The 144,179-nt window shown below is 39.1% G+C and overlaps 1 protein-coding gene across 3 annotated transcripts; it reads left to right on the plus strand.

Moving 5' to 3' along the window:
- Nucleotides 1–7,902: 7,902 nt before the first annotated feature.
- LOC125450785 (transducin-like enhancer protein 1) lies at nucleotides 7,903–117,977 on the plus strand. 3 transcript variants are annotated; one of them, XM_048526954.2, is made up of 21 exons: nucleotides 7,903–8,009; nucleotides 8,412–8,520; nucleotides 8,993–9,093; nucleotides 9,708–9,771; nucleotides 9,929–9,973; nucleotides 33,110–33,172; nucleotides 34,159–34,263; nucleotides 52,334–52,538; nucleotides 56,399–56,415; nucleotides 79,913–80,032; nucleotides 83,944–83,997; nucleotides 86,303–86,455; nucleotides 98,269–98,401; nucleotides 98,727–98,911; nucleotides 106,162–106,238; nucleotides 106,909–107,158; nucleotides 108,819–109,066; nucleotides 110,272–110,419; nucleotides 114,473–114,623; nucleotides 115,447–115,523; nucleotides 117,211–117,977. In XM_048526954.2, exons 2-21 carry the CDS (start codon nucleotides 8,497–8,499, stop codon nucleotides 117,316–117,318), a joined length of 2,328 nt encoding a protein of 775 aa, XP_048382911.1. In that variant the 5' UTR covers nucleotides 7,903–8,009; nucleotides 8,412–8,496; the 3' UTR covers nucleotides 117,319–117,977. The 3 variants fall into 3 exon arrangements, with proteins under 3 accessions (XP_048382911.1, XP_048382910.1, XP_048382912.1); XM_048526953.2 differs by lacking the exon at nucleotides 7,903–8,009 and having other exon boundaries at nucleotides 8,039–8,520; XM_048526955.2 differs by lacking the exon at nucleotides 7,903–8,009 and having other exon boundaries at nucleotides 8,039–8,520; nucleotides 34,159–34,233.
- Nucleotides 117,978–144,179: the final 26,202 nt, after the last annotated feature.

The raw sequence follows: 144,179 nt of genomic DNA on the forward strand, positions 1-144,179 counted from the left end.
TTAAACTTACAGAGTTATGGTCAGTATTTTCTCCCCCATGAAACATCAATCATTTGGGTGGCCTCAACTGCCAATACCAGGTCTAGTATGGTACCTTTGCTTGTTGGATTATTTATGTATTGTTTCAAAAACCTGTCCTGGACACAAGTAACATACTACACACATTCAAGCCCCTGGCTTTAAGACAGTCCCAGTCAATATAAAGCGGAAGTCAAAATCACCGACCACAAAAAGCTTTTGTTTTCACATTTTTCTATAATCTGTCCACATATCTGTTCTCTTCCAAGATGAGCCAGAGCTTTTGCAGAACAACAAACGAGCTTGGCGAGCCAACCAATCTCAAATCTCAGCCTCAGCGCAGACCTGACAATGTATTTCCTTGACTTGATATGGCTCCTGGTGTGGTGATCTCCTAGTGGCTCAGCATGGCAGCCTCTCGGCCCAGTGTAGCAGTTTCTTGGCAGTTAGGCATGGCAGTATCTCTTTGGCCAGGTGTGGCCTCAGTGTGGATTTATGAATTCGAAACGAGTCCAGAGCAGTTTCCCAGCCTCAGGAGCCTCAAGGTGAAGTCTGAAGTGGTCTGGTGTCAAGGCCCAGTGCAGACTAGAGGCTAAATGTCAGAGTGGGCTGGGTTGGAAGGACTGTTATTCTGAACTTCTTATTTCCTTATTTTCTAATTTACTCCTATGATCTGTAATGCTGGACTTTTTATTTCTTTACTTTTCTAACTTTTTTTTCCCTAAGAATGTTGTACTTAGGAACCTGTACCTAGGTACATTTGTACCTGAGATGGCGCTGTAAATGATGACTTGTAAATCTTTCACTTCTCATTTCAGTACATGTGACAATAAAGCTAATTCTGATTCTAATTCTAACATATCTGTTCCTCTATCACCCACTGGCTGTTGTGAGGCCTGTAGTACAATCCCAGTAAAGTGATTATACTCTTCTTAGTCCTGAGTTGGACTCATATTGCTTTGCTGAAAAGGCCCCAAGGTGTGGTAGTTGCAACATCATAGTTATGTATTAATCCAACCTCTCAGTTTAACCGCCTGACTTGTCATATTCTCTGCATTAAATTAAATACACCTTAGACTGCCAATTCTGCCTCTTTCAATCTTGGTTTTGTTCTTCACTTGAATCTCCCTTTGAGAAAACCTCCTCCTTTCACAGTTCTGCAATAAGAGTACACAAAATATATGTTATTATATAACCTGGAGGAAAATGAAGGGAAGGGACTTTGCAAAGTGCGTACCCCACTCCCTCAACTGTTCAATAACCTCACCCTGTCTGTTTTTCCTCATAGTTTTACTGGCCTTAGTCTCTGACTACTCACTGGATGCATGTATTGAGCTATTGGAAAGTGTCACTTAGTCTTTTAATGTTAATATGCTTTTAAGTTTTCTTATTTTAGATACTATTAAACAGAGTGTGAATAAATCCAGTGTGAAAATGGTGTCTCACCAATTTGATATTGCTGGGATTTGACAGAAGAAACATGATGCCTGATTGCTTCAAGTGCCCAATTGCCATCTTAAATTTGAAATCCAACCTACTTTCTGCCTATAGAGATAAAAAGGTGAAGAGCTGGATGAACACAGCAGGCCAAGCAGCATCAGAGGAGCAGGAAGGCTGACGTTCAGGCCTAGACTCTTCTTCAGAAAAAAGGCTCTAGGCCCGAAACATCAGCTTTCCTGCTCCTCTGATGCTGCTTGGCCCGCTGTGTTCATCCAGCTCTGTACCTTGTTATCTCAGATTCTCCAGCCTCTGCAGTTCCTGCTATCTCTGATACAATTTTAACCCTAATTTCTGCTTGTTCATTTGTGGGTGTTTCACAAGAAACATTTGAAGCAATCACTATTGTTTAATTAAAAGTGATTTGCTTGTTTTTAATCTTTGTAAAACATATTAAGTAGATGGAAAGACAGTTTGCATATTTGATGTGTGTCACTTCTGACAGTGATATTTTCAAACATGTAATAGATTTTCCACCACATGCTAAATGCAGTTAGAGACAAGACTTGAAAAAGATTTATTTGTGGGTACTACTTGTAGCAGTGCCTTTTCTGGTTTTCCCAATCTCTAATTCATTTGGAATTCTTCAATTAAAGAGCATATGTGATATTATTTTATACATTTTCTCCAACTTTAAAATTATTACAGACAGAAGGAATCGAGCATTATATTTAGCAGAGCAGTGTACATGTATAGCATTACTTCTTTATCGCTTCTTAACGAAATGTTTAACCCGCACTGAACATAACAACAAATCAGTTATGAATATCTACCCACAACTTCCCACTATTCTTTAAATAGCTAATAATTATGTAAACTGCACTTTAAAATGAGAACTGAATGGTTCAATGATAGATAACCCCTTGGGGAAAATATTTGTGTTCTATAATGTGTCACCTGATTACACTGACTGCTTTGTAGATAAATGAGGTTGTCAACGGCATTCAAAAGTATTATAAAATATGTCAATGCTGAGAAAGTTTTGATCATTTAAATCTAACGCGTTTAAATCTAAAATGATAGCCTTAAATTGAGTTTTTATTTCTATTGAAATTAAATTGCTCGTTCAGTAAATACATCAGAGAGTCTGCATAGGAGAATACTTCCATCCATTTGGATAAACGGTGACAAAAACATTTGTTTTTCTTTGTCATTTTTGACCTTCCAATTAAATCATTATAACAAAGGTGTTTGAAATGTCTAAGTCCTAACAAACTAATTAGTCACTCACTTTGTCATAGTTATTCTTTAAAATACTTTTCAAACAATTAAAGGATAACTAATTGAGACTGAATTTCAGAGATTTGTTAATCCATCAACGTATGAAGTGTGCATTATCTGTGCTGCATTGTTGACTGATATTTTTCTAATGGTCTAACAGCATCATACGGGAAATTTGCTCAGTTTATTGTTCAGCCAAACAAAATGACAAGCAGAGTTTTGAATGTTCTATCACAAATAAACAGTATTCTTTTTGTCGGATATTGATGGAAATAAATTTGTTTCAAAACTCACATGAAAATTCCTAAAACATTTGTAAACCACTCACTTATATTTAAGAATTCCATAAGAGATAGATGAGGATGAAAACATTTCTATGTTATCTTCTTATTGTAGTTAATAAAATAAGCTTTTTCAGAATATATTTGTTTGCTTTGATCTTGCTTTGTGTAGACTTGATTCATTCCGCGTACCTCTGTCCATTTGCTGATGCGTAGATTTTCTTTAAGAGCAGCTCTAAAGTTAAGCAATGTTTATTGAATGACCATTTATAGTGAAATGTTAAACACTGCACTATCAAACAGGTGATACCTAATCTGTTTTAAAAAGTATAATAAAGAGCTGTGGAACCTGGAGAGCTATTTTAAAACGTGCCTGGTTTCACTGACTATTTTATATGTGCAACAAAACAATTTATTACACTTGAAGCAAATCAGCTCTAATTACAGACCAAGTTCACATATATGGAGATGATCATAAACCAAGCTTGTTTATTTTTAATTCAAGAATCACAATTTAAATGATTTAAAATTCACAATACAGTACAATAGTTTCCTTGTGATTCCCAGGTGAGATTTAATTGTACTATATAACAGATATAAATATGTAGATCTTCACATCTGTGATAATAAAAAGATGCAAGGATCAACAGTCTTTTTGTCAGCTTCTTTCTAACCACTGAAGAGACCTGCTTTAGTAGTGACTAGATTTCACCTTGACTGCTTTCTCTGATTACATAGTAAACATGTAAATTTACTCTGTGTTGCTGTGTCGCATACAATGTCACTGAGGGGTTGAATCAGAAACTTACTTGATTATACAGCTGAAGTGTTTGCATTGGCTGCATGATGGATAAATAAGATAGTTGCAGGGTTATGTAAATAGTATATCCTATTCTATATAATGCTTCCAATTGCATGCTTATCTGATGTGAAGTATTTTCTAAATGGATGCAAATATAAATCAAGGTTTTTGGTTATTGCTTGAAACTATTGATGTCATATTTCCAGATAGATGTGTGCTTTATTCAAATATACCTCCACCTAGAACAGTGAATTATGCAAATGGTTGACACTTTTGCCTTCTCCACTCCATCTATACGTTCTCCCCCAATCATCAGCTCTACTTGAAATTGAAGAGCAAATTTTAATCTTGACACTGCTGTGTAACAAGAGCACTAGAATGCATTGAGGAGCCAGTCTTGGTTATCTCCCCTTTAAATGAAATAATGAGCCTTTGGCTATATCCAGGTATAAGTTACAAGGATGCATTCCACAAACTGCAATTGTATTCTGTTGAGTTTAGAAGGTTTAAGGGAGATTTGATAAAAAGTTTGCACAGTACTAAGGGGAACTTGTAGGATAAATAAAAATGAATTCTTTTCATTGGCTGGGTGTCTAGTTCCAGGGGAATATAAATTAGAACCTGACCTTTAAGAAAAGAAGTTAGGAAACACTTCCACAGGAAAAAGGTTGATAGAAGTTTGGAATTGCAAACTGTAATTAATACTAGATCAATTGTAAGCTTTAAATCCGAGATTAGTAGATATTTGTTTTTCAAGGGATACAGGACAAAGGTGGGTTTATGGAATTAGGCCATAGATCAGTCATGATGATACTTTATGAGTTTAATGGAACTTTAGCTAAAATCAACAAGTTTATAATTATTGAGTTATAGCCCTATAAAACTGTTTTAGTATAGGATTCCTTGTTAGCTGATTCCATTATAACAATATTCTAGCACTGCAATCTTGTAAAAGATCCACACTTCTAGTCAGGAAATCTGTATCATTGGGAAAAAAATTACATAAAATTAGACAGTAGAATTAAGTGAGGTCAATGAACATTGAAGTTTGAAAAGTTGTAAGAAGATAAAACACAGTTAAAAATGTATGTACCAGATTGCAATCAGACCATATTTAGTCTTTAGAATTTGATGCTACGCAAATTTAGCATTTTGGAGACTTGTAAATACCCAGAATTCTTAGCACACACTGAAGGTGGAGATGAGTGTGGGCTCTTGCATTATGGAAAGTGTGCAGCTGCTCCACCTGCCATTTGTGTTGGTGTGAACTTAAGCCTTTGGAGGCTTGGGATTTATTAGCAAACTGCTAGGCAGCTACAGATGCCCAGAGAGATCCCATTGCACCTTGTTTGTTCTTGGAGTTAGAAGTTATCCAGATCTAATGTTGATCTAGATGGAAAGTCAGGCAGGAAGAAGTCCAATGGAGTGCACAGTAAGGGGAGTGGGGGGATAGAAAGGTAGCGAGAAGTTGTAGTGACCAAATACACCAGCAGTGAGAGATTTTTTTCAAGAACCAGAGGGGCATTGTTGATCCTCTTGGACTTATGTAAAAAAAACAAGCTTATCTTAACTGTTTATTGAGCAACCATCAATAATTCATTTGAGAACTGCTAGTTAACCAGGTTTGGTGCATGATTCTCTAAGCAATATATGGAAAATTGTTTATAATTTTAATTTGTATATTTAGCAACCTACATCTGTTCCAGGGGATTGATAGCCCACTCATCCACACATTTGTGTTGAAGTTGCAATGCGCAAGTTTATAGCATTAATGCGCAGGTTAAGGTGAAACTTCTGACAAACTTATATATACCCCTAACCCTTGCAAAAAATTCACCCTCTCTCACTCCAACCTGACAATCATACCAAACCACCAGTCTCCAGCAGCCCACCATCTTCAATGTTTTCAGCTGCTGCCATCTGCCCTTTCTGTGGCAGGCAGTTGAAAATTATCCCAAAAATAGTCAAATTCAAGTGCACTTTAAGGTAAAGCAGGAATTAAGGACAGGGAGTAATGTTGAGTTTCATGAAGTTGAACCATATTTTCATATATTACTTTAAATTTAGTTGTTATCTAGCAGAGTTGTTCTAAAATTTTGCAATTTGAAAAGCAGGGCATGATTTTTTAAATATATAATCTTCCCTTAGCAGTACAAGCTGTCTGTAATTGCAAAGTTGAAATGGTGTGACAGCATGGTAACCATACAGAAATTGTTTTAAAAACACAGTACCATGACAAAAGCATGAAATATTTGAACTCAAGAATTGTTTATAGAATACTCCGATATAATGATGTGAAAATAAGGACTGGATATGTGGTTTAAAAATGGGAACTGATTTACAGCTGCATATAATCGCACACTGCCCTCTAAACCAGATTCATCTGAAATATAAACACAGAAATTGATGGTAAACATCAGTTGTTCTGAGGAAGGGTCACTGGAACCGACACGTTAACTCAGATTTTTCTTCACAGATGCTACCAGACCTACCGAGTAAAATTGCTGGAAGAGCTCATCAGGTCTGACAGTGTCTGTTGAGAAAACTCAGAATTAACTCTTCGGGTTCGGTGATCCTTCTTCGGACCTGCTGAGCTTTTCCAGCAATTTCTGTTTTTGTTTCTGATTCTAGAATCCGTAGATCTTTTGGTTCGCATTTGAAATATTCAGTCCTCATTCCCAGTGTGCAGTGTATTGTTAATTTTTTAATCGTTCCATAGCCTATTACTGTGTAAGATGTCTATGTATGTATATTAAAAGTTAACTTGTTATTAATACGGGGAATTGTCTGCATTTTTACGACACCTTGGTAAAGGGTTCGCGGATGGCATGACGCCTTGACAGGAGCGATACCATGAGTTACTTAGGAGTGGAATAAGAATATTATATTGTACTAAGATTCTTGTCATGAAGCAGTTGAAACAAATGAAGGCGTCTTTTAGGTATCGCGCGTGTGGTCTGGAGTCTTTACATTTACCACAGTTTCAGCTCACAGAGGTCCTGCGTGCAAAGAAGGTATTGTCTGGAGAATATCACCACGAGACTTTCCCCCAACAAAAATCTAGTCCGGACCCCGAGCAAATTGTAGTCTGGGTGGGGGTGGTGTTGGTGGAGGTGAGAGCGGGGGTGGTTGTAATAGATATAATCTGTTTCTCAACACATATAACTATTTCCAATAATTAATTAACGTTCACCGTGAATACTTCTTGTGTCACTTAACAAGCGAGGAGAGCTGTAAACAGAATAAATCTATGTAATCAAGTCTGGAAAAGCCGATATAATACCTGTTAAACATCTGGATACAATTTTCTAGTAAAACGAAATGAAAACACACGTGGGCCGCTTTGATGTGCATTTCAGCACTAACATTGTTGATGTGTTGACGCTTTTACCAAACCTAGGACTTAAAATGAAGTAGATCTTGATAAAAATTGGGGAGCGGGGAGCGATGTGGAGGGGCGGCATAAGTACCTACCAAATAAATTCCAATTTATTTAATTAATGCTTCGTATATAACAAGACCTAAAATTATGATTACATTGGCTTCAAGGAAACCGTTTTGTTCAAAGTTGCTTTCGACAATCATAACAGCCCGACAAAATGCACTGCAACAAAACCGAGATGTGAAGCTTCTCTACATTGTTATAATTAGTTAACATTCCTGCTCTGGTTCTTTTAGTTGTGGGTGGGACAAAGGCTCGTCTGTCTGTGTTTTTTCCCCTGTCAGTGTTTGGAACCCACGTTACTTTGAGTGACAGCTGAGCCCGCCACCGCCCTATTGTCTCTCTCTGACTGACTGACGGACGGCCACTCGTTTGATTCGAACCGTTTCAGTTTAGCCCGCGCGGGTGGTGGGGGCAATGCGAAGGCGGGGTGAAAGAATTAGACCAATCAGAAAGAGACAAACGGACACAATACTGCCCTTAATTGGTCTGAGGGCGAAGCCGTCAGCGTGATTGATGTGCAATAGTATCCAATGGAAAAAGAGTCCAATGGCAGGCCGTCTTGCGATTGCTGGGTTCAGTCTCCGCTCAGCTTGACTGACAGCTGGCCTCCTGCGGTCACCACCTTCCATTGGGCAACACTCCGTGATGACGACATAACCCCACGTGTGACAGAGGTCGCTTTCCGGATCCTGATTGGCGTAGAATGGAACGGAACGTAGCCTCAGACTGCGCGTGTCTAAATTTGGTGAGCGATCTCTCGAGGGGGGGTGGGGGGAAGCGAAGAAACCGCGTGTTAATGTAACCAGTCTGTGTGGGGGAAACTGCTACATTGTTTTCCACTGTAGCAATTATACCCGCTTAAACTTCGCACGGTATACCTTTTATATTTATTCTATTGGATATACTGCAATCGAAAAAAAGAGAAGTCGAGAAGATTTCCTGGGGCGGCTTAGGAATTTGTTCTTGTTACAGAAGTGGCAATTGCTGTTTTCCGAAAGGTTTTGTTGTCCTAAAGATCGACAGGAGTTGAATCGGGACAGCGGAATCTGCCAGCCTCCCTGAGGGCTTTAAAGCCTCTTAAAACACCACCTTTTTGGGGATCCGAACCCAGGATGCGCTTGCAGTAAACACTTTATTTTTCTTTTAGAGGGGATTGTTATTAATGTGCGTTTCTTAAAGAAGATCGAGCGATTGTTTGAGCAACGGAACTGAGCTTCTGGCGGACCCAAGCAATGTTTCCTCAGAGCAGGCATCCTGTAAGTAAAGAGAAAGCAGCTCTCCTGGCCAACCGCTTTGTTACTTCATTGTGTGATCTTTATTCAAGGAAAGGAAAACACCTTCAGCGGACTAATGTATAGTTGCACTACCAGCAACGTGTCGTGTGATGTATTTTGTAAGCGGAAAACTACTTCTAGCCGGTTCCCAAAAATCTGCGTGCACATCAGTTCATTACTATGTTTTGAACCAATGTCATCTCAATAACTGTCCCCCTGAAAGTTGGGCAGGAAGATCACTGATTCTACTGAGCTTACTTGGACCAACAAAAGGTCCGGTGTTTAATTCTGTCAGAGGACCTTGCCCTCTTTCAGTGTCATGTGTTTGTGTTCGTCGCTTTCTTCTGTCGGAAAGTTTCTGATATAAATCTGCCTAGGCTGCGCGTTGATTCGTTCGCGATCTGTTATCTCTGTGTACTTGTAATTCTTGTTTCCTTACCTACTGTTTTCTCAGACGCCGCACCAGGCTGCAGCCCAGCCTTTCAAATTTACCATCCCCGAATCGTTGGACCGTATTAAAGAAGAGTTCCAGTTTTTACAGGCTCAGTATCACAGGTGAAAGAAGTCTCCCATTCTCTGCCGGGGAAAAGTATGTTTATTTGCTGCTGGTTAGTCCAGGCTCCAGTGTTATTTGGTTTGTCTGCGGTAGGTAGCCAGTGGTTACTTTGCCTCACCAGAGAGCGGCGCTCTCGCTGCGGCCAGATTTTGTTTCCTTTCAAAAGATTGCAACAAACCACACATTGAGGAAACCAGGAGCCTGAGTGATCTAAACCCTCTGAACTGTTTTTTTTGACACTCATGAATTACATCGTTGAAAATCGTAAATTACATGAGCTGATTTCGATTGCGTATAATTCGGTTTAAGTCAATACTTTATCCATTTAGAACAATTGAGTTTATTTGCTTTATGTATCTTGATGTTTACAGTTGAATTTTAATATCCGGTCCATTACAAGGGGTCGAGTTGTCCTTTTGATTTATCCAGTACTTCCGCTTTTGCCATTACTGCAGTCTCTTATGTAGGTACTCTATTTAAGATGCTTTCTTGTTGCTTCAAGAAGTTCCTATGTTGACATTCTCGGGGTTGTTAGGGATCGGTAACAAGCACTGGACCTTGTAACGACAGTTACATCTTGTGAAAGATTTTTTTTAAATTTTGTGTTTTATAGTCTAAAATTGGAATGTGAGAAATTGGCAAGTGAAAAGACAGAAATGCAGCGACACTATGTTATGGTGAGTTTAAACAATTATTTTGTAAAATTAGAAGTAGCGTGGTATTAGTTTGTGACGTTATCCAATCTGACCTGGGGAGTAGACTACTGAAAACTCACTCTTCAGTTTCATCAAAAGATCACTATCACTTGGTTTATCATTTTTTTTTCCTTTACAGTATTATGAAATGTCTTATGGATTGAATATTGAGATGCACAAACAGGTAAGCTCATTTTTATAGAAACATTTTTTTTGGGCATGGTAAAGTAGAAGTAGCAAAACATTTCCCATCAACAAATCTAATCTGAAGGAAGAAAATAACTTAACCATTTTGGATCAGGTCATTAATTAGAACTTGGAATGTTTACCTTTTCTTTCAGATGTTGGTTAGAGCTGCTACATTTTCTTAATAGCAAGTATTTCATTTCAAATTTCACTTTTTAATGTTGTATGGTGGATTAGGGTTACAGGAAAACAAATGTATTTACAACATAATGTTAAAATCCAAATGTTATTGTATGGCTGGAAAGTTGGCATGATCATCACGGCTTGATAAACAGAATTTATTATTCTAGAAGGTTTTATGTATTGTCCACAGAGCATGGTGTAGTGTAAGTAATGCTCTTATATACACAAAGATCTAATTTAAGGTGAACTGATGCTGCTGCTTGGCTCTGCATGTGGAGTTTATGGGGATGGGAGAAATAAAAGCTCTTTGAGGTTTAAAGCAACGGTCATAAGTTACTGCATTGTATATTTGTGATAACTGAAGCTGCTGTTGTACATGAGGCGTAGATACTCAATTGATGAACTGAAATGAGGCAAAACTATTTTTGAGAATATTAAAATAACAAACAAAGCACAAGGAAGGTGGACAATGTGCGCAAAGCAAATCTCAAGTGATTGATGTATTAAATGGCGCTTTGACTCTGGTTGTTTGCCAAGAAAGCATTAATTGTGGGATGCAAGCTACCCAAGAGAAGTAGTGACTTTGTGATTTCTAATCCTCAAGATTCGATTGATAGTAAGTCCTTAAGACATTGATTTACTTCTTAAAAGGTCACTATTAAATTATCTCCTCAGCTGATGCATGCTTGCCCAAAAAAATGGGAATGTGTTTCAACTTGGCTTTTGCTTTGATTGATATAATGCTGTAAAATTTAACCAAAGCTGAGAAACGATGGTTTGATGTATTAATTTAAATGCAATATTTGCCTGGTGATCTAGAGTGCTTCCGTCATTGGTAGTGTTGCATTTAAAAGGAAATCCCAGAGTTGCCCACATAATAATCTAATATGTTCTCCAAGTATACTGCATTTTTATGCTACAAATTTCGGACATGTATTGTTTCTATAAAGTATGATAATTCTTCAAAACAGATGACATTTGGGCCCAGGAGAATAACTTGGCTGAAACTGATGCATTTTGCTGACTGATCACCAGTGCAGCCTAAGTGCTCATTATGCTGGAGAAAGGCTTATGCAGCCTGGTTACGTTTGACAAGAATTCTCTCTGGGGGAACGACTGGGCATTAGTGAGGCTCCTAGCAGGCTTATCTTTTCATAGTTTATACTCTAGATGGCAAATGAACGTTGTAAGAAGATTTCCATCTTGAGGTTTGTCTTCTGTTTAGGCACTTTGCTTGGTCTTTGAGGATACTATCTGCAGGGTTGTACAGTTGTGAGCAAATGGTTTTTATGCAGATATAAGTGCTTTTTGTTCATGGTGTAATGCTGAAAACACGAAAAATAGACTGTCCCAGTATTTTTGTTTAAATAGAAATTTTAGCCTATTTAGAAGTGTTTGTTGTAAGAAAATGAATGGATATGGATTACAGTTGTCGATTTTAATTGATTAAAAGGTTTTTTCATATTTGTATTGGCTTGAAAAAAGTCCGTATTTTGACTCGTGAGGAATATTCATTGTTTGAACTGTCTTCATTTCAATGTTACTTAATTCATTTCATGAATGTCTCAATTTTGTTTGTTTTTGACATAGTAGTAATGTGTAAATGGAAGATGTGGTTTTTTTACAGGTCAACAGTATGCTGATAAATTTGAGAAAAGCTTTAAACTAAAGTTGTTAATGTTTCAGCTCTTGACATCGACCCGCTTAATGTTCCAGAGTTTAATGATTTCCTGTTATAATGTACAGGCAGATAATTAAATGTGGAGTGTTGTGATTGCACAGTTTAACTGGTGGTAGTACAAAATTGATTTGCCAGGAAGAATTTCGTTTTTCATATTTCATGTTCACAATTCCTTTTCACCCAAAATAGGAATATTTTAGCTCTTGAAATCAGTAACTAGTCTCCTGCAGTTAGTTGTGGCCACCCTTTATAAACTTCGGATTAACATTGATCTATTAATCAAAACATAAAATTGAATGTTGAGAGTACGGTCTAGTTTTTAATGTTAATTTTACTTTTGTCCTGATTTGTTTGACCTTTAGAACTAAACATTTAAATTATTTAATTTTCACATGGAACCTTCGGTGCTTCTGAAATTTCAGATAATATGTAGATGCACAGAATACTGTACTTTATGTTTGAACAGATATAATATTTTAATAAACTAATTCAAAGTCAGGCTAGGACAAACTTAGAATATATACATGAGTTTGCTGCCATTGGCATTGCTAATCGGCTGATTGGTCTTTTCCAGGATAATTCAGCAGGAATGCAATTTTCTATATCTGATGTAGGTATCGTTGAGACGTATGGTTATACTTTTTCATGGAAAATGACCAAGGAACATTTGTTAACTAAATTGATGAAACTAAACATTCTGAAATTTAGTTGTTCCTTTCCATTCCCTCCTTCCCTCATCTTTACCCTGATACCTGTACTTCCAGTAACCGATTTTATTCGCCCTCAAGTAATTTGATTTGACATAAGTTCTTTAACTTATCCTTGATCTGAGATGGATAGTAATATTCTTAGCCTGGCCATTTAGTGTAATTCACCTATCATTTTGCCTTTCCTGGAGAGTAACACCAGATGTTTATGTAAAAGTGGACAGTCTTGTTGCTTCACATTATAAGTATACAATGTTTGGTTGGGTTAAGTGATAGATAGTAAAGTATTTGTGATGCACAATGCTGGATATGCGATGTTTCCATTCAGCTGCAAATAAAGGAATCCTTGAAATTGACGAAAGGAATTGTGATAAAAGGAGAACAAACTGGAGATAGACTCCACCTGTGGAGTGAAGTTACACAACTGTTGACTTTTTGCCTTCTGTAGCAATATGATGTTTATATCCTGGCAGGACAAAATCAGGACTCTAGCAGAACTCCCATATTTGTTAGCACTCATCAAAAGTTGGTTTAATGGATTGGGCACCTTAGCAGGATGGAAGACACAGCAGCCGTTGAGCCATTATGTTGAGGTAAATGGAACCAAGCAACTTCAGTAGGTCATCCACAGCTCCACTTCAAGGCTGCTTGCAATCATGGACGTAGATTGTTGCACCAGGGAGTTGTTAGCTGTTGACACGGAAATGGTAAGACTTCCCTACAAGTAGTGTGCACCATAATGATGACCAGTGGTTCAAGTAGCTTAGCAACACTTCAGTGAGCTGAAATGTACGGTTATGCAAATAAACTTACTTGAAGTTGAGTACTGCATGTATTTTCAGCCTTATTTAAATAAAATACTTGTTATAAGGAAAAGTTCTGTACTTCACGTTGCTCAAAGATGTATTGGTTTCTTTGCAAACTACATTGATTAGAACAAAATCTGTTGACCTATTGCAACTGTTGTCATAATGAAGTTTTACCATTTCTTTAATTTGTTAGTCTCATGCTGATCTCTCAATTTGTGTGGAGGTATTTGTAAGGCCCACTTAATTACAGCATAGGTCATATCTCTTGTATCTTTGGGTCTGTACACTTTATTAGATTTTCATTTCTATGGCCCTTGGTAGGGTTCCCTTGGGTTCTTCAAAGTGGCTGAGTAAATGCGAGTGCTGATGCTGGAAATTTTAATCTCCCTTTTCTCATTAGATTCAAATGACTTGCTTGAGGGTGCTGTAGGTGACTTGTGTCATTAGTTTTTCTGACATTGTGTTCAAGTTGAGTCTTGCATTTGGTGAATCGTTGATATTATCCTATCTCTCAGGTGTTATTTTGTTGTAACGAAGCTGAACCTCTTTCTAATTAATTGTTTACTTATACTGAATTATTATTAAGAATACAGAAAACTTATTTTGTAAACAACTGAGTTTATATTACTGTAATTTCCTGAATGGGAGATGTTAAATTGGATTTCAGCCTTTGGTCAACGCTAAGTTTAAAGCTGCTGTCAATATTGGCATCTGAATAGGGGCTTGAAGATATTGTTTTAGATGTGTTATGAAGCACACAGGCAGGCATTACTTGAATCTAGATCTTCCGGCCTAGAGTTAGGGACACAACCTCTGCATTTTCCGACTCCTCCTTTTAATAACGTTTGAATTCTGAAATTTGGTTATTATCAGATTGGGATAAAATAGTCTTATCATGATGATGGTTTTGTTTTCCATTTTGTGAACTGTTACTCCAAGAAAAGAACAAACTGGGGAGCTTGACATTGAAGGTTTTTTTTTGAAGAATGTTCCAAACATATGTTTATCATTTAACTACTTAAGTAGATTATATACCTAACTTTTGAAAATTAGTTTGAGGGTTTTTTAAATGTCCAGTGTTTTATATCAAATGATTTCATGGCACAATTCTAAACAATAAGTTGAAACTAATTGTTGGCTGAAATTAATTTAAGCAATGCTTACTTACATAAATCAAAACCTGATAACTGCATGGAATGCCTGGCACTTCTCTCCCTACATCTTTTTTGTTAGGCATTACTGATGAGGTCTAAAGTTTATAAAGTGGTGTTAATTAAAGGCCATTGACAAGAGCCAGGGAACCTTGACAGTTAAAGCTTTACACCGCTTGTGTATCCTATTGCTGTCTTAGGTAAACAGTTGCTCTTGGCAGATTATCCAGACAGTGACCAGTCACTGTATTGACAAGTGCAGACACAATAAAAACTATATTAGGAGTCTTGCCATGGGGATTTGCAGTAAATATATTACAGCACTCAAGTGAATTGCCAATACTGCTTGTTTAGCATTTTGCAAGGGCAATGGGAGTATGGATTTTGCATTAGAAGTGAAAGGCTTTTGGAAAGCAGTGGCGATGGCCGGAGAAATTGACTTTGAGATCCAATTGCTGTCTTTGGATGAATCGTGAAAAGCTCCTTTTAATTATAGAAGAGCTGGCTGTATGAGTTTGGAGGACAGTGGATTGCATGGAGCTTGGCTTCATTAGATGCTGTGTAGCCTGCCTGTATAATCCTGTGAACCAGAAAAGGCAGGGACATAGAATTAAGTTTGGATGTCTAGTCTTAAAGAAAAAGTAATTTTATTTTCAGATATACTGTTTGTAACTAAATAATTATTTCTTCTCTGAGTTAAACTAGTATTTTCTTTTGCTCAACCATTTGCATTTATTTCTTGTCATCTAATTTGAAACTCTGAATCGACTCATAGATCTTATGTTGCAACTGCATAGGTTCTCAATAGGTTACTACTGTATAAGTAGAACAGGCTTGCCTTTCTTTCCTAAAATACTTCAGTTCAAAACCTGAATAACTTTAATGGCAAGCAGACCTATTTTTTACAAATGCGCACCCAGAGAACCTGCTGACCAACATCAAATGGAAGGCATCTCATCGTAATTTGGGTGGAGTGCCGAGTTATTTGCATTCATGTGATTCCAGGTCTCAATGTTCATTCAACGCTACTGCATTGTGAATAAGCTGAATAAATTAAACATATTGGGATGTGTTGAAAAGAGTCTACAAGTACTGATAATGGTGTGAGGCATTTATACCAAGGAGAGTCATGACATACTAAAGATGTGAGAAGGAGTCTCCCAGCATCTTGATGACAGCTAAGTTTCTGTCAGTTGGCTATGATTCAACAATATTGACAGTTGCAGCTGTGCAATAAGAATATTTACATTAAAGTAAGGAGCAGCTACTAAAGACTATTTTCTAGTAAAAGAAATTCGGAAAGATGAAAAATGCTTCATTGCTTGTTTTGTTTAAAAAAAGACTTCAGATTTATAAACAAAAAACTAACTGTTAGCACATTTTTCTCCATTTATAGATGAATTTGTGACTTTGTGGCCAATTTGTGGCAGTTTCCGACTTGCTTAGGGTTCTGTTTATCTTGAGAGAACAATTTTGTTAGTGAGAAATCTCGCTGAATCTTGCAAATTTATTTGTAAGTTTGAGTAAAACGGAGATCTGAAAAATAAGATGCTTGGGCTGCAGTAAAATTTTGTTTCCTTTTTATCAGAGTTGTGCATTTTGTAAGCCATTGATCAATAAATGTCCCTATTAAAAATTATGCCTGGATTATGTTTGCCTAAAAACCTAACTAAAATATTGTATCCTTTCGGTTTGTTGGGCTACAACAACTTACATTTATTTAGTAGTTTTTAACATTGTAGAGTATCCCAATGTGTAATTACACAAGAGTATAATCTGACAAATAAAACAATGACATTAAGCCAACAATGTAGATGGACAACTTGGTCAACATTTTGAAATGTCACTAGTGGAATACTGTAGACATACCAAAAGAAGTGAAGGATACGCAAAAGCTCTGAGTTTTCAGAGTTAGACAGCTGGATCAAATTGCAGAATTGGGAAAGATTGAGACCACTGAGGCATTGAATATGAGGATGATGATATTAAAATAGAGGTACTGCTGGATTAGGAGCAAATGGAAGTCAGTAAGTGAAGTAGATAGCTTGCAATACATTCTGTTAGTATAGTATAAACCAACAGAGCTTTGCATGAATGTAAGTTTATGGAGGTGGAAGAGGGGAGGCTGTTTGCAAACCATAGGAATGTTTGAATTTGAAGATAACACAGACATGAATGAAACTTATTTAAATACCAACTTTTGACTTTCTCTGTGTTAATGGTTCTGTAAAGAGGGAATGAATATGGATTCTTAAACGAATGTTACATCAGAGACCTGTACATTTGATCATGCCAGCACATGAAACACAACATTGAATTTTGGAATGATAGAAAAGACAAGGTTTCCATTTGCTCAGTGATTCAAGGATTGAGTCTATGTTGCTATGGAGACTGGCTGGAACAAATTAAATTTCAAGGAATGAAATAATTATTTTATGTACTTTTGGGAGTGCTAATTTTGTCAGCGGCACTTGCACCAATTTAGGTTTGGTTTAACAAGCTATTCTATATCTTTTGTGTTCCCACAGATTATTAAATTGAGAACTGATTGATATAAACCACAGTTTAATTTTTCTTCTCAGACTTAAACCTTAAAAGCACTTGTAAGTTCTTGTACTTGACAATTGTCTTTTCATCTTACTGTTTGCAATATGCTTTATCAAATCACAGTGTTGATAGACAGTATTTGATGTGCTGTTACATCTTAACAATTTTGGCTCAGACTCCTCATTTATTAAACAATCAATTAATGGAATGCTGGAATACATTAGTATGCTGTTTTATTTGAGTGACATGAAGGAATGCCTTTGTCATGTGTCTGCTTAAAAAAATGGAGATGAGAATTGGTTTGAGGTCAATAAGCCATTTGTGGTGGCCTGACAGCCTTCGATTTTTTATTCTCTGAGCTTGGCACAGATCGTCTTAAATTATTCATTAATGAGCAAAAGTGTAACATTGGATTTTCTTATTGTGTATTATTGTGTTGCAATTTACAAGTGAAAAGGTACCTATGTAGCCATCTTGTAAGGGTGATTGTTTTTATGTTCACAAGATTCAGGAAAAAGGTGCAAGTAATTCTTGGAAATTATTTGCTATAAAAATGTTTGAGGTTGAAAAGGTTTGAAGAATATCAGTGAACATTTTTCCTCTTTTTTATTTTGTTCTTTTTATTGTATTATAAATTACATATTTCCTCAACTTTATTCAAGAACACTTAAAGCTAGATCTATCATTTTAGTCTGTAACTTTTCCAGTTGAACCATATTCTTAGTGAATATCTGAAAATTAAAATTTTTTAAAATGACTATACGGGTGTATGTTTAGGACCACAAGTAGTAATGCTATTGCACGTGTGCACGTAGTATTACTGTAACTAAAGTTAAAATGTGAGGACAACAAATGTTTACTAAAAGCTGAGTTACCAAATGTGTATCTCATAATAATTAAAATGAGAAGTTCAACTTCAAATCATCATGAGAATATTTTACTATTTAAAACATAGTAAATTTTGTGTTCTCCAACTTAACTTTCATAATATTGTAATGGGCAGGGCCTGACAATTGCAGATATATGATATAGGAGCAGAAGTAGATCATTCAATCACTTGACACTGCTCTATCACTCAAGAAAGATCGTTCATGATCTGTTTTGTGTTTTAAATTCCACATTCACACATTTTCCCTGAAAACCTTAAATTCTTGTTAGGCAAGGGAGGTGATCTACCTCTGCTTTAACAATATTCAAGGACTCTATTTCCATTGCCTTCTGGGAGAGGGTTCGAAAGTTGGACAACCCTTGTGAGAAAAAAAAATTCTCCTCATTTTTGGCCTTAAAGGTGATCATCTTGAAATAACGTCCCCTGCTTCTGAATACCCTCAAAAGGAAAACGTCCTTTTTACGCCCATCTTCTCACTCTGGATCATTTAAACAACAAGTCATCCTTAGCTCTTCAGTGTTCCAGGTGAAATGAGCTCAGACTGTCTAGCTTATCCTTAAGAGAGATCCAACTTATTCCAGATCTCAGTCTACTACCTCTACTTCCCTTGAACCATCTCCAATGCATTTACATCCATCTTTAAAAAAGGAGACAAGGTCTTAGCAATGTCCTGTATAACAGAATTGTTCTGGTATTGTTACAATATGTTGCCTCTTTTTAAAATGCATGCAGTGTTTGAGCTGTGTTCAAAGTTGTAAAGGTAATCTACAATACTTCACCTTGTGTATGCAGCAGTTGTTGTGACCAATATCCATGAGTTGTCTATAAGCTTGAAGTCTTCCTTTCCTCATCTGAGAGCCAAGCTCCTGAATTCTGCGTGATGGAAGATGTAAGGCTACACTATGAATTGGAGCTTTGTATGTTAGCAAGTGCTACATACATTTACTTTTCTATCCACACAGCAAACCACTTCCCACTTTCAGCAATAAATGCTGTTAATGATTGGTATATTTACACTGTAATATCAGACCTCCATGTGAATGAATTGGCACACAATAGAATAATAGAATTCCTGTGTGACTGTAATGTCTGACAGCAACTGTTTAAAATGCCCTCATCATGTTAATTGGCAATCAGAATTATAAATAAATGTTTCCTATCACTGTCAGTTTCAAAAGTGGTCCTTGGTCTACAGCAAATAGTTGTGAATTTAAGAACAACTGCAAATCTCAAGTATTTTAATAAAACTGAACTCCATTCATTCGGTCACTAATGATGCTATATTGCTGAAAACAGGCAGGAGTATCTTTGTAAACAGGAAAACAAATTTTAGCATCGCATAACATAACATATGTAAACACCTCAGATAGCAGTATAACCTTTATATGTCATTGATGGATGCCATCTATCCAAGTAATTGCCATGACTTAACTGTTTGAAATTATTTCCATACATCTTGGCATTAACTCCTATTGTGAATGGTGTTTAGAAAACATACTTCATCTTCTTGATAACACAGTGCATGAGTCATACTCATCACTCGAACTGATTTTTATTACCTATTCCTAATTAAACTTTAAGAAGGTGGTGGTGATTTGACTGGAAAAGCTCCAGCCTGGTGTGTGGAGACATCCCACTTGCTGTTAGGAAGGGTGTTCCAGGCATTTGAAGCACTGACAGTATGGGAAGGGTGAGATGTTGTGTGACTTGGCAGGAAACTTGATGGTGTTCCCATGCATCTGAGGAATTTTGTATTTCTAGGTAATAGAGATAGGGGATTGGAACGTACTAAAACACAAACACAGTACTCCCACCCCACCAACCTCCGGATACAACGCATCATCCTCCGACACTTCCGCCATCTACAATCCGACCCCACCACCCAAGACATTTTTCCATCCCCACCCCTGTCTGCTTTCCGGAGAGACCACTCTCTCCGTGACTCCCTTATTCGCTTCACACTGCCCTCCAACCCCACCACACCCGGCACCTTCCCCTGCAACCGCAGGAAATGCTACACTTGCCCCCACACCTCCTCCCTCACCCCTATCCCAGGCCCCAAGATGACATTCCACATTAAGCAGAGGTTCACCTGCACATCTGCCAATGTGGTATACTGCATCCACTGTACCCGGTGTGGCATCCTCTACATTGGGGAAACCAAGCGGAGGCTTGGAGACCGCTTTGCAGAACACCTCTGCTCAGTTCGCAACAAACAACTGCACCTCCCAGTCGCAAACCATTTCCACTCCCCCTCCCATTCTTTAGATGACATGTCTATCATGGGCCACCTGCAGTGCCACAATGATGCCACCCGAAGGCTGCAGGAACAGCAACTCATATTCCGCTTGGGAACCCTGCAGCCATATGGTATCAATGTGGACTTCACCAGTTTCAAAATCTCCCCTTCCCCCACCGCATCCCTAAACCAGCCCAGTTTGTCCCCTCCCCCCACTGCACCACACAACCAGCCCAGCTCTTCCCCCCCCACCCACTGCATCCCAAAACCAGTCCAACCTGTCTCTGCCTCCCTAACCTGTTCTTCCTCTCACCCATCCCTTCCTCCCACACCAAGCCGCACCCCCAGCTACCTACTAACCTCATCCCACCTCCTTGACCTGTCCATCTTCCCTGGACTGACCTATCCCCTCCCCACCTCCCCACCTCCCCACCTATACTCTCTCCACCTATCTTCTTTACTCTCCATCTTCGGTCCGCCTCCCCCTCTCTCCCTATTTATTCCAGAACCCTCACCGCATCCCCCTCTCTGATGAAGGGTCTAGGCCCGAAACGTCAGCTTTTGTGCTCCTGAGATGCTGCTTGGCCTGCTGTATTCATCCAGCCTCACATTTTATTATCCACAATACTCCCTCTAATTGTTTTGTCTGTGGGCCTCCAATATCTGTGCGTGGCAGTGACTTCGAAAACTCGAACTTAGTGTGTTAGCATATTGATCAGCATGTGTTGACTTGGGGTGAATTTGAGTGACTGTGCAATTTATAGGGAATGCTACTGACATAGGAGACTTGCCTAATTGTCGGATTGCATCTTGTAAATGTTCCTCATGGCTGGGACTGTGTGCTGCTGGTAGAGGGAGTGCATTTTTAATTGGTGGATGAGGTGCTGATCAAGCAAAATGCTTTCTCCTGGGTCGTGTGGAGTTTTTTGAGAATTGTTGGAGCTGTACTTGTTCAAGGAAGTAGACAATATCTTGTCACAATCCTGTCCAGAATGCACAAGACAGCAAATTGATTTTAGTGAATTGGGAGGTTGATTACTTGCTGCAGAATTCCCAACTTCTGGCTGGCTCTTGTAGCCATGGCTATTACAGCTCTCTTTCTGGTTATTATTAACCCACTGCTGCCCCAGAATTTTGATGTAATGTTTACGCTTGGGATATCCTCTGTTGTTCATGTCGTACTCCAGCGTAATGTATTAGGGTGTATATGAAGTTAGAGACAAAGGAAGTAAATTGGCAGGGTCATTTTATCAGTTGTCATGATGTTTGAATAAGATGTCTGCTGATGAAACATTGTAGGGCTGAGCTGGTGCTCATTAGCACTCAGTAATGCAGTGTCTTAATCAGAGAAGTCTGCAAGTATGTTTATTGGGGCGGGATGACTTGATCCAGTGTTTTGGTTATTGAAACATACAGTTTCGTAGGAGATTGAGACTGTATTTGCTCTAAATCACCTATCAAGCCTACCCTGGCTACAAAAACATGGAAAATGTTACTGATTTCTTATGCACCTCCAGTTCAGTTAAACATCGGCATCCCTGTATGTACTTTGCCAGAGATTAGCAATTTTGATCAATCTGAACCATGACTGACAAAACTTAGGCAAGTTGTTCAGGGGTGTGCAACAATGGGCAGAGAACATTCACTCCGTAGATGCATAGAAACTTCATTGTTGGTTTGCAGCATGGTTCTTTGAAAAAGTTGACAAAAGGCGTTCAGCACCTGTGGTATCTCCAATTAGTAACATTTTCAGAAAAGGAGTAATCTGGAAAATGTAAATTAATGCAGCCAGTTTCTTGCATTGACTTAATCAGGTAGGCATGTGGATTAATGAATAGTGATTAATTAACTGACTGTTTTCTAGAAAGTAGTGCAGAAAACTAGCCAATTTTTTTGTGGTTGTGTGAAAAAAACTTTGGATAAACATTTTAGAGCATGTAAAAATGTAAAGAAAAGAAATGTTTTGCACATTGGGAGGTTGAATAATTTGCAAGAGGTTTTACTAAAATGATCATTATACAATATTAGAAATTACTTGTCAAAGATCAAATCCAATATTGTGGCCAATTCTGGGCACCACAATTAGGAAATTTGTAAAGGCCTAAAACTTCATCAAAATTTTGTCAAGATGCTATGGGGTGTCTGTGATTAGGAAACATTGGAGAAGTTAGAACTGTATTCCTTGAAGCAGAGATTGCTAAAGAAATGACCAAATGTAAGTATTCAAGACGCTGAGAGATTTTGTCGAAGTAGACAGAGGGAATAATTTTTCTCTGGTAAATGGGGAATGAACTAGAAGTCATAAACTCAGAATCATTGGCAAAAATCTTGAGGGGAGAGAGAAGTTATTAGAATCTGAAAATCTCTTTGTAAATGGTGGTGGAAGTTGATTCTATAAATTTTAAATGAAATTGGACAAGTCCTTGAAGATTAAGAATTTGCAGGGTTAAATGCTATCAGCAGATTTGAGACTAAGCACAACTGCTCTTTACAGCGGTAGCACAAGCATGACCAGATGAAAGGCCTGAATTTGTCTGTAAGTTTCCATATTTCTGTGTTGCCATTCTTGTGTGGCAAAATAGTCAGGAAGTTAATATCTATAAGTATCTGACTGTGTGCAAGTTGAGTTCAGTATAAATTTATGTTGCTTCTATACGTGTGTGTGTGTGTGTGTGTGTGTGTAATATATATTTCAGCTAACAGATTACTGTCAAAAGAAAACGCAATTAATTATTGACCTGGATTTTGCAGTTGCAATTATGGCAAAAATCATCTGCAATTACATTGTTTTTAACCTCTGGAGAACAAATATGCCAGCTGAATGCAGAAATCCAGAAGTTGCTGCCAGTGACTCCCTGCTGCTCTGCAGATTGTGCTGTTTAATTCCAAACAGGTGGAAATAGTGTAAAAGGTACTGAATTGATGTGAACTTTCATTTTCATGCTATCCCCTGCCCATAGCAACCCTTGACAAAGGTACACTTTGAATGAAGTGTAAATAGGTTTTAAAGTGTTTCAGCTTGTAATTACTAGTGAACAATGTCTCTTGCTCCAGTGAACATATTTATGTTTACAAAATGTCTTTTTTCTATTCCCTTTCTTTGATTGTTCCATAGGTTAAGATTTTCTTTAAAATATGATGTTTCCATTTTATATTTTAATCTCATGTGTTGTAATCTTTAGTTCCATTTCTTTAAATTTGTAAAAGGTGAACAATTGAAACCTGTTTCATGATTTGCTGCTTGAAAAAAATTGTTCATTGTGATAGTCTACTTTGTGAATGGACAGCATAAATCCCCTGTACCTGGCACCTGAATGTTGAAAAAGTTGACACCCATACTGCAGAGCTCAAGAGAACTTTGTGGACAACTTATTTTGAATTCATTGGTGACTGCCATCATCACCACTGTGCCACTGATGGCAAATTCTGAGGCTTTTTTGTTTGTAGTGCGTAAATGCAATCATGCTTGAGATATTCCTTATTTCTGTTCAAATGTCAGTTCATAAGCTATCTTGATGTTCTTGATTATCCCTTTTCATCTTGTAGTTACACACTGAATATAGGTGTGCAGCAAATAATTTAAGCTTGCCTGAAAGCCCCTAGGTCAGTGCTGTAAGCTGTTAATTAGTGAGAACTGAAACAAGAATAGAAAATGTCATATGCTCATTGATTATGTAAAATGTAGCAGAATTCCTTCATGTTAATTCTAATGATTCTCAAAAAGACGAAAGTACTTCAATAAGGGGCTTGCCAAGCTTGCCATTTGTGAATAAATCAAAAGGCCATCATTGCTGTAGCAGGAACTGATGAATGGAATTGCTTTGTCATGCTTTTGATAGGCCTTGCTCTTAAGCTTGCTATTAAAAATGAATGCAAACATTCTGGCGTGTTTCAAGAGTTCTGCATTAGGAACACAAACAATGAAGAGTACTTGAGATGCTGGGCTAAGAGCTGCCAGACATATACAAGAGCTTCCTCTTGTCAATGGGTTCACAATCTGCCCTGAGAGTGAATAAGCGTAATGCACTTAGTGCTGCCAAGCTCTGGCCATGCAGCTTTTAAAATAAAATTTATATATATGTAAAAGAAAGAATAAATACATTAATCATTATGCAAGCCTAAAGCTGTCATTTCTACAAAATATGTTGGATACTTGAACTACAATGTTCAAACAATGTGTTTTTTAAAATGTATTTTGAATAGTTTCATGATTTCTGCTTCATATTCTCTCAAAGGGCACCTTTGGATGTATATTTCTTTTGAATAATGCAGGCAGGTCCCGCAATGAAATAGATGATTAATTTTTATGCGGGTCTGCTTTGAAATTAGAATATTACTCATATGATGTAAAGTGACTTTTTGTACAATATATGATTGTTAATGCAGTTATCTTATGGGGAAGAAATGAAATTCTAATGAAAACCTTTTGAAAAAGGCTTTGTATCTCTTTAGTTGAATCACAAACAAGTCGTACTCAAGCTTAATTTAGGTAGTGTCATAACTGGTTTTGGATCCCTTTTTGTATTTTTAAATATGTATTTTACCAGTTTGAGAAATACAAGGAAATATAGAATTTATACTTGTCAGTGCCTTTCATGACTTCAGGAAGTCCCAAATTGAGCAAAGTGTTTTACGGCCAATGATGTCATTGTGAAATGGCCGCACAGTGAGGTCCCTCAAATAGTACCGAGATAATGGCCAAACAGTCTTTTGTAATGTTAGTTGAGTGATAAATATTAGCCAGGATACTGGGAGAACTACAATGCCATTGAAATAGCACAATAGGCTCTTTTATGTCCACATGAGAAGTAAAGACACCATCTGCCTTAACATCCCAAATGAAAGACAGTATAGCATTCTCTTATTATTGCATTTAATTGTCGGTTTACATTCTGAGTTGTAGTCTAGTGAAGCTCGAAGCCGTAATCTTCTGATCCCATGACAAAAGTGCCACCGTTGAGCCCTGCAGGATACTGCTGAAGAATATGGTTTCTAAGATATTTGGGATCATGACTGCTAATTTATCACTGTTTTCAAATGTTTGGCTATGTTTTATTCAATGTGAAGTTGCAGTACTTAGTATTTATGCATATTACTCCAGTATTGATAACTACACTCCAAATAGAACAATACCAACTTGTCACTTCTTTCAAAGGTCTTGGATTATGCACTTCTTCAAACAAATTGCAAGCAGATTATATCCAACTCTGTATGAGATGCACAAACCAGCTTTTTGTATTTGTTTGAGAATGAACTCAGTATCTACATTCCCTACATCCGTGTATCCTGAAAAATGTTTTCCACTTGGTCTCAGTTTTTTTATTTGTATTAGATGTAGATGGTTGTACCAAAGTCAACTTTAAAGGAGGTGAAAGAACATAACATGGCTGCAACTCTAAAGTTATCCGTTTTATGTACCATGTATTACCTAAATTCTTTCAGTTTTATAGCCATATATTAGCTCTTGTACCATTGTCCGACTTGCAGAGGTGGCAATGGTGATGATTTTCAAAGGGAGACAGAAGCTGAGCAAGGACTTGAGTGAATGGACCTATTTGCCTAATGGGGGTAATCAGCAATAACATCAGAATGTGGTCAATAATCTCATGATAGATATCTGCATCACTGCTTGACATCTGATTTTCATTTTTTCAAAAAATAGCTACAAATTGCTCCCCACCTAGAATTTCCTATTGTAACCAAATCATAAAACTAACAGAATTTGTCTGTATGTGATTGCCCTCTTCCATGTTTCATGAAAGACGACATTTCCATTTGTGAGTGCTGTAAACCCACCTTTCTTCAAAAGTGATGCAGATGGCCATAACACACTATTCCTGATCCCTGAAGATTTAATTTACAAGTATTTATTATTATGCTTCCATTCATTAGGAACTAGAACACACAATCCCCAAAGATTTTATCAAATCTTGAGGAGGTAGAATAGTAGCTGTGTTATTTTGTAAAAACTATAGTTGATCTCTTTTAACTCTTAAACCAATTAAATTTCTATATTTTATGCTTCAAGGTTTCTTGAAGTTGTGAATCATTTGAGACTGTGTTTAATTTTATTTTGAGCAAATTACTTCATGCATAATGTGCTGCTTTTTATGTCTTTGTACATAGGAACATGAATAAGTCAGTTAGCCTCTTTCATCGATCTATGCGATCATTGCTGATTCATCACTTTACTCCTCCTATCAACTGTAGCCCATATTAAATAATGCCTCTGGTTAACAGCTGTTTGGTCACAGAGTCCAAATCATGTTGAGAAGGAGGCTACGTTTATAAAAAATTTCCATTTTGTTTTTAATTGGACAAATAAATCAAGATCTCCTGTAAACTAAAAGGAGGATAAATCCAACTTGGCCAACTACAGTCCCATCAGTGTACTCCCAATCGTCTGTAACATGATGGAAGGTGTCATTAAACAGCACTTGGCTAGTGATAACAAGCTAACTGATGCTCATTTGTGTTCTGGGAGGAACACCTGAGTCCTGACGTCGGTATACAGTCTTAGTTGAAACATGGACAAAAGAGCTGATTTCCAGGGATTGGGTGAGAGATTGTATCCTTGATGCCACACTCAGTCAAGAGCAATGGGAATTGGGAAAATTTGGCTGTTCAGAGTCATACCTGACATGCAGGTTACGGTTGTTGGAAGTCAGTCATCTCAGCTCCAGAGTATCTGTGCATGGGTTTCTCAGAACAATGTCCTAGTCCCAGTCCTCTTCAGCTGCTTCTTCAATGACCTTCCCTTCAGTAGGGAGGTATGCTAATGTCTGTACAATATTCAGCCCCATTTGCCACTCCTCAGATACTGCAGCAGACTTTGCCTAAGTGCAGCAAGACTTGAAGAATATCCAGGTTTGGAATGACAGTAACAAGTAGCATTCACACCACAAAAATGCCAGACAGTGACCATCTCCAAAAAGGAGTCTGATCATTGTTTCTTGACATTCAATGCCATCGCTACTGCTGAATCCCCCACTATCAGCATCCTGAAAGTCACCATGGACCAGAAACCAAACTTGACTGACCATTTAAGTATTGTAATGACAAGAGCAGATGAAAGATGAGGATTCCTGCGGAGACTAACTCCCACCTTTACTCCTCAACGTCTTTTCACCATCTCCAAGGCACAAGACAGGAGTTTGATGGAACACTCCCCACTTGCCTAGATAAGTGCAGCTCCAGCATCAGCCTGGAAGCTTGACACCTTTCAGGATAAAGTGACCTGTTTGTTTGGCACCAGCTCAGCAAACACCCACTCCCCATCACTGATGCATAGTAGTAGTAACAGTAATAGTAATAGTGCCATCTACAAGATGCACTGCAAATGTTCACCAAGACTCTTTAGCCAGCACCTTCCAAACTCTCAGATGCTTTCATTGAAAAAGAGAAGGGCAGCAGATACATGGGAAACATCTGCAAGTTCTTCTCCGAACCACTCACCATCCTGAGCTGGAAATATATAATGCTATTTCTTATTGCTGAGTCAAAAATCCTCCCTAAAGGCACGTGGACCTAGCTAATCCAAATGGATTTTAGCGGTTCAAAAAGGCAGCTCCCCATAACCTTCTCACGAGCAATGAGATGAGCCATAAATGCTAGTCAACCAATGATATCCACCTCCTATGAATGAATTTTTAAGAAGTGGTGGAGCAGCCATAACCCTCAGTAGTTGAGAATTCTAAAAGTTCACTATCCCTGTTTGTAGGTATTTATTTTAATTCAGACCTGTATGATTAACTGCTGTGTTCATCCAGCTCCACACTTTGTTATCTCGGATTCTCCAGCATCTGCAGTTCCCATTATCTCTCCTATGATTGACTCATGGGGATGATAGATATCATAAATATCTCATTGTAGGAGAATCCTCTCATCCCAGAAACTGGTGAATCTTTCCCGTATTATTTCGAATATGGAGACTAGTATTGCACACATTACTCCTGACTGTGGTCTCAAGAAAGCCGTGTGCAATCGTAACAAATTTCTTTTTCGTCTTCTTAACCATCTCCACCAGCCACACCCCAACCCCCTTCTTGCAATAATAGCATGCATTTGCCTCGCTAATTGCTCTCTGTAACTCTGTTGTCTTCATAAATACGCACTCTCTGAACGTCAGTATTTAGGAGTTTCACACCCTTTCTGAAAAAAATGCTTTTCTACTGTTAAGACCAAAGCGAGTAACCTATCATGCCTTTACATTATGCTTCATTTCCACTTTGTTTCCCAATCACTTAATCTGTCTGGTAGTAATCTCTTTGGTAGGCTCTTGGTTGTCTTCACAGTAGAACTCCGATTTGTTTTGTCTCATTGGCAAACTTACCATCTCTTTAACCCCAACAATAATCTTTGTATCGTTTAACTTGTCACAACCTGCCACTTTGAAAGTGCCCTTTATCCTCCACTGACTGACTGTTTGTTATCTGGTCATTAACCAGTCCTCAATCCGTATGCTAATATATTACTCCCACTTCCGTGAGTTCTTGCTTAATAATCTTTTGTATGCGCTTATTCAAATGCTTTTGGAAATCTAAACAGATTACATCAACTAGCTCCTCTTTATAAACACTGATCATTATTGCTTCAAAAATCTAGTAAATTTCTCAAGTAAGATTGATTTGATTTTATTTTTCAGGAAACCACTGTTGGCTCTTTCTTACCATACAATGATTTTCTAAGTGAATTGACTTTGACTTTGGTTCGGTATAAGATTTGTTCTTCTGGACTCAACTCGTGACTTTTAAACTTGATATAGAATTCAAATACATTATTGTTCCTTTCACAATAAGATTAGCAATTAATGCTGCCTCATGACACTAATGCTCTGTTTTCATGTCTGAAATTTTTGAACCATGGTTATAGTAAGGCCTGGGACTAAGTCGTTATGATGAAATTCAAACTGTGTCTGAGTGAACAGGTTGTTGGTGATAAATGGTGCTTGATAACACTGCTGATGATTCTATTCATCACTTTATCAATAATTAAAGTAGGCTGATAGCTCATTTGTTGGCTGGATTAAGTTTGTTCTGATGTTTGCAAATGATATAGCAAGCCAATTTTCCACATTGTAGAGCATAATAACTTTTGCTCCTTACAAGTGAAGCCTAGCAAGAGGAAAATGACCATGAAAGCAGTAGCTTACCAACTTATCTGTATCTGCAGCAGAATGCTTCTAATTATTCGCTTTGGAATGTGGGGGCGATTCTATACGTAGGGCCTCTTTTAAATTTTGTTGTGTGCCTATGCAGCTATAACTTGCAAAGTTGACTTCTGCTGCACCTGCATTGGATCTTGGGCACTGCTGCATGCTGACAAAATTTGGAGGGAACACTGCCTCAGTGGTTGTGGTTATTGGAGTTCCATCTTTTCTGCTCTAGTAAATTGTTGCAGCAGTTCCTCGGGTGGATATTTTCTTATCAACCTGTTCAGAGATGTTATTGCACACCTGTGGAACAAGTGAGATTTGAACACAGGCCTCCTAGTACAGAGGCAGGGATACTACCACTGAAGAACCAGTTCCTCAGGGTAGTGCCATAGAACCAACCATTTTCAGCTGCTTCATCAATGATGTTCCCTCTATAATCAGGTCAGAAATAGGGCAGTTTTGTGTTCATGGGTAATGCTGGTTATCTTTGTTGGTCTGAAGTCAAATGGCTTTGGGATCTAAAGTAAAAAAGTTCTCAGGCTATATTATGGGTATGAACAGCAGTATGATGTGACTGCTTGTTATTGCATAAATTTTAGCCTACTGTAAATAATTATCTGATAATGATGGATGGGAGTGAGGTTGACTTTTAGTGCACATGTTTCCAGGTAACACAAAATTGGAAAAACTCATTAAACTTCTGTGTATGTGTAAACAGTGCTGTTTTTGGTACGTTCGATGGAATGCTGGGGGAGTTTATCCAGGGCATTAAATTGTTTGTTAATTATGTTCTGGTTTTGTTTGATTTCCAATACTTTTTTTGTGTTTTTGTTGTTCTTCTGTAAGCTCATGTCTAAATGCAAACCTGTATAAAAGGGCTTATGCTGTGTTTAAATGAGAGACAATAAGCCCTGGCTACAAGCTTGGCCTCAAATATTTGAGCATGCAATATTGCTTGGAATTACAGGACAGTTCAGAGTGAATGCGGAACTGTTGTAGAGAGAGTGTCTGATTTTGCTTTAATGACTTGCTGAGTCTAAATCAGGAATATTTTGCCCTGAATGGGTGATGCTTATGTGGGGGGGCTGGTGTGGGATGCACTCTGCCTGTTTACCCAGATTCAGATAGTATATCTTTTTGAACATCAATTAGGCCTCTGTTCTATGGCACTTAAACTCAGTTTTTTTTCTTAAACATTGGTCCCTCAAGCCCTTCTCCCTTTCATCCCCATTTACCACCTTTTGTTCATCATTGTCAACTTATACCATACCACTCCATGGCCCTAAATGCCCACTATGTCAACTTGGTGTTACCCCTGCCCATATTCTCCACCCTGTGCCCTTGTATGCTCTGTACCAACTCACGTAGCATCTCTTATGTGCAGATCTAACGAACCATTTTGGGATTAAATAAAGCTCTACATATCTATTACAGACTTTTTGTCTTTTGTTTTAAAGAAGCACTCTTACGAAAGCCCATTTAGTACATCTAAATCCATTCAGCACTAGTGGGCAGCTGGTGGTTTTGTTTAGATATTACTGGGCTTGCAATCCAAATCCTCAAGCTAATGGCCTGGGATATGGATTGAAACTCATGGTGGTACAAAATCTGGATATGGAATACTAGTTGAATTGTAACTTTGTGTCTACTGTCAATTATCATAAAAAACCATCTAGATCACCAATGTTCTTTTAGGAAACAAGTCTGTCTTCCTTACCTGGTCTGGTCAACTTTGTGACTCCAGATCACACAGCTGTTGACTCTGAACTACCTTGTGGGCAGTTATGGAAGGGCAGTAGATGTTGGCCTAGGCAATGATACAGGTTGGAGCAATTTTTTAAAAAGTCAAAACATCAGTATTCAGATACAACTTGTCAGTTTGATTGACAGCTCAAAAGAAGTTATTTAAAAAATTAGCTATTTATTTGGGATTATGAATACAGATGTTTGACTTTTAATCAGGAATTATGTTTCCTTTTAATTATTCATGGATATGTCACTGCCCAAATAGGGTGTTATGGGTGGGGATTCTTTATGAAAATGTGAAAAGTCACATGAATAATACAGTAAAGTTTGACCTTGCTTTATGTCATTAAACAGCAATTGGGCTTGCTAGCAAACATCACTTTCAACTTCGATGCAGACAGATAGTTAGTTATCCTTTCAATTTTTAGAAGCCTAGCTATTTGAAAAACAACAGCGTGGCAATTGTACAGTACGACATCTGTTCTTCAATATATTTTTATATCCGGTGTAAAAGTTCATAATTCTCACATGTTGGACATCAGTGAGAATGGGGCTTGTTTGAACTGATTGGTGAGTTTCACTGGTCCCATGAAGTTTGGATTTTTGACATGTTGGGATCACGTCATTGCAAACTTTTCTTTCTGTGTGTCTCTGCTTCCTTGTCTGTCTGCATGTGTCTGTGTCTCTCTCTCTCTCTCTCTCTCTCTCTCCAGTCTCCTCTTTTTTTCTGCCCCCCCCTCCATGAAACTGTGACCTTCGTTGCAGAATTTAAAACGGCATGAAAGGTGTGCAAACTTTTTCTTGTTCATTCTAATTTGGAAACTTCCCAGTCCCATAAGAATGTGTGTACTTACCTTACGTGAACTTAAAGGAAGCAAATTGGGCATGGTTGTGGAGGGACTTGAATTTCTGAATGGGGCATCCCAGATATTACTGTTGTTGCTTTGGATCTTTGTAAATAACATAAATTCGAGGACTTAACACACTACTTTTCTTGATAAAAGCAAATTATGAGGAAATGGTGGAATTAAATTACAGAACACATGGGCAGAACAATGCAAGAAAGTAATAACATAAAGAGCAACTTGAACATTCCATAAATGGTGTTGAATTGCAAAATAAGTGGTTGAAAGAAACCTTGGAGTCTTGTTAGACTTGATGCTAAGCATGCCGAACCAACCATGCCAATAGAATTTGATACACAAGCAAAACAGTAGCATTTCAGTTAAATCACACTTTCCAGACTATAGAGACTGGTTAGATTACACCTTTTTATAAAATGCAGCATTCTATTTCAAGAATAATGAACCAAACAACGAATGTTTACGGTTGTTCTATTGCGTTTGTGCATCTGTCAACTGGACTGTTAGTCAAGTCTGAGTATCATTATTACAAAAATAATAAGCTGTAAGCATGAGAAAGCAGATTGTTTTAAAAAGCATTGATTAGATTCGGAAATTGGTGTCATCTCTGCATGTTTCACAGGGACAACAGCAGAATCTGTAGAAAATACTAGAAGTAGCATCATATTTTGTTTGTGCAACTCTGCATTTTCAAGGAGCAGAGGGCGGTTTGCGTGTGGAATGAGCTTCCTGAGGAAGTGGTGGATGTGGGCACACTTACAAATCTAAAAGACACTTTGATAAGTACATGAATAGCAAAGGCTTGGAGAGTTATGGGCTAGGAGCTGGCAAGTGGGAATAATCTAATTTGGGATTATGTTTGGCATGGACTAGTTGGACCGAAGGGTTTGTCCTGTGCTGTGCAATTCTGAGATTGTACAGCACTTGTTTTGCTTCAAAATTCAACAAGAGAACTTCAGTTTAGTTGCTTTTCATTGTGCTTATGCTGATCAAAAAGATTTGGTTTTTTTATTGATTTTTTTTTATTAGGGATGGTCTACACTACATTAGAAACATTTGTTACTTGATTTACTATATTGTAAAGTTTATTTTCCTGTTTATAGAATGTTTGAGAAGTAGTTGCTGATGTTTAAGAAAATTAATCAATTGTCATCTTCTTATCCAGACAGAAATAGCCAAACGTCTGAATACGATTTGTGCACAAGTGATTCCCTTTCTGTCTCAGGAAGTAAGTGAACTCATTGAATTGTTTAGTTGTTTATTTGCATTTCCGTTCAGTGTTCGGATGCTACTCTGTTTTAGTAGTGATTATTGTGAATATCTCATTTACTGTTTTACGAGGAGTGTTTTTATGTGTAAGTTCTAATAAAGCATGATGAGTGTTGTACTTCACATGCTAAATTGCAGGATGAAACTGACTTGCTAAATATCAGAGCTTGTTATGATGAGTTCATGTTTTTGTTTTAATTATTTTCCTCATTCCACATTTTTAGGTTAATAAGTGGTTTGCAAGGAGAAGCTTTTTATTTTCACTTTTTTACATCCTCATCAATGGTCCAAAAGGAACTGTTGTTAAGAACTGTCTCATGAACAAATTAGATTGTAACCAAACTACCTCTACGCACGTGTGCGCACATTTGTGCACCTACACACCCTGTCATGTGCACGCAGACATGCATGTAAGTGCATGTCTGTGATGTCTTATGTATACTGACCAATTCCACCTTGATTCCTGGTCAATGCAGAATTGGCTGATCTCAAACAGGAGACTGATCCAGTGCTACAATAAACCTTCATGGTCTTAATCAATAACGGCTTGTTTGGAAGAGATGATGCCGAGAGACAACCTAATGTTTTTCACTCTTCCCTATCCACTGACTGCTGCTAGGTATTTGTTGTTGTTGAACGATGGTACGGCCTAGTTCAGTTAAACACTTTGGTGATGCTTATTGTTGAGGCTAACACAGGTAGAATGGGCACTTAACTGAGTTTCTCTTGCCGCATCTGTCATACTGTACACTAGTGCATTAACGTTTGTTTGACTTTAAATTTGGTTTCTTGTGAAATGTGTTTTGATATACACAGTTCCACTTTTGTCCAACACCAGCATCATAAATGAAACAAATTTCATATAAAATTCAATTTTCTAAATGCAACAGGATTTATTTATGAAGACTGACAATTTAACACAAGAATCTTCTTTCTGTGACCAAGCATCAACAACAGGTGGCACAGGCTGTGGAGCGTGCAAAACAAGTGACCATGGCAGAGTTGAATAGCATCATCGGGGTACGTGGGCTTCCCAGTCTGCCTCTTACAGTGTGTATACCCATCTTATTCACTTACTTTTATTTGTGTATTGTGTGTTGGTGTTTAGGGTAATATGTGTAATGTACTTTAGAGTGACATTTTCATTCCTTTAAATGCCTTATTCATATTTTATACGTAAAATAGTGTTGTCTTTGACGCTAAGTGGAAATCTGCAATTAATCTTTAGCAATTGTATTTTCTAATGGGCTGTGAAATTTAGCCAGTCAATATGCTTCTTGATCAAGTCATTTTCATGTGTCTTTACTGTGTCCTTGTGACTGAAATATTGTGATTCGAAAGTCAATTTTGCACAATTTTTATGAAATAAGCCCTGTAAGTATTGGTGCTTTTGATTTTATTCCCCTTTCTTCTGTACCACATTAGTCACAAGAAATGGATTTTGTAAATTTTGATATTTTCTAACTTGCTGAAACAACCCACTTTTATTTTAATTTGCTTCATACATGAGAGGATTTGGCAAATTCAAGTTACTCATTTATCAATTTATGCTAATTGCCTGTGTGAAGATGCCCTGCTGGTTTTTATAGTTCTCCGAGGCACTTTGTAATGATAATTAGACATGCTGTTGTAAGGATTAACACTGGCAAAGACCAATGACATCTTCAGACAAAGAGACTAGTTAATCCATCTGGACTCAAAATTACTTTCCGACTGGAGATTGAAAAATAAAAGCGGTGGATTAGTGCTGATAAATGAATTGCGTACTGCTTGAAAAGTTTTCTTTCATCATTTCTCAATTATAGATCTATAGTCCGATTGCCTCTGGTAAGCTATTGGCAGTCAATTAGGTGAAATAAACTGATGGGATGACCTTTATTTTATTTTTAATGATTTTGTTCTGAAACAATGTCAGTGCCATTTTGGAGGACATTTTTCATGCTGTTTTACATGTCCATGCCTTATTGAGGTTCCAGTAAGTTATAACCTTCCCACACATTCCTTTTAACTTCTAACCCTTTCTTTTATCTGCTTCACCATCTCTACTCCCCATCCCCCTGCATCTGTCAAATCTACTTTAGTCTTATCATATTATGCTGTACAATAATTGCTCCAAACTCTGTTTTATCCCCTCTGCAGATATAAACTCCACAATAAGAAATAATTTATATTTTTGTTCTCTGATTCTTAAGCAATATCATGCTTTTAAAGAAATGGACAGGGAATTTTAAATGAGCTGAAGTTTAGAGATGGAAGTAGTATGGAAGCTCAAATCTGGGTCTAACAGGGCTTTGTTTGCAAACAGTGTGGACATGCCTGAGGTGTTAACTACGGAGAGGAAGTAGTTGGTAACCGGCTCCTGAAGTTTTTTAATGGGGCCAGAGATGCTGCCTTTTATCTTCATAATACTTTGTCGTAGGAGGTTACTGCTCATTCATAACTTTGTCTGATAATCAAGTTGATAACTAATGCACCATCTTGCTGGATTTTACTGTTAGTGTGCACTGGCACAGCAGTGGAAAAATCTCACTATCCTGTTTCTATCCTGTTTTCATGGTATACAAAGCACTAAAGAAAGTGACATTCTGTAAATCACTTTACCTTGTCATTTTTTAAAGTTAAAAATGAACACAGTGTCACTTCAGAAGTTAGATAAATTGGCAAGCATTTATTTTTTGAAAATCGTACTTGTGCTCAGTCATAGTATACTTGGTAATTTAACCATTTTTATGTTGTGCCAAATTTGGAAAACCCAATTCATGCAGACCTCTGAGGATTTGGTCGTAAGGTTAAAAAAATGATATCACTTGCTAAATTCAAAGTCAATAACTTCCAAAAAAAATTATCCCTAACTAAGCAATAAAGCTTAATAGATTCTGTTCCGTTCCATTTTTGTGTCCTGCCCAGAATTAAATGGCTACTTTCAGAATTATTCTGTGTGGTACAATTCAATTTGTGCTCTAACACATGAATCATTTTTGCTTAAGGAGGAACTGGTGCATCCTGACAAACCAGAACACCATAAAATTGGGCTGACAAATCTCAGGACCTTTTGCTCTGTCATTGAACATGCAATGTGTCAACCTGTCTCCTAAGGGGAAACAGACAGCAGAAGTCTATCTATTTGTAATAGCAGCAGCTGCAGTGCAAATAAATGCTGATCCATTTTATGGCAGCTGCCTGCACCACAAAGGAACATGACCTAGCGTAAAGGACAATAGGGATTATACACTAAAAACCACTACTAATTATACCAAGAATAACTAACTGAAACAAAAGTCCTAGTAAAGTTCTTTTCTTGATAGACCTAAGTGCTTTATAGATTGGCATAGAATCTATATTCCTAAATTGTGTTTTATTTTAGACTGATTTCATTTATCTCCTGGCAAAGTGTGCACTTTGTGGCTGCAATTAATGGTAATCACCTTGATTAACAAAGCCCATGATGCGTCCATTTTCTTTCTTGCATTGTGACAAACCATAAAAATGTTATAGAATTTAATTAGCATTGCTATGTAAAATTCGGCATCCTGTTCTTCAGGAAAGAAGGTATCTCACAATTAGGTTTGAGTAGAGGATCAAAAGGTGTTGGATCATTTTTATCTGTGTTCCATCCAATCCCTTGCCCTATTTCCCTCACACTTGTTAGCATCCACTGTCTGTGTTATGTTGAGATGTAGTAAACAGAGTTAACTTCTTGAAAATGCATTCTGTAGAGTAATTAGTCAATTGGAGGATCTAGAAATAATCAGAATGAGGGAAAAGGATAAAGACAAAGCTGTGTGGTTGTGGTGACATTTAAATGTTTAAAAAAAAGAAATGTGGCTTTCAGTATCCTCCCAACAATGGGAATGTGGTCTGTGGGAAAGGGTGAAGCGAAAGAAAGGACAGAGGTAAATTAATGTTCTATGGATTATAGTTTTGACTTACTTTGTTTCAATGTAGGATGATGGAATAAATTTGAATTCTTTAATAGGGGTACTAACTAGACTGCTTGAGGAATGTTTAAGAGCATAGGGTAAGAAAAGGATCGATGATGTCTAATGGTGAGTCATTGTAACTGCTGTGAAGAGATTCACAACCTGTAAAATTTTGACAGCTCTGGCCTCAGTAGTAGAGATTTGGCAAATTCTGTTCTAATCAGATGTCAAATTATAATTTTTATGTTGAAAGAGAAAATATTTGTTTCCATTTCTAAAATTAGAGTGAATAGAATGCTAATAGTTTGCAGATTTGACTTGTACAAGAAAGTATTTTCTTAATGGAGTGTGTTCTCAATAGAGTCGATAGGGAGCCACCAGGAATTAGGCTTGCTGTGATCAATCTGCGCACATGACATCATGCCATTAGTAGAAATACGCTTGATTTGTATCTGAAATCTTCCAAAGTAGCAAACTTTGGAGTAAATGATCTCGTTCAAATACAGCATGCAATGATTTTCTCCTGTTCACTGTAAATTAATTTCTACAATCTCTTTGAGCAAAATATTTGACCTCAAGCAAGCATTGAGGTAATTACAGGCTCATTCAAATCAAACATGCAATTGTTTTCCAGTATTGATTGCTACTACTGTGTCTTTGTGTGAGACCTGAAAGTAAATTATGTTGTGACTCTCAATTTTTGGATGGAGTTGTTTTATATTTTTAACATACTTGAAGCTATCATATTGACAGGTTTTCGGCAGCAATGTGATAAGAAGCCCTTTTTAGGTTTTCTCCCTAGAACCATTCCCTGCAAGGTGCTTGTATCCCTCTGATACTGACTAAGTTATTTGCATTTATTTGCTGTGGATGTGAGCTTAAAAGCAATACTCCATGCGTACGTACACCATGCTGTGCCCAGTGACATTGACCACAAATTCTGCCATTTCTAAATGCTCACTGTTAACACAAAGTAATTTGCAAAGTTTTTGAGAAATTGTAAGCTAAAACAAATCAGTGACTCAACATATTTCGGGAACCTCGCTGGTATTTCTTATGGCTGTTGGCTCACACACTAATGCAAAGAAACACAAATAGCTTGTTGACTCCTTTAGAGTGATTAGTAGGGACATGTTTATGTTGTTTTTGTGAGTTGTACTCTTAAATATTGAGCTGTATATCCTATGGATTCTGCTGATGTCTAATTGATTCCTGTTCATTATTTTTTCCCCCTCCCTTGCCTCCTTTCCAGGCTCTCTGATTACTTGATGATACAGCCTCAATCATATGATAATTTACAATAAAAAGAAAACTTTGATTAAATGTGATGGTCAGGATTAGTTAATTCATCTCTGCTGACAGAGTACTGCAAACATAACTTCTAAATTTTCCCTTTAGACTGTGCTCCAAAAGAATTCAGCACTAAAACAGAAGTGTTCGTTTTAAAATTCTTCGTATTGGGGTAGTGCATTGACTAGGATTTTAAATAAATTTTTGGGCAATTGGTAGCACTGAAAAGATCTATAAATCTCTTGTTGCAATGAAGGCATGAAATGCTTACAAGGTCAGTGTTATATAAGGTAATGATTTAGTAAAGGTTAATGTGGGGGACTGCATTAAGCCTTAATCAATCTGATGCCATTTGGCTTGGGTGGGGAAAGGCATCTCGGATCTCATGAGTGAAGACTTATGTTCGCAGGTCTCATCTTGATCTTGGTGACAATGTTTATCTGAATAATGTAAACTGTACTTGATTATTATTACATAATAAATTACACCTTTGTTAATACAAGGCCCTCTTTTTGTTAACACTCAGTCAGTGGCAGTGAACTATCCTGATGACGTGCTACCAGTGGTTGATATTGCAAAACAAAATATGACATGGTGATCAGCAGCTGGCATCACTTGATTGATATGACATAATTACTAGCAGCGAGGATTGGAATTAGATTTAGCTATATAGAGTGAGTTACAGCCAACCTAGAAGAAATTTAATTTCACAGCTTTAAGAACCATCCATACAGCCAATCAAAGAAGCAGTCGAGCAGTTAGACAGCCTGCAGAGAAATTCCTGGAAATGTCAGAAAGGGAACAATAGCACTTAATAGTTATAAAGGCTTTTACTTCTCACCATGGTAAGAAGGGTAGAAGCGAGGGTGAGGAAGAAGCTAGTCGCAGCTTTCAGTTACAGATGAGAATTAGTGAGGTGACAATTAGTAAAAGCAGTTCAGATTACAGGTTCAGTAATCACATTTTAGAGGTGAGCAAAGATAAAACTCCTTGTTGGGAAAAGAAGCATTTTCAGTCCTGGTGCAGAATAGCTCCTTTTCAATAGTAATCTAATGGAGCCACCAGCATTAGAGAAGATACTGAATGCACCATTCAGGGAAATAAATGATACAGCTGACTTAAGTTTGATCGACAGAGGAGCAAGAGAGTTGCAGTAGGAGAGAGATCCCCTGAGGTTTCTCTGGAGGGAGGAGGGTAACTTCTTCAGGTTAGGCATCCCTGGAAGAGGCTTCACAGTGAGGTTAAAGTTGCATCAGATATAATGGGAACTGCAGATGCTGGAGAAGCCTCTTCCAGGGATGCCTAACCTGAAGAAGTTACCCTCCTCCCTCCGGACAAACGTCAGGGGATCTCTCTACCACTGCAACTCTCTTGCTCCTCTACGCATCTTCGATCTGCCTCCTCCTCACTCCCTATTTATTTCAGAACCCTCTCCCCCTCCCCCTTTTCTGATGAAGGGTCTAGGCCCGAAACATCAGCTTTTGTGCTCATAAGATGCTGCTTGGCCTGCTGTGTTCATCCAGCTCCACACTTTGTTATCTTTAGTTTGATGGAAGCAGTTTGAGAATGGACAGGTCATTACTTTTATGTTTGAGTGTCACTATCAGATTATTTATCATTGGAAGAAACAGAAGTTACAACCTACAGAGCTGAAATAGGTTTCAAGATTAAGTATATTCTACAAGCAACATTGCAGCACAAAAGGCATAAGATTATAGATCATATATATGCAATAGGTAAGAACCTTTACATATTTCTTGGCCCCAGCATTTGCACCATCACTAAAGGAGATTGACTGGTTACAATGGGCAGTGAACAGGTCAGAAGTGACTTGCATCAATTTGTACAAAGGTGTACCAATCAGTCAACAGTCGGTCCAAAAATAAACTGTTGAACAACAGGTAGAAGATTTCAATACAGTGTGGATCTGGAGAAGCACAGCATGTGTCTTTCCTGCTCTTCCAATGTCTGACCTGTTGTGCTTCTCCAACACCACATTTCATGGACTCTGACTTCCAGCATCTGCAATCCTTATACTACCTGCTAGGCTAGAAGACTTAATTGGTTTACCTGGACTGATGGCAGAGCCCAAACAAAAGACACAATCTTTGAGATTAGTTGGATGACAGCAGAAAAATGCTTCATATAATTGAGAAGAACCAATGGCCAGTAAGCCAAAATAGGCTCAAATAAATTTATTGAGAACAAAATCTGAAAATTTGCTGCTATTTGCCAGTGTTGCTCTGAAGGATGGCCAGACCAAATGTTCAGTGAATTAGCGAAGGACTTTGAGCACTGATAGCATTTCACAATTATACATGCTAGTTATTCCTGTTGCAGTTTTGGGAAAAAATGTCCTGAAATGAATGCATCAAGGACATTTTAGGAATCACCAGTTGTATATACAGCTTTGTCAGTGGGACGGTGCTCAGACATCTCAAAAGAGAGATTGAACATGGGAAAATGGCCTGGTCATCACTGTAGAAACCTGCATAGTATGCATGTAAATGCAGATAAGGAGAATCAGAATGATCAGTACAACTGACTTGTGTTTATCGATCAATCTTTAACTCAAATTCTATACAAACAACACAGCTGGCAATAAAAGAAGTATTAGCTGATCCAAGTTTAATGAAGATGATTAAGCTACACTGGTTCAAGAAGGATATTTCAATTCTTTTTCTTCCTTGGAAGAATTATCAGTACAAATGATGGCGCCGAGTTAGCAGCTATTCTCGTTCAACAGTAAAACAACCATAAGGCAAATTAAGGTGGATAAGTGATTTCCAAGTTGAAATGAAAGAGTTTACATATTTCAATATAGTGGTTTCTGCAGATTAGGAAAAAAAATTTGCTTACACATTTGGAAGATGGTCTGCTTACTACTCCCTGGGTGCCAACATTGGGTTGGGATGATCTATGCCCATGGATTTAGGACATGCTTAGGAAGAAACTACCTGTTACTACGATAGAGGATTCTGTCAATAAAATTTGACTGGCTCAGAAATACAGGATACTACATAAAACAAAATAGTTGTTTCAACAGAACAGCAATCTTCCATGAAGGAAAGTAATGAGATTAAAGAACCCAAGATAATGTAACAAGGAAGTGACCTGATCTTTCAGGGAAGAGTTCTACAGAAAAACTAAGAGTCCTCCATGTAAATTAATGGATTGGCTAACTGTTCAAACATTGGGTCAAGAACATAACCAGGGTCAACTGATCTCATGCCAAAGACCTATCAATTTTCTAAATCCAAAGAGAATATTCTGAAAGAATTGTAGAATCTACAGACTGCAATACTTTGTGTAGTCAGATATTTGACATAGTTGTAAGTGTAATTTATATACACGTGTGTACAAGTAGTGAGAATGGTGGATTGGATGGAGACAAAACTTGGGACAAGGATGCAGGTGGAGTGGAGATGTTATAAAAGATAATGGTTCTGAAAGAGTTAATAGTGGAGACTATCAGACTCCAAACAATCTAGTGATTCTAAGATAATAAAGTGTGAAGCCGGATGAACGCAGCAGGCCAAGCAGCATCTCAGGAGCACAAAAACTGATGTTTCGGGCCTAGACCCTTCATCAGAGAGGGGGATGGGGAGAGGGTTCTGGAATAAATAGGGAGAGAGGGGGAGGCGGACCGAAGATGGAGAGAAAAGAAGATAGGTGGAGAGCAGAGTATAGGTGGGGAGCTAGGGAGGGGATAGGTCAGTCCAGGGAAGACGAACAGGTCAAGGAGGTGGGATGAGGTTAGTAGGTAGGAAATGGAGGTGCGGCTTGTGGTGGGAGGAAGGGATGGGTGAGAGGGAGAACCGGTTAGGGATGCAGAGACAGGCTGGGCTGGTTTTGGGATGCAGTGGGTGGAGAGGAAGAGCTGGGCTGGTTTTGGGATGCGGTTTGGCAAACATCTTGGTATCTCATTGAGTAAAGACCTAAAACCACGTGTTTTCTCATGGTCTCAGCAGCAATCTTTATGTTACTAATGTGACTTGTAGGTGATTGTATATGCAATAAAGTACATAAGCTATATCTCTGTTTTAGATCAGATCATCTTCTTGTTAAGAATAAGTTGGCAGCAGCAAGCTACCCAAACACAAGTTGCCAGTGTTTAGTATCCCAGAAGCAAGAGCTTCACTAAGCAAGGCAGATTGTGTTTTATCAGTGACTCCTTCAGGAGTCAATTAAGCTTCTTAAATGGGACGTTCCCAAACGTGCAGCCTGCACTACTTAAAAGGACAAGGGCAGCAGATACATTGGAACACCTTCACTAGCAAATTCTGCTCCAAGCCATAAATTGTCCTAACTTGGAACTATATTGCCGTCCCTTCCCTGCCCTGAGTCACTATCCTCCTCCCTCCCTCCCTAACAGCACTATTATGGGTGTGCTTGCACCAAATGGACCACACTGGTTCAAGAAGGTAGCTCACCTTCACCTTCTCAAGTACAATTTGAGTTGGACAATGATTAGTGATCTATTAATTTAAAAAATGGCTTTTACAATTCTGTAGTCTCTCTGCTATTTTCTTTAACCAGGCCACAATTTACTAGATATAAGGAATTGAGTTTTACATTTTGCAGTACAGAAATTGGATTCAGAAACTTTGAGCTGCTGGTTGAGGAACCTAGTCACTTTATTACCGGATCTGTAGCACATTAGTGGACAAAAAAACCCAAAAGATTTCAAAGCTCACTAAATGCAAAAATGAATACTTGTGCATTTTTTTCCAAAAATTATTCCTTCCAACCACTCATCTAAGAAATAAATTTCGTTAAACTTGCTCTCGAGTTGCCATCAGATATGGAAAATTTCCGTCTTGGCATCTGACAACTCTAATGCCTTGAGTGTGAATCAAAACTGAGAATAAATTGTCATTTCTACCCATGCTTTGAATTGATTTTGCAAAATTGCTTCCACAATACAAACATGAAAAGTATTTGAAATAGTCTTTTTTGTTAATCTCCAACTAGTTGTTTACAGAAGATTGTTAGGAAATTCAAGTGGTCTAATTTTTGTGCTATTTGGAAATTCAAATAGAAACTTGCCAGCTCTCTTGAATATATGAAATCTGATTAGTGTAAACTGTTATTTAATTCCACAACCCTCAAAACCTGAATGCTGGTTGGACAGAATTAATCCTACTAAACACAATTCTATTGGGGAGACAAATCAGCCTGATGCATTTGCTGTTAGCAATGTAATGTTCTATTCTCCTTCTTGAGTTCTTGTACTAAGGGGTTATATGTCCACATTCTAGCTATTTTTACAAAGCCTGTTGTTAATTGCTGTCAGTTCAGCTTGCTGTACATGCACCGCCGCTTCTATCAAAGAAATTGGACACAACACTTGAGTAGTGAGCAATAGTGGTAATTGGTAAGAAGACAAAGTTGTTACTTGGGTTGCAGTGAAATTAGTTCTAATGGCACATGTCCAGTTTTTAATTAAGTGCTAATAAGCTTGCCTGGTGGACCATAGTGCATACACCAAGACAAGCTTTGTTTATTTTCATTCCTGGCTTGCAGCCTGTCACTGAAGTTCTCAATTATTTTGGGCGTGAAGCAAATTATATTAACTTGCTTTAAGGAAACCTGTTACTATAGCGTGGTGCTTGATGTTCCAATATAGCTTTTTTTGTTAATTAAATCATTTAGATATTGTCTTCTATTGAGCTATATTTTGGAAGTCATATGCATTGCAATAAAATTCAAAGACTTGAAGAATCTTCACTGGCCTGTATTAATGGGCTGTGTTACTAAGACATACTATGCAATGCTTTATATAGCTAAATTGTTTATTTGAGGAAATCTCTCAACTTGACATTTAATTACTTGTTGCAACCTGCTCTTGTACTGTGCACTCTGTTATGCGATATAGATCCTGTAGCAGGCACAGTCAGTGACTAGGGAGCAAATTGTATCTGTTTAGAAAGGTGTTCATCTATCTGCCTTCCAGTCATATTTGCATATCACCAAGCACAATATCTGCCATGACTCAGCAAAAACCAGGCATAAAATACATTGTTTAAGAATGGTGACATGGTAAAAATTTAATTATGACTGGCAATGCGTTTAAAATGAATGAAATAAACATTTTAAGTAATATCCAAACATCGCCTGAATGATGTTATTTGAAATGACTGAAAGTGAAAAGGTAAAAACTATTTTCTAGTTGGCCTGTGACATGTTGGTGAGTTCTTTAGCAAATCAAACAAAAACCTGTCAAACCAGACCTATTAGTGCCTTTGTGTCCAAAGATTCCATTTTCTTTTTGGAGCTTTAGTGAAAGCTTGCAAATGGGTGTGTATTGTTAATGGTGAAACCTGGAGTGAACTATTTCTGTCCTGAATAGAAGTTAACCAGGAAAATTGATTGTTGGTCTCATTAGGATTCTATACATTTACACATTTTGTGCTGATTTGTGGAACTGTGGGGTGCAATGATCAGTTCACACTCTTTCTGGTAAAGCCATAACAAATGTTTTGGGACTTGCTGTTGGGATCTTTTGCAAGGGGATATTGTATGATTGGATGTGCAGTTTGTGCAAATAGTAAGGCTTGAACAACGTCAACATTCTGCTGTTGGAATTGACATCTGTCATTGATTCAGAGGCAGTAAAAAAAGCTAGACTGCTGGAATTGGCAAATGAATTCAAAATATAGTTACCTGCCAAAGCTCAGAAGGCAGAGATAATTGAAATATTGGCAAAGTATCTGAGATAAGGGCAGGTCGTGTCTCGCAAACCTCATTGAGTTTTTTGAGAAGGTGACCAAGCATGTGGATGAGAGTAGGCAGTTGACTTAGAGTATGTGGACTGCAGTAAAGCCTTTCATAAGGTTCCATGTGGTAGGCTATTGGAGAAAATACGGAGGCATGGAATTGTGGGAGATTTAGCAGAGTGGATTAGAAACTGGCTTTCTGTAAGAAGGCAACGAGTGGTGGTTGATGGAAAATATTCAGCCTGGAACCCAGTTACAGTGGTGTGCCTCAAGGATCTGTTTTGGGACACTGCTATTTGTCATTTTATAAATGACTTGGAAGCAGACATAGGTGAATGGGTTAGTAAGTTTGCAGATGACACTAAAGTCGGTGGAGTGATAGACAGTGTGGAAGAATGTTGCAGATTGCAGGGAGACTTGGATAAACTGCAGAATTGAGCTGAAAGGTGGCAAATGGAGTTCAGTGTGGATAAATGTGAGGTGATTCACTTTGGGAAGAATAATAGGAAGGCAGAATACTGTGTCAGTGGAAAAATTCTTGGTAGTGTAGATGTGCAGAGGGATCTTGGTGTCCATGTACATAGATCCTGAAAGTTGCCACCCAGGTTGATACTGCTGTTAAGAAGGCATACAGTGTGTTAGGTTTTATTGGTAGAGGGATTGAGTTCTGCAGCCGTGATGTCACGCTGCAACTGTACAAAACGCTAGTGCGGCCTCACTTGGAATATTGCGTGTAGTTCTGGTCACCCTATTACAGGAAGGGTGTGGAAACATTGGAAAAGGTGCAGAGGAGATTTACCAGGATGTTGCCTGGTCTGGAGCAAAGGCCTTATGAAGAAAGGCTGAAGGACTTGGCTCTGTTCTCATTGGAGAGAAGAAGGCTAAGTGGGGATTTAATTGACACATACAAGATGATTAGAGGATAAGGTAGGGTGGGCAGTGAGAGTCTTTTTTTCTGAGGATGATGTCAGTTTGTACGAGGGGGCATAGTTACAAGTTGAGGGGTGATAGATTTAAGACAGATGTCAGAGGCAGGTTCTTTAGTCAGAGAGTGGTAACGCCCTGCCTGCCAATATAGTTAACTCAGCCATATTAGGGGGCATTTAAACAGTCCTTGGATAAGCTTATGAATGATGATGGGATAGTAGAGGGGGATGGGCTTAGATTAGTTCAGAGTTCGGCCCTCGATGTTGCGCCGACGGGCCTGTTCTGCACTGCATTGTTCTATGTTCTGTGTTCTAGATTGGTGGAAAAACAGGAGGGACTAGGTTCACCAAGCGATGAGTCACTGTGACAAAAAAGACACAATTAAATTAAAGCAGCTTGCACATGAGAAGTAGTTAAAGCAGCTCAAAATAGAAAAGGAACAAGCTCTGGAATAAAATAACGGAAAAGGAAACTAGAAAAGCAAGATATGAAATAAGGAAACTTAAAATTGAATTTCAGAGAGAAATGGAATAGGTGAAAAGAGACGAATATCATCATAAAAATGTGCATTTTCTAAAGGAGATATTAGGTTCTGACAAAGGCTGTAATGAAGAGGTTTGTAGTCATAATCTAAAGTCTAGCAGGGGAAAGGATGTCGAAGCGTTCTTCCTGTCATTTGTGAAAATAGCAAAAGAAATGAAGTAGCTGAAGGAAAGCTGGATTTTTCAGGTAAAGCACATGAAGTTTAAGCATCAGTGTCAGAAAAGATTGCTGCAGACTATGACATTGTAGGAAGGCAATTCTGTTTGCATGAGTGAGTTCCTGAAGTGCGCAAGTAAAAATTTAGACATCTGAGGAAGAACACTGAATGAATATATATCAAATTTGACACAGTAAATCAAAGTAATTTTGAAGGTTTTAGAGATTTAAGTAGAACTCACCGGTTTTTGCAGTTAGAATACGTGTTGAGAACCTACGGGTTGCAACAGGTAGACAAGCAGTAGAATTTGCTGACAATTACAAGTTGATCTAAAAAACTATAAACTGCTTTTTCATGACGGTCATAAACCAGAGGATAGAGGATGTGAGAGTGAAACAAAGCCTAGTAGCCAGGATGAGAAAGAACAGCAGGGAATGCCCAAGAACCCTACAGATCAGAATCAAAGATGCTGAAGGTGGAGGTGAAAAATTGAATGTGGTAATAGTATCAGACACCTTCACTCAGAATGCTGGATGTTGAGTGGGAAGTCCATGGGACTTACTGTGGTTGTTAGAATAAGTATTTTTAATTCATTCATTGGATGAGGGCATCACTGACTAGGCCAACATTTGTTGTCAATCCCAGAGGGCAGTTAGTAATCAACTACATTGCTGTGATTCTGGAGTCATATGTAATGTACACTGGGTAAGAATAACAGTTTCCTTCCCTCAAGGGCAGTAATGAACTGTGTCAGTTTTCCCCAACAATCAACAATGGATTTATGGTCATCATTAGACTTTGTATTCCAGATTTCTATTGAATTCAAATTTTACCATCTGCTGTGGCAGGATTTGAATCCAGGTCCCCGGAACATTACCTCAGTCTCCGGATTAACAGCCCAGCAATAATACTAGGTCATCACGTCCATTAGTCCAATCAATGAACTCAAGGAAAATACCATGGATCAAATTGTTGCTTTAACTGCAGCCAGAAAATCGGAGGCAATCACTGCTTGGAGTGCAGGAGAGGTTAATAATTTAATATAAGAGATAAAGGAGAGAGAGGCCTTTTTTTCTTCAAATTATGCAGTATAGGCCATAACTCTGTTAAGAGACATGAGATCTACTCAAACTCTCTTGCTGGGAAAGGTTATGGTTTTCCTTCCAGAGAGTGGCTTTCAATACAAAGAGTTAATGAACTGGATAAGTGGAGAGTATGCCCCTGTTTCATCGTAAAATAAAATGCAATTGGAGCGTGGCATGCTGTCCAGAACGGTTATAGAAGTTGTTGTTAAGAAATAACTTGTGGATGGAGTTGGCTTAACTCCAGTAATGCTTTGGTGATAACGTTGTAGCTTCGTTAGTTATGAAAGTCCACATGAGGTTAAAGCAACGGAACAGTACAGGAACAGGTTCTTGATCTTTTTCTGTCACATGTGGTGACCAGACTAACGCTAACCAAAGTCCATTAACAGAGATCAAAGTTATACTGTAAGTAGATGTTAGAGGAGCTAAAACTTTCTTTAAGAATGGGGGTGATTCAAAGGAAGTGTTTAATGGCGTATAAAGAAGTTCCAGGGTTAAATAAGTTGATACTCTGACGGAGAAGTGGAGACAACCTCAAATAGCTGTTTATGAAGAAAAGGACATTTTATGCATCAGAGAGAGGTATCACCTAAATTCCATAAAAATTCTACTGTGAATAGCACATGAAATTCCTATGGCAGGGTATAGGAATATGGAAAACTCAAAGCATTGATAATCAGGCATTTTACCCAGCCAGGATTTCCTAAGAACGCAGTATGGTTCTGTGAAGCAAGTCAGATTGGTCAGGTTGTGGGAAAATGTCAATGTATAATTAAGCTGGCATCTTTAAGAGACAAACCTGTTGAGTGTTAATGGATTGCATTAGGAACATGACCAAAACAAAGGCAGGACACTAGTATATCCTTATAATAACGGAAATGAGAACCACTTAATAGTTGAAAAGCTCTTTTTATTTTACTCATCTTAAGTTCCCAATTAACAATGTAAGGCCAAGTTTCTGAGTTTATGCCTTAAAGTTTTTCAATAATTAATGAACAAGTATGGTATAAAACTGTTGAAGTATACTGCCTATCACTTGCAAACTTTGGAAAGATGCCATTTAATCACACAAAAATGCAGTGATTAAAGTATATTGTTATGAATGCCCACAGGATTAGGACAAAGGACTAGATTTCTTACTCATTGCCACCAGAGATTCCCCAAATGAATTAATTTACTGGGTTTGGTAATGTTTGAATTGACCTATGTCAACGAAATGAGAGATCCATCAAAGCTGTTTAAGGAGGCTTTTTAAGGGAACAAGAGGAATCCTGACTATTGGATTACGTGGCCGTGTTTTCAGAGAAACTGGCGGGGTGTCTAAAGTGGCACAAGAGCATTTGGAAACATCACAAGCAGGCTGAAAGAATGGACAGACAAACCTGCTGTGTCTATAAAGTTTCGAATAGGAGAAAAATTGTTAGTGTTATTACCTTTCATAAGGTTAGTCTCTGCAGGTGAAATTCAGTGGTATGTACAAGTTGATTAGGAGAATTACGACATAACTTATCTGGTACATATTCCTGATAGCAAGAAGAAGAATCTGTTTATGACGTGAACATGTTAAAGTGATTTCACAAGGAGAAAGATGAGAAAGAGTAAGTATACTAGATGATAAGAAAACAGGAGGATGACAGAGACACAAAGAGTGAGGTTGGAGGAGAGGCAAACAATTCACAATGCAAACTTCTAAAAATTTGACAACCCAACAATGAAATATCAAGATAGTTAGTTAACATTGCATGTGGAGCAAAGACAACAGGAAGACCCAGTATGGTTACTTAAAAAAATTCAAGGAAATTTGAAGAAGCACATCTGTGTAGGCAATGTGGATGTTGACAGATCAATACCATTAAAATAACATTTTTATTAGTTAATATCAGAAGTACAAGCTCTGGTGGAAATGGAAATTCGGTATATGCTAGAAAATCACCTGTTGGAGATTACCGGCCATGTTAGTTCCCAAACTGATGTGTTCACTATATATTAAGTAGATTGGAGAAAAGTAAATGCAGAAACAAAATCAAATTCATTCCCGGTTCTTCAGTTAGAAGATTGTACTGATAAGGGTGGCAATGTTTCACTTCTTTCTAAGATTAATCAATTCTAAAGGTACTGATGGGCACTGTTAACTTCAAAGGCTAGGAAATATCGGACTTTGATATAACTCATTTGGTCCATCAATTTTGAATGATGGCATTTGAGCCTAAAAACGATCCATCTATGTTCCAAAGACTTGTGAATTAAGTTGTAGCTAAAGTGCTTACCTAAATAGTTTACTTAGGTGATATTGTAATAGGAGCTTCCTTGTTAACAGCACTGTGACACCCTTGTACCAAATGAACAGCAGCAGGTCAAGAAGACAGCTCACTACAATCTTCTCAAGCAACTAGGGATGGGCAATATATACTGGCCCAGCAAACAACATCCATGTCTGATGAACAAATAACCATTTTATAAAAAAAAACCAGCATAACACCTGCAGAGAGTATGTAAAACAACTGGAAGACCAGTATAAGTAATTAAAGTTAACTGGCTGAGTAATATATTTCATCAAGTGGCACACAGTTGGGAGAGAGTTGCCTATGGAACCCTCAACATTGACTCTGGATTTCATGAAGTCTCAGAGCATGGTTAACATGGACAAGGAAACATCCTGTTGATTACCACGTACTGTCTTCCCTTGGTTGTATACCTCCATGTTGAACAACACTTGGAGGAAACACTGATGGTGGCAACGGTGCAAAATGTGCTCTAGGTAAGGGTTCTCTATATTCACCATCAAGAGTGGCTTGGTAGCAGCACTACTGATCTAGTCCTAAAGGACGTAGCTGCTAGACTGGGTCTGCATCAGGTGGCAAGGGAAGAGGGAAAAACATACTTGACCTCATCTTTACCAGCCTGCTGGCTGCAGATGCATCTGTCTATCACAGTTTCAGTAAGAGTGACTATCACACAGTCCTTGTACAGATGAAGACCTGCCTAGATGTTGAGAATACACTCCAAAGTGTTTTGCGGCTCTATCACCATACTAAATGGGAAAGACTTAGAATAGATCTAGCAACTCAAGGCTGGGCATCCATTAGACACTGGGTCATCGTCAACAACAGAACTGTACTCCAACACAATTTGTAAACTCTGCCACCCGAAGGTTGCAGGAACAGCAACTCATATTCCGCCTGGGAACCCTGCAGCCATATGGTATCAATGTGGACTTCACCAGTTTCAAAATCTCCCCTTCCCCCACTGCATCCCTAAACCAGCCCAGTTCATCCCCTCCCCCCACTGCACCACACAACCAGCCCAGCTCTTCCCCCCCACCCACTGCATCCCAAAACCAGTCCAACCTGTCTCTGCCTCCCTAACCGGTTCTTCCTCTCACCCATCCCTTCCTCCCACCCCAAGCCGCACCCCCAGCTACCTACTAACCTCATCCCACCTCCTTGACCTGTCCGTCTTCCCTGGACTGACCTATCCCCTCCCTACCTCCCCACCTACACCCTCTCCACCTATCTTCTTTACTCTCCATCTTCGGTCCGCCTCCCCCTCTCTCCCTATTTATTCCAGTTCCCTCCCCCCATCCCCCTCTCTGATGAAGGGTCTAGGCCCAGAACGTCAGCTTTTGTGCTCCTGAGATGCTGCTTGGCCTGCTGTGTTCATCCAGCCTCACATTTTATTATCTTGTAAACTCTTGGTCTGGCATATTCCCCATTCAATCAATACTATCTAGTCAGGCATTTTTAAAACATAAATTTTCATTTGCAAGTTAAAAATTGATCTGTTCGATCAGAATACATATCAAAAGGTCATCTGTATTTCTCGTTACTGTGCTGATTACAATTTTATACTTCCCATGTTGGTAACCAGACACTTATTCTCTACATTGCATTTGTATGTTCACAACTTAAAATTTGCACCATAAGACTACTTTTGTTGACTCTGTTGTTTTGCAGACTACCGTCATTAAGCCAAATACAAACATTTATCCTAGTAAATTTGATTTGTTACATTAATAAGGGATTTTAGATGAAGATGATTTATGGATATTTGTCCCAGAAACACAATTGAAATTGAACCAAAAATAACAACTTCAAGTGTGTACATTTAATTCGGAGCTGGAAGTTTGTAATCACAACTCAAAATAAACTTAAAAGGCCTGGTGCAATGTTTGCATCTAATCTGTGTGGTTGTTTATCACCTGACTGTGTGTTTTGAGTTGCAGTCTTGCCCAGATAAACAAAGTCAACCATGGTTATATGTAAATGTTAATCCATCATGGCTGAGCACGTAGAATGATGGTGGTTCTGTTCACTGCAGTTGCTGTTAGTTGCTTTTGCATTTTTTACTGCTATTTTACTTCCCTTTTGTTGCTGAACTTTGTGTAAGGAAACTTTCACTGAAATTAATCATATTGTGTTTCTTTTCTCCCTACTCTCACTTGATTTCCTGGAAAACTTGTGGTGGCCTTAATATGATCAGCAACAGCAACTCCAGGCTCAACATCTCTCTCATGGTCATGGACCTCCTGTGCCTCTCACTCCTCATCCTTCAGGACTTCAGCCTCCATCGATCCCCTCGCTTGGTAGCAGTGCAGGCCTTTTGACTCTATCAAGTGTTTTGGGTGGACAGCCCCACCTTTCTATGAAAGATGATAAGAAGCACCATGAATCGGACCACCACAGAGGTGAGAAGCAAGGCAGACCTGATTAGAAACCTTTTGTGAATTTCAATCAGTCACAGCTACGTTGTTTTTGTTTGGTTTCAAAACTGATACAAGATGCAAAAAAAAATGTACAGTTAACCAATTGCTGAAACAATCAGTTTTGTTTTAAATCCAAGATTTAAATTGATTTGTTCATCTTCTGAATTTTATGGTTTTCTGTGATGTGTTATGCTACAAATACCATATAACAAAAGTAAACACTGCAGATGCTGGAGATCTGAAACAGAAACAAAGTGCTGGAAAAACCCAGGAGGTCTGGCAGCTTCTGTGGAGAAACTGTTAACTTTTTGAGTCCAGTGACTCTGAATCAGTACAGAAGAAGAATTGTATTGGATTTGAAATGTTAAAAGCTTGTTTCTTTCTTCACAGATGCTGCCAGACCTGCTGAGTTTCTCCAGCACTGATACAAATATGACTATTTTGTTGGCTGTCTGCGTTAAAGTGAACGGTATTGAAGCATAACTCGTGGAACACTATCCACTTTTAAAGAAAATGGAAGAAGATTTCCTCTTTACGTGGGAGATGAAGGCAAAATTATGACATTTTTGGGGCTGACTCCAAACTTACTTAATGTCATTTGTGCCATCCCAGTTTCATGCATCAAATGTTATAATTACATGAAACACAGATATTACATTCCACAGCATTCATGGCAATTAATCTTTACTGTCCGACTGATCTTCAGTTTCTTTGATGATTACTCCTGAGTATATGTTAATGAAAGCAAGTGCTCAGCAAATGAATAAAGGCCCAAGTCCACAAGTAAGCAGGCATGCATAGAAGATAAAATGGTAATACCTGCAAAAGATCAATCCTTTTTACCACATCATTACAATGCTACAGCCCCATTTAAATCAATTCACAGCTGGAGAGGAGGGGGAGGCTTTTTGTTTGTAGTATTTGAGAATCAAGACAAGAACAAGTAATGGTATTTGAATTAGATGAAAATAATACAATGTTGCTTATTCCTCTGCCATATTATTTGCTGCCTATTTTCGTCCAACTGATAATTCCTCTTGCAATAAGTAGATCTTAACAACTTAAAATTAACTATCTGATTTACTTTCTGTAATAGATGTATCGATGTAATAGAAGCTAGTTGTTGCATCACCTTCCTTGTTAATTGCTTTGACCTGTTTGATCAGGATAAGGAGTCCATTCAAATGTTGCACGCTTGTTAGCATTAGCAACTGCTCCCTTTTCGCTGTTAGCATACCCTTTTCTCGCACTTCTTCCCCTCCCTTTTTCAGCTCCCTACCTTAAATGCTAAATTTGCGAATTAAAACAGGTGAGGCAGAGGAACCTTTGTCTTAAATAAAATCTTTACAAATATTGAAATGATTTCAAGTGTCTTAATCTAAATGCTTTTTCGGGTAATATTTAGGATATTTTGCCTTAAGTAATATGTTTATGATTTTTAATTGGCAACATGCATAGCAAATGTTCAGTTTCTCTTATTAGCCCTCTTCCACTGCCCTCAACCCCATGTTCACATGTCCTGGAAATGACGATCGCTGAAGAAGAATTTTGTGATCTTTGGATCCAACTCACTACTAAGCCTCACACAAGATTGGCAAGCCCTTCTAATATGTAGGCAAACATGATTCTTGCAGACAGCAGCGAAACAATGATATTGTATAAAGAAAACAGCTATGTAGGGTGTTTGGACGTCTGAGTTACGTGCATTCTAACTGCAGGCTGAGGAATATTACGTCTTCTCTCCTTGCTATTATTCTGTTCTCCCACCACTACCCCATCTACCCCACCAGGAGGATAAAAGTAATTGAAAAGTAGAGGGACAGAATGCTGATGATATTCCAAACCTCTTCAAGGACAATTATTCATTCAAACTAATGAAAAAGCTAAGTTTTTTTGCTTTATTGGTTTCTTGTTTTCAACAAAGCCTTCTGCTACCAGACTGCCTTGCTCCTCTTAATGTAGTACCTATGTATCAACATGTTCAACATGATGCATAAATGCATGCTCCTGTGAGTACAGGAAAATGTAGTGCATCTTTTTCACCATATATCTATGCAAATTTTCCAGAACCAAGAAACTGTTCTAAAAAGTGAACTGTGCAATTTGATGTGCAATATGATTGTCTTTTTTAAGAGAGTATTCACAAATGGTGGCGATAATTATCTAATAAATATTTTTTGAAAACTAAATAAAATAATCTCAATGCACAAGTGTTTATGAATAGAGTTTATTTGTTAACTGGGAATACTTTTAATACTTGGAATTTCAATAGAAAGTTATTCCCATCAAAACTTTGATTTACAAGATGGATTCTGTGATTTTCAATGCATTTCAGGCAAGCGGCTACAAATTGTTTATCTGTGCTCTGTACAATGCCAGATGTGTAGAAATTGGTGGATGGCAGGGGTGGAGGGGGGGGGGGGGAGGTGGCACATGGGGAAACACAAAGCTCTAGATTTCTTGGAACAACCTAGCCACATGCAAAAAGCAACATTTTTCTTCCCATTCTGACTAGACCCAAAGGAGTGAAGAAAATACACTAAATAGGTCAATCACTTTTAAGATGATCAAGATTGTTATTGTAAAGAGATACTTGTCATGCAAGATGTCTTACAGTTTTGTTACTGTTCGCAACATGGCCTTCCTTGCAGAATGTTTGGTTCTCTTTGTCATGAATATTCAGTACAGCTGTTTGAAACCCTATGATGTTAACCTGATCCTTTATCGTCTAGCCCCCTGCTCCCCAATAAGAAATTAGAAGACACACCTCATTGAAATATTTGTTTCCTCAGTTAATATTGTTGTAAATTGTTCTCTTAGTGATGAATGGAATGATGTAAATGGTGTTTTTTTTTAAAGCATGGAAATATCATTTATGTATTGTGTATTGAAGAAATTTTGGAAAGGTTGAGAAAAAGCACAAAATTTGTGCATTGGACCAAATATAATATTAGTTACCTCCTCTAATATAAACTAAAACAAACACAAAGACCAGCTTTGATTCTATCTCTCTTTTTATTTCCCATTGCTGATTTATCTCTCCACCTTTTTAAAAAAAATTCAACAACGATAAAAGATATTCACATGATGATGCTAAGATTGAAATGATATGCAGGATATATTGGTAGGTGTCTTTGTCAAAGGACAAAACTGTTTTGAATCTAAACAGACTTGGCCTGAACCTAAGTTGATCATATTGTAATGTTTCTAGCTTCACTAACCACATCTGGTAGACGGTTGCACTAGGCAAAGACAAATGGGAGATGTTTGTAATTCTACTACAGTTTATTTGCCTTTCTAACACTACTGATAACCAGAGAGTGTTTAATGGACAATGACATTACCAGAAAACCATCCATACTGTTGTATCTTTCTGAATTGTATGTCAGGAGAGGGAAAATAAACTTGATGTTGCTAAGTTTTAGCTGTAGTCATGTCAAATAATTCTGCTCAGTTAAATTGAACAGTTTTTGCTTTTCATATCTTAAAAAAAGTCTTGTATTAAGATCGACATGTTGTGAATCAATTTAATTTAATGAATAAGAATTGCACTTGCTGAATGACATTCATTGCCATTTTAATTTAATAACCCAGCAGTAATTTATTCTGTCATTGGTTCCAAGGCTAGGGGTTGTATGCAAAGAACTGATGTACCTATAATGTTAAAGTATATGTGGAACTTTTAAAAGAAATGTATTAGAAATGTGCAATGAATTGAATGAATAAAGCTGTTGTGAAAGCATCTGTCGGCTAGCGTTCTAATTTTCTTTTTTCTTTGTTTCTTTTTTGCCTTTGTATCTGACCCACCATATCTATGCATTTTGTGGTTACTGTGGAAACAGAGAGGGACCCAGGCACTGTAAGTACTACTGAATATCCCACTTCCACTATCTTTAACTTTTTCAATGACCAGACAGTAAGGCATCAGCAGATTAAAAAAAACTATCTCACTATTATATCTGCCAATTTCTCTCCACCATCAAGTAACTAAAGCTGTCTTCAAATGCTCTTTAAATGACTGGAATCCAGTTTACTCTGGATCTTAAGTGACACAAACTGGATATAGGTTTGCTGTCCTCATCTTCATTTTATATCCTTTTCTTTCTTAATTATACTAGATTCCTGCAATGCATCAAAAAGTTATGTGAGTAATGTGTACCATCAATTCTCATAATGGTTAAAAGCTATTGGGAAGAAAAATTTACTTGATATGTTTCCCATAGTTATTACATTGAGATTTTGAGATTTATAAACTTGTGATTGGTTTTGGAAACTTTAGTGTTTGTTGGCAGGTTAATTATAAATCTATTCAAATTTTGTACACGAGTACATTGGTCAGTGCTGTGTGAGAGCAAATTGGGATTTCCGTTCCTGTTTTCTAGTGCTATGTCCTTCACTGCCAGTTTGTGAAAATTCCATATTTTTGTATGTATTTATGAAATTACATCATGTGATTTCACTAACTGGAATTGCTACTGCGTTTCAGTTGGGTTTTTACATGTATTGTTCCAGTACATTTTACTGTGAGTGCCAGTTTTTGAAGCTCAGTTGCTGGCAAAAATAAGATGACAAACATTTCACAATTTGTATCCATTTGTGAATTTAAATGCAGTTTAGCTTTCTTGTCAGTCTGTTATTGTTAGTCTTTCAGAGTGTGGTTGAATTACATGAATAAAACAAGTCAGTTACATTTAGATATCCTAATATTCCAATCAACAAGATTACAGTTGTGAGCAAAATTTAGCAGACAGGCTCCTGTCACATTATAGTACATTAATTGTGATGCAGTTTGTGCTTCATCTTGTTTTTGTTTTGCTGAATGGTTTCCTGGCATGGTGACCATTTTGCAGAACCCCTCTGCTCGGTTCGCAACAAACAACTGCACCTCCCAGTCGCGAAACATTTCAACTCCCCCTCCCACTCCTCAGACGACATGTCCATCATGGGCCTCCTGCAGTGCCACAGTGATGACACCCGAAGGTTGCAGGAACAGCAACTCATATTCCGCTTGGGAACCCTGCAGCCCAATGGTATCAATGTGGACTTCACAAGCTTCAAAATCTCCCCTTCCCCCACTGCTTCACAAAACCAGCCCAGCTCGACCCCTCCCCCCACTGCATCCCAAAACCAGTCCAGCCTGTCTCTGCTTCCCTAACCTGTTCTTCATCTCACCCATCCCTTCCTCCCACCTCAAGCCGCATCTCCATTTCCTACCTACCACCTCATCCCGCCTCCTTGACCTGTCCATCTTCCCCAGACTGACCTATCCCCTCCCTACCTCCTCACCTATACTCTCCTCTCAACCTATCTTCTTTTCTCTCCATCTTCTGTCCGCCTCCCCCTCTCTCCCTATTTATTCCAGTTCCCTCTCCCCATCCCCCTCTCTGATGAAGGGCCTAGGCCCGAAACGTCAGCTTTTGTGCTCCTGAGATGCTGCTTGGCCTGCTGTGTTCATCCAGCTCCACACTTTGTTATCTAGTATGTATAGTAATGCGAGCTTTCATGGACGTTGTACTTTCCCTCTGAGACTGGCAAAGATCTGTTCATTCTATTTGTGGGAAAATTATGTTGTTTTTCTCACTATATTGATTGAGTGCATACATCTGTGATCCAAAATAAAATGGTATGAAAAGTAGATCCTTAAATGTAGTCCAGTGGTGGCAGCACAGTCTCATTTGCCTCCAGTGCAAGCAATGGTATAGAAGATCTATACATTGTCATCTGAATGTAGAACTATGTGTGTTTAATTGTTACTGTTTAAAATAGTTTAACAGATTGGTAGAGTCGAAAGTGGCAAATGTTTTAACAGTGCAAAATTACACGACTGTTGATTTTAAAAGAAAATATAGCTTTACATTAAGATATCCTCCTGAAGTGCTTACTATCACGATGAAATTGTACTCGAGGCATTACCTTTTGACCATTTTGAATTTGAAAGGGATTTATTGTACACAGACCTAAACGTCCTAAGTACTGCTCCAGTATTGCAACTTCTGATTAGTTTTCTAACATGCGAAATGTTGACTCCTCAGCCTAGCATATGAAATCGAGTAACAATTGTGGTTTTTTATAGAATTCACACAAGTCCATGACCATCTGATTTCCTTTTGTGACTAAACCTCCCTTGAGTTTGAAATTTGATTAGCTGTCTTTTATTATGGGTAAAACTGCCGAGTGAATTTAATTAAATTTAAAATGATCCATGAAGCTTGAGTTGCTTGAACCTGACACAGGTTTGGGTGGCTACATTTAACAAAGCACTTGATGTCTGTGTTTACCTTCAGCAAGATTAATGAATGAACTAGTGCATTTCGCATACCTCAGGTATTCATTTAATATTTGCTTTCTGACTGTTTAGAGATCATGTTGTGAAAGCAAAGAAATGTAACAGTGTCTGCAGTGTTTGACTCCTCATCAAGTCGTGGGCAAGAGAAACTTCAACATTATTGTACTCTGCAAAACATGTGGGAAAATAGCCCATCATGGGTTGGTGACAATGTTTACTTTATTTTGAAACAATGCTTGCTGTGAGTGTCTATTTTTCCACAGCTAATTTTATATCCTTTGCAAACATATTTTGCAACTGTGATAATGCTGTTAGCATATAAAATGACAAAAATCACCCAAGCACAACTTAGACCAAATTACAGTGACATTATATGGCTTTAAATTAAACAGGGCTTCCATGACAACTTTAGGGACATCAAGAAGTTATACTATTAAAGTTTCTCTTAACTTTTGATTCATGTCACCAAGAAGAATTAAGCTTATACATGTAGGTGGGGATATGAAAACAGATCAGCCCTGATCTTATTAAATGGCTGACCTGGCTTGGGGCCAAACGGTCTACTTCAGCTCCTATTTCATATGTTTGCGTGTTATCAAGTTGGGAAGGGAACTTGGAAAGCAATTTGTTTGCACCTTGGTGTAGTGATCAGAAATATTATGACAGAAGTTTACAGAATTGAGAAATGGGCAAACCTACACAGTATTGCTTGAATAGTGTTAGATTGAAAATCCAAATTCATTTCTATGCTATTGGCCCATATCACACAAACAACCTCGTCTAATCTCACTTTCATCATCATTCTTCTCCGTTTCTGGGCAGCTATGTTTTGATTCTGAAATGAGATGAAGGTGCCAGTCATAAGGCTGGCATTTGTGACCTTCTGTAATTACCCTTGAGAATGTTTGGGTGCAGGAGAAAGAACCATCTTGACCACTGCATTCCATCTGGTGTAGTAACAGACCTAGCAACAGTGATGGGGCAGCGATTATAGTTCTAAGTCAAAGAACAAAGAACAAAGAAAATAACATCACCGGATCAGGCCCTTCAGCCCTCCAAGCCTGCACCTATCTAGATCTGTCACCTATTTTCCAAGGATCTATATCCCTCTGCTCCCTGTCCATTCATGTATCTGTCTAGATGCATCTTAAATGACTCTATCGTGCCCAACTCTACCACCTCTGCTTGCAATGCCTTCCAGCACCAACCACCCTCTGCGTAAAGAACTTTCCATGCATATCTCCCATAAACTTTTCCCCTCTCAACTGAAATTGTGACCCCTAGTAATTGAGTCCTCGACTCTGGGGGGGAAAAACTTCTTGCTATCCACCCTGTCTATACCCCTCATGATTTTGTAGACCTCAATCAGGTTTCTCCACACTCCCCACCCCTCCCCCGCCCCAAACCTCCGGCTTTCTAATGTAAATAATCCTAATCTACTCAACCTGTCTTCTTAGCTGACACCCTCCATACCAGGCAACTTGCGGTGAGTCTCCTCTGCACCCTCTCCTAAGCATCCACATCCTTTTGGTAATGTGGTGATCAGAACTGTATGCAATATTCTAAATGTCGTTGAACCAAAGTCCTATACACCTGTAACATGATCTGCCAACTCTTGTACTCAATACCCCGTCCAATGAATGAAAGCTTGCCATATGCCTTCTTGACCATTCTATCGACGTGTGTTGCCAATGGACCTGAACACCCAGATCTCTCTGTGCATCAATTTTCCCCAGGGCTTTTCCATTTACAGTATAGCTCACTCTTGAATTGGATCTTCCAAAATGTATCATCTTGCATTTGCCTGGATCCATCAGCCATTTCTCTGCCCAACTCTCCAATCTATCTATATTCTGCTACATTCTCCGACAGACCCCTTCACTACCTGCTCCTTCACCAATCTTAGTGTCATCTGCAAACTCGCTAATCAGACCATTTATACCTTCCTCCAGTTCATTTATGTATAAATGATGTCAAGATAGCTTGTGCCTTAGAGGGAAACTTGCAAGAGATGCTACTTCCACGGGCCTGTGGCCCTTCTCGTTGGTAGAGCATGCAGGTTTGAAAGTTGCTGTCATTGGAACCTTGCTGAGTTGCAGCAGTTCATTTTTTAAGTTGGCGATCGTATCCAATTTGTTGAATGTTGTTTGAGCGACACACATCCAGGAAAGTGGAAGTATTGTATGACATTCACCTGACTTTGCCATGTGGTTCATGGACAGGATTTGAGAGACTAGACATGAGTTACTCATCATAGATTTCCTAGCCTCTGATATGGTGTTGTGACTGCAACATTTAATGGGTTGTGAAATATAACCTCCAGCATGTTCGTGGTTGAAGTTTCACATTGGTACTGTCAAGTTGAGATGGTTAAACCATCGAGTTGGAAATGGCCATTGCTGGGCTTTTATTCAATGTCAATGTTACTTGGAATTTCACCTAAATCTGAATGTCTTGCTGCTTGCTACATTATCTAAGGAGCTGTGAATGATATTTGAATACCGTAGTCAACAGTGCAAATATGACTGGCTTTTGTGACTAAAGGGATCAAAAGGTATGAAGAGAAAGCAGGAACTTGGTCCTGAGTTAGATAATCAGCTATGATTATATTGAATAGTCAGCTGGCATGATGGCTTACTCCAGCTATTTTTTATGTTTCCATGTTTTTATGTGCCGTGGCAAATCATTAATGAACCAATTGGAGGTAGCTGAACCAATGAGTAATTCTACAGGAATTCATGTAGTAATGATTGGCATCTGAGATGATTGACTTCAACCACCGGAAGCACCTTCCTCTCTGCTAGGTATGCCTCCTATCAGTAGGAGGTTTCCCCTGATTTGCTTCGACTTCAGTTTCGCTGGGACGGCTTGATGTTACATTCTAACAAATATGGTCTGAAAGTCAAGGGCAATCATTCTCTCACCTCACCTCTTGCATTCACCTCTTTGATCATGTTTAGACCAAGGCTGTAATGAAATCGAGAGCTAGTGCCCCTGGCAGATCTTCAGTAAGCAGGTTATCACTGTGAAGGTGCAGCTTGATAATGTTGTCACCAAAGCTTTGCTGATAATTGAGGGTTGATGGATGGATAAGTGGCTGGATTGGATTTGTTGCCCGAATTGTGCATTGCATAACTGTGCAATTTTAAGCATTACAGCCAAAGTGACTTGGCACAGCTAGTTCTGGAGCACACAACTTCAGTTTTACTGCCACAATGTTGTTCGGGTCTGCTTCCCTGTGCGATTCAATGTCTTTTGCAATTTCTTTATCATGTGTAGTGAATTAAATTCACTGAAAACTGACATCTGTGATGTCAGGGACTTCCAGGATGATGCTGAAAAGGATCATATACTTAGCACTTCTACCTGAAAAAGGTTGCAAATGCTTCAGCTTCATCTTTTGCACCAACGTGCTGGACTTTCCCCAATATTGAGGATGGTTTGTTCGTGGAGAATGCTCCTGCAGTTATTTAATTGACCATTACTATTTAAAATTGTAAATGCAAGGGTTGTAGAACTTGAATGGGATCCCATCTGATCTTGTGAAATTGCTTCACTGTTTTCTGCTCACTAATTCCATTTGGCTTGCAGTGGTTCGATGTCACTTCATTTTTACCTATGTCCCTAGTGCTACTCCTGGCATGCCCTGCTGAATTTTTCATTGAGCTAGATTTGATCCCATAGCTTGATAGTGATATTTAACTGAAAGAGATGCCTGGTCTCAAAGTTACAGGTTGTAGTTGAATGTAATTTTGCTGCTGTTGGCCCATTGGATGCCCAATTTTTAGTTGCTTGGACTAATCAAAATCTTCCTCATTTTGCATGCTTCTTACGATAAATAACACAATGGAATAGAACGTGAGAGTGAAAGGGAGACTTTGTTTCCACAAGGGCCGTGGAGTGGTCAATCTTGCCAATTCTTTCATGATTTGATGCATTTGTGACAGGTAGATTAGTAAGTGCAAAACCAAGTTAATTTATTCTCCCCAGTTGGTTTCCTCTACCCCTTCCACAAACTTAGTCAAACAGCCTCTGTCCTTCTGGTCTTGGTTAACCATGACTTCATTTCAAAAAGAAATTATTCGCAAGTGTGGACGGCACTGGCTGGGCTAGCATTCATTGCCATTCCTGTTGGTTGTGGATACAACCGAGTGGCTTGCTAGGCCATTTTAGTTAAGTGTAGTTAAGTGCCAACCGTACTGTTTGGGCCTGGAGTCAGAAGAATACCAGGCTAGATAAATGTAGCAAATATCATTCCCTAAATGTCATTAGTGAGCACGACAGATTTTAATGGCAATTTGTTAGTGGCATGGTCATCTTTACTTTGACTAGCTTTTTAGTTCCAAATTTATTAATTAAATTTAAATTCTGGTAGGTAGGGTGGTAGAATGGGAACCCCTTTTCCCAGAGATCAGCCATGATCAGGAAGAATGCCGGAGCAAGCTCGAAGGGCCGAAAGGCCTTCTCCTGCCCCTACATTCTGTGTTTCTATGTACAGCCTTAATTTGAGCCTCTGGGTTCCTACTTCAGTAAAATTACCACTTTTCCAGTATCCCCATTATACTGCTGTCCATTTAACTGTGAAGTTACTTCTATTCGAGAGTCTGAAACAATGAATTTCACCTTGTGATCTCCTTTCTAATATGTTTGTAGTATTCCCTTTTTAAATGTTTTATTCATCTTAAATTATACTGTAAATTGCCAGTGAAAACCAATGGTGCAAACAGCATAAATGGGTTCAAGAAATGGATTATCTAAATTGATTTGTCATAGAACAATCCTCTCATCACCAGAGTGGTTGAGTAGATTGGAACTACAAACGGTGGAGTTTAGGGGAATTTAGAGGTGATCTCATTGAAACGCAAGATTCAAAGAGGGTTTGACAGGTAGATGCTGTGAGATTGTTTCCTCCTCTTGTAGAGGCTGGAACTGGGAATACATTGAGGCTGAAATGGATAGGTAGATGGATTCTTGATCAGCAGGAGAATTGATGGTTAAAGGAAAGTGGATGTGAAGACTATTGAATCAGCCATGATCCCCTTGAATAGGAGAGCAGGCCCTAGGGACTGAATGACCTACTTCTCTTTGAATTTCTTATGGTATAATCTCGGAATAAGGGGTTGCATGTTTATGCCTGTGCCAAGAAGAATTTCTTTGCTTGACTATTTGTGAATTTTCAAGCTTCCACAGCCCTCTGGGGTAGAGTAATTTAACTTTTGAGTATATTCAAGGCTGAGAGATTGGTAAACCTTGGAGGAATCAACAAATATGAACATCACATGAGAAACTGGAATTGAGGCCAAAGAGCAGCTATAGTTTTATTGAATGACAAACATGTTCAAGGAACTATAGAGCCTACTGCTTTTAATTTTAATGTCCACTCTCACCAAGCCTGTATATAGTTTAAGAAAGACTTAATTACTCTTGCACTCCAAATATTTATTTTCTTGCGGATCTGTGCCTGACTTGCTGGAAGCAGCTGTGCTACTTTATCTTCTTTTAGTAACCTGCTCAACCACTGCACCGGCAGGTATCAAACTTGTTTTCTGAGGACAAACAATGTGTCCTTACTTCCTGATACATGAATTCTGTCAGGAACCTAGACACAGACGTGGAGTGCTGATTTCATTGTGACCTTGTGACAACAGAACTGTAATGGAATGGATAATTGCTTTTATAAAACACAGACCCATTGTCTGCATGGCTCTGAATGTATGAAGTATATTCCAGAATGGTACACCTTCATAAGCATTGGAACTAGCCTGGGAAACACTTCTGGAGAAGAAACATCAAGAAGGGGATGAGAAAATGGTATGCATCGTGGAAATACAATGTTCAACAGTATTGTGACCTCCAAAACGCTATGAGAACAACTTATTAAAGAAACCCATGCCTGCCTTGCACTAATAGCCCCTTTTCAGATCTCATCCTGTTCTCTCACCATCCATTGAATACTGTTAAACAATACAAACTAATGGGTGGTGCTGTTATTTAGTTAACCCTGTAAAGACTAACAGCAGTCCAAGAGAAGTTTACTACTCCCAAAAATATCTTTCTCCAATTGCCTAACTGGTTACTTTAAACATGTAAAATTCAACCAACCTGACTGGAGGTGGAGTACTGCTTCCAATGTGGATACTCGAAGTTTGCTATTACAAGCAATTCTGTCTGTACATCTGGCTGATGACTACAGTTTCTTGGTGTTGGTTGAGGCAGCATGGCCCAGCTGGGGATGATAATTCTCTTGGGATTTGTCAAGAGTCTCTATTAATTGAACATCAATCTTCAGGAAATTACTGTGTGCAGACGTGGAGAAAAGCCAATGGAGCATTGAAATTGTTTGTGATGTAATCTTCTTCAAACATTTCTCTTTATCAGATAATAAATGATTAAAAATAGGGGGAAGGGGTAAACTAAATAGCTTGCAGTCAGGTATTATCATTTGTTCCATGATTTGACTAAATTGTCTTGATGCCGTGGAAAACGTGATAAATTGGAGTTGTAACCCGAATAAGTTGGCTAGTTGGAAAAGGAGTGCACTTAAAAGGTCCATTGTGTACAACTATTGGCCTTTGTCTATTGGATGGACCCTGGAAATCTTGATTTGCACTTTACAGGATACACTTAGACAATGCAAGCTCCACATGCATTCTCCCTTCAGTCAGTGACTTCCTTTCCCCTGATGTCACTCCTTGGTGAATGGTGAAACTCCAAGTGTGGACTCTTTTAACTAACACTCTAAAAGTACACAAGGTGACCATTGCTGAGCTGCTTGTGAAGTTAAAATTGAAGACATTTCATAGAATCATACCATACATTTGGGGCCTGTCGGCTCATCAAATCTGCACTGACAAAACTATAAATCTACACTAGTTCCACTTCCCAGCACTTGATGCATAGCCTTTTAATGTTATGACATTTCAAGTGCTCATACAAGTACATTCTTAAAGGTTGAGGTTTACTCTGTGCATTCCAGATTCCCACCACTCTTTTTGAATGAAAATATTTTTTCCTCAAAGCTTCCTATCTTTCATCTTCAGATTATGCCCACTTGTTATTGTCCCTTCAACTAAGGGGAGGAGCTGCTTTCTATTCAAGTTGTCCGTGCCCCTCATAATCTTATACACCTTAATCAGGTCACTTCTCAGCCTTCAATGCTCCAAAAAAACAACATGAGCCTCCTCTCACAGCTTCAGTCAGGTAACATCCTGGTGAATCCCTTCTGCACTCTCTCCAATGCAATCACATCTAACCTATAGTGCAATGAACATAACTGCATTTGGTACTTCACCTGGTGGCCTAATCAACGTTGTGTACAGTTCCAACATGACTGCCCTTGTCTTGATGACCAGTAATGGCAAGTGTCTATATGCCTTCTTAACTACCCTATTAACCTATCCAATGGCTTTCAGAGATCTGTGGATAAGCGGCCCAAGATCCCTTTTTCCCTCTGAGCTTGAGAGTGCCCTGCCTTTCATTGAGTATTGGCTTGTTTTGTTACTTCTCTTAAATTCTATCTGCAATTCATCTCCCCTTCTGATAAATCCATTTATATCCCCATTGGCCAGGAATTTGACAAACTTTGTGTCATCCACAAAACCTACTATCATCCCTCTTACATTCTTTTCTATATTGTTCATCCATATCACAAACAATAACGAACCCAGCACTGATCGTTATGGGATGCCAGTAGACAATGGCTTCTAGTGACACAGCTTTCTGCCTCCACCTTTTGTCTCCTACCACTATGCCAATTTTGAATCCAAGTTACCCTGGATCTCTTTTACTTCTTTTAGTCTCCCATATAGGGCCTTGTCAAAGGCTTTGTTGAAATCTTTAAAACTAATCAACCTCATCTATGCACCTGGTCATGTCCTTGAGAAATTCAATCAGATTTGTCAGGGATGACCTCCTTCTGACAAAGCCGTGTTGATGACCCCGGTCAAACCTTGCTCTTCCTAGTGAAAATTATTTCTGCCCTTCAGAATTTTCTCCAATTGTTTCCATACCCTGATGTGAGACTCACTGTTCTGTAACTCTCTGGTTTATTGTTACCAGTCTTCTTGAAAAGTGGACCCACATGAACTGTCCTCAAGTTCTCTTGCGCGTCCCCTATGGCCGAAGAGGAATTAAATATTTTGGTCTGAACCCCTTAATTTCCTCCCTTGTATCCCAGGATGCTGTGGAGGACAAGTCATCTGGACCTCGGGATTTGTCTAATTTTTAAGCTGGCCAAAACCTCCAATTCTTCCACACTCCTCATGTCAATCTGCTCAAGATCCTCGTGGTCTGTCATCCCAAATTCTGTACCCTGTCCTCCCAAGAATGTTTTCAGGTGGTGAACTGAAAGGCAAAAGATTGGCATAAGCATTCTATGTTGAGAAAGTTGACATGGAATATAAACAATGACAAGAAAATTAGATCAAAGACTGGAGGAGCACTTGTGATGTAGTGGACATATCCCTAGGTCAGGGCCAGGAGACCTAGATTCAAACCGCACACATTCCAGAGGTATGTAAGTAACATCTCTTATACAATTTGAGTAGAAAATATTCAGATTGGAGACTGGGAATTCTGCAATGCATGATTTACCATCTGACTCCCTAAATCCTGTTCGAAAAGAACGTGAGAGAATACTCTCCACTTGGGAGGTTGACTGTAGTTCCAACAACAAGCTAAATTTGACAATATCCAAGGTGCACACTCTACTTGTTTAATTGATGTACCTTTCATCGTCTTATGAATTTATTCTCTCCACTACCAGTGCAAAGTAGTAGCATCGAGTACCATCTCCAAAATGCAATGCAGCAATTCATCAAAACTGTTTTAACAGTTCCATTCAAATCATTCACATACACCACCTCGAAGAACATAAACAGCTGGCACGTGGGGACAACATCATCTGCAAGTTATATACCAAGCCTCAAACCTCTCTGACTTGGAATACTATTGTTGCTCAACTAAAATTCTGAATTTCCTGCCTGTGAGCTCTGAGTGTACCTACTTCGTAAGAATGATAGTAGTTCAAGAAGGCATTCTTTACTACCTGCATAAAGGAAATTAGACAGGTAATGTATGTCTGGCTTGCCAGAAAAGCTCACATCCCAAGATTAAGTAAAAGTCTTAAGATCAAGGGTACTCCAAAGGTTTTTTGTCTGTTTATTCATGGGCTATTGATGTCTCTGGCTAGGCCAGCATTTATTGCTTATATCTGGTGAGATGCCTTCATGATGCCATCTTAGTGTGTAGGGACACTCACAGTGCTGTTAGGAAGGGAGTTCCAGGATTTTGATGCGTTGGCAGAGAATGAATGGAGACATAGTTCTAGGTTCAGCTGATGAGTGACTTGTACGGGAACCTGCCGATGATGTTTCTGTGTTTCTGCTGCTTTTGTTCTTCTAAACAGTCGTGGATTGATAAAGTGCATTCAAAGGAGCTTTGTTGAGTTGCTGCAGCTCATCTTGTTTAGTACGCAAAGCTACTATTGTAGGTCAGTACTGCAGGAACTAAATGTTGCATTGTAGTGGTTGGGATGCTAATCAAGTAGCTTAACTTAGTAGAACCTTGGAGCTGAAATAACTGACCTGCAACAATTACAGTCATTTATTTCTAGTAGGTAGGACTTCAATCAATTGAGACATTTCCCCGAGCTTCTCACTGATTTTCAGTTTTGCTAGGACTCCCTGATGCCACAGTCAGTCAAGTGCTGCCACGATGTAAACAAGTCATTCTCACCTCATCTCTGTAGCCCAGATCCTTTGACCATGTTTGGGCCAAGTTGATAATGTGGTCAGGAGCTCAGTGACCCCCGTGGAGCCAAAATGGAATGTTAGTAAACCATTATTCTTTTTGGGAATGCTGCTGCTAACACTGTCGATAAGCCTTTCCATTACTGTGCTGATGATTTTCAGTTAGTGTTGGATTTGTTCTGCTTTTTGTGGATTGGACATACCTGGCCATTTTTTCCATTTTGTTGGATAGATGCCAGTGTTGGTGATGTACTGGAACAGCTTCGCTTGAAACATGACTAATTCTGGAGCTCATGTCTTTGACAGCATTGCAGGAAAGTTGTCAGGACCAATGGCCTATGCAGTTACTTCAGCTGTTTCTTGATATCTTATGGAGTGAATTGAATTGGCTGAAGACTGGCATCTTTAATGCTGGAAACTTTGAGAAAAGGTTGAGATGGATCATCCATTTGACAATCCTGGCTGAAGATGGATGTAAATACTTCACCCTTGTCTTTTTCACTGAAGTGTTGGGGTTTCCTCCTCCAACTACAGGTTGGCAGGTTTCAAGTCCATGTTCCATAACATTAGCTTGGGGTTCTGGGGTACCATTGATACCATTACCACTACGCCATCACCTCATTGGGATGGAGAATGATATTTGAGTGGAGTAAGACATGGGTAGGATCGGCTGACCAAAACCCCCGTGGGACATACCTTTCATGTTTTATTTTAAGGTGCCCGATGCTTATGATATCCATTGAACTGTCTTTAGACTTATGACATGGATTAACACTCTCAGTCCTCCTGTGCTTCCCTGTTCTTGTTTTATTTGTTCATAGGACCTGGGCTTGGATGACAAAGCCAGTACTTTTTCTCCGTCCCCTGTTGCCCTTCAGAAGATGGTGGAGAGTCGATTTGTTTGAATTCTGCAATCCACCTGGTGTAAGAGTTTGTGCAGTGATGTTAAGAAGGCAGTTACTTGTATTTTTTTTCTGCATCATTGAAGAAGGAATGACAATTTATTTCTAGGTCAGGACTATATGTGAACTAGAAGGGGAAGTAGTAAGTGATGATTTTCTCCGCATGAGCGGTCCTTGACTTTCTAGGATGACTGGCTTTAAAGGTGCTGTCAAACATGCCTTGGAAATTGCAGGTACAGGTGCATCTTGTAGATGAATGCCTTGTCCTGAATGGTGTTGTGCTTTTTAGATGTTGTTTAATTTGCATCCACTCAGGCGAATGGAAAGTATCCCTTCACATTTTGGCTTATTTTGAAGAGGCTTTAAGAAAATAGGACCTCTGATATTCTGTATGTGATTGTGTAACAGATACATTTAAGTATCTGGTCAGTGGTGATGCTCAAGATGTTAATTGTTAGCAATTCCAAATTTGTCATGTAGTTAAATATCACAGGGAGGTGGTTAGGATCTCTCATTTAAGATGGCCCTTGTCTGTCACTTAAGTGAAGGAATTTTACTTTTCATTTAGCAGTTTAAACTTGGACGTGAGCTTAGACTGCTGGCTTATTTGAGAAATTGCCATCAGTAAAAGAGCCCTCTTTTGCCTATATAAAAGAGGGAAGGTCATAAAATCATAGAATTCCTATAATGTCATTCAGCTTAATGAGTCTACACCAACCCTCTGAAGAGCATCCCATCCAGACCCACCTCTGACCCTATCCCTGTAACCCTGCTTTTCCCATGGCCAACCTACCTAGCCTGCACATCCCTGGACACTATGGGCAATTTAGAATGGCCAAGCCACCTGACTTGCACACTTTTGTAGTGTGGGACGAAACCAGAGCACCCGGAGGAAACCAGATAAGGGGAGAATGTGCAAACTCTACAAAGACAACTGCCCAAGTGTGGAACTAAACTCAAGTCCTTGGTGCTCTGAGGCAACAGTGCTATTCGCTGAGCCACCATGCTGCCCCTATTAATAGAGTTGGGCCTAGGATACTATCCTCAAGGGTGTGACTAAAGATATTTCTAATGCTAATTAGAATGAGGCCTTTCCTATTAACTGCCAAATTCATCCACTCCTAGCTTCAAGGAAGCATCCAAAAGCAAGGGAGGCTGGAGAGCTCAAGATAACAAAGTGTGGAGCTGGGTGAACACAGCAGGCCAAGCAGCATCTCAGGAGCACAAAAGCTGACATGTCGGGCCTAGACCCTTCATCAGAGCCCTGTGCTCCAGAGATGCTGCTTGGCCTGCTGTGTTCATCCAGCTCCACACTTTGTTATCTTAGATTCTCCAACATCTGCAGTTCCCATTATCACGGAGGCTGGAGTGCTTCTCCTTTGCTGTTTTCTCAAGTCTTGAATTCTAGATGCCTGTAATGAACATAAGCCTTTCTTTTAACAGTGACAGGGACATTCTCTTCTGCCCTGCTCCAGTTAAGTCAGATCCCACATATAAGCACGTACTGTGCCTGTTGCACACCTATTCAATTCAAATATGACACAGAGATCAATTTGGGGATTAATTATACCAAGGTAATAAGTTTCACACTTCAAACATGCAAATCATTTGTGCCTGAACAAGTGCCTGAAGCAATTTTACCCGAGTGCTTCTTTATAGCATGACTCACTTTTCTGCCCAGTGGATAGTCCACTGCCATTTCAGAAAAAGATGAAACATAGCTTAGATATGCTTATTTTACACTGATTTTTACATTCTGTTGTTTTGTGCCAGTATAACACATTATCTATGGCATTTTACAGAAGCTACTCTTTTTAAAAAAAAATTCACAGCTTCATACTGTAATATGGGCATGATCTGCCAGTGAAAATCCTTAGCTTGCTTTGAACTGTCCTAATTGCTCTCATGTGTATCAAGATCATCTTTGAAAATTACATACTTTTAACGCTTGAACATATTTTGTTCTTTCCCATATTATGTTTCTTTCATTAAGATGCAGTTAGCCACACATGCATAAAGCGTGTCATAATGAGTGTGTAGGTGAATTAAAATGTCATAATTTGCACCAGGTGCAGCATAGAATTATCACATAATATTATTTGGAACTTAATGACTATCTAATTGTTTAAATGTGCAGCACACCAAGTTATTTATCAACACTATGAGCTTATTCGTGCATTACCCATATTATGCTTGGGTTAGGCTAGTGAGGATAAATGAGTTGTCATGGGCTTCAGGTCTGTTTTTCAGACATGCTTCCTTTATTTCATACAGCCTGGGAAGTATTGGTCCCAGGAGAATCGGTGTGGCAGCTGAGGAAACATATCTGAATAATAGGCATTATATTCACATTAGGGAGCCTGCCATCTTGATTGTGATGCACGATTGGGTTTTCTTTTCAAAAGATGATTTGCGTTTGCCATTTGAGGTTTTTCTTTTGAATTCTGTTGGCAGGAGAGTCAGCTTGAGGGTCCAGATTAGCCATTATGTAGGCTTCACATCACACAATTCACAATGACAGGAAGTAATGCTATGTTAAGCATTAAAATCATTTTTTAAGTAGTAGTTATGAAAAAATAAGTTTTTACTTTGCATGAATAATTTAGTAGTAAAAACATTGAGTTACTTTTAATGGATTGCATTTTGTAAACTTTAGCAGAATCAAAGCAATATTTAATGCAATATGTAGTGGTATTTGGTAAAAGCCTGCTGTCTGCATTACACAGCAAAATATCTTGGTATTACTAAATAATGAAGTAATCTTCATTAACTGCCAGCTGTAAATGAACTTAATGATCTTACAGTATCTCAACGACTCTTGTTTTTTGGATTGTTTGTTTTTTTAAAAAACATTGTACCCAGAGTGAATGAAGTCTCTTTCTCTCCTCTTTTTGCCTCTATCCAGCCATTGGGGTCAGAAGGTTTAGGTTATTAGACAGTTTCAAATTCTGTACAGAGGTGTTTCTGTAATAGCTAAGACCCAACTTTTATGTTGAGATCATGATAAACACTGTTCAAAAACATATGTATTTGCCTGCGATAGGCCTTAAGTAAGGCATATATTCTTTAATACAGTTATATCACAGAAGTAATTGTGTGACTTTTTAAAATATTCATTTACGGGATGTGGGTGTTACTGAACAGGTAGAATTTATTGCTTTTGAGAAGGTGTCTGTTGAATCACTGCAATTCTTGGAGTGTGGATAGACTCACAGTGCTATTAGGGAGGATGTTCCAGGATTTTGAGCTGTCACAGCAAAGGAATGTTGATATAATTTTGTGTCAGCACGGTGTGTGACTTGGAGGAGAATTTGCAAATGGTGGTGTTCATAATCTGCTGCCCTTGCCCTTGTTCTGTTCTGAAGTTTGTACTGTATCTTCCACAAAACAGCAGTTCCTTGTATCGTGCAGGGTTGTCTGCATGGCATTGCAAGAGCCAACGTGATAGAACCAGTGTAACTTGCTGTTGTTGGAGACATCCAGCAAAGGCTCCCCTCCTCAGTTCCCTAAGTTTGGGAAAACTTGAACTTTTGAAATAAATAAAGAATATATTAACCATTGAGGCAAAGCTAAGATTGGAACTTCAATGTGCAATGCCTTGCCATTTAGATTCTACAATCGTGGGTAAGAATAATGTATTTTGTAATATAACACAAGTTTTGAAGGGAAGACTTTTGTAGCCATAAACATTAATCTTTAAGAAATCAATAGAAATCAAATAGGAGAAATTTTGAAAAAGTTTCAAATTGTGTTCTTTATTTAATTCATTTGGCATTTCAGTTGGCACATCATAGTAGAATCAATTTTTTGGAATAGTTTTTGATATTTATTTCCTTCAAATTTTTTGCAGTTATAAATGATATACAAGTCAGATATAAAAAGCAAGATAGATTATTATTTTAGATAACACCCGACCCGAAACGTCAAGTTGAAACGTCACCTGCTCTTCTGCTGCTTGGCCCGCTGTGTTCATCTAGCTTCACACCGTGTTATCTCAGATTCTCCAGCATCGGCAGCTCCTACTATCTCCATGACTAGGCTATTATTTTGATGCATTTACCTCAAACAAAGGGCCATTGAGAATACTTGGACTAGATGGTAGCACTACCATAAGAAAGTGTAAGAGGCGTAGAATAAGCTTAAAAACCTTGAAGCATCTCAAAATATATGGAGAGAAAGAGGGATTTATAAAGCCAATTCTAGTTCTTTTTCAATCTATCTAATTTAGAGGAGAGTGCTTATCTAGTTCCAGTCTAAGGATTGTAGAAAATGCTCCTTTCAATCTTCCGTTGGTTAGTGTTTGGTATTCAATTAGATTATTCAGTTAGATTATGGCTGATGCAGTGACGGTTTTATATTTGAATATTTAGCAAATGAATTTATTAACCAGAACCGGTATGCTATTTATTGGAGCATAATTTGACGTCAAACTGACAGTGAGGCTAGTGGTGCACACCTTCATTTATGTACAAATGGTGTAGCCTTCTCATGTACAGTTAAATACAAATATTCAAAAGGTGATGTCCCAGATTTACTGTACTGCATTAGGTTCTTGAAAGTGGTATTATGCAACTGTCTCACTGTTGAAACATTGAATAATGAGGTTGCTGTTTTTGGATGGTACGTATGAACTACTTACCACAGGATATTATTAAATTTCATTCATTCCAATCTAAGTATACTACAAATAAGTGATAGCTTGACTAGAAACAATTAAAACATATTTGGCGCTAAAAATTATCCATAGTAAATGTAGAGACTTGTTCCTTTAGGTTTAATTGTTGGAGATTTTAAAAATCAAGGATTTATGTTTACTTTGTGTTTACGTGTAACGTGTTACTTACCCATTTTGTTTCCTTTCATAGTTTTCTCTCATTCTAATCTATCTGTTTCTTTGTCTATACCTATTTTATCATAGGCTTCATCCCACCCTTCTCCATCTCTGTGCTGTTATTTTCAGAGCTCTGCAGTCTGATTGGCAAAGATTTGCTCATTTTGTCCTGCCCATTCCAAGTATTAGTCTACTGAACCTTTTCTGAACTGCTTTCAAAATATTTACGGCCATACTTGTAAGGAGAACAATACAGTACAAAATATTCTAGATCAAATCTAACCAATATCCTGTATAGTTGAAACATAGCCTTTCACTTTTATATTCAATTCTGCTTGTCATAATCAATAAAATTCTGTTAGTTTTCCTAATTAATTGCTCTATCTGTGAATTTAACCTTTTGCGATTCGTGCACTAGGACATCCAGATCCCTCCGCATTTTAGACATCTGCAATCTCTCACCGTTTGGACAATATCCTTCAATTTTATTCTTCCTGGTAAAATTAACAAGCTTTCCCACATTATACTGCAGTTGCCAGATCTTTGTCCACTTATTAAACTCAGTTATATCCATTTTATTTCTCTAAAGTTTCAAAACAATACAACAGCTTATAAAACAGTAATTTCGGCTCCTAGAATTTGAGAAGGCCTGCTCCAACACTGAAAATACCTCAAAAAAGGAGCAGCTCTTACAGCAACGAGTTTTTTTCCTGTCTTCCATCTTGGATTACCTAGGAGTGTAGGAGTTGGGAGGTAATGTTGCGCTTGTACAGGACAATGGTTAGGCCACTTTTGGAATACTGTGTACAGTTGTGTTCTCCCTGCTGTAGGAAGGATGTTGTGAAACTTGAAAGGGTTCAGAAAAGATTTACAAGGATGTTGCCAGGGTTGGAGGGTTTGAGCTACAAGTAAAGGCTGAATAGGCTGGGGCCATTTCCCCTGGAGTATCAGGCTGAGAGGTGACCTTAAAGATGTTTATAAAATCATGAGGGACATGGATAGGGTAAATAGACAAGTTGTTTTCCCTGCAGTGAGGGAGTCCAAAACTAGTGGGAGTAGGTTTAGGGTGACAGTGGAAGAGATTTAAAAGCGACCTACTTTTTCACACAGTGTGTGTATGGAATGAGCTGACAGAGGAAGTGGTGGAGGCGAGTACAGTTACAATATTTAAAAGGCATCTGGATGGACATATGTATAGGAAGGGTGTAGACTGATATGGGCCAAATGCTGCCAGATGGGACTAGATTTATCCAGGATATTGATCGGCATGGACAGGTTGGACCAAAGTATTTGTTTCCATATTGTACATCTCTATGACTCCATGACTCTATTTCTCTAGGCTTCTTATGTCCACTTTACAACTTATTTCCGTACCTATGTATGTGTTCTCAGCAAATTTAGTACCAAACCTTCGATCTCTTTACTCAAGTCATTCATATAAATTGTAAAAATTGAGGCATTAATCCCAGTGGCACACCACATTACATCTTGCCAACTAGAAAATGACCCACTTGAGCCTAATCTCTGTTTCATGTCAACAGGGCAATCTTCTTTCATTGCCCACATATTACCACTTACTCCATAACCTCTTATTTTCTAAGTTCTGTTTTGCAGTACCTTACAAAAGAAAAACATTTTTTATACACCTTGGTCTGCATATTGCCTGTTTCAAGTTAACTAATGTAAATTTAATACCTCATTCTTGATCAAAACCTGCATGAATTTGAAAGGACAGTTACATAGGTTTGACCATAATTTGTGAGATTTAGCTGCTGTGGCTGTAGCAGATCTGCTAACGCAAGCTCCTTGTTTCTTGAATCAATCGAATTGAACTGCCTGCAATACAGCTACACCCATTCTCAGGTAAGGGGACCAAAACTATGTGCAATACTCCAGGTGCAATCTGACTAATGCCTTGTACAGTTGCAGCAACACTTCCTTACATTTATTACTGATGGAAGAAAGCATAAATGCCAAAAGCTAATTTTTTCTTCCTTATTGCTTGCTGTAGCTGCATACTAATTTTATGTGATAAGTACAGAAGGACAACTAGATCCCTCTGCCCTGAAGCATTCTGAAGTTTCTTTCCAAAATATGCTGATAAAAAGGAGACATTTCACAGATTTACTTGTCTTTCAGAACAGTGCCAGGATTTTAGTGACAAGTTAGGAACATGAATATTTCTGAAAAAAGAGACCTGCTGGTGAAGCTTTTTATATTTTATTCATCAGGACAAACATGAATACCAAACTTCTAGCAATCACACCAAATTATCGTGCAGGAGAAAAATGTTCATTGTTAGGTAAATTGACTCTGGCTGGAAGTGTTACTATAGAGAAAACATTAGGGAACTACAGATCTGTCATGCTTCTGGTAATGCAAAAAAAGATGCACAAGCCTCAAATGTGTTTCTTCAGTTTGCAGAGAATGGGTTCTTGCACGTGAATCATCGTAAAAAGTGAGTTGGAGCATATCATTTAGTATGTTAACATTTACATAGGTTTCCATAAGAAATATGTTTTGATGGAATGAGCCTCAACTTCCTGCCCAGTGTATATTTCTGACGTGTTGAAGAAAATTTAGCTTTCTTGTATTCATTCTCATGAGTGCAAGGCAAAGTTTGTGCCAAATTTCTCACTTTTCACTAATAAAACAAGTTAAGTACTTTTGTCAGGTTATTAGCACTATAATATAATGGCCTGGCTTTTATGTGGTACTTTGCTCAATGACACTGAGCTATGTGATTATTTTGAAGTTATGCCTATTTAACATCATGAAAGGAATTAATGCTAGTGGATTATTGCTCGACCTACCCCAAAATACTCTGACCTAGCATGAAATGAGTAGATGTCTGCTTGTGGAGATTAGGTTGATGTTGCAGTCAAAACCTGTCACAGCTGCATGAGTTTGATAGACTGGAGGGAATTTTACAAACTGGTCTTTAAATCTTGTTTAATCCTGAGGTCAAAGTTGTTACATTAACAAAATAGGCCTAAAGCATAAAGTACTAAGCCATAATATGCTATAAAATGCCAGAGCTTTTAATAAACTTTTTATGTACTAAAATGGTTAAAAGGTGAATCTGTGGGCTGCATCAAAAGCACATTCTTGTTTTGCCCCAGATGAACTATTTTGTTACATTTTAAGGTCCAATAACTCTATTACACTAGGAATAGAGGGCTGTGATCACTTGGAGTAAAGATAATTGTAATGTGCATTTAAACACAGCACTTCCTCTTCCATTTCCCCTTGAGATGGTCTATAGAATATTACCATCAGGGTTTCTTATCAAGGGTTCTTTCAGCTCCAGTTGGTAAATTATAAATACTGGCCATAGAACTTGCCAATTCTTAACAGCATATTATTCCACACTAGCAGTATTGTCACAAATGTTAATCTTTCAGTAAGCGTCATCAGGCTTCAGTGAGGGTAAATGTATTGGCAGTCAACATCTGCCAACCAAGTCAGATGCTGTCAACACAGAAAAATCTGAACAAAACCTCCCTGTAATTTTTTTTAATAAAAGCCCTGGAATGATTTCAAAGCAGAAATGTAATCATTTGATTCAGATGACAGTTCAAAACCATTGAAGCTTCAATCTTGTGGTTCAGGGCATTGTTATAACCCCTCGATTAGACTAATACAACACAATCGCTCCCAGTCATCAATTATTCTGCATAAATTCCATGAAATAAACAAAGACCGGCATTTGCATTGTATAAATTCAAATGAGTTATCCTTTTGTCTGTGAGGAGGGTGAACAGATGATTCTGTGGGTTGCTGAAGTTCATGACCAATATCATATTGATTGTCTAGTCAAGTTTTAAAAGCACAATATGAAGACTAGCCACTGGAAATGAAATGTTGTCAAGATTCCAGAAGACTCTGCCTTTTGGCTGGAAACCAGTAGTAAAGGTTACATGGGAGGTTACACTGGATTAAATTTCATTGAGGTTTTGCACAATTTACGCGAGACCTCTGACTACTCTTTAGCTTGACTGACCAGCAATAATAGACAGCTTAGCATTAGCCTCGGAGAAGAATTTGCTGAAGCAGATGGAATGTTTTTGAAGTTGACAAAATGAGGCTTGAGATGTTAGACAATCTTATTTCTTGTGCTTGTAACTCTATATAATTCTTTAGCTGCGCTGTAAAATTGTACTGGTAGCTTTATATGTAAAAGGAAAGCTTTAATTTCCTTTCATGAGTCTGGCATTTAAGAATTGTTACTGCACATGTTGGTGAGAACCTTTTTGTTTTTTTCAACTAATAAATTTCTATTACATTTACTGACCCAGTGAAGTCAAGGAACAAAAAGGGAACTAAGAATTCTGTACATTTTCAGAGGAAATATCACGTGACTCCACATCAAGCTTTTGTTTTAATTTCCTGAAAAAGCAGCTATCTGAGCATTTAGGGTGGTTTTTGCATGTTTTATTCTGAATAAATTGCTCCTTAAATATGCTAATCCAACTGACTTCAAATGGCTCATTGTTGCTCGGAATGTAGATTGGAACTGGGTGTATTAAATCAAAGCATGTAACCATTCAAATTGCTATGTCAACGAATAGACGTAAAATGCCTTTGACCAATACAGAGAAAATTACATTAAAGTTTGATGTTGGTTTGATTGTAAACAGTTCTCTTGACTATCTTCGTGTTCTCCAAACTATTTTTAGGTATGCTTCAATTCAAGTTGAATGACTGCAGCATGGAATGCTTGTATAGCTAAACTTAGCTTACTTATTCTAGAGCTGACTAATAAACCCAGCTTTTTAAAGTTTCAGAGTCTGCTGCCAGGGCAAAGGAGCTAGATTTCAACTTGGAGCTTCTCACACTTGGAAGGCTGCAGGACTTTCAATTAATACCAGATCATTATAAGGCAGCTATTACATTGTGTTTTGTTGCAGGGAAGACATTTTGGCTGCAGTTTTTATTGTGTGCACTGTTCTGAGAATCATTTTTTTCCATGCTAAACTAAGTAAATAGATTGAAGTTACATTGTCACTTAGATTTGGTTCTTCCAGAGCTGATGGCATTGCATCATTATGTACGTCATTTTGATGCCTTGATGTACACCTGCAAATTGAAAGTCTGATTTCAAATCCCACTGCTGGGACCATCACTTCGACTTTAATTAGTCATCTGGTTCTCAATTTGTACCGCCACGTCTGCATTATTATGAAGTGGAAAGTGGCAATATAACTGCAGACTTAAATGAAAAATCCCCTCAATAGTTGGTGTTTGGCAAGAATCTCCTGCAAATAAGCTGTCAAACTTTATGGGCTTAGGTAGTAAAATTTTAATTAATGAGTAATGTTAAATGCTTGTTACCCATGAGTATTTTGTCTGCAGCATGCGGTGCAGTTTAAACATTTTAAAATGTAGTCTTGGTGGTTCAATAAGAGTGAGGCAATATGTCCATTTTTAAACAAATATCCTTTAATACTTTTAGTTGGTAAACTGCTAAAGGCACCGGATATTTTGTAAATAATGTATATTTGCATTGAATATCATAACCGTTCATAGGATTGTATAGGAAAATTGAAAGGAATTTTAGTTTTAAAGCAGCTATTATGTCTTCACAGAGCAATTCCCTGTTGGTACCTGATAGTCTGCGAGGCACTGATAAGCGCAGGAATGGACCTGATTATTCTAATGATGTGAAAAAGAGGAAGGTTGATGATAAGGACACCGTGAGCCACTATGTGAGTGCATACAGTCAAGGCTTCAGAAGAATGTAGACTTACCTTCAAATGCAGAACCCAGCCATATTTAGCACAAAATGTGAAACCTTGCTAATATTCAACAAAATATCTGTGAATGAAATAAAACATTCAAACAAATATGATTTATGTGTTACAAGCGAGAAATTTGCCGAGTTACTTAAATGTGAATTTTCTAGAATTATAAAGCTGTTCAATAATGAGGGAGGCCATGTAGCCCATTGTGATTGCACTGGCTGTTGGAAATAGCTATTGAATAAGTCCCATTCCCCAACTCTTTTCTAAAGCCCGGCAAGAATCTTCTTTCCAAATATGTATATGATTCTGTTTCAAAAGTTACCATTGAATTGGCTTCAGCCAGCCTTTCAGGTTGTGTATTCTGGATTAAAGCAATTTTCTATATTCAAGAAAACAATCTTCTCATCTCCCCGCTGGATTTTTGTCAATTATCTTAAATACTTGAATTTCCAAATTTTTGTGCCAGTGGTAACGGATTCTTTGTATTTGCAAACCATTTTTGAATGCTTGAATGAAATCTGTGTATGGGTTAAGTTCTTAGAAGATCATAAGTGATAAGTAAAAGTGCAACCACATCTGCAGGCCTCCTTGATTGACAAAACCTGAGGTCATTCCACAATTTCAGCTGAGCAAGTGGGATCATGAGAGAAGAGTGCTTAAAAATGACAGGAGAAGAAACACAGGCTGAATATTAATTAGGGCATGTATCGGTACTAATGGGAAGTGTTTGTTGTGTGGTTGGGATCTCAATATTTAACCTTGCAAAATAACATTTCTGGAGTCCATGAAACTTTCTGTAAGAACTTTTTTTATTTCAGTTTGATCTATTCACAGATTATCTACACTATAAGTTAGGGAGGCCTCCTCTCTTCCAGCTAGTTTGACTTAATCACTGACTCTGACTTATGTCATCTGCAATATCATCTTATCATGCTTCAAATCTGTTACTCTAGATCTCCCATCAAGTCTTCATCTCATTAAACTTACTTTCTAAACATTTCCTGTGAAGTCTCAGGTTTTGCAGGGTTAGTTTCTGATGCTTTGGCCAGTCTCTCTGATGAAATTCTGATCTCGTTCTGAGGTTGAGGATGTTCTGCACTTTCCTTTCTGTCAGTATGACTGTTTCTCTGCTGAGGTAGTTATAGACTTTCTCCTTCCTCTTCTTCCAAGAGATATTTACACATTTTTATTGATTTCTTCCTTAATAATATCAATGCTTTTGAGTCCTCCTTATCTCGTGATCTGTTTCAACTTTACCCGACCTCAGTTTTTTTTCCTGTGATCATCCCTTCTTTGTTGATCTCTTACCCATGCTGTCTCTGTGGGTTACAGCTGTAGTAACTCTTGTGTTCTGTACCTTCTATTGAACTTTTGAGAGTTGGTGTTTCTATGTTTCTCCTAACAATCTTTCACTTTGTTGTGATCCGCCTCAGTGATGACAGCTTATAATATCTAAGCAAAAGACAAAACTTGTATTTTCAATCGCTTGCTCATCAGTAGCTCTTGATGATAATAATAATTCATTTTGTAGTGATGCGAATTGGTAATTTAGAGCCAGGTTGAAATTTTGTTTATCTTTAGTAACCCTTTCATTGTCTGTGCTCCCTCCTGAGCTTTTCCATTTGCTTGACGGTAGTGAGGTGAACTGGTAACATAAGTGAAATTGTATTTACGTGTGAATCTTTTAAACTGCCTGTGCAAACTATGGACCATTGGTACTACTGTCTGGAATCTTGTACATTGAGTAGATTCTCAGGTGACCTTATTGCTACGTCTGCTGTGATACACTACAAATGGCTGACTGTTTAATTCACTTTGAATGATAGTTATGATGAAAGTGAAGTTCTTCCCTTTGAACTCAAATAAAGCCATTCTCAGGGCTTTAATGGAAAAGATTAAGGTAATGGTGGTCCTCTTTTCTCTTGACATTTTAGTAGCACATGACATACACCTAGTGACCAGTTCCTGTATAGAGTGGCCACTTGATTGATTGATTGCCCTTGAATGATACTTTGTAATTCCTAAGGGTCCATGGTGGATTTTTTTTGAAAAAATCTCAAACTGAAAATTTCTCAGTATTTACTAACCTCTGGTTGAACGCTAGTGATATAATAAAACAAAGAACTATGAATGTTGGAGATCGGAAACAAATGTAAACCAAAATTGCTGGAGAATCTCAGCAGGCCTGGTAACATCTGGAGAGACAAAACGCAATTAATGTTTTGAGTCCAGTGACTCTTCCTCAGAACTACTTCTGTTCCGTTCTGCTAGATCCGAAGGGCTCCAACTCAAAAATATTAACCGATGACAGTGAGGTGTTTGTGCTTTTCAAGATACCGGGGCAATAATTAATTGTTCCATATATCATCACCCCATCTTTCCAGACAGTATTTCTGGGCTTGGATGTATTCTTCGTCTTGTTCTTGAACTTCTTCCAACTTCCTTTACATAACTGATAAGTTCTTTAGCAACCTCTGATGTGTAGGTTTCAACTTACTCCATGAATTCTAAGTCATCTTGCTCTGTTCCATTCAATGATACCCTTGAAAGCCTGCCTTCTGTTGTCTGGTCCTTTTCTCTTATTTTCTTCATAGGCACAATTCTCTGTCAAACAGTAAAGATCATTAATTAATGAATCCATGCATTCCTCTGGCCTAAATTGTTGCTATTAAACTTTGCCTGTTCAGTAATTAAATTTAATTCAACTCTAAAATAAGCATTGAATACACGTAATGAACTTTCATATGATGCTGCACTCTCAATGCTTTGCCTTATTAATACATTGGTAGCGATACTTCCCACAGGGAATGTACTGACTTTGTTCTTCTAGCCTGCCGTATTGAATCCTGAAGCAGTTTCGTATATGGTACATCTTTCTTCTACTTCCCCATTCCTGGATCTGGATGTGGTCTGTTGAATGTTTCTGTGGGTGGCAGGCTGGTTTTCATACCTCTCCTGAGCCCTAGAGCTGTTCCTGCAGCTGCTACAATGTCTTGTGCTTTATTGATTGGGCCATTGCTCACTGTTTTACAGTTTTTTTTTGTTTTCCCACCAGGCCTCCAATGCCCTGGTGAGCCTTTGAAAACATATTTTTCTGTTTTTCTTGACTGAGATTCCCCTCAGTTGCTGACTTTGATGCTTTCTCTGCCTTTCCTGTTGCCACCATGTTTTATCTTGTGTTTGAAGTCCAGCTCTGCTTAGTTTCCCAAAGAAATACTACTAATGTCCATTGAAACTTCCGGCAAGAACTTGTTAATTACAACTTTATCTAGACATACATTACCTTCACAAAGGTTAGAACTTCTGCTCCCTTCCAACACTCTCTACTTGATCTTGTGACTTTAATGCCTCTGCATCATCAACATCATCAGCAAGTATGCTTCTGTTATGAATCCCATTCTCTCCAGGGAAAAAAATCTCCTGCTTCTCATGGCTCTGTCAATCCTGTCGTGGTGCTTCTCTTCTCCCTGAAGCTGAAGTTGTTACACATCAAATGCCAGATTTTCCAGCATTTATGAATCTCAGGAACACACTTGCAAAACCTGCTACCAACTTTATTAAATATTTAAATTGCTGCCAACATGCCTGCTGTAAATGGGTTAGTTCTAGGTTGGAGGTGACTTCATAAAATACTCAGAATTTTGCCTGACTCTACCCTATCCACACCCAAATCTTTTATATTTATTCAAGTTAAAACTTGCCAGCTGTGTCCTAACCTACCTCTGCCTAATGACTGCTGATAGTCTACTACAGTTGACTTTGTACGTGCTGAATGCATGCTATATTCATAGTGTGGTATCTAGACTGATCAAGCCATTAGTCCTAACAAATTTTAATTTTTCAGTTCATCTGAAAATATTTATCTTGTTTTAAAGGACAGTGACGGAGATAAAAGTGATGACAATTTAGTAGTGGATGTTTCTAATGAGGTTTGTACTTTTTTTCATTTTGTGTGTCATGCTATCTCCTACTTTATAAATGACCTTGCTGCAATGTTTAACTTTTGTTGTTTTGAAAGGATGCTAGATACAATATTAAATGTTATTTAACATTTTGCTTGAAATAATGGAAAATGAAACTTAATTCAATGTAATAAGCATTTTACATTGTCTTCACACAGTGTAATTTCAAGACTTTTTTATTCCCTCTTCCCATTCCAATTGTTAAAAGATGTTTATCTGTATTGAGCAATGGTTCAATGGAAATCCATGTACCAAGACAACTTGCAATTCAAAGGATATTTCATCATAATAGGGTTTACAGTTGAAATCGATCCTCCTTTTAGTTGCTGTCAATCCACAAGAATATTACAGCATTTAACAGCAACATGAGCAGGAACCCCAAGTGAAATTTACCACCATCCCCAAATACTGATTTATACTGGTTTTGATTCTCCTGTTTCAATAAAAATATTGAGTTTGATGAGAAGGTGCACTGTTCTTTTTTCTGTGTTCCAGTTTATAAATCATGATGTCTTCTGATAACCATTTCAATGCCTTATCTCTATTTTTGCTGTGATGGGGTAGATCATTGTGTGTGAACAGGGAACCATAGCCTTCTTTGGAAAGATGAATAGTTAACCAATTTCCCCACACTGTCTTCATCCATAACTTTATTTGCATGTTGGATTTTTAGAGCATTTATTGTGCTGAGGTGTGCGAAGATAAAATATCATGCTGTGATTTGGTTTATTTTAAAATCTTGTTAATGTCCTTCTTAATGTTCTCTGGTGTGGAGGATATTTGTGCCAACAGTTGGAATGTTTTCCATTTTAGGCGTTGGTATAGTCTAAACCTTTCCTTTACCTCTTTTAACCCCAACACAGAGGATACTCCTTGCATTCTCTCCTTGAATTGCAACATTGATCTACTTTCCCTTTCTGCTCTCAGCTATCACTTAAAATCATTGGGATAGATTACTGATTAGTGTCACATTGGACCTGGATTTTCATTATGAATAGATGGAAGCATTACACGGAGACCCAAATTTGCCCCACTATGTACAATAGAAAGGAGAGTTTAATCTGGACTTTAGCCTGGAGGTGCGTTCTGCCTGGTTGGGAGGATAGAGAATGGTGCCATGAGGTCAAAGAAATAATTTTCTAGTATGCCCTAAAGAAGTCAACTGCCATACTCCTGCAGGTTTCTTATTGCCTGCACAGGTACCTAATTAACAGGCTTGGAGGTCTTTCAGACAAGAAGCTTGCTTTGCAGGGTTAAAATTTACCAGAGCAGATAGATGAATGATATGATGATGGGTTGGCCCGGATCAAAGGAGTGATTGGAGACTCCTGTGGTGGTCCATAAGTGCCAATTACTGTGAGAGTCTCAGATGGTGGTTTGGCAGGTTCCAATCACAGGTAAGGAGATGGGGAACACTGCTGTAAAGGCACTTACCTTGCAGATTCACCTGTTCTCCCCATCTTTAAGTTACGAAGCTTCCTCAGGTCTGGGAGACTTGCTATCTATGCTAGAAATCAGCCCAACTACCCCACCCAAGTTGTGGTTAAAATCCCTCAGCCCTGGAACCATTTTTGTACATTTCCTCTGCCCTCGCTCAATGACCTTCCTAAATTGTGATGACTAGGACTTGATGTAATACTCCAACTGTGGCCTAACCAGAGCCCTATAAACTTTTAGCAAAGCTTCTGTTTCTCTCCTTAATTTCCCTGAGTCACAAGATCTCACATGCTTTGCTAATTACTCTCCAATATGATCTTCAAAGATCTATGCTCATGAACCCCCAAGTCCCCATGTCTCTGTTTACTCTTTAGAACTATGCTATTAAGTCAATATTATCGTTCACTATTCTTCTGCCAAAATGTATTGCCTCAAACTTCACTGCTTAATTTCTATCATTTGTCTACCTGTTATATTAAACTAGGTATCAAACATGGCAGTCAATTTATATCATCCTTACTGTTGGCCACACCTCATCTTTGACAAATTCTGAAATTTTATTTTGTATTCCAAACTAGTAGTAATTAATATTTATTAAAGAAAGCAGTTATCATTACATTGAAAGATGCGGAAAGCCATTGTCTGCTATCCTTCTGCCTAAACAATAGCCATTTGCCCTGGCATGCTCGTTTTGATTCTACAACCAACTTTTTATCAAAGCCACTGATGGTATTATTCCATGATCCTGAATTTTATTAACCTGCCTTTTATCTGGCAAAGTTGTCAATTTGTTATTGCATGAATCTCAAGAATATTTTCTATCTGTTATGTGTAGGACCCATCATCGCCACGAGGCAGTCCTGCCCACTCACCACGTGAAAATGGCTTGGATAAATCTCGCTTACTCAAGAAGGATGCTTCCAGTAGCCCAGCTTCCACAGCATCTTCTGGCAGCTCCTCATCTCTCAAATCCAAAGAACTAGGCCATGTGAGTATCAGGTGTAAGTGTTTTCATTTAAATTATGCCAGAAGCTGCACAAATCAAAGTTGGTTAACAATGGAAATGTATTTGTTACCTTAAAAATAATTTCAAGGAGAAGCTAAATGACTTCAGTATAACAAGATTAGACATATCCATAATTGTGGCTATACAATAATTTTGCTTATGTTGGCAAACCCTATTTTGTTTAGGATTGGGATTAAGCATTATGTAAATGCTGTCTTGATATTTGGTGCTGGAAATATGTGAAGTAAGTCCTATAAAGATTAAAGATTGAGTCTTGCAGACTATTTTTAAAACCAGGCATGGTAAATTGTGTACATGTGGTGGAATAAGTATTTATACTGTGACACGTCTTGATCCCAAATTTAACAGGGAAGTAATTTAGTATATACCAGGAGTTATATTATAGATGTTTAGCAGCTTAGATAAATTCAACTGTTTTGTAAAACATTGTCAGTGTACCTTGCCTGGAAGTGACTTCCCCTTCAAGGACTAAGTGTGCCATGAAGATGGGGTATTGAGATTCTTCATGTCTGCGAGCTGCACAAAACAGTCAAGTTATTTTGCTGCAATTCCATGTTTATAAATTGAGATGTATTTTACTGTTTTAAATACACTAACTCACATAGTTGATCAACCCCTGATAGATAATTGATTATAAGACCATAATCAATCATTTTCATGGTGGCATTTGATAAGATAACATTGTGCTGATGAAACCTCCTGCTCTTGATCAGCTAGCAAGCAGGTAATTTACAGGTGAAGCACATGGTTAACATTCTTGAAAAACAGTTTGCTGCTGAGGGAAAGAAACTGGTAGACAGAATCACATATACACATAGCGAATGAAGTCCTTAAAGTACTTTTAAAAGACTTAACATCTAGCTCGTTGCTGCTTTGTATCTGCAAGCTGCATATGCAGAAATCAGTTGTTTTTTTCCTAGTGTCTGCGTTATAACTTATAATGTAGTTTAATGTGTTGCAAAGCAGACATTAGAGAAACAAAACAACCAATTTCAGTATGTGCAGCTTGTCAGCACAAAGCAGCATGGAGTCAGATGTTAGGTTTTTTTTGAAGAACTTTAAGGGCTTAATTTGCTATATGTTTTAAGTAAACAAATCTACTGAGTTAATTAATCCCTGATGAATGATTGATTATTGGACCATTAACGTTATCATGACACTGCATCAAATTCAGATTTAATGCCACATGCTGATGTTGTCTGTTAGTTAGTTTAAACAATTAGGTTTGGTTTTAAAAGTTTTTGGTTTGGTTTGGTATTTCACGTAGAGTCATTGTAAGTGCAGGATTTTATGATGTGTAAACTTGACTGAGAGAAGACAGCTGTGATCTGAATGATCATTGTTTGTCTGACCTAAAAGTGCATGAGTGCAACATGCAGCACTGCAACAATTAGTACTTAGTTTTGCAAATGGAAATTTTATTCAATTAATGCCATTTTATATATTTGAAAGAAGCGAGCCTTCTAGTTTCCATTTGCAATCTAATCTGTAATCTCAAAATAGCTGAAAGTATTCATTCAGATGTGTACATAGATCAGTCATGTAGTAGCAGACTGAATGTTTACATTCAATTCCTGGAGTGGAATTTTCCCATGCCTGGAGTGACATGGGCATTGGTGAGAAATGTGGGAAAGTAGCCAAGAATGAAACAATCTGATTCTTGAGATCAAAATAAAATTGCCAGTTTTTCAGTTGAGGTTTCTATGGCGAGATTAGAATTTCACAATAAGTGGCAACTGACTCATTTTCATGGATCTACATCTGATTAATAACTCAAGTTGTCTCATTTATGTGCGGCTTGCAGTTGTTGCCTCCTTTCTTAAGCAATTAGATAGCAACAAATCTAAATTGAAAGTCAAAAGTTACCTGACAGATGCAGCTCTCTGCTTCTTTATCTCAACCTCTATTTAAAATCACCTCACCAACATGTCTTTGAATGCTGTATTGACAGCATCCTCGTTCACCTAAGTCAGCAATGACAAACCACTAGTCTCACCACATTATCATGGCCGATTTTAGGTTGGCTTAGCCTTTTATTTAAAGTCGTCACTTTGGAGCTCGGGGACCCATTGACTTGCATGCTTGTGATGGATTGCTTTGCAAACAAGGATACATAACTATCTCTTGCATCTATACACGCTGCATCCTAGAGCTCTTAGCTTCATTTTGTAGCATTAATTCACTTTGCACTTAATTGGAGCTACCAGCTTCAGTGATTTCTTTTTGTATTCACTCATGAGACATGGGCATCGCTGGTTGGAACTGTACTGCCTGTAAAATGCCATTAGAAAGGAAATTCCATGCTTTTGGCCCAACAACACTGAAGGAACAGCGGTATATTTCCAAGTCGGGATGGTGAGTGGCTTGGAGGGGAACTTGCAGGTGGCGGTGTTCTCATATCCGCTGTCCTTGCCATTTTAGTTATAAGAGATTGCCGATTTGGAAGGTACTACTTAAGGAATTCTTGTGAATTTCTGGAGTATTTCTGGTAGATAGTGCATACTGCTGCTACTGAATGTCAATAGTAGAGGATGTGGACATTGTGGATATGCTGCCAATCAACTGGCTTCTTTGTCCTGGATGATGCTAGGTTTCTTGTGTGTTCTCAGAGCTACATCCGAGCAAGTGGGAAGTATTCCATCACATTCCTTACGTGTGCTTTGTAGATGGTGGATTAGCTCTGGGGAGTCAGCAGGTGAGTCACTCACCGCAGTATTCCAGGTCTCTGACCCACTGTTTTTGCCACTGTCTTTACAGGATCAGTCCAGTTCAGTATATGGTTGACGGTAACCCCCAGCATGTTGCTAGTGATTCTGTGATGGTAACTTAAATGTCCAGGGGTAATAGTTAGATTTTATCTTATTGGAAATACTCATTGTCTGGCATTTGTGTGGAACTAATGTTACTTACATAGCTGTTTAGCCAAAGGACAGGATAGGTCAGCCCTTGTGGAGTATAAGGTGGAACAGAACTGTTGAGTGGAGATGCATGTGGACCGTAATCTGGTGAGATTTGTATGCGGTGGTAGTGTAACCATTGGAACCAGGGTGGCGTTGTTGACTACAAGATCATTGATTGGCCCAGGTTAACAACCCCAACCAGGAAAGCCCTGGCTGACTAGTATAACCAGGAGATGGACCTGGTCAAGCCGGCCGTTAGAAGGTTCAAGCAGTGGGCCATTGAGAGGGCCATTATGGCTGACTGCCTGCCCTCTTCTGTGGCTACATCCGTGCCTGTAAAAGGACCACGCGGTGTGCACTAACGCTTTTGTTGCCTTTTGGGAGAGGTGGACACCACGGAGCATGGTGTGTTTTATTTCCTCCTCCAACTCCATTTTGATTTGATCCCTACCTTTCCCCTCTCTTTTTCTCTCACATAGGCATTGCCTCTCCTGAGGCTCTGCCTGTACAGGTTCCATGGCCATATGGGTGTTTTTCTTGGTGGTGGTATCTTAACAAAGTTATTTGTACACCTGGTGGTTTTTTTTCAACTGTGTCTCACACCTGCACATACACACAAAAAAAAAGAAGAAAAAATAACCACAAAAAATAAGATGACCAGGAGATAAGAATTTCCTCAGTTCAGGCAAATGACTCTGAGCTGGCTGGTCACAGCCAGTGTATTGGGCACAAGTAAATAAAGGGCCACCTGGTGATGGGATACCACCCTGTATGTAGTTATTTCACGTAGAGTCATTGTGAGTGTGTGGTAGCAGTAAGGAGATGGTGGTACTTACCCCTGCAGTGCACCAAACATCATTGACTTTTTGCCTAGACTACTGTATGATTTGATATCCCTGAGGACAGCACTGACCTGGACCACAATCTCTACCCAGGCAGGCGGTGTTTGGTGCTTCTGCCTCCTCTCGTAGCCCACCAGTAGATAGCCTTCCTCTTGACTACATTGACCACTAAAACCTCCAGGTCCTTGTCTGGAAAACAGGATGCCAGCTTCCCTTTCTGAGACATTTTGTTCCCTTAAGATGATAATGTGTGAGGTAGTTCCTGGCTTGCAGCATCTGGAATGCTGTGCAGCTGGGCCTTAAACAAAGTGTCACTGGTTTATTAGCCATTGGAAAGAGCAATAATTTCACCTGCCTTGCTGCATGATAGCATGAGAAGGTTGCCAAAGAGACATTAATGACTTAAGGAGCAGAATGTAAGATAAAAATGTCTATTGCAAGCCATAACTGGAAGGGAGGAAGATACTGAGATAGTGAACAGAACTAAAAGAGTGGATTTCCAGAAGATAATTGAACAAGGTGTCATGTGAAAGGTTTTTATACAAGATAGGAGCTAATGGTATTGGGTGCAATGTATTAGAATGGTGTGAATATTGCTTGTTTCCTATGTGTTAACCAATCATATTAATGGGTCTTTTTCAGGTTAGAGTGGAGTGCAACAAAGATCTGTCCTAGTGCCTCAATCATTTACTATCTGTATGAAATACTTGGAGGACGAGGCAGAATGTAATATATCTGACAGATGAAACCTGACAGATGAAATTTAAGTAGAAAAACATGATTTTCTGCACTTTAGTAGGCAGAATCAAAAGACAGTCTATCATTTAAATGTAGAGAGACTCCAAGAAGTTACAGGACAGAAGAATCTGGATGTTCTTGTGCATGAAACGTAAGGAGATAGCGCGCAAGTAATTTAGAAGAATAACGGAGTTTTGCCCCTTATTGTGAGGGGTTTGGAGATTAAAAATAGCAAATGATGGTGACAATTTTTCCAACACCACAATAGGGTGATTGTGAGGCTGCACCTGCAGTGCTGTGTGTAGTTTTAGTTACTGTATTTTTTTTAAAAAAGGATTTATTAGCATTAGAGGCAATTCAAAAGAGATTTGTTGACTGATTCCTGGCATGAAGAGATTGAGATATCAAGAATGGCTAAACAGGTTAGGCCTTTAGCCTTGAGAAGTTAGATGACTGAAGGGTAATCTTATTGAAACAGAAGACTCTGAGGGTACTTGACAGGGCAAATGTTAAGATAGTGTTTACACTACTGGGGAATATTGAACTATGAAGCAGTTACAGAAAAAAAAGGCAATTATTTATTTAAAATTGAAATATGAAAGAAGGGTAGAGAGTAGTAGATGTCTGGAATTCTGTATCCTAGAGAGTGTGGAGGCTAGATTACTGGAAGTATTTCAAGAAGAGGTAGATAGACTTATGAAATATGATGTTGCTGTTAATGGCTTTGAGGAGCTGGTCTGAAAGAGGATTTGAGGCCTGGGTAGATCAGCAATGATCTAGTTGAATAGCAGGCCAGGTTTGAGGGCTGAATCGCCTATGCCTGCTCCTGTTTCTTATATTTTTATGTCCTTGTGACTCTCCACCACGAAACTCCCCGAAAATTACAGTGCACCTCAGCAGTGAATATCCATGCTCTAATTTGTCTGCCTCCCAATATGTCATGACAATTTTAAAGACTTTTATTTATTTCTGATGGCCCACTGTGAATACATACAAACATGCTTAAATTGTGGTGTTGATTAATTTCCCCTTTTCACCAGTTCTTGGGGTCACTATTGCCTCTTCCAAAACTTTCTAGGTATTGTTCTGTCCCTTCACCAGAAATTTCCAGATTCACTAATGCCTGGGAGAATAAATTCCTTCTCATTTCTATCTTAAATTGACTTCCTCTTACTTATCTTTACTCTGAGATTATGCCTGTGGTCTTCTACTCTCCCACAAGGAGAAACAACCTTTCCACATCTGCCCTCCTAAGTCCCCTTGAGTGGGCAAAGTCAGATACCTGCCTTTGTTTTTTGGCTCCTATCTGATCCTGTCATGGAAAAGTGAAAACCCAAGCAGGGATTTCTGCTCTTGCATTGCAGACATCAAGAAAACCCACTGTCAAAACAGCCTTAGAGATGTACAGCATGGAAACAGATCCTTCAGTCCAACTCGCCCATGCCAACCAGATATCCTAAATTAATCTAATCCCATTTGCCAGCTTTTGGTCCGTATCCCTCTAAACATTTCCTATTGATATACCCATCCAGATGATTTTTAAATGTTATAATTATACCAGCCTCCACCACTTCCTGTGACAGCTCATTCCATAGACGCACCACCCTCTGCGTGAAAAAATTGCCCCTTGGATCCCTTTTAAATCTTTCTCCTCTCACCTTAAACTTATGCCCTCTAGTTTTGGTCTCCACTACCTTGGAAAAAAGGATGTTGACTATTCACCCTATTCGTGTCCTTCATGATTTTATAAACTTCGAGAAGATCACCCCTCAGCTTCCAACACTCCAAGAAAAATAGCACCAGTCTATTCAGCCTTTTCGCATCTGCCCTGTTAAGTCCCCTCAGAAGCACATACGTTTCAGTAAAATCACCTCTCATTCTTCGAAATTTGAATGAGTACAGGCCCAATCCACTCAACATCTCCACATAAGACAGTCCCTCCATAACTGGGATCAACTTAGTGAACATTCTCTGGACTGCCTCTAACGTCATCATAGCTTTGGCTAAATAAAGGTCCCAAAACTGTTCACAGAATTCCAGCTATGGCCTGACCACTGCCGCCTTTAGTATTGTCAAGACTTCTCTAATTTTATACACAGTTCCCTTTGAAATAAATGCTGGTGTTCCAATTGTTGTCCCAGTTCCTGCTGAAATGGTACATTCATTTTTTGTGATTTATGCACGAGGACTTTCAGATCGTTTAGTTCTGTAGCTTTCTGCAATATTTCTCCTTTCAAATAATAATCAGTTCTTCTGCTCTTCCTGCCAAAGTGCAGTACTTTATATTTTTAAACATTATATTCCCTTGGCGAATTTTTGCCCATTCATTCAACCTGACTATATCAGTCTGCAAAATCTGTACCATCCTTACCATATGCTTTCCCACCTATTTTTGTGTCCTTAGCAAATTTGGCAATAGCACAATCACTTTGCTCACCCAAGTCGTTCATGTTTTGTTAATAATTGTTGTCTCAGCACTGATCCCTATGACACCCCACACATTACAAGTTGCCATCATGAAAATGTCTTTTTATTCCCAACGCTCTGACTTCTATTAGTGGCCAATTCTCTATCCATGCCAACATACTACTTCCAAAAGCCAACATCTTAATTTAATAACCTAATGTGTAGTATCAAATGTCTGCTGGAAATCCAAATATATCACATCCACTGCTTCATCTTTATCTACCTTGCTTCTAACATCCTCAAAGAATTCGAATAAATTTTCAGACATAGTAAGAACTGCTGGTGCTGGAGTCAGAGATAACACAGTGTGGAGCTGGAGGAACACAGCAGGCCAGGCAGCATCAGAGAAGTAGGAAAGCTGACGTTTTGAGTCGAGACTCTTCTTCAGAAAGGGTCTTCTTCTGAAGAAAGGTCGCGACCTGGAATGTCAGCTTTCCTGCTCCTCTGATGCTGCCTGGCCTGCTGTGTTCCTCCAGCTCCACACTGTGTTAACAAATTTGTCAGGCTTGATTTCCCTTTTAAGAAGCTTTGCTGACTATGCTTGATCTCATTATGTTTTTTTCTGAATGCTCTGCTAATACATCCTTTATAATTAACTCTTACCATTTTCCCAATGGACAATGTTAAACTCATTGGCCTTACAGCTATTATGTTTTGTCTCCTACCCTTTTTAAACAAGCGTGTTGCAATGACAGTAGTTTTAGATAAAACTAAAAATGACTAATTGTGCACACTTTAACAAAGTGTGGAGCTGGATGAACACAGCAGGCCAAGCAGCATCTCAGGAGCACAAAAGCTGATGTTTCGGACCGAGACCCTTCAGAGAGGAGGATAGGGAGAGGGTTCTGAAATAAATAGGGAGAGAGGGGGAGGCGGACCGAAGATGGATAGAGGAGAAGATAGATGGAGAGGAGAGTATAGCTGGTAGGTGGCGAGGGGATAGGTCAGCCCGGGGAGGACGGACAAGTCAAGGAGGCGGGATGAGGTTGGTAGGTGGGAAATGGAGGTGCGGCTTGAGGTAGGAGGAGGGGATAGGTGAGAGGAAGAATAGGTTAGGGAAGCAGAGACAGGCTGGGCTGGTTTTGGGATGCAGTGTGGGGAGGGGAAGAACTGGGCTGGTTTTGGGATGCAGTTGGGGAAGGGGAGAGTTTGAAGCTTGTGAAGTCCACATTGATACCATTGGGCTGCAGCGTTCCCAAGCGGAATATGAGTTGCTGTTCCTGCAACCTTCGGGTCGCATCACTGTGGCACTGCAGGAGGCCCATGATGGACATGTCGTCTGAGGAATGGGAGGGGGATTTGAAATGTTTCGCGACTGGGAGGTGCAATTGTTTGTTGCGAACCGAGCAGAGGTGTTCTGCAAAGCGGTCCCCAAGCCTCCACTTGGTTTCCCCAATGTAGAGGAAGCCACACCGGGTACAATGGATACAATATACCACATTGGCAGATGTGCAAGTGAACATCTACTTGATATGGAAGGTCATCTTGGGGCCTGGGATGGGGGTGAGGGAGGAGGTGTGGGGGCAAGTGTAGCACTTTCTGCGGCTGCAGGGAAAGGTGCCGGGTGTGGTGAGGTTGGAGGGGAGTGTGGAGTGGACAAGGGAGTCGCGGATAGAGTGGCAGACAAGGGTGGGGATGGAAAAATAGCTTGGGTGGTGGGGTCGGATTGTCGATGGCGGAGGTGTTGGAGGATGATACGTTGTATCTGGAGGTTGGTGGGGTGGTGTGTGAGAACGAGGGGGATCCTCTGGGGGTGGTTGTGGCGGGGGCGGGGTGTGAGGGATGTGTTGCGGGAAATGCGGGAGACGCGGTCAAGAGCGTTCTCGGCCACTGCGGGGGGAAATTTGCGGTCCTTGAAGAACATGGACATCTGGGATGTGCGGGAGTGGAATGCCTCATCCTGGGAGCAGATGTGGCGGAGGCAGAGGAATTGGGAATAGGGGATGGAATTTTTGCAGGAGGGTGGGTGGTAGGAGGTGTATTCTAGGTAGCTGTGGGAGTCAGTGGGCTTGAAATGGGCATCAGTTTCTAGCTGGTTACCTGAGACGGAGACTGAGAGGTCCTGGAAAGTGAGGGATGTGTTGGAGATGGCCCAAGTGAACTTGAGGTTGGGGTGGTAGGTGTTGGGAAAGTGGATGAACTGTTCGAGCTCCTCTGGGGAGCAAGAGGCGACGCCGATACAGTCTTCAATGTAACAGAAGAAGAAGTGGGGTTTGGGGCCTGTGTAGGTGCGGAAGAGGGACTGTTCCACGTAACCTACAAAGAGGCAGGCATAGCTTGGGCCCATGCAGGTACCCAAGGCCACCCCCTTTGTCTGTAGGAAGTGGGTGGAATCGAAAGAGAAGTTGTTGAGGGTGAGGACGAATTTGGCTAGGCGGATGAGGGTGTCGGTGGAGGGTGATTGGTTGGGCCTACGGGACAGGAAGAAGCGGAGGTCCTTGAGGCCATCTGCATGAGGAATACAGGCGTATAGGGACTGGACATCCATGGGGAAAATGAGGTGTTGGGGGCCAGGGAATTGGAAGTCCTGGAGGAGGTGGAGGGTATGGGTGGTGTCACGGATGTAGGTGGGGAGTTGCTGGACCAAAGGGGAGAAAATGGAGTCCAGATAGGTGGAGATGAGTTCGGTGGGGCAGGAACAGGCTGAGACAATGGGTCGACGAAGGCAGGCAGGTTTGTGGATTTTGGGAAGGAGATAGAAACGGGCTGTGCGGAGTTCGGGAACAATGAGGTTGGAGGCTGTGGATGTGAGGTCCCCTGAGGTGATGAGGTCATGGATGGTGTTGGAGATGATGGTTTGGTGCTCGGGGGTGGGGTCATGATCTGGGGGCGGTAGAAGGAGGTGTCGGAGAGTTGGCGTTTGGCCTTGGCAATGTAGAGGTCAGTGCGCCATCCCCTGAGGTGATGAGGTCATGGATGTTGTTGGAGATGATTGTTTGGTGCTCGGGAGTGGGGCCATGATCAAGGGGACAGTCGGAGGAGGTGTCGGAGAGTTGGCATTTGTATGTTATGTGGAACAGTCCCTCTTCCGCACCTACACAGGCCCCAAACCCCACCTCTTCCTCCATTACATTGATGACTGTATTGGCGCCACCTCTTGCTCCCCAGAAGAGCTCGAACAGTTCATCCACTTCACCAACACCTTCCACCCCAAACTTCAGTTCACATGGGCCATCTCCAGTACATCCCTCACCTTCCTGGACCTCTCAGTCTCCATCTCAGGCAACCAGCTTATAACTGATGTCCATTTCAAGCCCACCGACTCCCACAGCTACCTAGAATACACCTCCTCCCACCCACCCTCCTGCAAAAATTCCATCCCCTATTCCCAATTCCTCCACCTCCGCCACATCTGCTCCCAGGATGAGGCATTCCACTCCCACACATCCCAGATGTCCACGTTCTTCAAGGACCACAACTTTCCCCCAGCAGTGGTCGAGAACGCCCTTGACCGCGTCTCCCGCATTTCCCGCATTTCCCGCAACACATCCCTCACATCCCACCACCGTCACAACCGTCCCCAGAGGATCCCCCTCATTCTCACATACCACCCCACCAACCTCCGGATACAACGTATCATCCTCCAACACTTCCGCCATCTACAATCCGACCCCACCACCCAAGCTATTTTTCCATCCCCACCACCCAAGCTATTTTTCCATCCCCACCCTTGACTGCCTTCCGGAGAGACCACTCTCTCCGCGACTCCCTTGTCCGCTCCACACTCCCCTCCAACCCCACCACATCCGGCACCTTTCCCTGCAACCATGGGAAGTGCTACACTTGCCCCCACACCTCCTCCCTCATCCCCATCCCAGTCCCCAAGATGACCTTCCATATCAATTAGATGTTCACCTGCACATCTGCCAATGTGGTATATTGTATCCATTGTACCCGGTGTGGCTTCCTCTACATTGGGGAAACCAAGCGGAGGCTTGGGGACCGCTTTGCAGAACACCTCTGCTCGGTTCGCAACAAACAACTGCACCTCCCAGTCGCGAACCATTTCAACTCCCCCTCCCATTCCTCAGACGACATGTCCATCATGGGCCTCCTGCAGTGCCACAATGATGCGACCCGAAGGTTGCAGGAACAGCAACTCATATTCCGCTTGGGAACCCTGCGGCCCAATGGTATCAATGTGGACTTCACAAGCTTCAAAATCTCCCCCCCGCCACTGCATCCCAAAACCAGCCCAGCCTGTTTCTGCTTCCCTAACCTGTTCTTCATCTCACCCATCTCTTCCTCCCACCTCAAGCCGCACCTCCATTTCCTACCTACCACCTCATCCCGCCTCCTTGACCTGTCCGTCTTCCCCGGACTGACCTATCCCCTCCCTACCTCCTCACCTATACTCTCCTCTCTACCTAGCTTGTTTTCTCTCCATCTTCGGTCCGCCTCCCCCACTCTCTCTATTTATTTCAGTTCCCTCTCCCCATCCCCCTCTCTGATGAAGGGTCTAGGCCCGAAACGTCAGTTTTTGTGCTCCTGAGATGCTGCTTGGCCTGCTGTGTTCATCCAGCTCCAGACTGTCTTATCGTGGATTCTCCAGCATTTGCAGTTCCCATTATCACGGATACAATTGTGCCCACTTTGATCTTTTGAAAAAAGACCTTTGCTGCAATTTTAAGCTCAAAGTTTTCTTGTCTAGCTGTTTCCTCTCTAGCCAAGGAGTGTTGAGGGTAATAGCAAGTAATTGCTATCCTGGTCAACTTTTGTAAGAAAAAGCTTTGTTTTTTTTTAAACATACAACTATTGTTAGTTATGAAATTGAATTAATGTTATAATCATTGGAATAACTTGTATATTTTTAAACATAATTTTGTAGCATGAAAAGGCCAGCACCCCAGTGATGAAATCCAGTACGCCAACTCCGCGAGGTGATGTGCCAACTCCAGGCACGAGTGCATCTTCTGGACCACGCCCGGGCCTCTGCAAACCTCCAGGAATGGATTCATTACGTCAGTAGTCTATAATCTATCATTCTTCGTGTACAAATGGTGAAGCATTTGATAAAATGACTTTCTTTCCATATTTAAATTCTAATTTCTGAAGGGAATGCTGAAGAGCAGCATGTCACATTAATTTAAATTGTCAGCACTTTGAGTCAATTCAGCAGATCTATATTTTGAAAAAGTACTTGTGCATTTGTAATTAGTTGTAAACTGTCCTGCAATAATGAAAATTTTAGAGTTGTAAGGTATAGGTTTATCTATGAAGCTGAAGCATGATCCACATTGGGCATATTTTAAAAAAAGTAACTTTTTTTTTGCAATTACTTTACAGCCTCAGCATTAAGGCCACCCTTGGCAGTACCAGGTCCTTATCCTTCACCTTTTGGGATAGTTCCTCATTCTGGCATCAACGGAGACCTGAACAGCCCAGGAGGATATCCAGGCTTGCACAATATCTCCCCTCAGATGAGTGCTGCAGCAGCAGCTGCTGTTGTTGCCTATGCGCGACCCCCTATGGTAAGTCATGGACCACACACAGTCATAAAGTTAAGTTGCCTTTGTTAATTGAATGAAAAGGTAACAACATTAAAAGGTAGACTGCAGATCAGTAGGGTGTGTCATTGCTGTGTAAGATGTTTATCAGATCCTTCGTGAAGCCTACAATTGTGATTAAAGAAAAACATTCCATTTTTGAGGTGATTTTGTGCGACATGAACTTTAATTATAAGAAAATGTTGATGATATTGGCAGTCTTTTCTTTTGCTAAATGAAGACTTACTTAAAAATCACTAATCAAATAACTTTAAATTTAATAGCATCATTTACTAGAAAAAGCAGTGGGAAGTGTAAAAAGATAAATGAAAGTGATATTAAGAAGCAATAACCCAAAGATTTGGGGTTAAGATTGGTTTTAGGAAAGCGTTAAGTTGGCAGAAGGCTGGCAGCTGTGATGCTGGGGACCTTGAGACGAGACCAAGATGGATCATCTGTTGACCAATTATGGCTGAGGATTTGTGCAAGCACTTTTTAGCCTTGTCTTTTTCACTGAAGTGTTCGGCTGCCCGTGATTTTAGGATGGGAATTTTCATGACTCCTTCTGCTACAGCGTGTTTTTTTTAATTCCCTCCTATTTCTCATCCAGCATGGACGTACCTATACCGCATTGATTGTAGCTTTTAAAGAATCACACGGAAACCATAGAAGCACAGAAAATTTACCAAGCAGGCAGAAGCTATTCAGCCCATTGTGTCTGCATTGGCTGGATAAACCAGAGGCACATTCTAATCCCACTTAACAACACTTGGTCCCTTGCCTTGCAAGTTTCAGCACTTCAGGTGCAGATCTAGATTCCTTTTAAATGAGTTGACTGATGGGCGATGAATTTTCATGTCTAGGTGAAAAAGCTTTTGCTCATGTCCCCTCCCATCCTTTCACCAAACACTTAAACCTGTGTCCCCTGCTAACTTATGTCTCCATTAGGGTAGCAAATCTCTACCACTTTCTCAAAGCCACTTAGAGTAGGGCAATAAAGACACTATATCCTGTGAATGAAATGAATTAATGAATATGTGAATGAATCAATAAATAAATAGCTTATGACTGGATGTAGGAGGAATGTAAAGATTTGAATTAATCCATTGGTTGTGGAATCACTTGATTTTCACTGTTTAGCATGTGTCTAGGCTTGTGTTGTAGCCTTACCATGTTGGTGTTTTTTTTTTAGTTATGTCTCATACTGTTGTTCGCTAACTATTCTATGTTTCTTATTGATCCTGGCTTAATGGTAATGGCAAAGTGAGACGTGTGCCAGATGGAGAGATTGTAGATTGTCATCCAATACTTTGCCTGCTGATGGGCCACTCCACCTCCCGGGTGTTTCACTTTATTTTGCTATATCTGTTCTGAATCTTTGCCATTTAACACTGTGCTAAGTATCCCACACAATGATAGGAATTCTCGGTATGAAGACACGATTTTGTTTCTAAAAGGACTGTGTTGTGGACCAGACCAAACCCCTTCAAAATCTAACAAGGAGATTGCCTAGACCCTAACTTTATATCTGCTTTATGGCAAGTGTAAGATGCTGTATTCCAGCTGTGATTCGATTGGTCCACCGCTAAGCTTTAAGCAAAATGCACTTAATTCTTATAGTTAAATACAAATAAAAGAGGAATTGGCATAACTTTAACTCGATTAAAATACTTAACAAAAGAATATATTATTTAACTATGAACCATTAACTGTTCCAGTAGAACGACATCCTTAAACATAACCAAAACCAGAGTTGCTGGAAAATCCCAGTAGGTCTAACAGCCTCTGTGAACAGAAATCAGAGTTAACATTTTGGGTCCAGTGACCCTTCTGGCAAAAGTAAATTCAGCAAAGCAGATTTTCTCATGTGCTGTATCCTTTACGGTCCAGGAGAAAGGAACACTGAAAGAAAAATAATCCAGTGGAAGAGGAAGAGAGATCTCAAGCTTTTTGCTATAGCAGAGAGAACACTATCAGTTCTAAAAATCACAAGTGAAAGCCAACCTAAAGTCTGGGTTTGTGTGAGCTTGACTCCACCCACTCATGCTTCTTTTGTCCTAAAAAAAACACACTCCAGAAGCTCAAAGCTGTTTATCCACCGCTTCTGAAGGAGGCATTTTAACACCACTATGGCAAAATCTCACTGTAAGAGAAACAACACAGAATAAATCTTTCCTGAAGGTACTGTACAATCACAGCTATACTGTGGTCACTCCAATCAAAACTGCCAAGAAAAGTGTCTGTATGACCAGTACTTTGGTGGGAGTTAAATCAATAGCTTTTTTTCTCTGTTGGTTCTCAGCACAGGCCCTATTTAGTAGCTTCGGCAGTCAGAACCTGGCCAGCTCAGTCAGTAATAGAGCTACTGTGTCACTTTTAAGTGGAGAGCATCAATATTCCCAAGTGTGTTCTCCAACTTGCTATGCTTAATGCTTCTTAACTGGTGGTGTCATATGACTTACAAGTTGAGATGTGGTGAAGGTGATAATAGGTAGGAGCTTTCTGTCTGTTTGTAAACTAATACTTTGAGACTTCTTGAGTTTAGCATCAATTTTGAGAGTTCCCAGGATCACTCCTCCTTAGCTGATTATCATTGAAATACCACCTCTGATAGAGCTATTCTGCTAATTGACCAGGTCATGTCCAGGGATGCTGATGGAGATGTCTGGGAAATTGATTCAAAGGTTTAATTCTGAGAGTATGAATATTTAGGCACAGATCCCGACAAGTTAGCGAAAACCTTTTGGTGTTGATTGGGTTGGCTGTACTTTTGTCATGTCCAGTACCAAATCGATGCCAATGGTCCATCCAAGTTCGTTGTTAGATATTTTCCTAGTGATTAAATACTACTGAGTGACTTACTAGGCCATATCATTTTGAGAGCCACTTACATTGCTGTAGATCCAGAGTCATATTTACACCAAACTATATAAGGACAGCAGAGTTTCTTCTTTGAAGGACATTTGCCAGCCAGGTGAGCTTTAAAGCCATCTGATTCTTTCAAAGTAACTATTACCGACACTAGCTTTTAACCCAAAATAATTTAATTAACTGAATTTAAATTCTCCACCTGCCATGATTGGATTTGATTTCATGCCTTTCCTGCTTGTTAAAATATAAATTTAAGACTCATATCTACATAAACAAGCCAAGTAATTCCAACATGAGTAATGGATAATTTGTCTTGGTCATAATTCATGATGAAATTATAAATTTCTTACTAGAACACAAATGTTAGCATCACTCTGAAGAGCATGCATACCAAAGTTGCAGTGTAAATCAAGATCACGATCACCTGCAGTACAAAGAGTAAAAGAGTCCTGAAGGAGTACTCCTGTACATGTTTCACTGTTCGCATTAACTCCGGTTTAATGTCCTAATAGTTTTAAGAACTATTAGGATGCCACTTCTATAAATCTGTCTACAGATGATTTAAATGTTGACAGCATAGACATTGCATAAACTAAATAAATCAGCTTAACATTTGTGGGGAGAGGAGCTTGTATGGTCATATGTATGCATTGAACCCTTGCTTAGGAAGGAACATTAGAATTCCAGACGGGGCGGTGTAAACAGGCTGAAACCTATAATACGCTATAAATGAAAGGATTTGAGATGAGTGAGAAAGATGAGAGGAGGAAAATGAACTGCAGATTTCTTTGAATATTGCATAATCACGTAATGCTCAGTTTAATTGTATTATTTTTACTTTTTTTAAAAATATCTATAAAGCAAAATCTCTGAATACCCCTATGACTATCTAACAAGTTTAACATTCTAGTTCTAAGACATTTTGGCTGGAGGTCTTAATCGTAATAAATAGAATGCTTGCCAGTTAAGCAAACTTAGTAACAAAGCACCAGATACACAAGTTATTAAAAAACCTCACATGTCTTGGTGATAGTGCAGCAAGGTATTAAGCATCTTTAACAATTTGCTGTGAGCTTTTGTTGCAACATTAATCATGAAATAAATTACAGAGCAATTTAAAAATAATGAAATATTTTCAAATGGGGCTGCACTGTTCAAGATGACAGCTTAATGCAAATAAAATATTGCTTGCAAAGATTAAATCTTCAATCGATAAAAGCAAAGGGAATTAATTTCCTCAGGGTTTTTCTGATTCCACCACGATACTTAAGAGAGAATCGTTTTGGTCAGAATCAGTAATTTGAGCTGACCTGTTCATCAGAACAGGAAGAAGAAAGACCATTGACCCCAAAGTATTAACTTTTTATTTCTCCCTCTATACTTGCTTTATTTCTCCCTCTATACTTGCTGTTTGGTCATCATTTCCAGTTTTTAATTCAGATTTCTAGCATCAACAATATTTTGCTTTAGTGATGTTCTCAACTTATATTCTCAGTACATTATTCAAGGGCAATAAGTAACAACCTTTGACCTCTTTCTGCATTCCTTATTGATATCTTTCAACAACAATTTTAAACGTTTCTGATTTTTTGCAATGAACTAGATTTAAATGTCTTTAGGATTTATTTTTGTGGGTATGGTTAATATATCTATTTGAAAATAAAACTAAAGATACCCATGTTTGTAGTCTAATCCTTTTTTTCTTCGGGTGATAGTTGTTTTCACAGTTCTTAAATCCTGTAATCCTTTCACAAGGAATAACTTGCTGTGTGATATCAAATTTCTATATATTGTGTGGTTTTAAATAAACTTTGGTGTTGATATATGAAATCATGATAAAACAGTGCTTCAGATTTTTTGGTAATGTCATAAATTCTTTTGAGATGAATTTACATTTCTTGCTAAACTTCTGCCTCCTCTTAGAACATGGTGGCAAATGCTGCAGTACAGTTCCGTACTTTCTCATAATACACTGGCCCCTTCTCGTTGTTTGCTGTTCTTTAGGGGCCTATGCGACATTAATTGGCAAGTTATTTGACATGACAGGCACTACAGCTGAGCTTATTCAAGCTTAATTAAAGTTTGGCCCAATTTTTGTGTGGCCTTGTTTTCAAACAGGACGCAGTGGATAGTAATTAATAGTAGCAATCCTTACCACTTCCATCCCTGAAAGTAAGGATGCTGAGACTGACTATCAATAAGCTCAGCTGTAGTGCCTGTTATGTCAAATAACGCCAATTAATGTCACATAGGCCCCGAAAGAACAGCCAACAACGAGAAGGGGCCAGTGTGTTATGAGAAACTACGGAACTGTACTGCAGCATTTGCCACCATGTTCGAAGAGGAGGCAGAAATTTAGCAAGAAATGTAAATTCATCTCAAAAGAATTTATGACTTTACCAAAAAATCTGAAGCACTGGTTTAACATGATTTCATATATCAAGACCAAAGTTTACTTCAAACCACACAATATATGGTTTAAATCTGATGTCACACAGACTGACTGTGATGGTAAAGTAGTTATGAAAATGTAGGAGCTGTTTGTTGCTTTCTCAGCTGGGGTTGGGTGAGAGGAGGCAAATATGCTTCAATTCTCATTACCCATGATGTAGGGTGAAATCAACCAGGAAGCATCTTTTTTACAATTGATGGAAAGAACCTTGCTCATAGATGCAGAACACAACTAAGAACGGGCTTTTTGTTGTTTTCTTTTGTTCTTTGGGGGATGTGGGCGTCAGTAACTGGGCCATCATTTATTGCTCACCCCTAACTGCCGTTAAGGCACTTTGAGATGTAAATATCTTGTAATGGGCTCATACATGAAACATCACCATTTTGAGAAGATGCCAGGCAGCTATTATAATGAAGGCATGCCTGAGCAAAAGCTGAGCATTTTGGAGATGGTTGGAGGGAAAATAGATGCAAAATAGATTGGAACTATTGACTGCAACCAAATTAGACCATAGAAAATAGGAACAGGAGTAGGCTCAGAGATAATGGGAACTGCAGATGCTGGAGATTCCAAGATAATAAAGGAGTAGCTATTTTGCCTCTTCAGCCTGCTCTGCCATTCACTAGAATCATTGATGATCCGAAACTCCTCACATCTGCTGTACTGCCCTTTCTCCATAATCCTTGATTTTCTCCAATGATGGAGAATCTATCTATCTTAGCCTTAAATATTCACAAGCAATCTGCCCTCAAAGCTCTCTTTGACAAAGAGTTCCAAAGATACTCAACCATCTGAGAGAAGAAATTCCTCACCTTGTTCTTAAATTGGTGCCCCTTTATTCTGAAACTTTGTCCCCTGATCCTAGACTATCCCATGAGTGGAAACATCCTCTCAGGCATTTACCCTGTCAAGCCCATTAATAATAAGCTATGTTAAATATGTAGAAAACACAGAAATTAAGAGGTAAAATATTATTAGTTGGACTAAATAGTCAAATAATTATTAAAAATTAATACTTTTGGAGTCATGAAAAATGCATAAATTATTTTCCCTTCCTTGATGAAGTTTGTTATACTGATCCCCTCAACTTGTTCCACACCTTTTTGCCTATGTCAACCGATTAAAATCTCATCCTTTAATCCCAATCTACTTGCCTCCTTATGGATATTCTTGCCATTCTTCATTCACTTTGGGCATCAGATTACCTGAAACTCTGATTGTTATATCCAACTCACACCAATTTAAATTCTTACTGTTGAATTCTTTAGTTATCTTGTTCAAACCTATTTGTGAATTGTTGTGCATCTACCTGAATATTTGAGGTTGTGTCTTCGACTGACTCATCCCAATCTCTGGAAATCAAGACTGAAGTCCCCACCCCTCTCTTTATCTTTAGGAACCCCTTATAAACTCATGTCCTTTACCAAACTTCTGTTCAGCACTCAAGGCTGTCATTTGCTCAACATTAGTTTTCATCTTGAAGTACCTGGAGATTTTGTTTTGCACCAAAGGCACTATCCAAATGCTTTCTATTCATGTTAAAGAAAAATCTATAACGTCTGTGAACTCGGAACACTCCAGATTATATTATTGCGAACCGAGTGATTTTGAAATGGTGTCAAAATTGTACTGTAGAAAAGTTGTAATGTTGTTTTTATTGTTCCTTTCAAACAAAAAAGACTTTGTAGACCTATTTTCTGCATTTTAGATTGTTGGACAGCAGTGGCGATGTTCCAAATCCATACATTTGCATCACTATACCTAGGACTTTTAGTTTACCGATAAAACCAAAGACCAAAAGAGTAGCTGAAGACATCCCATCAGGCAGGGATCACATGTTTGGTACACTTTTGATTTGAATTTATAGATCACTGCCAACCAATTTGGTTTATCCACTGGATTTTAATTACAGGTTGGGTTTGACCCTCATCCTCATATGCGCGTACCTGGAATGCCTCCAAATTTGACTGGGATCCCCGGTGGAAAACCGTAAGTGACTAATGAAAATTCTTCTGCTTCATATTTATATATATGACTGTATAGTTTATGTTAGCACTTCACCAGGCCCTATATTTCTCTTCCTGAATGTTAACCGTGGCAGTTAGTTGCTATACTTTCCTCTTCATGACAGTAAAATTAACATTTTCAAACATTTATAATGATTTTTATTCAATTAAGTAAAGGATCTGTTGATGCAGTACATTTGTTGTCTAAAGATGTAAGATGTACAGTATACTCACAATGCTATTTAGCATTGTTTTCCCATGTTGCTGTGATATGAAAATTGCTTAATTCACATTAGTGGATCATTAAAGGCTTTTGGAGCAAAAGAGTTGTTGAATTACCAGGTGTAATTTCACATTAAATTTTAATCAAGTTTTAAGATTGGTCATTTCTGTGATTTGCCGTGACCCCGTGCTTTCAGATATGTCAACTTTTGTGTTCTGAGAATCAAAACCCGTGCACGTGCTCCACTGCAACATGAAGCAAGGCAACAGTATTTCTAGAGTTTTTTTTAATGTACTGGTTTGTGAAATGTTAAGGCATGTAAGCTGGAGATGGCCACTTGCATTAGTAAGCAAAATAAAAACGTGATTGGTATTCAGCAAAGTTAGCCCAAATCCTTCAGTTTTGTTTTCTTTGAACTTTTGCTAAATAGAGCCTATTCATTTCATGTCACTGCGGACGGACAAATGCAGCCTGTGCCTTTTCCTCCCGATGCCCTGATTGGACCAGGAATCCCAAGACATGCTCGGCAAATCAACACACTGAGCCATGGTGAAGTTGTGTGCGCAGTGACCATCAGCAATCCCACAAGACATGTGTACACTGGTGGGAAGGGTTGTGTGAAGGTTTGGGATATCAGCCAGTCTGGCAGCAAGAGCCCAGTGTCACAGCTGGACTGCTTGGTAAGTGAATGCAAACTGCTATTGCAGTCCAGTTCCTTTTTTTAATGATTCAATCTGAAACAATTGTAACAATTCTAGGTAGCTGTTTGTTCACAGATAAGGAAATAACAGTGAGTTTTGTTTCCGGATGTGCATATTTAATGCCAGTTTTGAAATATTCTTATCCCCCAATCTCTCCCCCCCACCCCCACCCCCCCCCCTCCCCCCCCCCCCCCCCCCACTCACTATCAAAGCTAACTCAACCAGAGTCTAATAATAAAGAATTGTTAGTTTTACAAGTTTACTGATGAGGAGGCAGACCTGTTGAGAAAAGTTTGAGTTGTACTTCCATATAATTTTACATATTCCACTTGATCTCAAATTCAAACAGCGTTAGCAATAGTTTCACAATAGGCCCATGATTGTGATTTTGGCTTTAATTCTGATGTTTCCAGTAGATGACAACTCTCAAAAGGTTGGTCTGAGTAATGTCTCCTAAGACGTTGCAAGACACAAAACCAGTGACTTTTTGATTCTGCTTTCTTGTTTCAAATTCCATATCACTTGCTCAAAAACTGGTCTGCTTGAAGCCTTGTTGAAAAAAACAGACGTGGGAAAACCTGAAGAAACATCTGAAAGATTCAGTGGTAAACTGACGACTACAAATGGATTTGTGTGGGAGTACATGAATTGTTTTATTAGTTAACAAAGGATATTTAATCCTTTTCTGTAGTTCTGCTCATAATGTGCTATCATCTTACAAGCAAACAGATTGAAATTTCATTGTGTAATGGTGGATTTCCACACATTTTAGGCATTCTCTGTGGCATTTTAGAGTAACAGTGGATAAGGAATTGTTTAGAAGCTTTGTTATGAAAAATGTGCTTTTTTTTGCTTAAAAGCAACCATTTTACCCTTTGTGTTTAACTTTAAAAGTTTTGAGGAAAAAGTGAACTAAACACCCTGCCTACATTGCTAATTGATAAATTTTAATACCTGCTTTGTTTGAAGGGGTTTCTCAGAACTGTAGCACTGATGGTAATGGTACAAACATGAAATGAACACAGACTGCTTACACATTTAGTCAACCAGATTTCAGCAGGAGTCATTGAAACCATTTGGACAGACAAGGAATTTATTATAATTGTGTGTGGTTGACTACAAGGTATGAAAAGAAAATCCAAAGGGTCCACCACACTTGGCTTAAGAAGTCAAATAACTTGTGAAGTTTTAAAGACTTTTCCTATTTTCAAGTGGAGGGCTGAATTGGTGTGAAGGCATTTTTATGGATCTTTTGGAATTCAGGGTAAATTTATGGATGAATGGATGGATAAAAGAATTCATCGTTTAAAGAAGAATAGAAAATCTTACTTAACTCGAACTGATTATGAGGTATTATCTCTTCACCATATGGGGAATAATGCAAATTCATACTGGCCATAACACTGCAGAAAATTACCAGTCTCCCTTAAATGCAAATGTTGTATGGCAAATATGCAAAACACTTTGGTGCCTAGAGCATGCCCACTTTTGAAAGTGCATCCCTATCTAAACATTCAGTTTTACAAATGACTTTGAGTAATTTTTCCTCGTTCCTGGGTTTTTTGCTGATCTTGCTAAATGAAAATCTGAAATAAATTCAAAAAGAGATAACACAAAAGCTCTACTTCTTATTCCACAGAACAGGGACAACTACATTCGATCATGCAAGTTATTACCTGATGGCTGTACTCTGATTGTTGGTGGAGAAGCCAGTACGTTATCTATCTGGGACCTGGCGGCTCCAACTCCTCGTATAAAGGCAGAGTTGACATCCTCTGCTCCTGCCTGCTATGCTTTGGCTATCAGTCCTGACTCCAAAGTCTGTTTCTCCTGCTGTAGTGACGGTAATATTGCTGTCTGGGATCTGCACAATCAGACCTTAGTCAGGTACGTGTTTAATTGAAGAAACTGGATTCCTATTGTTCTGCATTTGGTTACATTGGAATGTTGTTGAAAATATGATAGATATGAGGATAGGATAGAAATTAATATTTTGGAAGAGAAAAATTCTCATTTCTTAATTATAATCAAGTTTTTTTTTTAAATGCATTTAATCAGATTACTGCATATTATGTCTTGCCTACTTTATATTGTTAAATAAATGAATATCAGACATGTAGCTTTGGGGAAGTGATAGCCTAGTGGTGGTATCCATGTTAATCCACAGAGCCAGATAATATTCTGGGGATTTGGGTTTGAATCCCACCATGGCAGATGGTGGAATTTGAGTTCAATAAAACATCTGGAATTAAGAGTCTGATGATGACCATGAATCTACTGTCAATTGTCATAAAAACCCATCTGGTTCACTTATGGCCTTTAGGGAAGGAAGCTGCCATCTTTACCTGGCCTGGCCTACATGTAACTCCAGACCCACTGCAACGTTGTTGTCTCTAGGCAATTAGGGATGGGCAATAATGCTGCATAGCCAGTGACACCCTCATCCCATTAATAAATAGAAAAAAAAGTAGCACCTCTGACTTCAAGGATGTGTCTTTTTATAGACCTTGAACTGCTATTAGATGTTTCATCAGAAGTACAGTACAGTCATCAAGTTGCACCCTTATCTTTTTAACCGCCAGAATTAAAGGTGCCTGGACGTGATTTTGCTAAGTAAAATTGAAAAGGAGTAGATAAAGATTCTACATTTTGTTTGAGCACTGCTCCCTAGTGACCACTTTTGTAATCCAAAAGTGGCATTAAATGCTAATCATTTCAGAATTCAATGAGAAGTTAGTCCTTGTATGTAATTATGTGGATGCTTTCTTTAAGTAAGCATAGTCAGAGTTTAATAACAAATGAGTTTGGCACTGGCTTTGATTAAAGGGGAAACAATGTAGTTTTTTACAGCTGCAGTTTTGCTGATGTAATTTTACAAAGAAGAGAAATTTTGCTTTGGACTTGTTGCACCTGGGTAATATTTGCAATTCATAGATCATAAACTAATGATACGTCATGCTGCGGTTTGTTTAACCAAATGCAATACCAGACAGTGAAGAAACATGTTGATCTGAAGTCCAAAACCAACAACGCGATTGTGTTTGCCTAAGACTTGCAGAGGAAGTCTTTATTCTAATTGTTTGTTTAATCAGGCAGTTCCAGGGTCACACAGATGGAGCCAGCTGTATTGACATTTCAAATGATGGTACCAAACTTTGGACGGGAGGTTTAGACAACACTGTAAGATCCTGGGATCTCAGAGAAGGAAGGCAACTGCAGCAGCATGACTTCACGTCTCAGGTATTTGGAAATCCAACACTAATACTAATTTCTTTGTGCGTCTGGAACTGCACTATAACTACAATTTTTAAAAATAATCAACTGTCAGAAAGCTGCAGTTTCTCATGCATAAGTGTTAGCAGTTAAAAAAGTCATTAGCATTTGACAGCAGGCGTTTATACTTGCAAATTAACTTTACTGACTTTGTAAAGCATGAACAAAAGAATGTGATGGGTGACTTTTACCTAAAATTGGCCAAGTTTCAATTTTGGGCAGTTTTGTAGAACACTTCCCTCCAGACACTCTAGAATGAGTTACCTCTCTCAATTTTGTATTGCTCACGTCATTTAAGTACGGACCAGGACTCTGTAGCATCATTCTTGTTGCTGCTGAGTGCAAGGACGTACATGTTCACCAGAGGCTAGAGCTTTCTGGTGTTCATGTCACCAGTGCCATATTTAAGCTGCAGCTGTACACCATTTCAAATGCTGCTACCTGGCCTGAAGTAACCACCTGGGTCAGTGTGCTGTGTGCAGTCTGGAGGAGTGCATGGAAATGCTGCAAGAAGCTTGATGACTTTCACAGCTCTGCACCACCATATTCTATCTGCTACTTCATACATGCCACAACTGTATGATTGCATCCATGTTCCACCAAGGCATGTGGTCTACCACTCTCAAAATTGCATGCAGTATCTTGCCTCAATGGCTCTCAACCATCCATCCGCTCAAACTATTAGACTTAGCTGCTCTCTGTGCTTCCCAATCAATCAATTGTGATACCTTACCACCTCTCCTAACTGAAGAAAGATTGGGCCCCTGACTGACCATAGACCCCCCTTGATTGTCTGTTGTTGGCAAACATGACTGAGTGCCTGGCATTCTGTCTGTGCTAAAAGACAACGCAAACAATGATGCTGTGAGCATTCACATGAGTACGAAATGAGTGAAAATTAAGAAAGCAAGGTAAGAGCCATGAGATATGCCCTGTTCAGATGCATGAGATGGCTGCCTGCCCTTACGCACAAGGATATCTGGTAGCAGCATTGTAATGAAAGGAGTCAGTGAACTCCAAAGTGCAGACTTGAAGTGAGCCCCAAATGTGCCCTAAAGATGTGGTGATGCTGGTGTTTTGCCAATACCAACCTACATCGGAAAAAGTTGCAGAAGGTTCTTGCCATAGAGCAAGCCCTGTGGTATTTTGGAATGCTGAACAAGATACAGCCTCAAGAAACAAGCAATGAGTTGAAACTGCCAGGTACCCACTTAGACTTTAATATTGGGATTTGTTGCCAATGAGTTACCCTCCATAGCCTGATAAAATTGCAAGCTGCATGTAGTTGCCTATAGTTTTCAATCATTATAAAAATCAGTTTCAAGAGTGTAATTTTCAGATTGATTGCAGTTTCCTGTCTGTTAAGGAAAACACACTGCTGAGGTTCATGATCACTTCTATAATCGTTTGGCTAACGATTTACTCCTGAAGCACAAAAGTTGGTAGAGCTGATGCACCAACAGAGTGAGCACAGGACAGTCTCTTGGGATTGTTCCACATGCTTTGAACCATTCTCATCCCGACCCTAAATCAACCATGGAAGTGCCTCTTGCATGCAATTGCATCTGCTATTCTACTTACAGTTCTTTGCCCCATATTGTCATTGAAAATCTCATAGGTACTGTGATTGTGATCTGTATATATCTATTTTAAAGCCAGTGGTGATAACATCTGCTTCACTGAAGTCTCTATGTGCAATTTGTGAGGGCCAGTAACATGATGTAGCTCACCTGCGACAAGCATTTGAACCCAAACACTTTCAGAATATATGCATTGCACATGTTTGAGGTGATTGTGTATGACTTCTGTTTTCATTTTGCAAGTGCATGATTTTCATCTTTGTCCCTTACTGTCCTCCGGCCCAGCAGAAATGGAACCCGCACTTTTGCTCATTAAACTGACACTGGCTCCACACCACAGGCGCTTTCTAGTTGCAGCCTGCTTTTTGCAAATGGCAAGTGATGGTACGGAACACAGCTCACAGGATACACCTAACCACCGTCTGCATTACTGCATCAAGAGGCCACAGACTTGTGGTTGAATTCAATTCTGCTGCGGCTGATGGCCCACGGCACCTCATGGATGCCTAGTCTTGACTTGCTGCATTTGTTTGAAACCTATTCAATTTAGCATAGTGGGAGTAATGAAAACAATCGTTAATGTGAAGCTGGGACTTCATCTCCATGTAAAATCTGTGGCAGCCATATCCACCAATACTGTAATGCACAGACGCATCTGCAACAGGAAGATTAGTGAGGACAAGATTTCATACGTTTTTTTCCCTCTTGCTTGTTCTGTTGCCATCTGCCACATACCCAGTCTAGTAGCTACATCCTTCAGGACCTGGCAGTTTTGTCAGCAGTGCTCCTCCTGCTGATGGGCATTGAAATTCCCTACCCATTGAAATTCTCTGCCCTCATTATTTCCTCCAATTGGTATTCAACAGGAAGCTGACGCAATTCATCAACTGCATGAGTGGGAGAGCTGGCGGTGAGAGGTGGGTATCAGCAGGGACTTTCCTTACACTAAAGGCATGAGTCAACATTGAGGACCCCCAAGGCAACTCCCTCCCACTGTATACCACTGTGTCACTACCTCTGCTCTGCCTGTCCTATCAGTTGGACAGGACATAATCAGGGATGGTAATGATTGTGTTGGGGACCATGGTTCCTGCTTGACCAGTCCATGGAATAATTTTCCAAATTTTGGTAGGAACATCCAGATTTTAGCAGGGTCAATTTTGCAGGCTCAACAGGGCTGGCTTTACTTGTGTCAATTCTAGTGCTTATGTCAATGTTAGGTGATATTTTGGCTTTTTGATTTGAAAGACTTTTTAGATAAATGAGTGTTAAGCCAGGCTGTTTCAGAGGGCACTTAAGAGCGAGCCACATTGCTGTGGGTCTGGCCATGAATGTATACCATGCCAGATAAAGACAATAGACTTCCTACCCTAACAGAGATTAGTGAACAGATGGGTTTTTACAACAAAATAATGGTTTTATGGTCGCCATCAGACAAGCTTTAGATTCCAAATTTTCCAATTGGATTTAAACCCAAGTACTCAAAACCCTAGCCCTGTAGATTGTTAGTCCAGTGACAATATCATGGCATCAACAACTCCCCAGATTTTGCAGCAATCCAAATAGAAAAGATTTTTGGAACAATTCATCAGCACATTCGTCTGAACCATAAAAAATATGTTTTTAATTTGCCCCAGGGATAGTTGCTATAGATGTTGGAGGTTCAAAATAACATTTGAAAATGATATGCTGTCATCCCAGGTTTATCATGCAACGTGGAGATAGTGAGAGAATGTGAAATGAAGATGAGATTAGAATAACAACTTGTTCTAAACCAGTTTGATAGCAAATTATTTATTTTTGGCAGGTAGAATACTTTTTTCCACCTCCTATTGAGCTTTTCAATACCAAATTCCCAATGTCTTGTGCAAGAAAGCACCAAGCAGTGCTTTTGTGCAACTTTAAATGAGAGGTCGAAATTAATTTGTAAAGTTCTGCCTAAGCTGCCGATGGACACGTTTTTGGTTCCGATTTACAATATTGATGCAAATCTGGAAGCAGACCTCCTGTCCCTGTAACCCACCCACCATCCCGCCTCAAACAAGTTTCTTTCGTCACAGCTAATGGATATGTGGAATAAAAAGAGAAAACAATAGAGAAACTCGCAGGTCTGGCCACATCTGTCAAGGGAAAAACAGTGTTAACAATTCAAGTCTGATATGACTATTGTTGACAGGGTGTGGAGGAACAAGTGGAACAGATGGTGAGGGTGACAAAAGCAAAGTGCTAATGTGGTAAAGGGGGAATAGATTGATGAAATAGGTGTTATTAAGTGTTGGGTGTGAAGAGGAGAAAATGGATCTTCTGTTGATAACAAAGCACAAACAAAATGTGGTTGGCATGGGAAGGGAGAACTTGAGGTCAAAATAGGCTTTTGTAATACTTAGAATTTTACAGCGTAATGTCTAACTAAATACTCATTTGTTTCCTTTTGAAAAAGATCTTCTCTCTTGGTTACTGTCCTACTGGAGAATGGCTGGCTGTGGGGATGGAGAGCAGCAATGTCGAAGTGCTGCATGTAACAAAACCAGACAAATACCAACTGCACCTCCATGAAAGCTGTGTTCTGTCCCTTAAATTTGCATATTGTGGTAAGGACCATTAGCTATGGCTTAGTTATCCTGTTCACAATTTCTCCTCTTATTCCTAAAGTTATTGACTCTATGATGAAATACAGTCCTTGGGGCATCACTTAACCTGAGGGACCTTGCCCAAATATACCTATGGTTAGCAGATCATTCACCCAGAAGTTTTTCTGCCCTACCTTTTTAATCTGTAATTGCTGCTGGTTTTTTATTAGGAATAAGAAACCTGTTTGTTTTTTGGCTTGACGTCATTCCTCGTTTTTGATTCCAGCAGATTTTAACCATATTCTAAGCCATAGTTGCTACTTGAAGAAAGCAACATTTAAAACTTAGTGAATAAAATTTGCTGTTTGTATCTTAGTTTTAGTGACTCATTACAGGAGTAGTTCAAAACAACAGCATTATTGTGGTTGTGGTTTGAGGATGCCTTTACTACAGCTCTCAAGCTGCACCTGAGAGATCACACTCTCTCTCTCTTTTGTAAAATTACAGTGGAAGTAATCTTATTTTCCCGTGCTTAGGATTTGTTGAAGACTATGGCGCAGTTCCTAAGAGAGATTTGCCAAAAAAAAATACAATGCTGCTCTCAAGCATGTCATAACTGGCTGTATATACCATGGCAAGAGATTCTGTATGAACCTGTTGACCTGGTTGGGGAGTCTGTGATGTCAGTATGCAGGGGCCTAAGTTCTTTGAGTTTATTGACTAAGAGAGAAAATAAAGGATAAGATAAAGGAAGGAGGCCATTGGTTTTAAGCTATTTATTAGCACTAAATTTTGACTAGACAGTTGATGGTGAACTTTACTGATTTTTGGTATATTGACACAGGTAAATGGTTTGTAAGCACTGGAAAAGATAACCTTCTAAATGCATGGAGGACGCCTTATGGAGCCAGCATATTCCAGGTAATTATAAGGCAAACCATCCAGCCAAAACTTAATTTCTAAAATTTTCTGAGAATCTATTAAGCAAATTCATACACATCAAGAGTACTCTGGCAACTGTTAAGTATAAAAAGTATGCTTCCCTGTTAACTTCAAATGTCATTACTTTGAAAAGTTTGTACTGGAGCAGGTTTAAGGAATGATTGAGATTGTTAAATGTTCATGAAGTCTCAGTTGGTTCATTGATGCCCTATGGGAGGGATAAGTGTCATCCTTAACCAATCTGGTCCTTGTGTGATTTTAGTCTCACACCAACATAGTGATCCCAGAACTACCCTCTGAAATGAACTAGGAACTACATAAAATTAACTTTAGCATTTCAATAAGAAGTTTCACCACCTTCTGAAATCATAGAATCCCTGTTGTGTGAAAGCAGACCATTCAACCTGTTGAGTCCACACTGACCCTCCAAAGGGCATCCCACCCAGACCCACCTCTCCACCATATCCCTATAACCTTGCATTCCCCATGGCTAATCCGCCTAACCAGCATATCCCTGGAAACTATGGGCAATTTATCGTTGCCAATCCAACTAACCTGCACAACTTTGGACTGTGGGAGGAAACTGGAGCACCTGGAGGAAACCCGCACAAGTACAGGAAGAATGTGCAAACTCCACACAGTTACCCCAGGCTGGAATGAAACCCAGGTCCCTGGCGCTGTGAGGCAGCAGTGCTAACCACTGAGCCACCGTTACACCCCACTCTGAAAAGTAATTCAGGACAGGTCATGGATGATTACCCATTCCAAGAATGTTTTAACAACATCAGGCAATGATGAAGCTTAAAGGCCTTTTAAGAAGTCGGTACACCAGAACGTTTGCCTTAAAGTTTATACGATTTAAGCAACCTTTCAACACTTCATTATAGTCTCTGACATTTCTGCATGTATGTTGATGTCAGTTTTGGAGAAGCTACAAAGAATTTACCAGCATGATAATAAGATGGTTTTAGATATGTGAAGATACTGCAGAAGTTGGAATTGTTCTCTATAGAACAAAGCAGCTCAAGAAGAGATATAAGAGCGATGTTTTGAGGGCATAGATTTAAGTAAAAGAGGTAGGAGCTGATAATTAGAAATTCATTTATCCATTGAGTTATGGTCTGTAATCCACTGCCAGATATGGTGGTTGGAGAAACCTCAGTAGTAGTTACAAACTTGAATGTTTTTGTCAGAGTTTGGGATAAAAGCAGAAGCATAGGCCTAATTGGCCAACTCCTTCAAAGAGCAGACTCATGTGTTATTTGGCTTTGTGGGTTTTGGCTTTGAGTGTAGGCTAAAATTAGACCTGTTTTGGCATTTGACCACTTAAAAACACTTCCTTTATTTCTAAATTTGATTCGCAGGACAACTAGGAACTATTGACTCAGAATTGATACAATACTTCCCTCCCCTTAGGAGAAGGATGGGTTTGACATTTTGTTGTCATTCAAGTGCACTTGTCTGTGGAATGTGGGAGAGGGTGATAGAGAAAATGAAGAGAAGGATATGAAAGCATGTAAGAGTAGATGATGTAGACTTCATGTTATGAAATTGTCCTCAAGGGTCTGAACGCCCTTATGATTTTTAAATGTAAAGATATCATTGTAAATTAATTCACTAGTAGTAGTTTAGATTTACTGATTTTCTTTTCCCTCTTCTTTTACAGTCTAAAGAGTCATCCTCAGTGTTGAGCTGTGATATCTCAGTGGATGATAAATATATAGTCACTGGCTCTGGAGATAAGAAAGCATCGGTCTATGAAGTTATTTACTAACATCTGCAACTGTGAAAACATGTCTAGAACTTCTTCTTCAAAAACAAATGCACCCTCCTAGGCTTCAGAACTTTAAAAGATGTTTTTTCTGAATCCCTATACTGAAGGACTGATCGTCAGTGCACCAATGTTTGACTGGATCAAAGAAAACTTCTTCGAATAGGCGCAATTAGCTGTTTTTGGTAGTCCCAAAAAATTCCAGGACCCTGCTTTGTAGAACCCTGGATCATTAGAACAGCATTTGAATCCTCTCTGACCTCATGTCGTATTTTTGTTATTGCCTGAATTGCTGCATTTGTGGAGTTGCCTAACCAGATGTTCATTTGTTCTTTGAAAGACTTTCTGTCCTTTGTAGTGCAATGGTTTTCCAGTTGAAACTGGATCCTGGGTTATTGCATCTTGTGAACTGTATTTTGTATCTTGGTGGAGCTCAGACATTTGTACAAATTGTAAATATTCAGTTTAATACAGTAAAGACAGTATTGAAAAAAGTGGTTTTGTAACTTTTTAAAACTTTTGCTGCAAGATAAAGAGGGCTCAAACAAGGATCCAAGCTAGTAAGAACATCATCATTATTCAGTTATGTACCAGAGTTTCATGCAAGTGGAATAAAATTAGTTCAGAACAATGTGCAAGCAGAAGTGATTTTATAAAAGAAATCATAGATTAAATTTGCAAAATCTAAAATGTACTGTAATCCCTGTGTCACTCAATTTGGGAATTCACTTGCTTTAATTTTAATGTGTATTTTTGTCTAATCATTACACACCAGTAGAACTTTGCACATCATTTGTTTAAAGTACATGCTGGATTTTGACCAAATTTTAGAATTGACTTCCTATCTTCTGTCTCTGAGCTCCCTTTGAAAGTAGACGTGCTGAGAGCCATCTGTGCTTGATGGCGTACCCATGAACTCTATTTCCTTCAACACTGATTAGTTACCGTTTTGTAACTTTTGTAATGCCTTCTTGGATTTTTACCAAAATCAGTGAGAGGCTTCATAACATCCTCCCCTGAGCTCCTTTTCAAAAGGGTTTGCTGGGAACCATCTGTAACGATGTATCCTAGAAGCCTTCAAAACTGATTTGGCGATTTGGTTCTTACTTCAAACTAGCATACTTTGTTACGATTTTAAGCAAATTCAACTTTCGTAAGATTCTCAATTGTTTTGAAACATTGTAAGACTGAAAACTGTGCAGTAAGTTTAAGACATTTATCAGAGACAGAAGAGACAACATTTTGAGAATAAAAGATCAATGACAAATTATGGCTGACCAGTTTTGTGCAAAGTATGGTGCTGGTTCTCCATCAATTTTTTTTAGTTTTTTAAAATTGTTCTGTATAAATATCCTGATCAGTGATGTTTTTCATTTTGTTCGTGGGATATAGGCAACACTTACTAACATTTATTACTGATCCTTAATTGCCCTTCAGAAGTTGATAGAAAGCTACATTCTTGACCTGCTACCATTTTCATATGTATGTGCATACCTATGGGCATAAATTAACATATGAACTAGGAGTTCGGAGAGTAGGTTTCTCAGCCCCGTGAACCTGCTCACCCATTCAATAAGATTAGACTGATCTTATTATTCCAGTCTTCCATCTCGACTTGATAGGCATTGATCCCTTGTTTATCAATAATTAATCTATGTTTACTTCAAAATGTTAAGGGTGTTATATAGTTATACCCACATTATTGTCAGAATGGGAGTCCCAGGTTTTTTGATGTAACAATGTGAAGGAATAGTGAAATAGTTCCAACGGGGATTTTTGCAATGGCTTTTCTTATGGCAGACAGGCCATATTCATGGCTATTTTTAACCACAGAAAGGATGATGACTGTCAAAGAAGGGGATCTATGGAGGTTCCTTCTTAGATTTGGTTACCCAAAGACATTCATCATCCTCCTCCAGCTCCTGCAAATATGTCAAGAAAGTCATGATCCTCGGCAACAAATACACCACCAACCCAACACAATTACAAACTAGGGTCAAGCAAGGTTGTGTCATTCTTCCAATGTTCTTCTCCATCTTCCTTACCCACCACACTTACCCTCTCTCCATGAAGTTTCATGAGGGTGTGGACCTTCTGTACAAAATGAGAGAAATGGTTCAATGTGTGTTGCATCCAGTCTAGGACCAAGGCCACCCCAGCTTCCATCATCGAGCTGCAGTATGTAGATGGTGCTTGTATATTTTCATACTCAGAGCTCCAAACTTCATTGATACATTTATAGAGAAATACAACCTTAAGCGAAACAAATGGAAAACCAACTCCTTCTGCCACCTTGCTCCTGCCATGCAAAACTGCCCGCTAGCCTTTCAAGGTCCACGATGAGCCACTGGACAATGTGCATTAATTCCTATAGCTTAGGAGCCTGCTCTCAGTGAGGGCACGTGTCAAAGGTGAAATTCAAGATCACCTCCAGTCTGCACAATTTGACTAATCTGAGAAGGATAATGATTGATGACTAAGATCTTGAGCCCAACACAAAGCTAGTGGTCTAAAGAGTAGCAGTGTTGCCAATCTTCCTGTATATTTCAAATCCCTAGAGAAACATCACAAACCATGCCCCAACAAAATCCTGCAAATCCACTGACAGGATAGAAACTTCAATGTTAAAGTGCTGTCTAAGGCCATTATCTCTAGTATTATGGTACTGGTTACAGTCAGTCAGCTGTGTTTGGCAGTCCACAACCTTTACATGCCTGACACAAGACTTCCAAAACAAACTTATTCTGAACTTAATTTTAGCAAACAGTTACGATTAAAACATAGGAGATACTTAATGAATATCCTTAATGCCTTCCTGGAAGGGGAATCTGTAGTATAAGACTATCAGAATTGGAGGGGAAGAATCTACAATAATGCAATCGATCTTGAGCATTTCCAATAGGCCCAAGTGTAAGCTAAATGAAAACGGAGGAAGAAGCAAGTGGAAACCCAAACATTGCATAAATTAACATATGAATTAGGAGTTAGGAGAGTAGGTTTCTCAGCCCCGTGAACCTGCTCAGCCATTCAATAAGATTAGACTGATCTTATTATTCCAGTCTTCCATCTCGACTTGATAGGCACTCTCCCATCTCATCAAATACCAAGTATGGCAGGGTGTGCAGCTCCAGATTTGGGTTGTTTGATCCCTCCATCATCTTCAGCTCTGAAGCAATGTCAATGAGGAAGAGTTGCAAGCCAAGATGATGTGTGGCGTAGACAAGAACTTGCAAGTGATGGAGTTTGCATGCTCCTTTTTGTGTACTGGTAAGATTAAAATGTTCTTGTCTTGTCTGAATCCGTTGCAGTAATATTTGAGATTGCCAAAAAAAGAAAATCTTGTAAATATACTGATCCAATAGGTTTTTGTTTAAAAGCTACTTGACTGTTTACAGCTCATTCAACCTTGTTGAAACTGTGTTTTGTGCCTAAATGAACAGTTAGATTGCCTTTCATCATTTTGTCTAATGAAGGGTCTAGGCCTGAAACGTCAGCTTTTGTGCTCCTCAGAAGCTGCTTGGCCTGCTGTGTTCATCCAGCTTCACACTTTATTATCTTGGATTCTCCAGAACCATTATCTCTGTTAGATTGCCTTCCCTTTTTAGTTTAACCTAAACACAATGAAGAGGAACTGGAATAGGATTTTGGGATGAGCCATTCAACCTGCTCCAGCATTGAGAAATACCACAGCTGATCTTCTACCTAATTCCACTCTGCCTTACTTTACCCATATTCATTTATTCACTTTATATCCAAAAAATGTCAAACTCTGCTTGGAATATGCTTAATGAGTGAACTGGGGATGAACACAGCAGGCCAAGCAGTGCTCCTAAGATGCTGCCTGGCCTGCTGTGTCCATCAAGGATTATTCCAGGCCAGTCAGTATGGCCTTGTTTGGCAAAATCGTGCCTCATAGATTTAATTGAATTTTTCAAAGAGATTAAAAGGGTAGTGGAAGGCTTTTCGCAAGGTATCGCTTGGCAGATTAGTTACAAAGCTAAGGGCCCATGGGATCGAGGGCAGTTTGGCAAATTGGATCCGAAATTGGGATGGCAGCAGAGAACAGAGTGCGATAGTGAAAGGGGATATTTTAGTGACAGGAAGATCATGTCCAGTGGTGTACCAGAGGGTTCAGCACTGGGCCCCTTGCTGTTAATTGTGTACCCTAGCAATCTAGACGTGAATGTAGGAAGTGTGATCAATGAGTTTGCAGTTGATATGAAAATTGATGTTGTGGTAAGTAACAAGGAGGGGAGACTCAGGCTACAGATGTATAGACAGGCTGAACAGTGGCAAATGGAACTTAATCCTAAGAAGTGTGAGTTGTTATATTTTGGGAGAACTAATGAAGCAAGGGAGTACATGTTGAATGATGGGATTCTAAAAGTAGGGAGGATCAGAGAGATTATGGTGTGCATATCCATGGATCGTTAAAAGCAACAAGCTAGTAGATAAGATTGTTTGACACGTGCCTTATTAGGCAGGGCACTGAATACAAGAAAAAGGAGGCTGTGAAGGAGCTGTGAATGATATTAGTTAGGCCACTGCTGGAATACAGTGCACAGTCCTAGTTGTTACACAGTGTAGAATTATACAGTACAGAATAAGTCCTTTGCCAGTCTGCTCTGCACTGATTACAATAACCTATCTCTACATTTGGCTCCACTTTACAGCACTTAGCATATGGCACTGACAGTTCTCAGGCATGTACTTTTTAAAGTTTATGAATTTTACCATCTCAACTATCCTCCCAGACTGCCATTCCATACTTCCACCATATACTGGGGAGACAGCTTTTTTTTTCTTCAAATCCTCTCTAGACAGCCTGTATTTTAATTTAAGATATGTCCTTTAGTTATTGACCCTTTAAATGGAACAATTGTTTTCTTTTCCATCTGTCTGTGCCCCTTATAACCTTATAACCTCAATCAGGATTCCCCTCAACCTGCTCCACTGTTAAAAAAAAGCAACCTGAACTTATCCAGCTTCCCTTCGCCGCTAAAATGCTCCATCCCAGACAAAACACTAGTGAATCTCCTCTTTTCCCTCTCCAGTGAAATCACATCCTTCCTTCAGTATGGTGACCAGAACTGCTCACAGTACTGCAGCTATGGCCTAACTGAAGTTCTGGATAGCTCCTACAAAACCTCCCTGCTTTCATAACCAATACGATGACTCATCAGGGCAAATGCCCCGCATGCCTCCTCAACCACCCTATTCTGTCCTGCCACCTTCAGCAGTGGACAAGCGACCCAAGATCCCTCTGTTCCTTTCAGCTTCCAATAAGTCCTGCCATGTACTGTGTATTCTCTTTTCTTGTTCCTACATCCAAAGTGGAGGGTCTCTCACTTATCAGGATTAAATTCAATCTGTGGCTGATCTGTCCATATGACCAATGCATCAATATCCTCCTGTAATATAAGATTTCCTTCACCACTATTAACCACCTAGCCAATCTTCGTGTCATTCACAAACGCACTTATTCACCCACCCTCTAAATACTGGTATCGAGCCCCATAAATAATATTCTACCACTGCCTTCTATCGCCTACCACAAAGTCAATTTTGGATCCAACTTGCCAAGTTGCCCTGGATTCATGTGCTTTTGACTTCCTTCCCAATCTCCAACATGAGATATTGTCAAAGGCTTTGATGAAATACACTTCAACTACATCAATCACCTTAACCTTGTCTACACACCTGATCACCTTGAGGTTGTTGACTTGCTCGCCGAGCTGGCTTGTTCTCGTTCAGACGTTTCATTGTCAAGTTGGTAAAATCATTAGTGGAGCCTCCGATGAAGCGATGTTATCTTACTCCGATTGGAGTTTATACTGTCTGGTCCATAATGGTGAGTAGTGCCATTTCTGGTTTTGATCTGTATGGGTTTGTATATGGGGTCCAATTCTATATGTTTGTTGATTGCATTATGGGTGGAGAACCATGGTAACTGAAATAACTTGAGTTGATGAAGGTTAAGAGGCAGGGATTACCTAAACATTTGGTTGCAAATGTAAATAGTGAGTATCTTTTGGACAATTAAAGGAATGACTTTGGCTCATGTTGGACTTTCACACTACGAGTCCAGCATCAAATGATGTGAATATGGCTTCATGGCTGATGAAAGCTGACCAGAAACACATTCCCTTCCCCTCCCTTGTCTGCCTTCTGCAGGGACCATTCCCTCTGGAACACCCTGGTCCATACCTCCTTCACCCCTAACACCTCCCCACAGTCCTATGGCACCTTCCCCTGTAACCGGTGAAGGCACAACACCTGCCCATTTATCTCCTCCCTCCCCAGTATCCAAGGGCCCAAACACACCTTCCAGGTGATAACAAAGTGTGAAGCTGGATGAACACAGCAGGCCAAGCAGCATCTCAGGAGCACAAAAGCTGATGCTTCGGGCCTAGACCCTTCATCAGAGCCTAGCCGAACTCGTCCTCCCCCTCAACAACAAGCTCTCTGATGAAGGGTCTAGGCCCGAAACGTCAGCTTTTGTGCTCCTCAGATGCTGCTTGGCGTGCTGTGTTCATCCAGCTTCGTACTTTATTATCTTGGATTCTCCAGCATCTGCAGTTCCCATTATCTCTGACACCTTCCAGGTGAAGCAACAATTCACCTGCACTTCCAATAGTCTAGTCTACTGCATTCGCTGCTCACAATGTTGTCTCCTCTACATTGGGGAAACGAAGCACAGACTTGGTGGCTGCTTCACAGAACATCTACATTCTGCTGGCAAAGAAGACCCTGAACTACCTGTTGCCTGCCACTTCAATGCACCACCCTGCTCCGTGGCCAATATCTCTGTCTCCGGCTTGCTACAATGTTCCAGTGAAGCCCAGCGCAAGCTGGAGGAACGACACCCCATTTTCCACTTGGGACCCTACAGCCCTCCGGACTCAATATTGAGTTCAATAATTTTAGGGCCTAAACTCCCCCATGTCCCAGCCTCCCACCCCACACACCAGGCCTTGTTACCACACAGCCTGCCACTACACACCCGCTGTTGTTAGTCACTAACAGTCCCCATTAACAACTGTTCGCCCTCCCAGCCTAATCGTTAGCAACTCCTTTGTCTGTCCAACTGTCTTTCTCTCTCTTTGGGCTCTATCCTATTGTTTACTCTCTACCCATCCACCTTCCTTTTTTCTGCATATAAACTGACATTTTCCCAGCCGCCATCTGTTCTGAGGAAGGATCACCGGACCCGAAATGTTAACTCTGTTTTCTCCTCTCCAGATGCTGCCAGACCTGCTGATCTTTTCCAGCAACTTTGTTTTTGTTCCTGATGAAAGATGTCTTGTGTTTTTGAACCACCTCCAGACAATAGATATCTATTAGAAATGAAAAGTACAAAATCTGATGGTTATTTAGAGATTTGTGCAACAAGTTCAATGTAATTCTCTAGAATTTGTCTCTGACTTAAGTCAAAGAATTTGGTAGTATTCCATTACTAATGCTTTTCTTCATCTATCCATTCATACATTCAGTACATTGTGGAATTTGTTTATGGTACGAAGCTGTTTTTCAGGCAAATATATCTGCCTGTAATGCTAATGAAGAACTAAACTTAACCAAATGAATGTGTTTGTGTTGGTGACTGTTGCTATATTGCTGTATAAGTACCTGTATTGGCAGTACATTCTTGACTTATTAGCACTTAGTTTATGTCACTGTTTATGAAAGTTTTATGCCTAGAAAATAAGAATTTTATTTGATGTTTGAACTTTTCTTTAAGCTACTGACGATCAGAAACTATTGGGCAATAGACATCTCTTGAACTCATTCAGTTTTCCATTCAATAGCTGTAATGCAAAAATAAATAGCTTGAGTCAAACCCATTATATGAAAAGTGGGAGTATAATAAATAAGTAACTTTTTAATTGAGAGAGTACAGCATGGAGAAATAAATCCCACTCATTAATCAGCTTGCTGTGCATCTCTATCAGTTCCATTATGGAGGTCAGATGCTGTTAACTGCCCTCCAGGCATTTAAGTATTCACTGTTGTGCCTCTTGTAGGGATTTGTGTTCCTGGTGATAGAGGTCCCACAGGCTGAGAACTATGAACATAAGAACAAGAGTAGTTGTTGAGCACCGCGAGCCTGTTTCACCATTTGATGAGATCATGGCTCATCAGTAACCCCATTGCACACATCTGCCTTTGGCCTATATCCCTTAATATCTTTGCTTAATAAAAAGTTATCTTTCTCAGATTTAAAATTAACAACTGATCTAGCATGAACTGCCATATGTGGAAGAGAGTTCTAAACCTGTACCTGATACAGGAAAGATGTTGTTAAACTCGAAAGAGTTCAGAAAAGATTTACAAGGATGTTGGTGGATTTGGAGGGTTTGAGCTATAGGGAGAGGCTGAATAGGTTGGGGCTATTTTCCCCGGATTGTCAGAAGCTGAGGGATAGTCTTATAGAGGATTGTAAAATCATGAGTGGCATAGGTAGAGTGAATAACCAAGGCCTTTTTCCCAGGGTAGTGGAGTCTAAAACTAGAGGGCATTTGCTTAAGGTGAGGGCAGAAAGATTTAAAAGGGGCCTAAGGGGCAACTTTTTCACACAGATGTTGGTGCGCGTATGGAACAAGCTGCCAGAGGAAGTGGTGGGGGTGTGGGGGTGGTGGGTACAATTACAACATTTAAAAGGCATTTGGATGGGTATATGAATAGGAAGGGTTTAGAGGAACGTGGGCCAAATGCTGGCAAATGGGACTAGATCAGTTTAGGATGTCTGCTGGTGCAAATGAGTTAGACTGAAGTGCCTGTATCTGTATGCTTAGGACTCTAAGTGCTTCCTGAATGGTCTGACCCTATTTCTCAGACTATACCCCCAGCCCTAGAATCTTCATCCAGCGGAAATAGTCTATCTCTATCTACCCTGTTAATGTCTTGAATACATCGATCAGATCACCTATTAACCTTTTGAATTCTAGAATTAACAGGCCTAATTTGTATAATCTCGCCTCATACCTTAACTCCTAAAGTTTAGGTATAAGTTTTGTAAATCTATATTGTATTCCCGCCAAGGCCAATATATCCTTCCACACAGTACAGCTCTATTGGTGGATCTCTGGAAGATGGTTAAGTGGAGGGTAAGCATGAAGGGCACATCTGAACTGGAAGGGAGAAACTAGTAGCACAATCAAACTTGTAAGCCAGGATAACTGAACATTTGTTTGATGTGTTTTACAGATGGCAGTGTCTGAATGGATGTATAAGCTAGTCAGTACAATGTAATCACCTATCTTTGAATTTTCTGTAACCTTTGGAACACTATAGAGTGTATATACACAGTAGTAGATCACCAAAACTACCTGTGAAGAAAGACCTAGATCTTTATCGTGTTCAGTTTTGCTCACTGTGCCATCCATGGCCAATATATCCTTCCTAAGGTGATGCTCCTAGATCTGCTTACAGTTGTCTAAGTGGGCTCAAACCAGGGTTTTGCATAACTGCAGCCTGACTTCTGCATCCTTATATCCCAGTTGTCTAGATATAAAGGCCAACATTCCCTTCTCTTTCTTGATTATTTTCTTTGATAATTTCTCCTATTCATGAAGTTTTAAAGATCTAAATACCTGAATCCCTAAGACACTTTGGATATTCACTGTGTTTAACTTTGTACCATCTCAAAAGCACCCTTATATATCCTTTTTTGGTCCAAAATAGGTAGCCCTTTATTTGCTTATATTGAACTCCATCCACCACAATCCACCTGTTGACTAACTTAAAATTTGCAGCTCCTTGTTGCTGTCAGTATCACTGGGAAAAGTGGTAGCTTTTGGCAATGCATTGATCAGATGCCCAGGATTATTGAAGGACAGAGGCCGAAGGGGATTGAGAGTGGGACGTGGATGTCACGTTGAACTGGGGTAGTGCAGAGGGAGTCAGAGACAAGTACAAGGATACAGGTTTTAACAACACTCTCCCCCTTTCGATGCCAAGTCCATGGATCAGACACAGAATTGCCTGGAAATCCAAGTGCACTGCATTCCACGGGTTCTTCTTTAGCCACGTAGCTTATTGCTTTCTCAAACAACTTGGACAGATTGGTCAAATATGATTTCCACTTCACAAAACCATATTGAGCCTCTCTGACTGCGTTCAGATCTTCCATGCTCCCTGCCATGACCTCCTTAATGGGAAATCGCAGCAGCTTTTCTTTCACAGTTCTGAGACTAAAAGGTTTGTAATTTCCTGGTTTTTGTCCCCTTGCTTTTTTGAATAGAGGAGAAAAAATTGCTACATTTCAATCTAATCAGATTTTTCAAGTCTCTTAAGGAGATTATATTAACAGATCATCCATTATATACTCAGATTATATACCCAGATTATATTAGCAGCTATTTCTTTTAAAGGCCCTTTTAAGACACGGGGCTGTAATGTTTCAGGAAGGTGATATACTCCCACTTTCTCAGTGTAATTAATGATGGGGAATAACTATCCAGTGATAACCACTTTCTAAGAAAAAAAATTTAAAAAGCTCTATGATGGAGCATGAGGACTAGGGGAATTATTAGCCTTTAGTTCTGGTAATATTCTCAGTACCTTTTCCCTGTTACAATGACTTATTACTACATTGCAACTAAGGGTGGGAAAATCTCACGCCTGGACATGAACTGACAGGGTAGGAACAATGTCTAGAATTTAGGATAAAAATAGTGATTCAAACAGGAAACCTCATTTTAAGAGACAGCGCTCCTTTCAAGTGTGTGGAAAGCAAAGGCATCTCTGAAGCCATTGTGGAACAAAGTTGCCAGTTGTCTGCCTCTGGCCATATTCTTGAGCTAATAAGAAATCAGTCTGAGCCCCAGTCCTGCCAACATCTATGATAAAGTCTCTCACATGGTGCAGGTTGCCTAATGGAAAAAAATCAGAGGGAATCTGCAGAACAGTTTTCCAGTGCAGTCAATGTTTTCAAGAAAGGAGAATTTTTTTTTTAAAAAAGGACGAGAATGATAACAAATTGCTTTTGAAAATGTAATGTAGCAAGTAGGAAAAGGATCACTGCAATGATTAAATGGAAAGCTAATGCTTTTGCTTCATGATCAGAAGGTGACCTATCAATGGCACCTGTGGCTTCCTCTCTAGGAACAAAATGCTGTTGTGCAGATCAAAACCCATAATTTGGATCTGCTTCTTTGCAGGAGGCATTCAATTACTCAAGTGCCATTTCCTTGACCTTTCCCCCTAGCAGTGCAATTTTTACCCCTTGGATATTTGTCCAGTTTGCTTTTGAAAGTTCCCATTGAATCTGCTTCCACCATCCTTTTCACATGATGAATTCCAAATTGTAGTAACTCATTGCATTTAAAGAAAGTACTGCTTGCTTCTACCCTTTGGTTTTTTTGTCAGTTACCTGAATTCAGGGTCCTCTGGTTATTGAGCATTCGACCACATGAAGTAGTTTGACACAGGCTGGTGCCATGTTCACTGACTGGCTAAAAATGTGTCCTCTCAGCTTTCTACAGAAGCACATGCACATCCTTTTTAAGTTTCCTTCATCCTGCCATCCTCAAAGAATACTTCTGTCACCTTTTCCCACCATTCCACTGTTGTAATGGCAAATGGAGATTCAGACTGACAAGACTTGATAATTGAAAAGGGTGAGAATGGTTAAGGATGCTTCCGTCTGATTCAGTGCAGTTCACTCTGCTGGATTAATGCACTGTGGATTTTGGCTCCTGTCCTTGATGTTAGATACCTCGTAACTCATAGTTAAACATCAGCCTCAGGTGGGTTTCCAGTGAGCTGGTGTTATGCGTGTCCCTGAGTTTTAGCAACAAGCCAAGAGAGAGAAGAAACTACTTTGGACAAAAACAGTTTTGAAAGAAAATCAAAGTATCCACCTATAGTATAAATCAGTACACTAAAGTACACAAGGTAATATACTTGTAATGGTTTGAAATATTTTTATTGAGAGTGCATAGTCCGGAAACTACCTCGTAGTTTTCTTAGCAATACACAAACTTTAATTCTTGCTTTTTGAGATTTATATTTTTTCATGAAACACCAGGATAGATCATAATACTTCCTCATTTAGCCAATTCATGGCCTATTTTGTTTCTTTGCACGCTGAGAGATTCATAATTCACTTTTAAAATTCTTTCATGGGAAGTGAGTGTAGCTGGCTGGCCAGCATTTATTGCCCTGCCCTATTTGCCTTTGAGAAGCTGGTGGTGAGCTGCTATTTGGACCACTGCAGACCATTTGGTGTAGGTACACCCACAATACTATTTGGGCGAGAGTTTCAGGATTTTGTCCCAGTGATACTGATGTATGCTGATGGCATGGTGATATATTCCTAAGTAAGGATGGTGAAGACTTGGAGAGAAACCCGGATGTGGTCGTTTTTCCATGTATATACTGTTCTGGTCCTTTGAGATGAAGTGATGGGTTTGGAAAGTACATCAAACAAGTCTTGAAGAATTTCTGTGGTGCATCTTATAGATGGTGCACACTGCTGCTACTGAGCATCGGTGGTAAAGGACGTGGATGCTTGACGAAGTGGAGCCAATAAAGCAGACTTGTCCTGGATGGTTTCAGGTTTCTTCAGTGCCGTTGGAGCTGCACCTCTTTGGCAACTATCAAACACCTGAGTTGTGCATTGTAGATAGTGGACAGGCTTTCGGAGCATCAAACAGTGGGCTACTCACTGGAGGATTCATGGCCTCTGACATGCTGATGCAGCCATTGCATTTATTTGCTAGCGCAGTTCAGTTTCTGCTTAATGCTAACACCTAGGATGATGCTAGTGGGGAATACAGTGATGGTAATATCATTGAATGTCACATTACCATGTATGAAGTCCCATTTGTTGGAGATGATAGTTGCCTGGCATTTGTGCAGCATGAATCTAATGTTGTTCTTTGTATGTACCTTATTTGCAGCCGTAACTTTATATTCCTCACCGTCCAATCACACTATGATCTTTGAATGTTATGATCTGCCTGTACTGCAAGCAAAACAGAAAATTTTCACTATACTTAGGTACATGTGACCGTAACAAATCAAATTGAATGTTATTTGCTCCTTTTCAGACCAGGCCCATATATTGTCCAGATATTATTTCATTTGGAATATGGACTGCTTCTGTGTGGTGGGACAAGGACAAAACCTGAGGAATTGAAGGTGTCCTGTGGTGCAGTGATAGTGTCATTATCTCTGGATATGGAGGCCTAGGTTCAAGTCCCACTTGCTCGAGAAGTGTATCGTAACAACTCTGAACATGTTGACGAGAAAATATTTGCCCTGAGGAACTCCTGCAAAAATGTCTTGGAACTGAACTGGCCTCAAACAGTCGCAGCAATTCTCCTATGTATCAGGTATTATTCCAACTAGCAGAGAACTTTCTCCCAATTCTTATTGTCTCCAGTTTTTCTAGAGTTCCTAGATATCACACTTAATCAAATGTGATCTTGGTATCAAGGGCAGTCGCTGGTCTAACCTCTTGAATTCAGCTCTGTTTTTGACTTTTAAACAAGGCTGTAGTGAAGTCGCTGGTAGAAGCCAAACTGGGCATCACTGAGCAGTTTGTTACTGAGCAGATGCTGCTTGATAGCATTGTTGATGACACTTTTCATCACTCTACTGATGATCAAGAGTAGACTGATGGGGATGCTAATTAGGTGAGTTGGACTTGTTTGGCTTTTTTTCTATGGGACTGGACCTGTGCAATTTTCCACATTGTTTGGTAGATGCGACTGTTGCAGCTGTACTGGAACAGATGGGCCAAGCTGTGTTGCAATTTCTGCAGCATAAGTCTTCAGTTCTATTGCCAGAATGTTGTTAGGGCCCGTAACGTTTGCAGTATCCACTGTTTCTTGATATCATGTGAAGTGAATGGATTTGTTGAACAGATATGTGATGCTGTATTATCTCTGGAGGAGGCTGAGATGGATCATGCATTCAGCACTTCTAGCTTAAACCTTATCTTTGCACTGCTATGCTGGGATCCCCCATCATTGATAATTGGGACATTTGTGGATGTTCTTCCTCCAATACGTTATTTAATTGACCACCAGAATTCATGGCTGTGGTTGGAATATGGAGCTTAGATTTGGGAAGGATCTATCTGTGCATCATAGTCCATGAGATATATCTTAACACGACTTCCTACCTTCGGAGGAATGGGGGATAAATTGGTTAAATGCACACAGCTTGTTCAACAGAACTGTGTTGGAAAGTTTGATTCAACAAATAAAGTTTGAGTCAATAAATTCTTCAAAGAAAACTTGCATGCAGAGCTGTGTAATCAAGCTCAAATTTTTAATAAAGCCATTACCAAATATTTTGGGAAGCCAAAGTCACAGGATGTCAGACGTTCATAACAGAAACGTGCCTCTATCACAGATTATAAAGCAGTCACTCCTGAAGCTCCTTCATGTCTTTAGCCTCTGCTATTCAGTTTTAATTGTTAAACAATGGAAGCCCTAATATAAATTCTGTACTATTCCCTTTAATAATCCTTGCATTGTCTACCTATTATTGCAATGGAAGGCACATGGAAGGATTGCAAGCCACATAACCCTGACGTATAAGGACTGTGTGACAAGCAGCTTTTAAGTAAAATCACCATTGATTGACAGTCCCTGATGCTTGTGAAATTGGTATGATTCATTTAATCGCTATACACTGCCATTTGAATCTCACTTGGAAAAGCAGGTGTGGTTCTTTCTACTTGTTTAATTGAAACACAGTGCCCTTGTTAGAACATGTAGAAAATAGCAACTATATACAAGCTAAATTTCTTCTTAGCCAATGTAAGGAAAAATAAGCTGTTGGAAAGTCTCTCAATTGTGGTTTTCCTGCCTCGTTTTCACTTTAAGAAGGAGAGAATTCATGCTTCACCTTAGAGGAGATTAATGTGGGGAGAAAGAGATGTCTTAGCAGCTGTCCCCAATTGATGTCAGTTTATTGGTGAATATCTTGCCTATATTTTTTTAACCATGATGTTCTATAGGCCCAACATAAACCAAGAGTGGGAAAAGTGCCCACAGCTTCCATGTTAATTCGTTGACCTCCCCCGAATTCCGAATGCGTCATCAGGATCAGGGATGGAGGCTAGTTGTCTCTGGAAACGTGATGCTGAGAATTTTCTTGGAGGAAGAAAATGAAGAAAAATATAGAGGTTGACCATCAGAGAATTAGTGTTCAAAAAGACAAATTGCTAATAAAGTTTATAGATGCAACAGTTTAAAAATGGATATCCAAAATTTCTTACAGGGTAGAAAGTCAAAACTGGCATCATATTAAACATATACAAATGATTTTCAAAAATAATTTGTTTTTTGTGCAATGCTATGTGGAATTGGCCTTCATGGAGAGGGTGAAAAAAACTAAGGTAATATGTTTGGTTTGTGCTACCTGCGATGTGTTGAAATTCTGCATGAATTGACTTGCTGAGTCAGTGAAATACTGGAAATAGGTTTTCTCTGATCTGTCTTAATATATTTCAAGAAAATTTCAAAAACCTCTAAAACATCTTCATTCTAAAGAAAAGATCCCTAAACACTCAACACTGTCTTCATAACTATGGAGATTTAGATCTAGTATTATTCCAGGGATTCTCTTTTATGAATTTGACATGTCTTTCCTAAAATGGAAAATCTATAACTGGAGCAAAGTTTCACCTTGCCACGTTGGGTGACTTAGACTCTTGTCAGTGGTCAGTTAAGAAGCTGTGGACAGGTATTTGCATTATTTTATCTGGAGGGATAAAGTAGGCATTATAGTATAAATGACTTTTAATAGTCTATCAGTGAGGAAATTATCCCATAATTGTACCTAGTCCATTGGGAAGCAAGAACAGTTTTCCCATCCTTTGTGTTGAACTGGTATTAACAATCTACCATAGTGCACAGAAGTTGCGGTTGAGTCTTGCCTAATCTAGGAATGGCGGTTGACTAATATACCTGTGTATTTGCTGCAAGCAGCTTGTTGATAGTTGTTGGGAGGAGTGAGGGTGCCTTTTGGTGCATTAGCCACCAAATGTAAAGATATCGAAGTTCATCTGGAGCAAGTGCACCGAAACAGGTGTTACTGTATCAGCCATCAGTTATATGGCTGTGAGGTGTTCAGCTCCAAAATGTATTTATATTTCAAAAGCATCTTTGTTTGATCAGGACTAATATTTTCTCAATTGTTTGGCTTTTGGTTCATGAGGCAAAGAAATAAGATCACTCCATTCTCAGCCCTGACAATGAGGCCATTTTGTGGCTGCCATGGCTTAGGAGAGGCTCCCTCCATCCTGAAGGATTGTGCATTCCAAGTGGAAGGAAGTGGTGATTCTCATGCCCAGTTGTCACGGGAACAAATGTTAAAGTTCACCAGCTTAAACAGGATTGCCATTGTAAAAGTACCAAATATTTGCTTGCACAAAGCCTCAGTCAGATGATGTACAATACAATGACCCTACTGTTAACCTGGTGCAGCTTGACTGAACCAGCAAGTAAGGCATTTAGATAAAATGCTACATGTGCCCACTTTGGTTCAGGAAAAATTGTGTAGATGCCAATGTAAAATTAGTATTTGTCAGAAATACCCACCAGCACAAGATCACCCTGGAGAACAAAGAGAACCACTATTTTTTGTTGTTACCAACAATCTTATGTATAATTAAATGCCATACTTAAACCATTAACCTCAAAAATATTCAATAAACATTTGCTCTCTCTAGCCTCATCACAAACAATAAATTCAAAGAGCTTGGGAACATTTTTGTCACCAAGGTTGAAACCATCATATGCCTTGGCTGACATCACACCTTCTAGCACCTTAAAAAAAAGGCTCTTTCAAAGCTCTACCACACACATTGAATCCCAATTCTTAGTTCACCAATAAACTGCGACTATCAGTCCCTAGTACTTCAACTTTAACTTGTCATTCTTATGTTTTATTCCATTTGTGGCACAGTTCCAATTCAGTCTTTTAAACTCCTCCAGCACTGCGTTCAATTGGGTCCCACCACAACCCTCACAGTTGCCCAAAGCTGCACTCCAAGAACCATTTATTCTTCTTTCCCTGGTGATCTGAGCCTCCTCCCTGAGCTCCACTACTTCACCATTGATAGTGGTGCCTTTATAAAGCTTACACCCCATTATCCCAAAAGGTCACCCTCCTGATACCTCTTTTCCTCATCACCTCCCACCTGTTCATAATATACCCAAATGAACTCAATTTATAATCCACCTTTTCACCTTTCTTCTTAACATCATCTGCTTCATGCCGATGATTTGTTGCATTTCTTCGTCAGAAACTTTCTAAGAAATAAATATTTTCTAATTAGACTGTTCAGAGATATTATTACACACCTTGAAAGCACCTCTCTGACTTGTACCTGGACCCACTGTTTTGGAGGTAGGGATACTGCCACTATGCCCTTTCTTAGTTTATAAATTGCTATGTAAATGTGCTTCAAAGCCGTATGTTCAGGCATGTGGCAATATTAAGATGCACAAGCTGTTGTTTATTGACTGATATTCCATTGGATTATGAAAGAGGCAGGTGGATGTCAAAATCTGAGCTCTTCCAACTTCAACATCTCAACACTTCAAAGTTTGTCCTGTCCTATTATTACAATTAGGAAGATGGTAGTAAGCCATTTAAAAATTAGTAATCACAAGTGTTAAAATAAATCAAATTGTAAAATCTCGATATACATCTGTTTGGAGGGCATCGTTAACTCCCCTATTCACTCATATGCAGTATCTACTGCACTGCACAGATATTGGAGTGTTAGGAATGCAGGATCTACTTCCGAGTGAATCTGTGAGAATGAATCCAAGCAAGCATTGAGAGCAGACCAGAAATTGCAGCAAGAATATTAGTGTTAAATAATCTAAAAAGAGGGTTAATTCTGGTAAACAGGAATAATACTATTGAACAATTACTATGTTGAAACACTTGAGAAAGCTTAAGAATTGAATTAAAAGTTTGCAAGTGAGAATATTTTCTAATATATTTTAGCATATTAATGGGAATACACATTCATTTTTGAGGACTATGAAGAACTGGAATGTGAAACTATTTGGATGATCTGGAACGATTAACTTAGTTTGGAAGAAATATGGTCTATGTACTGCAGATTGCCTGGCAATGCACCTCAATGTATCTTTAATTTTCTCTTTAACTTTGAAAGCTCAACTATACTTATGTTCTCAGTCACTAACTGCCTTTACATCTGAAGTGAAGTCTGATTTAAGATGTCATCAGTTCTACAGTTGTCAGCACTGTAGTCTCAATGACAGAAAATAAACTGGATTGAGAAGTTTTCCCTTTCTTTATCCTTGAAATTCAGGTCCTTGGTCAACCGTTTGTTTTCCAAAACTAATACTGTTTCATCTCTGCAGTTGTATTAGCTTGTCTGTCATGTGATTGTGGCACATATAGGATTAAGGGGATATAGTTTACCTCTGCATAGTAACTTAATTGATAACCAGTTTTTCCACTTACTCTAAGCATAAGTTTGTTTATGATTAACAAGTTATTTTTGAGTTTATTGAACACACCTGTTGAAATTCCCTTTTGGTTAGCAGTAATAAAGAGAAATAAATTGACAATTTTGAAGCTTAAGTAATGTATTTACAATGATGGAGTGGTGAATGAAGTAGTGAAGCTTGGTTATCAATCCACTTCTTTCATTAGAATTGTAACATTATTGCAACTAATTTTAATGTGAATAAGCTTTCACCTTGCAGTCTTTTCTTCAATTTAAACACCCTATTATATCGTCAGACAGTAATATATCAGTTGCCTGGAAATTTTTTTGTTTAGTTGAGTAAAATCAACATTGATGAATTTAATTTTATTTGCAACAATATGAGATGATGGTGACAAACACAGTTGTAAGTAAAAGAGATGTAATTCAGAATTTAAACAAGCTTTATCTTTATTATTACTAGTGATATTACTATCTTCAATTAGTCACTGATAAGTGAACACCACGACTCTCTGACATTTTGAGATAAATACCAAACACAGTTAATCAAACAATATTTTGTATATGAATTGAGCATTATTTTTTAAACTGGCATTAGCACAAACAGAATCATGTGGATCATATTTGGGTCAAGATTTGAGTGAGACAGAGAAGTATGGATCGTGTTTATGTCTGCTTGTTCTTTATCTAAATCACCAACTTGCAAAATGAGTGATTTATTTTCTTGCTGAGATGTATCCATTTGGATTTTCCTTCTGGCATTCTCTGGCACCCATGCTAACCAGACAATCCATAGTGGAGTCAGAATTTTTGTTTTGCGGATGAGCAATGCCTTGTATGATTGCACAGGCATTTTACATTTGGAATTTTGTGACTTGTGTGGTTGCCAACCGTCACAAGACTCACAATATTTGCACCAGTCCTGTTCGCCGAACTTATTGAGTAAAGCGGATTGCAGGATTTTTCAGCACAATTGAGTCTGTGTAGATACAGAATACATTTTTCAGTTTTCACATGTTTTGCTTAACATTGATCATATGGTGAGCTTATGATCTGTACTGTGGCTTAGTGGTTTGCACTGCAGCCTCACAGTGCCAGGGACCTGGGTTCAATTCCACCCTTGGGTGACTGTCTGTGTGGAATTTGCGCATTCTCCCCGTGTCTGCATGGGTTTCCTCTCATAGTCCAAAGATGTGCAGATTGGGTGGATTGGCCATGCTAAATTGTCCACAGAGTCCAGGGACGTGTAGACTAGGTGGATTAGCCATGGGAAATGCAAGGTTGCAGGGATAGGGCATGGGGTTAGGGCTAGGGCTAGGGCTAGGTGAGGTGCTCTTCAGAGAGTTGGTGTGAACTCAACTGGCCAAAAGGCCTGCTTCCACACTGTAGGAAATCTGTGATTATTATTCAGATTAAGCTCAGGTCAACAGCTAGACATATTATACTTAACTGGTTAGTTTTTAGGTTGACCTTAGTGAGAAATTATCAATAAATACATACGTTTTCACAATTATTATCACTAGGCTATGTGTAATGAAATTCAAATAATTTATTACTGAATAAGCTATTGACAACATAAAATTACAGTGTTTATAGCACCTGGCACTTTGCACCAATCCTGCAAATTGCCCCTCTATTAGCTTTTTGGTGTCATCACTTCAGTGTCCTACTGTATAACTTAAAATTTGATCATCAATGCGCTGGAGTAAAATACTGTGGTCACAGACAGTTCCTCAGTATCTTCCCCAAAGTCATCATTCTTTATGTGATTGGTGATTGACTCAACAATAATAGACTGTAGATTTGGTAACAGCTTGATCCATATGCCCATATGCTTACCCTTGATTTCCATCAAGGACTCTCTAAGAATATTGAATATCTAGAATATATTTGAAAGAATAGTGGATATTTTGCAATGAGGAATAATGAGCAATCGCTGGAGGCATCTGTAATTTCTGTACAATTTTAGAATGGTGTGCTTTGGCTCAATTAAGCAAACATGTCTTGCATTTCTAAGCAGAATCAACAAGTCACCAAATACTCTTTGATCAAGCCTTTCAAATCAATACTTGTACTGAAGCTTTCTCTCACTGTTCACAATACAATTGGAACATTTGATTGAGTTACTGACTTGAAGTTCATAGCATTTTATTTTTTGACAATTTACATTTGGAACTCTTAGCCATTTCTATGTACAAATGGTTAAATGCAATGAGCTTTTTAGATTCTAGTTCAAGTTGAAAGATTTCTTTTCCCTGATTTGGTTGGGATAAGTCGAATGATTTCAAGGTGTAAGCAATTTGAATACATTGTTTGAGTTCACACTGAGATAGTACTTTCTGAAGCCATGAACACACATATATAAGTGGTTGATGAATTAAAGCAGAAAAAATGGCTGAAGAGATCGACCATTAGCCAGTTACAGCTTTGAACCTAGATCATTATTAAATTAAAAACATTGATCATTTTAAATTTACCCAAAAATGACCTCACAAATTATGCAGGATAATAAAATCTTCCACAAGCTGTTTGGATTAGTTTCAAACAAATACCACATAGGCTATAACATTTAATGAGGCCCAAAGTCAGACAGAGGAAATCACAATTGCCAGCATATCTGTGGTTACTAGCACGTAAAAATGTTTGCAGGTTTTCACAATAGTCGAACAATCTGTCCTCCAACCCATTCCTAGAATTGTTCTGTGGTATGGCAGTGGCTCCCAGAAAGCAAATCTACTGCCTGTCTTGAAATACAGCAGCCACCTTCTCAATACTGTCTGTCTGCCAGTGCCATTTGTACCAGGTGCCCAGCCCCACACCAAGGTACTGCCGTCCTTCTGGGCCTTCTAGGCTCAGCTGATTGAGGTCATCCTGCAAGGCCAGTCACAATCTCTTCCACTGAATGTTATTAGGTTTCCACAAATCATGTTGCATCCTCTGAGTGGGAATGTATTGGAGCACTGCAAAAACAGGGAAGACAGGAAATTAAGAGAATGCTTAAAGCTCATTGGTTTACACTCAGATAGTTTGATTTATAAATTTAGTTTGCAAAATATTTGAACTGGATTTTCTTTCAACGTTGTGGCCAAGTAATCACTGTGATGATCAACAATAAAGAGTCCTAACAAAAAATTTGATCCAGAACCGTTGGTAGGTAGGTATTGGATTTGACTTTATTAGTTAGATAAACTAATCGTGGACAGGCAACCAGAAATAAGGTTTCCTGCTTCCATCTTTTTCTTCTTCCTGCTCTTCTTCTTTCAATTCCTATTCCTATTCCTCGGTCATAAACCTGGTGTCACAAACTGTATCCTCACTGATATTGTATCAAGTGCAGCAGACCATGTGTGATATGCTCTTGGTTGAGTACTTCAGAGATTTGAAACAGTGTTCCTCACTGAGATTGAGATAAGAGAAACAATCCTTAATGATCTTGGTAGATGTTGGCTTTTCCTGCTTTTCATCTTCTTGTCTCTTCAAGTAGTTTATCATTTATTCTGCTGTCAATCTGCAACACAAGGGAGGAAGAAATGGTTACATCTGTAATTGGGAGCAAGCCACCTAATCAGAATCTTGAGGACAGAACTAAGGTTTTCACAGTGTGCTCCCTGTAATCTTCAGCAAATTCACAAAGGTGGAAAAAATCACTTGCGTTGACCCAGCAACAACCAGTAGGGATCAATCAGCAACTAACTTGTAAATGGTTGCTGATCCCTATAAAATGAGTTTGTTTGTGTTGAATGTGTGATCAGCTATGAGAGGTTAAGACAAGGAATTAATTAGAATCTGAGGAAGGGTCACCAGACCCGAAACGTTACCTCTGATTTTTTTCTTCACAGATGCTGCCAAACCTGCTGAGCTTTTCCAGCAACTTCTGTTTTTGTTCCTGATTTACAGCATCTGCAGTTCTCTTGGCTTTTATTAATTAGAATGTTCAGGTTGAAAATGGCCAAAGCAGACTTCTGTCTCGAGTTCCAATACCCATACTAAACATGAGGCTAAAATAGCATCTTATATGTCTAACACCAATTTTGATACAATTTTGAGCCCAAAATAATAAATGTTGTGGCTAAAATGCTTCTGGAAATAAGTTTTATAAAGGCATTTATGCCCCTTGCCAGACATATGTGATTTTAAAACAAACTTTTTAGATGCTGGTAATCTTAATTCATCTAGAAATACCTGAATCATCGCGACAGCTCAGAAATGAGGCTATTTTAACAAAATACAGTCAAAACATGTTTCATGTAAACTATAGCAAATAAATCACTTAGTGATTGACAGTCTAATCTGAGCTAAGTAATGCCCATACTATTCTGGATGAAAGAATGCAAGCTCTAGAAGCTTCTAAATTTCAGCCTCTTCTCAGTTTCATTCTATCTTGTGTGTAAGAGTTTGGTTTTTCTCCTCCACATTATCTTGTCTAGAGAATCTCTTTTATCCTGGTTCTCATCAGATTAATCCCTTACTCTGCCCAGTTATATTTCATGCAAATTATAAATCATGTCATGTTCTATATATTCATTCATTGATCTATTCCCTGGAGTCTCAAGGCTGCTAAATCTTGTCAGAGATAGTAGGAACTGCCGATGCTGGAGAATCTGAGATAACAAGGTGTAGAGCTGGATGAACACAGCAGGCCAAGCAGCATCAGAGGGGTTGGAAAGCTAATCTTTCGAGTCTGGATCCTTAGACCAGAAATGTCAGCTTTCCTGCTCCTTTGATGCCATTTGGCCTGCTGTGTGCATCCAGCTCTACATCTTGTTACCTTTTGCTAAATCTTGTCATTTATTTCATCGAAAGCTCAGAATTAGCTTGCACAACTAGCCTCATGGATTAACTTTAATTTGCAGTTTACAACTTTCTTTCACCTTGGCATCAATTTATTGTATGCCTTATGTCTACATTTTTCTACCTCACTAAACCACAAAAAGCATTTGAAATTCACTGTTGATCATCCTGCAATTTTGGGATAGAACATGAACCTAGAACCTGATTCTGACATGAGAGTGCTACCAGTTGAGACTTGGCTGATATGAAGAAAACAAGTAGATATCTCATTTGGTAAGTCAGCACTGAAAAGACAGGCTGAATATCCTTCTAAGCTGTAACAACTGATAGAGTTTTAATTACTTTTATTCCCATTTCAAATACTTCCCATTGTTATTGCATGACTCCTGCAGACCGTACGTTGTGAATAATGGTGAGTTGCTATGATTAATATCTAAATCTGCATTATTAATATCTAAACCTGTCAATAGGATGCTAAATACTTGGTGTTAATGTATTAAAATGTATATAAAGATGAGTGAGCCAAAAGGTAGGAGGGGTTATGGTGTGGTTAGCTGAAATAGCTCAAATGTGCGACATTAGTAGCAGAGGATCATTGAATCAAAATATGCACAATTTAGTATGTTAATCTACCTTCTATTTTCTGAGTGCTAATCTTATGACCGACAAAAGAGTGAAGTAACTACTTGGATCTGCATTATTTCTTTACCAAAGAATGAACAAGGTATGACCTTTGCATTTTGGCTACCATATAAAAGCAAGGAGAGAAACAATTCCTTTTCAGATTGGGAGATTAACAATATGGACAGCTAAAACTTTGGACAAAATATTAAATTAATGGAAAAATAATTGTCAACAAGATTATGCACTAACTGCTTATTGGTCAGAAACCCATCAAATGGTAAGATGTCTAGATGTAAGTTGCAGGCAACAGTATGAAAGGGAGACAGTAACTTAAAGAAATCAGTGTAGCAATGCTTCTGATAGTTTTATGAAGCAAAGAGAATGGGCAGTTATAATAGAAAAGTGAAATGCCACGGTATAAATAGCCAATACTTTGTTGTGATTCAAAGTACCGTATTGATAGAATACCGACCACACAGAAAGAGGCCATTCAGCCCATTTAGCCTGCACTGACCCTCAGAAGAGGATTGCACCCAGACATAACCTCCACCCTATGCCCATAATACCATATTTACCATGGCTAACCCATCTAGCCTGCAAATCACTGGACTCTATGGGCATTTAGCATGACCAATCCACCCTACTTGCATATCTTTGTTTTGTGGGACGAAATCGGATCACTAGGTGGAAACATATGTAAACATGAGGAAAACATTGCAAAACCCACACAAGATAGGAATCCAAGGCCAGAAATGAGCGCAGATCCCTTGCACTGTGAGGCAGCAGTGCTAACCACTGGACCACCCTGAATTGGTCCAAATGGGCATAATAGAGTAGTCAAAACTACATATGAAATGGAAAATTTTGATGCAGAAAATGGAGATATGGATCAATGACAGTGTTTTGTATGGCCATAAGCAGTTTCAGCCTAGTAATGAGTGTGTGGAGACAGAATCTTTCAATCATTCAGTGTTAGACAACAGACGCACATCCACAATGTTTGGAATAGTCTGACAAAAATGTTTCCAAGATTTTCTAAATAATAAGAATGGGAACAAAGTTAAGGAATTTGAGAATTCTGGCCAGATTTGTGGATGATAACATACCACTGTCTCTAAAGAGAATTTCCAGTAAATTTATTTGTAAAATTTATCTTCCACATTTCTACTGTTTCTGGAACAATTCCTGTAAATTAGAAGGTAACAAATGTCATTCTACTATTTCAGAAGGCATTGAAAAAAACAGCAAACATACAACCTATTAGTGTTACATCAGTAACAGGGCAAATAGAATCATAGAATTTTATAGTACAGAAGAGGCCATTTGATGCAGCATATCTGTACCGGCTCTCGAAAGTGCTACCCAGCTAGTGCTATTCTAGATGGAATAAATAGTCACCTGGTTGACAAACTTATTGGAGATTTTTGAAGGTGTTACAAACAAAATTGATTAAATGAGAGACGATGGATGTAGTGCTCTTAGATTTTCGGAAGCCTTTTGGTGAATTCCCCCGCAGGAGATTGGTTAGAAAGGTTAAAGCACATGGGGTAGGAGAAATGTACTGGCATGGGTTAATGATTGTTTTCTGTCTGTTAACCAGAGACTAGGAATAAATGAGTCATGTTCTGGGTGGCAAGTTGTGCCCATTGGGGTGCTGGAACGATCAGTACTTGGGACCCAACTTTCCACAGTATATATCAAAGATTTGGAGATGAGGACCAAATGTATTTTATCCACATTTGTGTATGATATCAAGTTAAATGGGATTGTGCTTCATGAGGAAGATATAAAGCAGCTGTGGGAGGATTTGGACAGGTTCAGTGGCTGGGCAAGGGCATGGCTGATAGAATATAATCCGGAAAAATATGAATTTAATCCATTTTGGAAGTTGTGTAGAGTATTACTTAAATGGTCAGAGATTGGAAAGTGCAGATATACAAAGGGAATTTTGTGTCCTTGTTGATATGTCACTGAAACTCATTATGTTTGTGCAACAAGTTATTAATAATGCTAGCCTGTATTGTAAAATGTTTTGAGGACAGGAGTAGTGAAGTCTTGCATCATTTGTACAAGGGCTGGGTTAGACCATACCTTGTATATGTATGGAGTTTTGCTCTCCTTGCATTAGGAAAGAAATTGCATTAGAAAAGTGCTGGGAAAGATATCATTGCATTAGACAGCATGCAACAAAGATTTACTAAACTTGTCCCCAAGATGTCAGAATTGTCCTTTGAAGAGGAATTTTTAAAAACAGAAATATTCACAGGATATAGGCATGTTGGCCAGGCCAACAATAATATCCCATCCCTAAATCCCTAGAGGGCAGTCAATCACATTGCTTTGGGTCTGGAGTCATACATAGGCAGCCCAGGTGAGGATGGCAGATTTCCTTCCCTAAAGGACATCAATGAACCTGAAAGGACGTTAATATTTACAAGAATTGATAAAGGTTACATGGACACTTTTGTTAGAACCCCTGCTGATTTTTCATTATTTTTATTTTACAGATTTTGAATTATGAGCTGCAAATGACCGATGGATTTTGGGGAAACTTTGATTAAAAAGAAAAGAAAAGACTGTGCAAGTTTTGTTTGTTTGTGAGATCAGGCCTAGAAAGTAATTGCTGGCTAAACCTTGATTAAAATTTCTAACATATACAGCAACCCCTGGAGAACAAATTATGCTTAAACAGATAGCAGAAGTTGGCTACTAATAAGGTCACTACCTGGGAGCTGGTCGCAATATGTGTAAAAGAGATGCCACGTTCAAACAGATGACATTTGTTGAACAGTGACGGACGCCTAGGGGAGAATCAATTAGTCTGTCAGGGAGCAACCAAAATTAAGGTTGTTTTTTTGAACAATGCTTTCTGAGAGATGATTTTGGGCTACTGCTGAGACAACATGAAGATTTGAAAGCTCCCTGCCTAATCTGATATGCCAACATCTGGAAGCCCAAAGAAAGAAAGTTATGTTTGGGATATTGCTGCCTTTGC

The sequence above is a fragment of the Stegostoma tigrinum genome, chromosome 3 (genome assembly GCF_030684315.1).
Source record: "Stegostoma tigrinum isolate sSteTig4 chromosome 3, sSteTig4.hap1, whole genome shotgun sequence".
NCBI classification, from domain to species: domain Eukaryota; kingdom Metazoa; phylum Chordata; class Chondrichthyes; order Orectolobiformes; family Stegostomatidae; genus Stegostoma; species Stegostoma tigrinum.

Excerpts from the sequence above, each read along its gene's own strand:
- LOC125450785 (XM_048526954.2), top strand. The coding sequence starts at position 8,497 with ATGTTTCCTCAGAGCAGGCATCCT. Across the intron at positions 34,264-52,333 it reads TTCCCAGTCTGCCTCTTACA|CAACAGCAACTCCAGGCTCA; the intron begins GTGTGTATACCC and ends TAATATGATCAG. Across the intron at positions 110,420-114,472 it reads AGCATGACTTCACGTCTCAG|ATCTTCTCTCTTGGTTACTG; the intron begins GTATTTGGAAAT and ends CTTTTGAAAAAG.